At 32.9% G+C, this 115294-nt stretch overlaps 10 protein-coding genes and 1 pseudogene across 39 annotated transcripts; 8 read left to right on the forward strand and 3 right to left on the reverse strand.

Moving 5' to 3' along the window:
* Positions 1–18741: 18741 nt before the first annotated feature.
* Positions 18742–28425, forward strand: LOC107944472 (uncharacterized). The gene is made up of 12 exons (XM_041107365.1): positions 18742–18978; positions 19372–19438; positions 19610–19732; positions 20009–20125; positions 20202–20549; positions 20935–21257; positions 21534–21633; positions 21718–21762; positions 26988–27005; positions 27154–27240; positions 27572–27712; positions 28008–28425. The coding sequence occupies exons 1-12, from the start codon at positions 18947–18949 to the stop codon at positions 28335–28337; spliced, it is 1731 nt and encodes a 576-aa protein (XP_040963299.1). The 5' UTR covers positions 18742–18946; the 3' UTR covers positions 28338–28425.
* Positions 28426–31799: 3374 nt separating this feature from the next.
* On the forward strand, positions 31800–43554 carry LOC107946915 (uncharacterized). Of its 28 annotated transcripts, none has more exons than XM_041107382.1 (18): positions 31834–32045; positions 32262–32354; positions 33252–34948; positions 35059–35421; positions 35620–35778; positions 36179–36573; positions 36764–37088; positions 37170–37242; positions 37406–37458; positions 37537–37644; positions 37729–39506; positions 39720–39825; positions 40201–40375; positions 40824–40891; positions 41011–41126; positions 41217–42089; positions 42899–42992; positions 43109–43554. In XM_041107382.1, the coding sequence occupies exons 3-18, from the start codon at positions 33262–33264 to the stop codon at positions 43111–43113; spliced, it is 6378 nt and encodes a 2125-aa protein (XP_040963316.1). In that variant the 5' UTR covers positions 31834–32045; positions 32262–32354; positions 33252–33261; the 3' UTR covers positions 43114–43554. The 28 variants fall into 28 exon arrangements, with proteins under 28 accessions (XP_016736896.1, XP_040963316.1, XP_040963314.1 ...); XM_041107381.1 differs by having other exon boundaries at positions 31837–32045; positions 32259–32354; positions 36761–37088; XM_041107383.1 differs by having other exon boundaries at positions 31872–32045; positions 32246–32327.
* Positions 43555–43743: 189 nt separating this feature from the next.
* On the reverse strand, positions 43744–48943 carry LOC107946917 (O-fucosyltransferase 29). The gene is made up of 9 exons (XM_016881418.2): positions 48057–48943; positions 47868–47958; positions 46976–47052; positions 46604–46692; positions 46325–46514; positions 45857–46038; positions 45266–45368; positions 44815–45143; positions 43744–44353 (listed from the first exon to the last, which is right to left on the reverse strand). Exons 1-9 carry the CDS (start codon positions 48306–48308, stop codon positions 44038–44040), a joined length of 1629 nt encoding a protein of 542 aa, XP_016736907.1. The 5' UTR covers positions 48309–48943; the 3' UTR covers positions 43744–44037.
* Positions 48944–49144: 201 nt separating this feature from the next.
* LOC107947648 (metalloendoproteinase 4-MMP) lies at positions 49145–50451 on the forward strand. Its single transcript, XM_016882235.2, has one exon. The coding sequence runs from the start codon at positions 49742–49744 to the stop codon at positions 50378–50380; it is 639 nt and encodes a 212-aa protein (XP_016737724.1). The 5' UTR covers positions 49145–49741; the 3' UTR covers positions 50381–50451.
* Positions 50452–53093: 2642 nt separating this feature from the next.
* Positions 53094–54547, forward strand: LOC107946914 (metalloendoproteinase 1-MMP). Its single transcript, XM_016881406.2, has one exon. It carries the CDS (start codon positions 53311–53313, stop codon positions 54391–54393), a length of 1083 nt encoding a protein of 360 aa, XP_016736895.1. The 5' UTR covers positions 53094–53310; the 3' UTR covers positions 54394–54547.
* Positions 54548–59498: 4951 nt separating this feature from the next.
* On the forward strand, positions 59499–69195 carry LOC107944464 (metalloendoproteinase 1-MMP-like; annotated as a pseudogene).
* LOC107946912 (WAT1-related protein At5g47470) lies at positions 69124–72026 on the forward strand. 2 transcript variants are annotated; one of them, XM_016881405.2, is made up of 7 exons: positions 69124–70173; positions 70252–70317; positions 70424–70540; positions 70631–70862; positions 70938–71099; positions 71307–71458; positions 71555–72026. In XM_016881405.2, the coding sequence occupies exons 1-7, from the start codon at positions 69974–69976 to the stop codon at positions 71679–71681; spliced, it is 1056 nt and encodes a 351-aa protein (XP_016736894.1). In that variant the 5' UTR covers positions 69124–69973; the 3' UTR covers positions 71682–72026. The 2 variants fall into 2 exon arrangements, with proteins under 2 accessions (XP_016736894.1, XP_040963318.1); XM_041107384.1 differs by having other exon boundaries at positions 69763–70173; positions 70664–70862.
* A 6110-nt stretch (positions 72027–78136) lies between these two features.
* On the forward strand, positions 78137–79329 carry LOC107946911 (zinc finger protein ZAT1). Its single transcript, XM_016881404.2, has one exon. It carries the CDS (start codon positions 78261–78263, stop codon positions 79182–79184), a length of 924 nt encoding a protein of 307 aa, XP_016736893.1. The 5' UTR covers positions 78137–78260; the 3' UTR covers positions 79185–79329.
* A 14742-nt stretch (positions 79330–94071) lies between these two features.
* LOC121224313 (peroxisome biogenesis protein 19-2) lies at positions 94072–97120 on the forward strand. 2 transcript variants are annotated; one of them, XR_005921933.1, is made up of 6 exons: positions 94192–94393; positions 94487–94535; positions 94715–95000; positions 95934–96250; positions 96698–96806; positions 96905–97120. XR_005921933.1 is itself a non-coding variant. In XM_041107386.1 (5 exons), exons 1-5 carry the CDS (start codon positions 94354–94356, stop codon positions 96741–96743), a joined length of 738 nt encoding a protein of 245 aa, XP_040963320.1. In that variant the 5' UTR covers positions 94072–94353; the 3' UTR covers positions 96744–97120. The 2 variants fall into 2 exon arrangements, 1 of the variants encoding a protein (XP_040963320.1); XM_041107386.1 differs by having other exon boundaries at positions 94072–94393; positions 96698–97120.
* LOC107886077 (probable pectinesterase 68) lies at positions 97054–99798 on the reverse strand. The gene is made up of 5 exons (XM_016809902.2): positions 99312–99798; positions 98982–99171; positions 98461–98667; positions 97687–97925; positions 97054–97373 (listed from the first exon to the last, which is right to left on the reverse strand). The coding sequence occupies exons 1-5, from the start codon at positions 99602–99604 to the stop codon at positions 97217–97219; spliced, it is 1086 nt and encodes a 361-aa protein (XP_016665391.2). The 5' UTR covers positions 99605–99798; the 3' UTR covers positions 97054–97216.
* A 3963-nt stretch (positions 99799–103761) lies between these two features.
* Positions 103762–106993, reverse strand: LOC107886079 (putative glucuronosyltransferase PGSIP8). The gene is made up of 4 exons (XM_016809904.2): positions 106498–106993; positions 104972–105230; positions 104697–104898; positions 103762–104582 (listed from the first exon to the last, which is right to left on the reverse strand). The coding sequence occupies exons 1-4, from the start codon at positions 106776–106778 to the stop codon at positions 103894–103896; spliced, it is 1431 nt and encodes a 476-aa protein (XP_016665393.2). The 5' UTR covers positions 106779–106993; the 3' UTR covers positions 103762–103893.
* Between the last annotated feature and the right edge of the window lie 8301 nt (positions 106994–115294).

The raw sequence follows: 115294 nt of genomic DNA on the forward strand, positions 1-115294 counted from the left end.
TACCATAGACCATAAAATAATATTAAAATAAATTTTCTTCTTACATTGGATTTGTGGTCCCAAAACCACTATTCCAATTTCACTGAAAATGAGTTGTTACAACTCTCCCCCTTAAAAAATTTTCGTCCTCAAAAATCTTATCAGTAAAGAGGTTTGGATATTGCTTTATCATAGTTTCTTCCGATTCCCAGGTAGCTTCTTATATTTCGTGTCGTTTCCAGATAACTTTTACTAAAGTCACCTTTTTATTTCTCAGTTCTTTTGTCTCACGTGGTAAAATTCTGATCGGTTCCTCGCTATAAGTCATATCAGGCTAAATCTCTACATTTGTCGAAGAGATAACATGTGAAGGATCTGACCAATATTGATGTAACATAGACACATGAAAAACATTGTGAATTTTGTCAAGTTCTGGTGGTAGGGCTAATCGGTATGCAATAGGCCCGATTCTCTCAGTGATATCATATGGCCCAATAAATCGTGGACTCAATTTTTCTTTACAGCCAAGTCGAAGAACTTTCTTCCAAGGTGAAACTTTTAGAAATACTTTGTCGCCAACTTGAAATTCTATCCCGGATCAGAGGCTACTTTCAAGCTATCCCGGATCATTTTCACATTTTCTTCAATCTCACGGACCAAATCAACTCCATGTATTTTTTTCTCAAAGAGTTCTGTCCAATACAATGGAGTTTTTCATTTACGACCATATAGAGCTTCGTACAGTGCCATCATTATACTTGACTGATAACTATTATTATATGCGAATTCAACTAAAGGCAAATATTTTTCCTAATTGCCTTTGAATTCCAAAATACAGCACCGAAGCATATATTCAAAAATCTGAATTACATGCTCTGACTGGCCATTAGTCAGAGGATGGAATGTAGTACTGAAATGTAATTGCATACCTAGAGCATCTTGCAACTTGTTCTAGAATCGGGATGTAAACCGTGAATCTCTGTCTGAAATGATGGAGACTGGCACTCCATGTAGTCTAACTGTAACACCCCTAACCCGTATCCGTCGCCGAAACAAAGTTATGGAGTATTACCAGAACTTATGGAATAAATGCAGAAATTTTATATTATTTTATCATACATGTCAGAAAAGTTATCGTAAAGTCCCTTATTAGGGCCCTCGAGGCCCAAAACATACATTAAAAACAAGTCGAGACTAAATCGAAAACTCAGAGAATTTTTCGTGAAATTTTAAAAATTTTCTTAGATGCAGGGGTCACATGCCCATATGGTCAAGCCGTGTGGCTCACACGGCCAAGTGACACACCCATGTCCTAGGCCGTGTGGTATATGAAATAGGTCACACGACCGTGTCCCCAGCCCGTGTAACTCTTTGACTTGCAAAACATTAAGGTGCACGGGTCACACGGCCAAGCCACATGCTCGTGTGCTAGGCCGTGTCTCTACACGTGTGGACAAAATAAGGTTATTTCCAAGCCTTATTTCTCACCCATTTGATCATCCACCTACACAAACATTTTAACACATTCAAAAGTCAATCCAAAACATTTAAATAATGCAAAACTCAAGTCTCATACATACCATGTCATTTCATAAATCCATGTTTGTGAATTTATCTATTTGACCATATTTACTTAATATCATACTAATATTCATAAACCAAATTAAGCATTTATATCAAACATGAAATTAGCTCATATGTTAATATACCAAAACACATTCATCACAAGTCCTTTCAATGGCTATTTATAACTAAAATATTTGCATGCCAACATTGGCTAACTAAAACCTATACATGCCATTAAAACTATAATTAGTATCATATTTGTACCGAAATGTGTCGGTGGATAGTGTGGGTGATCTCCACCAAGCGTCCAATCCAACGAGCTTTCATATTACTATAAAATAGATGAAATAAAACAGAGTAAACATATTATGCTTAGTAAGTCTGGATAACAGGAAATTAACTTACCATTCATTTGTACATTAAGTAAACATACACATGCATTCCAAACAACTTGGCCATAGCCTAAGCACACAATCTCATCAAATATGTTAGTTATTCATTTCATGTAAATATCAATAACAAAGATGAGCTCATCAAATACCAAGTTCTATGCATTTCATGTATTTTTTAGATATTGATTTCATTTTGATTTTCAATTGTCTTCATGTTAGAATTCCATCCATTGAATCATTTGAAATCTCGATGGATACGAGGGTAGTACACATAAAGTGTACAAATTAAAAATCCATCAATTTATGTCTGGGAGTACTCATTAGAACACTTAAATAGAAATTTCTCTCTTAAGCACTATAACGAGAAGCTCATTGAGCCATGTAACGGGAAGCTTATTCGGGCTTATTAACGGGAAGCTCACAAAGAGCCTATATCGGGTAGCTCTGAAGAGCACTTAACAGGAAGCTCCAAAGAGCACTTAATCAAAAAGCATCGGATAGCCATATAACGAGAAGTTCAAGCGAGCACTAACGGGAAGCTCCGAGGAGCCTTTAATGAGAAACTCACAAAGAACCTATAAATAGAACGTTCATAAGAGCGTGGGTGTGTCTACAACATATGTAGATCACAACCAGTCGGGATACTCCGATGAGCATTTAACGGGAAGCTCACAAGAACACTATAATGGGAAGCTTAAGAGGGCTTGTAACGGGATGCTCTTACAAGCTATGGTATGTTCACAACAAATGCAGAACCACTACCATTTCGGGAAACAGAACCCTGTATCCAATTGAATTTCATTCATTCAAATGGGATTTAACATTTATTGGGTATTTTCTAGATATGTAATCAGATTTCATATACATGACCAATACACCATACACATACAATTCATTCAAATCAATTCAAACATATAATTATACAATTAAGTTACACGAACTTACCTCGACAAGTATTCGTGAATTGATGTCTACTAATCTGTCACTTTTTCTTTACCTCGATCTAGCTCCGTATTTGGTCTGTCCAGATCTATATGAGTAGATTTAACATCAATTTAATACAATTTACATTCAATTCAATCCAAGTCACATCTTAAGAAAATTACTATTTTGCCCTATCCTTTTACTAAATGATGATTTCGTCTCTAGGCTCAGAAAATAAAATTCATGTAATTTATTTCTTATTCCAAGCCAAAACACTTTCATATATATCAATAGCAGCCCATAAATTCTATGAAATTTCATAATTTTTCATGAATTCAACAACTTTTCAATTTAAATCTTTAAAACATTATTTCATCCAAAATTCCTTAATAAAATACCTTTAAATACCTATCAACATCTCAATTTCATCATCTAATAACTAAAATCATATGAAGTTATCAATGGTACCTTTCAAAACTTTCAACAAAATCAAAAACTAATGAAATAGTAAGTTGGACCTAGTTGTAAAAGTCCAAAAACATAAAAATCTCAAGGAAAAAGCAAGAATTAAACTTACATGAAGCTAAAATATGAAAGGCCAGCTTAAACCCTCTTCCATGACTATTTTTGACAGAAAAATGATGAAGAAAATGTCTAGAAATATTAAAATCACATTTGGCCATATAAACTTTATTTTAATTCCAATTTTGCCCTTAATCACATAAAATCCTTGATTTTTTTTTTCAGGCTATGCTGCCTCAACCATTTAAAATGGGTCCATTTCCCCTTTTAGTCCTCCATTATTTAATTGTTAAGCTATTAAATCACTTTAGCAAATTTTATATCTTTTTCAGTTTTATCTTTTTTAATTAATTGACTACTGAAACGTTAAAATTTTCTAACGAAATTTTAATACTACCTTAATGACACCCTGCAAATATTTATAAAAGTATTTACGGCTTGGTTTATAAAATTGAGGTCTCTATACCTCATTTTCTAAATTCATTAATCTAATAAATCCTTATAAACACAAATTTACTAATTAAAAAATCTTTTAAAAACCACATTTGGCTCGTAAATATTAAATAATAAAATTTACGAGCTGATTTTCTGGATTTGGTGGTCTCGAACCACTGTTTTCTACATCACTGAAAATCGGGCTTTTACACTGACAATTTTTGAAACATATAATTCTGCTAATATGTCCAGGAAGAAATCCATACGTACCGGAATGAAATGTGCAGACTTTGTCAAATGATCAACAATTACCCAAATAGCATCTTTCTTTTTCGAAGATAGGGGTAATCCTGACACAAAGTCCATAGTAACTCTTTCCCGTTTCCACTCCGGTATCGTCATCGGTTGTAGCAAACCTGAAGGTACCTGATGTTCAGCTTAACTTGCTGACATATCAAACATTTAGATACGAATTCAGAAATATCTTGTTTCATTCCCAGCCACCAATACATCTTTTTCAAATTATTGTACATCTTATTACTCCCCAGATAAACAGACATTGTAACATCCTGCTTTTCAGTGGTGTCGGGAACAGTGGTTTCGAGGCCACCAAATCTGACGAGTAGGTTTGTAAATATTATTATTTAATATTTACGAGACAAATGTGATTTTTAAAAATGTTTTTGATTTGATAATTTATGTTATATAAGTGATTTATTAAGTTCAAGTGGTTTTAGAAAATGAGGTATCGGGACCTTATTTTTATAAACTGAGCTGTAAATATTTTTATAAATATTTACAGAGTGTCATTAAGGTGATATTAAATTTTCGTTAAAAAATTTTAATGTTTCGATGGTTAATTAATTAAAAAGGATCAAATTAAAAAAATGCATTCCTGGGACTCTGTTCCCGTAAATCGAACTCGTAAATATTTATTATAAATATTGACGAAGCATTTGTGTGGTTAATTAGGTTTCGATTAAGTGAATATGCTTGAATTAAAAGTAATTAGGTATAAGGACTAAATTGCAATAGGGTGAAAGTTGAATTATAGATTAAAGAAAAACTAAAATGACTAAAGAAGCAATTATGCTATTGCTTATTTATGATGCGTTTTTATGAAATCATTATAAAACTTTTAAGTTAATATATATTATAATATTTACTTAAGTATTAAGTATATATATTATATTATAATAAAACAAAATAATAATATAATAATGTATAATAAAACAAATAAATGGAAGAAAAAGAAATAGAAAGTGAAACGAAACAAAACAGAAAAAGAAACAAAAGGGGAAAGAAAAGCTAATGGTTTCAATTGTTCAAAGCTCAATTATTAACGTCGTACCAGAATCCTCGACTAAAAAGAGGAAAGATAAAGTCGACATCGAATAGTTCAGAATTCTTAGTTTGTATTTTTATAATCCGAACTTAGTTGCTAATTGTTATAACTCAATTTTATATATATGGGAGGTGAGAATTATTATGTTTTGTAATTGAAATTGATTGATTCGTTATGTGATGAATTTATTGAATTTATATTGATTAAATTGAATTGGTATATATATTAAATATATTGATTATTTGAATTGAAATGAATATTGGTTGTATTAAAAAAGTGAATCGGAACCCTATTAACTGTATCGGGCTGAGTCGGATATAGATGGCATACGCCATAGGATTGGAAGAGTTTAGGGATTTCTTCGACTTCGAGTCGATGAGACACTGGGTGTTAATTTACTACTTCGAATTAATTTGATGAGGCACTAGGTGCCAATTTACTTCTGTTTAGCCGATAAGACACTGGGTGTCAAATTATTACTTCGAATTATCCGATGAGGCACTGGGTGTCAAACTGGTGTGTTTAGGTTGGGTCTGTGTATCCGTCCGAGTCTGAGTCATGTTAATAGGGGTAATTAAATGAAATGACACTATGATCAATGTTGGATGGTATTATATGTGAAATGAAAATGGGACTGTAAATTGAAATAAGGATTGAGACACATGAATTGTATATTCATGAATTGGACATGGAATGAACATTATTGTTGTTTAAGTGAAATGTGTATCATATTGTGAGAAGCTATTTTATGGCAAATAATGAGAATTGAGTATAGTATGAATGGTATTATTATGAATTAAATATTGAATGGTTAATGCTATTGTATAAATAAATGTGAATTTTAAATATTCAATTGTGCTTAATATTTAATTGTGCCTATTATATTATTTTGTCTTTAAGTATTTAAATTTGATATGTTTATAATTTGGATTAAAATGATGCTTTGATGACTTGTTTTGATGATATGAAATATTTAAAATTTCTGTCTGTTTGATCTGTAAACTTCGGTAATGCTCCGTAACCCAGTTTCGGCGAGGGATACGGGTTGGGGGTGTTACAGACATAGTACCATTATGAGCTTCATGCAAAATTTTTTGTACAAGCTCTGAATTCCTCGGTACACATACTCTACCTCTGAACAACAGACAATCATCAGATCCAATATGAAATTCCGAATTAGAAGTCGATTCACACTATACCCGTTTAGCTTGCAATTCATTATCACTTTTCTGAGCTTCACAAATCTACTGTAGAAACATTGGTTTAACTTTTAACTCGGCTATGATTGAACCATCATCAGACAATGACAATCGAGTATTCATCGTAACACCCCCTAACCTTTATCCGTCGCCAGAACAGGGTTATGAAGCATTATTGAACTTTTCGAATCAAATATGAACATTATATAATCATCTAGCATACACATCATAATTTAATCATATTTTCCCTTTTATGAGCCTCGAGTCCCAAAATATGTGTTAGAACCAAATCGGGACTAAATCAGGTACTCTAGGAATTTTTCGCAAAATTTCAAAAATTTTCCTAGGTGCAGGGGACACACGCCCATGTGTTAGCCATGTGCCTCACACTGTCCAGTCACACGCTCGTGTGTCTGGCTGTGTGGACTTAAAATGAACCTTAAACATCAAGTTTACCCTTCCCTGCAACCTTGAACACCAAGCAACTCAAAAATCAATCGTTCAATCACTTTAAAATGCAATTTAGTACCTTTAAAACATGTCAAAACAATCATCCTAGTTTCCTAACCAATTTACGCTCATAAGTGCTTCACATATATTATCAAAACAATCAAATAAAACACCATTTAAGCCAATTTCAAATTCATACCAATTTCAACCCAAATTTGCCTATATCACTCTCACTTATGCATCAACTTAAACATTCCATATTAAACATCAACTTAACACGTATAATCATGTATATAAGTAACCAATATCATCTTATGACATCATTTACATTCACTTCCCAAAATGACAAGCATAAGGCATCCTAGGTACATGCCGACACAAAAAGAAATATATATCACCACGTTTTGAGTTCGGGTTCGTTGATGGATGCTGAATCGACAATCTAAATTTAACCTAACCTGTGCACGGAAAATAAACCGTACGCTGAGTATAAACTTAGTGGTATTTCTATAATCCGAATGCTTAAAAGTAAAATAATATAACATACAATAACTATAGTCATGCAATTATTCAATTCATAAATAAGGTATTTATAACACTTTCAATTTTTATCATTTTCTATCCCAAATAGCTTTTCACAATATGAACACAAATCATTTGAACAACAATATTGTTCATTCTTATTCAATTCATAAATACACAAATCATGTGTCTCTAACTATATTTCAAATCACCACTCAATATCAATCATAACACTATTTTATTCAATAACTCATATTAACTTGACACGGACTCGGACGGATACACGGATCCAACACCAGTTTGGCACCCAGTGCCTCATCGGATAATTCAAAGCAATAAGTTGACACTCAGTGTCTCATCGGCCATGCCGAAGTAAATTGGTACCAGTAACTCATCGAATTTATTCGAAATAATAATTTGACACCCAATGTCTCATCAACTCGAAGTCGAAGTATCCCTGAATTCTTCCAATCCTATGGCATGCCATCTATATCTGACTCAACCCGATACAATTAATAGGGTTTCAATTCATTTTTCTAATGTCACAATTATCCAATACTCAATTATCACATAAATCACAATTTCACATATATTCAATTCAATATAAAAAATGCTAACACTTACCTTATTTACTTACCATAAACATTTAAATCAAAATACAACAGTTAATAATTAAATTCGGATTATAGAAATACAAACCAGAATTTCCGAGCTACTCCTCTTCGACTTTATCTTTTCCTTTCTTAGTCGAAGTTTTCGGTACAGCGTTAGCTACGGAAATTAAGACAATTAAAATTTATCAATACAATACAATTTCACATTGAATATTTAAATTTTATTCAACTTTTGTCTAAATTCCAATTTAGTCCCTAAATCGAGACTAACTTTATTTTTTCAAAACTAATTCCATATTTTCATTCAATTTCCACTTTAGACTAAATTAAAATCTCTAATTTCACTCAAATCCCTAAATTTTGAAACTTTTACAATTTAGTCCCTAATACTCAAAACTTATAATTTATTTTACAATTCAATCCCTTTTTCATTTCTAACTTAAAATTCTATCAATTTAATCCCAAATACTTAAATTATTCAACATGAACAACATCTAAAAATTCAATATTTTCTAAAATTTCAACATAGGTTAAGTAGTATTTAATACTAGGATTCTAAAAATATAAAAATTACAAGAAAATGGACTAAATTGACTTACCAATTAAGCTTTAAACCCTTAAAAACCCTAATTTTTTCTCTTTTTTCTTTCTCTCTTTTTCTTCTCTGTTTCGTTCTACTTTGTTCTTCTTTTTCTATTCTTTTTCTTTCATTTATTTTATGCTTTAATTATTATAACAATATAATATAATAATATAATATTTACTTAAATAATAAGTAAGTAATAATTATTATAAATGTATGTATTTAAATGTTACACATGTCACTAATACTACACACTTGTTAATTTGAGGTTTAATTGCTTATTTAGTCCTTTCACTTTTCTCTAATCTATAATTTAACCGTCTCTCTATATGCAATCTAGTCCTTATACCTAATTACTCTTAAATTAAGCAAATTCACCTAATCAAAATCTAATTAACCACAAAACTAACTTCGTAAATATAATAAAAATATTTACGAATTCGTTTTCTAAAAACGGAGACCCGAAAATACACTTTTTGATACCTGTGACTATCGAGTCGTTACATTCATTGCTCGTAAAGCAAACAGAGACTTTCTACTCAGAGCATCTGCCACCATATTTGCTTTTCCCAAATGATAATCGATAACCAAATCATAATCTTTCAACAGGTCAAGCCACCTACGCTGTCTCAAATTCAAATCTTTTTGCAACATCAAGTACTTAAGCTTTTATGATCGGTGAATATATGACACTTTTCACTGAACAAGTAGTGTCATCAAATTTTCAGGGCAAACATAATAAAGGTTAGTTCTAAATCATGTATCGGGTAATTCTTTTCATGTGGTTTTAGCTGTCTAGAAGCATAGACTATTACTTTACCTTCTTGTATGCATCATTGCAAATCACAAATTCCTTACCCGATTCAGGCTGAACTAGAACTGGTGCTTCAGTCAATATGGCTTTCAACCGGTCAAAACTTTGTTGGCATTTATCGGTCCATTCAAATTTCACATCTTTCTGTAACAATCGTGTCATCGGCAAAGCTATCATTAAGAATTCTTTTACAAATCTCCAGTAATAACCAGCCAATCCTAGAAAACTTTTGACTTCAGACACATTTTTCGATGGTTTCCAGTTAACAATTGCTGAAATTTTATTCGGGTCAACTTTAATACCTTCAGCCGATACTATATGTCTAAGAATATCAACTTCTCGAAGCCAAAATTCACATTTGCTAAATTTAGCATATATTTGTTTTTCACGTAGAATTTTCAGAATAATTCTCAAATGATTAGCATGCTCGGCTTCATCTCGAGAATATACCAAGATGTAATCAATAAATACCACCACAAATCTATCAAGATACGGTCTGAAAATCGTATTCATCATATCCATAACTACCACAGGTGCATTGGTTAAACCAAACGGCATTACAAGGAATTCATAATGTCCGTACTTGGTTCTGAAGGCTGTTTTTGACATATCCGACTTTTTCACCCGTAACTGATAATAACCAGAACGAAGATCAATCTTCGAGAACACTGTAGCACATTTCAACTGATCAAACAAGTCATCAATACGAGGCAGTGGATACTTATTCTTGATTGTAACTTTGTTGAGCTGTCTGTAATCAATACATAATATCAGGGATCTATCTTTTTTCTTAACAAACAGAATTGGCGCACCCCAAGGCAAAGAACTAGGTCGAGCAAAACCTTTGTCAATCAGTTCTTGCAACTGTGCTTTAAACTCTTTTAATTCTGTAGGGGTCATTCTGTACGGTGCTATAGATATCGGTGTTATCCCCAGAACAAGATCTATAGAGAATTCAACTTCTCTGACTGGCGGTAATCCAGGTAACTCTTCTAGAAACACATCAGGATACTTACAGACTATTGGTACTGATTTAATATTCGACTCAGATACTTTAGTGTCTAACACATAGGCAAGATAAGCATCATAACCTTTTCTGATATATTTCTGTGTTGATATGACTGATATCACATTAGGCAACCCATCTATATAATCTGACTCAATACAGAGCATTTTACCGTTTTGACATTTCAGCGTAATATACTTCTGTTTATAATTAACCACAGTATCATGTTGAGTTAACCAGTCCATACCCAGAATCACATCAAATTCATAAAATGGAAATAACATCAAATTAGCCGAGAAACGTAACCTCGTACCATTAACGGACAATTCTTACAAATTTTATCAACCATCGTATACTAGCCTAGGGGGTTTGATACTTTAACCACGAATTCAGTGGACTCAACAGGTAAATTTTTATTAAACACTAAATTCGTACAAATATATGAATGTGCTGAACCAGGATCAATCAAAGCTATTATATCAGTATCAAGAAGAGAAAAAGTACTAGTAATAACATTGGGTGCAGAAGCATCCTCACATGCACGAATAGCATATGTTCTAGCCGGTGCTCGTGCTTTAGATCTGACAGTTGAATTTTTTGTCGTACCTCAGCTACCACTCACATTGTCGGGGTTACGAGGTGGTCTACCTCTCGTGGCGGGGTTACTCGGCCTTAAAGTTTGGACAGTATCTTTTTCAGGCTTTTTCGGGCAATCTCTAATATAATGGTCAAAGGAACCACATCTAGAAAATGCTTCAGTTTTCATGCGACACTCTCCAAAATGTAGTTTATTACAATGCTTGCATCTGTGTTTGAGGTTTCCAACACTACCTGCACTTGCTACAGATGTAGCCTGAAATCTTGGATTGAAGCGTTGAATACCTCTACCTCTCCCAGGATACCCCGCAGAGGTGGTAAAACGGTCATGATATTTCTTTAATTTCTTTGAGGCCGACTGATATGACTTTCCTGTAATTTTTTTACTTGAAGTTCTAGCTTCCATCTCGGCTTGCTTTTTCTTTTTACTAAGCTTTTTAGCTTTATGAGCTCGGTCAACCAGTACTACGAATTCTTTTAATTCAAGAATCCCAACTAACAACTTTATGTGTTCGTTTAATCCCTCTTCAAACCGTTTACACATGGCGATTTTAGTCGAGATACACTCTCTGGCATATTTACTCAGTTGGACAAATTCTCATTCATACTCAAATACTACCATCTGCCATTGTTTAAGCTCTAAAAATTCTTTCCATTTCTGATAAAAAAATCTCTGACTGATATACTTCTTTTTTAATTCAGTTTGGAAAAATTCTCAAGTGACCCTCTCATTCGGTACAACAGAAATTAAGGTGTACAAGATAGTTCATCCAGAACCCTAATGGTATTTCCTAACCAGAATTCAAGCCTTTCAAGATCATCTTCAACGGTAGCTCTGAATTCTTCTACCCCATATTTATGAATTTTATCTACAAGAGACTTACCAGTTTTAACAAGTTCTGTACTTTGAGGCATTTCGGGAACTGGTAGAGAAACAGGAGAGGGTGGAGGTTGTTGTACAGCCGAATTTGTTCTTACAGATTCTGTAAATCATTCGTTCATCATTTGAAAGAAGACTTCTTTAGCCTCTCTTACTCGACCCTCAGATACAGGCCTTCTACTACTTGAGGCTTCTCTTTAAACTAAAGCTTGAGCACTGCTCACAACTTCTTCGGATTCAACTCGGTTGGACGACATTACTATATGAAAAACATGTTTTAAAATGTTCAGAAGATATCACACTATCACAGGTTATATAATGGCATGTACAGCTAAACTATATACGCTACATTAGTCTGAGAATTGATTAAACTATAGCTCTGATACCAATAAATGTAACACCCCTAACCCATCACCATTACTGGAATAGGGTTACAGAACATTATCGAAATTTACAGATCAAATACAAACATTTTATATCATTTAACATTTATATCAAAAATCAATCATATTCAGTCATATTGTCCCTTATATGATCCCTCGAGACCCAAAATACACATTAAAAATAAGTCGGGACTAAACCGAGTACTCAGAGAATTTTTCACAAAACTCTAATAAAAATTTCTAGGTGTAGGGGACACACTCCCGTGTGGCCAGGCCGTGTGGCTTACACGACTAAGAGACACACCCATATCACAGGCCATGTGGGCATTCGAAGTAGGACACACAACCGTGTCCTAGCCCATATCCAAATTAGGGTGCTCTTTGACTTGGGTCACACGGCCAAGTCACACGCCTATGTGCTAGGCCGTGTGAGCATACTGAATTGCATTAATAAGGTGCAAGGGTTACATGGCCAAGCCACACGCCCGTATGCTAGGCCGTGTGTCACACACGGCTGAGACACACGCCCGTGTCTCTGCCTGTGTGAATGAAAATAGGCCAATTCCAAGGCCACTTTTCTCACCCAATTTGGCTTCCACCTACATAAACACTTCAACACTTTCACCAACCAATACAAGACATTTAAATCAAGCCAAAACTGTAACACCCTTAACCCATATCCATCGCCAGAATAGGGTTATAGGGCATTACCGGAGTTTACAAATTAATTTACAAACATTTCATTATTTCATCAAGCATTCATATTTATAACCAATCAAAATCAAAATATTAATGAGCTAACGTTGGCCAATGTAACTTATTCATGCAATTATAACCAGAATCAAATCATCCAAAATGACTGATAGAACCAATGGATAGTGTGATATATCTCCGACAAGCTTCCAATCCAATCGAGCTTCCGATAATCATTTCAATGCATCTAATAATTATACATATTACCAATAATAATTCAATTCCAATAATAAAATTCATATTTATATAATATTCATCACCAAATAACATTCACTTTAATTAAAATTATACAAAATATAGTTCATACGAACTTACCAGGCTAAATTGCAAAAATACCAAAAATTCAGGGACATTTTGGTAATTTTTTATTTTCCTCAAATTTCCACCCAATCTTAATCTAAATTAATACTTCATTCAATTTATTAATTTAAATAATAAAACAATTCATTTCATGAAATTTGGTCACCTTTTGACATTTTTACAAATTTACCCTTAAAATTTTACTTTTATTCAATTTGTCCATGAACCTAAAACATGCAAATTAGCCATTTTTAATGAAAACTCATGCTAGTTGAGTAATCATATGTTTTCCTCCTCCTCCTCTCCATTCCACATCCTTAAATGTATATAACATGCTTATATGTAACATTATCTATAATTTCATTATTTACTTATTTGTTCATTCAAAGCTGTCCACTTGAGTCATAGTCACAAAATTATTTATATCTTGAGCTACGTAACTCAAAATTGAGATTCGTTAAATTTCTATGAAACTAGGCTCACATATATTTTTACTATAAAATTTTTAAAATTTTTGGTTTAACCAATAAGTACAGTTTATTCTTTAAATTCATCCCTATTCTGCTGTCTGACAGTTTTGACCCTTCTTCACTAAAAATTAATTATCTACTCGTACAGGATTCAAATAATGTTCCTGTCTATTTCTATTTAAAATATACTCATTAAAGATTTTAAACATATAAATTTAAACCCCTAATAATTTTTATCCAATTTTTTATGATTTTCCAAAGTCAAAATAGGGGAACCCAAAATCATTCTAACCTTATCTCACAAAATTTATTATAACTTATGATTTACAATTCCATTGCTTACAATGTTTCTTTTATGAGAAACTAGACTCAATAATATTTAATTCCATATTTTTTTCATCCTCTAATTCAATTTCTACGATTTATGGTGATTTTTCAAAGTTAACCTACCGTTGCTGTCCAAAACTGTTTTAGTGCAAGATGTTGATAATCAAATTTATAACACCCTTCTTTCCTTTCTCTACAATATTTTCTATCAATTCCTCTTGTTTCCCTTCACTTACATATCAAGAAAATAGAACCTTATATAATAAAACCCTACATTAACATCAGTTTCATACTTTTTCAATAATATCAAACTCAAAAATATATTGAAATCTTGATGTTCTTACCTTGCTCTATTGATTTCAATCTTTAACTTGATTTTCTCTCTCCTCCAGCCTCTATTTCTTGAATCTAACTTGATATTCTAGCTCCCCATGGTCTCCTTATCAATTTTCTCTTTTGGTGGCTATGGAAATTTCTTTGATTTCTAAGTGAAAATGGTGAATTTTTAGTGAGAGGACCAAATTGTAAAGAAAAGAAAGTTTCTTTCTTTCTTTTCTCTTCATATGTTGGAATGCATGGGAGAAGATGATGATTCTTCATCTTTTCTTCCATATATATATATATATATATATATATACTAAATAAAATAATAATAAAATGATAAAATATCATTTAAAAATCAAATTAAAATATTAATAAACTAATATTTATTTATTTATTTAATCTAAAATATCTCCACCATCATCATTATTTTCTAGATTTCTCTTTCTTCTAATTGACCATTTTGCCCTTTAGATCTTTTAAAATTCCATCCTCGAGTCATCAATTAATTTGGTAAAATTACGATTTAGTCCCTCATAATTTTTTATCTATTTAATTTGGTCCCAATTCATCCATTTTCCTTAGTTTCTAGATTATTCCACCCTTAAAATATTTACACTATTGGTCCTTCAACTTTTTCATATTTACACTTTAACCCCTCAAATTTTGAGTATTTACTCTTGGGTAACAAAACTTTTCTCACTTTTACAATTTAATCCTTTCTTTAATTAATATGTCATAATATACTTCCCAATGTTGTCATAACTTCAAATTCTCCTTTTTTTCACTTTATTTCCTTACTATATCAAAGATAATATCTTACTGTAAAAATTTTCGGGGTATTACAAAAACCAAGTTTAGCACATATCATAACACCCCATATGTCCAAGTATTCAATCTTACCTAAATGACCATATAAACATATTTACATATTTTTACAATTATGTTATCTCAAACCTTTCATCAACATACCCATATATTATTCATTCTTAACCACACCAAACATATATCAAGCATAATAAGACCACACCTATATATATATGTATACATCAAAATATGATCAACACAAGTCATTCCAATGGCTAGCCACCACCAAACACATACATACCATTGGCCAAATTTTGTCTATACATGCCATTATAATCCAAAATTTTAGTTTGTTACATATACCGAACTGAGCTAATGGATAGTGTGAGATATCTCCGCCAAACTTCTAACCAACGAGCTTCCGAAGTACTATAAAACAAAGAAAATAAAACAAAGTAAGCATTTAATGCTTAGTAAGTTCGTATAACGGAAAATTAACTTACTATTCATTTATATTTAAGATAAGCATACAAAATACATCCAAAGCAATTTGGCTAGTAGCCTAAACACATAAGTTCATCAAACATGTTAGTCATTTATTTCACATGGATATCAAGAAATATATATGAGCTTATCAAATATTAAATTTCCATGCACTTCATGTATATACGGATAATGATTCATTTTGAATTCATGTATTTTCTTATGTCAGGATTTTTTCCCATTAAATCATTTAAAATATCGATGGATAGACGGGTAGTACACACGAAGTGTACAAATCTATAATCCGTTAATTCGAATCTGGGAATGCTCATATGAGTACATAAACGGGAAGCTCTTTCGAGCCATATAATGGGAAGCTCATGTAAGCCATGTAACGGGAAGCTCATAAGAGCCATAATCGGGAAGTTCAAGCGAGCCAATATCGGGAAGCTCCAAAGAGCCATAAATTGGGAAGCTTCAAATAGCCAATTATCGGGAAGCTCCGAAGAGCCATAAACGGGAAGCTCACAAGAACCATTTAATGGGAAGCTCATGTTAGCTAATAACGGGACGCTATTTCGAGTTGTGGTGTGTTTGCAACACATGCAGGACCACAACCAATTCGAGAACCCTATATCTATCGAATTTTATTTATTCAAACGGGACTTAATATTTATCAAACATTATCGGATATATAATTGATTTTCATACATGATAATTACACAATTCACATACATATCATTCAATTCAAATATATAACTATAAAATTTAGTTACACGAACTTACCTCGACAAGTGTTCGTGTATGCAAAATCTACTAATCTAACTCTTTTTCTTTTCCTCGATCTAACTTCGTATTTAGTCTATAATAATATGAAGTAAAAATTGAAGAACCAGCTTAAACCCTCTTCAATGTCTGTTTTAGAACCGAATTTATTGGTGAAAATGTCTAGAAACCTTTAATTTCCAATTTGTTTCATTTTAATTTGGCAAAATTTACAATTTTGCCATTAATTGGTTTTTATTTTATTAATTTCTCAGGTTATGCCGCCTCATCCACTTACTTTAGGCATATTTATGCCTTAAGTCCTCCCCTATTTATTAGTTAAGTTATTTAATCACTTCATTATCATAATTAGCAAGTTTTGCACATTTTTTAATTTAGTCCTTTTTAACAAATTAGACATGTAATAGATAAAATTTCTTAACGAGATTTTCATACGACATTCCTATCATACCATAGACCATAAAATAATATTAAAATAAATTTTCTTCTGATCTTGTTTTTTTGGTCCCGAAACCACTATTTCAATTTAATTAAAAACGGGTTGTTACATCAAAAGCATTATTGGAGTTGACTTGAGGAGATTGGACTGAGAGCTTGTCAAATTAAGAAGGTAATGGATTGACAAGTACTAATAGGAACTCTTTTCCATATATCTCCGAGAGATCATGTGGGCCCACTTTGTGTGATGCAGTGTTCTGGTGAGGCAAGTCTTTTTACGAGGTTGGGAAAGCTAAGAGGTTGAACTTTCTTCATTCAATTATAAGATTGATGGTTCGGCAATAGATGATACGACAAGGGTATAACAAGTATAATAATTGATTATGATATATTTCGATTTTAATTTAAGGTTAAAAGTGATGTAGTTAAGAAGGAAAACCTTGATCCCTTAAATAAATAGTAATATATTTTTTTAACACTTCAAAAATTAATAATTCAATTTAATCTTTTTAATTTTAACTAAATAAAAATATTTTATTTTTACCTCTCTTAATAATTAATAATTCAATTTAAACCACGACACCATTTTTAATGGTTGCCTCCAAAACTTTTAATTTCATCTTGCCTAGAACAAAATTATTGACTTCCTTTTCTCCCTTGATTTGTAAAATACCAAAAGAAAACTAAAAGCAAGTAGCTTATTCAAAATATAACAAATCAATTATACTTCAAATTTTATCATCATAGACGGCAGGAATATGTAGGAAACTAAAATTTATTGTCATTTTAGCATGCACTTGGCTTAAGTGCCTATATCCCTCCAATAATAGCAATACCAATTTTTTCTCTTCTAATTCGTATGCTTTTTTTACGAAGCTGTGATAAAATTTTATCATCTTCTGTTATTCTTCTTTAGTTAACTCATATTCTCAATCTAATCCATTTGTTAACTTAAACATCATAACGTGTTTCGAGCACAAATTCGATACTCCTATAACATTTGTTTCAATTTCATGTCTACTCTCAACATAAACCTGCGTTAAGATTATTTAGATGCAATGAACATGAACTGACCAAATTGTAGAATTGTCAGAATCACATTAATTTCCATTGACTGGTTTTGTTGTTTTTAAGCTTACTTTCCTGTCTATATATATATGTATTATGTATTTTCTTAATATTCACTTTTTATCGAGGTAAATATTAGACAGAGGAGACCAGGTGAAATAACTCCTCACATTGAATGCACTCAACAACTCTGAAGTTTATCATCTAAAGCAGGCAACTACCAGGTCCCATCGGGGGAGGGAAACTTTTGCCTTGTTTACTTTCACATTCTTATGTGAACATTCAAGCTTTTTTTTTTTAAATTTCATTTACTACCATTTACATAACCCCATTTTGATGAACTATATCTCTCGAGTTTTGCCACTTCTATTACAACATTCATCATATAATCTTTGTCGGGTGGTTTTTTTCCTTGTCACGTTCTAACTTCGATTGTTTCTCAACAAAAAAATAAAATAAAATAGTAAATCATTATTTTATGGTATAGAGTGAAAGAATGTGAATGTTTGGAATAGTGTGTAGAGTTGCTGACGTACAAGAAATGGATGGTTTTCGATTAGATCAGGAAGAAGGAGCTACAACAGCAGGGGGAGGAAAGGAGACTAAAGAATCTTCTTGGTCATCAAATCCACAAGTTCAGGCTCAAGTCAACATAGGCGTTCTAAGAGGTGACCTTCATATCTTACAAGTTTCTTATGTTGTTTTTGTCAACTTGTGCAATAATTAATCATAAAGTTAGTTGGACACTGTTGGGAATTGTACTAACCATGTCAATTTTTCTGTAGTTCTAAGGGTTTATTTTTCTTTGTACTTAACTGGTGTTTGCTTCTATTTCATCCCCCCTTATCTTGTATTGCCTTTACTTGATAAGCAAGTGAAAAATTTGGGATCTTGTAAGTTTGAGTATGGTGCAATAGGTCTATGGATAAATAATCTCTCTTGGTTCAATGGCAGCAATATTAGTGAAGCAGGATTCAGAAGAATGATTTGCTGTTGTTGTTTTACCTGGATATGGTATGAATACTTGATTGCTAAGACTCACTAGGGAACAAATGAACCTCAAATTCTGACCTAATCATCTTAGTAAATTTTCAGTGGAATGTTCCATTATAAACTACCAAATCAGGAATTCCACATCATGTTTTTAGCTTTTCACCATTCTGCTTCTAGGCTTTTGTTTTAGCTGCGAGCTTCATTCTGATTGTGAAGTGATGAATAATGAAGCCCTTAGTGAGTGCTTTCACAAGTTCGTAGTTCTTGTAAGTAGCCATAAGTCATAGAGTTGGTTTGATTAACTTTACAAGTGCAATTTGAGCATATAATCTTTCCATAAAATTAATGTAATTCTCAGAATCAGTTAAATCTCATTCTGACAGTTCCAATAACTATTCCTTGCTTTTGTTTCAGTGCGTCGGACAGAAATCTCGATGTTTTAAGAGGCAGAGTTTCGCGTCCAGTGAAGAAAGAGCAAAATGTATGTGAGGATACATTTTCTGAACAATTCCAAACTATGGCCATCTCATGCTATATTAGAGGACTGCAGTTATATATATATATAGCCTTGTTTTGCAGTGTTGAACGAGTATGAGAATTATGCATACTTCTTTTATTTATTTATTTACCCTTTTACTGTTTTTCAAATGAGAAAAAGTTGCAGGCATCTCCATTATCAACAAGGGCTTCTAGGACTCGAAGTCCTCTTCATGATTGCTCTGCTTATGGCAACAAGAATATTTCAGTGAACCAACGAGCCTCTTTGGAGAAAGATGTAAGCCTTCAACTTAGATGGTTTTCTTTGATTATAAATGTTTGACTGAATGTCTGAAAGGCATATAGATACTTCAAGTATGATGAAGGTGAACCCTTATAGTTCTATTTCAGTTGGGCCATAAATGGGTAATGAACCCATATGCATTCCATGAGAGACTTGCCATGTGCACCTAAACAATGGATCAATGGTCTTTTATGCTGAATAGCTGTATAATTTATCTCTTTGCTGCATAAGTTTCGACATTAGCATAACCATGGTTTTCCCCCTTTTCAGATAGAACTACTGCAATTACGTTTGCAACAAGAAAAATCTATGCGACTTATGCTTGAAAGAGCAATGGGGCGGGCTTCAAGCACTCTATCACCGGGGCATAGGCATTTTGCTACACAGGTAATATGATTTCTGGGAATGTGACTTTCTAGCTGTTTATGAAAACCAATCCTCAGCGAATATTGGCTAATTTCAGACAAAGGAATTGATTGCGGAGATCGAGTTACTTCAAGAAGAGGTTGCAAACCGTGAGCAACATGTACTTTCTCTCTATAGGAGTGTTTTTGACCAGTGTGTTAGTCGGCAACCTTCTGAGCAGAGTTCAGGCAAGGCATCTCCTGCCCATATGAAGCATGCATCAAGGAAACACCCCAGTGTTATTTCAAGTGCATTTTGTTCTTCAAAAAAGTTCCCTTTGAAACCTTGGCAAGCTCTAGTTTCCACAAATGATTCTGGGAAAAGAATCTCTAGAAGTATTGATGCTTCACAGTTCTGTGGAAAAAACGACATTCTATTTGACAAGACATCTTCACACTCTGTTAAGGCAAGAAACATGCGTACTCTAATTTTCTTTTTTACAACGGTGTTGTTAATTCTTGTTTTGTTCATTTAAAAGCTCATTCTGACATTAGTCTGTGAAAGTTAAGAGTTGCATGTTTCTGACATATCAAGAGCCTTGACGTCATAGATGGATGGGCATCTTGAGCAAGGGCGATTTCATACTATTCTGCAACAATAACAAGTTGGATTCCTTAATCTGTTTTTTATATATATTGTACCAGTGAAAATATTAAATTCAAAGATTATGTTATATTGAAATCGATCATGCATTTTGTATTTTACTGTGTGAACCATATACCTAATCTGTTTTATAATGCCATGGCCATGCATGTTTGATGTCCAGACTTTCTTACCCTCGCATTTTTCAGGCTCATGAAAAAGTTCAAGGTATGGAAAAATCCTCAGTGCTGCGAACCCTGAAAGATCATCTATACCAGTGTCCAAGCAAGTTATCGGAGGAGATGGTCAGATGTATGGCAGCTGTATATTGCGGGCTTCGTGGTGCAACGTCTCCAAGTTCCAACAAAAACCAGTCACCTTTATTGTCAAGGTCATCAACTAATGTTGTACTTCCTAGACGTGGCGCCGGAGACGACCAGGATTTCTCTTGCACGTCTGATATTGAAATATCTTGGATATCAACTAATACGAACCAATTTTCTAGAGCATCTTATGCCATCAGTAACTACAGGTTGGTTTATTACAGATACATATATATATAAATATCCAAAAAGAAAATAGAGAAATAAACATAGACAGGGAAATACTGTGTTTTGAGGAAATTAAGGTACACATTGCAGGAGCAATTTAAGAGCAACTTCTTTTTTTTTCTCTTCTTGTGATACAAGTCAAATTCAAGTTTAATGTTTGTTTTTCTTTTTTATTTAGACCAACAGCATGTTTCCAATTATTTTTCATCACATCCTTTGAAACTGACACAATTTGTGCTTTAATTTGTCAACTTCAGAGCTCTAGTAGAACAACTAGAAAAAGTGACAGTGAATCAGATGGAATTTAATGCCCAAATTGCATTTTGGATCAATGTGTACAATGCCCTTGTTATGCATGTAAGCGCAAATTCATACCAGCTCGTTCGTTGCTTCCTTCTTTTTTCTTTTACCATCTTTAACTCTCAAATTTTCCTTCTGCAGGCATATTTAGCATATGGAATTCCCCATGGTTCTTTACGACGGTTAGTGATACGAGATCAAAGGCCCGACAAATGCGTTCCAAACTAAATTGGACCATCCAGGAGTTTGTTAGTAAGGCCTTAGATGCGTACACAAAAGAAAGGGAAAATCAAGATTTCAAATATTGGGAATCTTGGTCCAAGACACCAAATCTTGCAGCCAAAGCGCATTGGATCTCCATTACGAGCATCAACGATTCAATTTCGGTAGGAGATGGATCACAAGCCCAAATTCTTGAGGGCAAGGCCCAATAAGAAGATTCCAAGCCCAATCAAGAAATCCACCCATACTTAGTTGAAAATCAGGCCAAATTGTCAAAGTGGCCCAAGTTGTAAAGTTTTATTTTTATTTATTTATTTATTTTACTTAGTTTAAATGTTTATCCAAGAGTCCCAAATAAAAGACCCTTGGCCGAATTTCCATATTAAAATAATTAGGAGTTTTTTTTTTAGTTTTAGTTTTAGTGTTCTAATTAAATTAGGAAAACATTTGAAAGGCCTATTTATATGGTTTGGCCAACCACCCTACATTACATTACAATTACATTAAAAATTTCAGATTTGATTTGAGTGAAAATTCTCTTTGAGTTCTTCAAGGATTTTCTCTTGAGTTTTCTTTAGAAGTTGTTTTAACAATCTTTTTGATTGTGGGAGCCATCTTCAACCTTCTTCTTGCCATTGATATTCTTTGGAGGGGAGATTAGAGCCGTTTGAAGGGAGTTGTGAGATCTTTCGAGATTTCAAGGCTTCTTAGGACTTATCTTTTAATTTCTTACTGTCAATTCTTTCTTTATTTCTACTTGTGCTGAATCATTATCTAATCTATTTTCTGTTCTTATTGTGTTTTCAGCCTTTTTCTATCTTAAGGAATTAGCCCAAAAATCCCCAATTTCTAGGGTTCTTGCCGATTCATCCATACTCTTTTTAGGAGAAATTAGATTGCCGAAATTTGGGGAAAACTATCTGGGTGTTCAATTGGGCAGAATCGCAATCTCTTCTAGGGTTTCAAGATTCCTTATTAACACTTATTTCTATTCTCTATTTGATTCTTTACTGTTTTGGGGATTTTATTTCAGATCTGAAAATTCAAAAATCTAATCTTTTAATTTTCTGTTTCGTTTCAGATCTAATTGTTTAGGGTTTTCGTAAGAGTTTCTCGTGACTTGGCAACTCGATCTTGGTCCGCGCGCAACCCCGTATCATTTGGTATCAGATTTTGGGCGTTTTGGGTGTTCTTGGTTGATTTCTAAACTGATCTCTATTTTTTAAATTACAAACAGCAGTTTTACCCAGAAAAATTTTCGAAAAAAATTCATTTGAGTGGGTAAACGTTTTCTGATTGATCTGAAATTTTACATACATATTTTTGGCACTGTTATTGAATATACAAAAATATTTCCCGCAAAAAAATAAGTCGAAAAAGTCAAAAAATTGAAAAAATACGAAATCCAATAAAAAATTAAAAAAATATTCAGCGGGTTGAATTTGGTGCCCAAATTTTCCAGATCAAAAATTAAATATATAAGGACACTCCAGATTTAATTTCGTGATTTTTGGAGATCGGGAACACCTCGAACGAAGTTGTCAAGTTACTCCGCAGTTTTTCGGGTTTTCTGTTTTCAGCAATTTTTATTGATTCTTAGCTGTAGGTTTTCATTTGTTTACCTTTATTCTTCCTTTACGTTATCTAACACCTTCTTGTTTCTTGTGTTAGTAGGATTTAAACGTGTGCACAACTTCTTCCTCGGTGCAACACGAATCAATTGGTGTCTCGTCAGTTTTTGGCATCCTAGTGCAAATTAGGATTCTTTGGTAGTTTGGTTCACACTCTCTAATTGGTTGATATAAACTCTGATAAAGAACTCACAAGATTGAATTCGACCTCATTGAGAATTTGAATTTTCTTTTTGAGTGATTAATGGTGAGGTTTGCTAACTTTTATTTTTGAGTGTTGAGTGTTTATTTTTTACAGGTTTTGAAGATGTCTAAAGGTGATAATAATGATGCACTTATGAAAGTCCAACAACAGTTAGATGGACATACTGCTGCAATCACACAAATAAATGTTACACTTCAAGCATTGAATACTACTTTGAATGAGGTACGAGTGAATCAAAAACATCAATATCGAGATCCAATTAAGGAAGATAGGGATAACCAACCCCAAAGGCGCGGCCCTCGACGTGTCACTAGAATGGATGATGATTTTCATGATCGTGGACAATCATCTTTGGCAAAACCAAGGAGCGAGCAGCAACGAGAACATCTCTTTCATACTCGCTGCCATGTACAAGGTAAGCTTTGTAGAGTTATTATTGATGGTGAAAGTTGCTCGAACATAGCCAGCACGACGATGGTGGAAAAGCTTTGCTTAACCACTACCAAGCATCCACAACCTTATCAACTACAAGGGCTTAGCAACGAAGGCCAATTTAGGGTCACTCAACAAGTGCGCATTGCCTTTTCTATCGGTAAGTATCAAGACGAAGTTGTGTGCGACGTAATGCCTATTCAAGCCTGCCATTTGTTGCTAGGAGAACCATGGCAACTGGATCGAAAAGTCACTCACGATGGTCGTACCAATAGGTATTCTTTCAAGCATCAAGGAAAGAAACTTACCTTAGTGCCGCTCACTCCGGAACAAGTCCATGAGGACCAAATCAAACTGAGAAATTCTGTTAAAACAAGTGAGGAAAAAGAAAAAGAGAATGAAAAAGAGCAAAAAGAGATTGAGAGTGAAAAGGAATGTGAAACAGAAAAGAAAATTGAAAAAGAAGTTGAAGAAAGAAGAGAAAATGAGTTAGAAAAAGAAACAAAAGAAAAAGACGAGGAAAGGCTAGTGAGGAATGTTTCCACTAACCAAGATATGAATTTTTCTTGTGTTGCTACTTTTCAGGTTCCCGAAAGATCGAAAGATAACTTTCAACTTCAATACCTCTCAAATGAAAGACGCTTTCATACGATCAACTTAAGCAAAGATGAAATCACACTACATGATCTCGAAGGTAAGCGAGGTAAGGAAATTTTAGAAACCGAGTCCAGTGCAGATTTGAAAATTATTGATAAAACTTTTGGTGACTTAGTTCTTAAAAGATCCCATCATTTTGATCCGATTAATTGTTACTCTTCGATTGTGGTTGATAAAGTCATTACGAAAAGAAGCGTGATTTGTTATTCTCTTGATTTACCTTGTGTAAAATCCTTGAATTTGTCCAAATCTGTTTTGGAGAATAAGGTAACGAAATTTGCCAAATTTGTTTTCAATTTATATTCTTGCCTTAAACAGTTTATGTGGTTGTACATGAAGTTTGAGTTCCATTTGACAAAGGTTAACTCAACAACGGAGATTCGACTACACTATGCCCCCGATGAACGAAGGTTTGTTTTAAATGAAAAAGGTAAAATCAACCCTTATTCTTTTGCTTATCGAGGTAAGATGCTTGAAACCTTTGAAACACTTTTGTACTCCTCGGATAGTGATAAAGATCGTGTTGATGAACACTTAGATCGAAACGTGCTTGACTGTCCTATTTTATTTATTGATGATCTATCTGTTTTGATGGTTGATAAAAAGATTCTTGTTTTTGATAATGCATGTGTGAGTGAATCTATAGACCGTCGATTAATGCATGGTATGATTATGCAACTCTGTGAACCATGTGAATCTTTTCAAATACCTACTTGTGACGATTATGTTTACCATTTGATTTATTACTCGCAATTTATTCATGGTTTGTGGGAACAATGTGAGACGACTGAATGCCTTAAAACATGTCCATCTTTGTTTCAAATATTTGACGAGGCAGTGGTGAGTAAATTAGATTGTTTGCATGGTAATCTGAATCTGTCCATTCACATGCGTTATACCTGTTCTGTTATGCTTATGATTGGACTACAAGCTTGTTTCCGTTGCTATTTACTATCTCATGGCTATTCTTTTCAGTGGACTCAATTGCCATTAGTCCCGTTCGATAGAGGAAAGTCGAGTTCATTTGATTTTTCAGATTCGAGGACGAATCTTTTTGAGGAAGGGGGGAATGATACGAGATCAAAGGCCCGACAAATGCGTTCCAAACTAAATTGGACCATCCAGGAGTTTGTTAGTAAGGCCTTAGATGCGTACACAAAAGAAAGGGAAAATCAAGATTTCAAATATTGGGAATCTTGGTCCAAGACACCAAATCTTGCAGCCAAAGCGCATTGGATCTCCATTACGAGCATCAACGATTCAATTTCGGTAGGAGATGGATCACAAGCCCAAATTCTTGAGGGCAAGGCCCAATAAGAAGATTCCAAGCCCAATCAAGAAATCCACCCATACTTAGTTGAAAATCAGGCCAAATTGTCAAAGTGGCCCAAGTTGTAAAGTTTTATTTTTATTTATTTATTTATTTTACTTAGTTTAAATGTTTATCCAAGAGTCCCAAATAAAAGACCCTTGGCCGAATTTCCATATTAAAATAATTAGGAGTTTTTTTTTAGTTTTAGTTTTAGTGTTCTAATTAAATTAGGAAAACATTTGAAAGGCCTATTTATATGGTTTGGCCAACCACCCTACATTACATTACAATTACATTAAAAATTTCAGATTTGATTTGAGTGAAAATTCTCTTTGAGTTCTTCAAGGATTTTCTCTTGAGTTTTCTTTAGAAGTTGTTTTAACAATCTTTTTGATTGTGGGAGCCATCTTCAACCTTCTTCTTGCCATTGATATTCTTTGGAGGGGAGATTAGAGCCGTTTGAAGGGAGTTGTGAGATCTTTCGAGATTTCAAGGCTTCTTAGGACTTATCTTTTAATTTCTTACTGTCAATTCTTTCTTTATTTCTACTTGTGCTGAATCATTATCTAATCTATTTTCTGTTCTTATTGTGTTTTCAGCCTTTTTCTATCTTAAGGAATTAGCCCAAAAATCCCCAATTTCTAGGGTTCTTGCCGATTCATCCATACTCTTTTTAGGAGAAATTAGATTGCCGAAATTTGGGGAAAACTATCTGGGTGTTCAATTGGGCAGAATCGCAATCTCTTCTAGGGTTTCAAGATTCCTTATTAACACTTATTTCTATTCTCTATTTGATTCTTTACTGTTTTGGGGATTTTATTTCAGATCTGAAAATTCAAAAATCTAATCTTTTAATTTTCTGTTTCGTTTCAGATCTAATTGTTTAGGGTTTTCGTAGGAGTTTCTCGTGACTTGGCAACTCGATCTTGGTCCGCGCGCAACCCCGTATCAGTTAGCCTTGTTTCACAAGGTAGTCCTTTACTTAAATCCAAGCCAAAAACAAATTTAAGCATTTAATGACATCTTAAGAAAGTGTGGGAACCTCTGAGAGTGGTTGCATTTTTGTTATGATTTAGTCAGTTATTAGATGATAAAATTGGTTTTTCTGTATAGTGCAGGCTTCATACAACATTGGTGGCCATATCATAACTGCAAATGCCATAGAGCAGTCAATATTTTGCTTCCGTACACCTCGAATCGGGCGGGTATAACTTCTGACATCAAAAAGTACATATATAGAAATAGGTTGATAATTCATAATCTTGCAATATCCAGTACATAATGTTATCTGATTATTGATTAATTCAATATGTTTCACATCTTTTCCCTCCAGTATGTAATGGATATTTCAATAATCTTTTAGCATCTCATTGTTGGCTATAATATAATGCCCTAGGTTTAAGGTGTTTATCACTTATCAGTGTAACCTGTTCAACCTTTGAATACTAGAAACTTGTCTTACAGTGGAAATCAGCTACAATAACTTGCCAATTTCCTGATATTCATATATTTTATCTGATATTGTTTAAATATCAGTGGCTAGAGACAATCCTCTCCACAGCATTAAGGAAAAAATCTGGTGAAGAAAGGCAAATTATCAGTTCAAATTTTGGTCTTCCATATGCCCAACCACTTGCTTGCTTTGCTCTCTGTACTGGAGCTTTTTCTGATCCTGTGGTAATTTCTATTTGTCTTTTACAGTGTTTTGCAGTATAATTGTCATACAATATAATTTAGTAGGGTTTACATATAATTGATCCGTTTCAGTTAAAATGTCAAAATTCAAAACTTATCTAGTTATTTTCATCTCAATAAAAGTTAGTCATCCAGTTTAGTGCTTGTATTGATTGAAAAGATACAATCTTGATACTTAATCACATAAATAGCATATTTTGAAGTCCTATTATTTGATTTTGAAAGCCTTTTTTTTTTTTTCAATTTAACTTGTTTTTGGCTCATCTTACACTTGTAGCTAAAAGTTTACACAGCACCAAATGTTAAAGAAGAGTTAGAAGCTGCAAAAAGAGACTTCCTTCAAGCAAATGTAGTTGTTAAGAAGTCAAAGAAAGTATTCCTACCCAGAGTTCTTGAAAGATTTGCTAAAGAAGCCTCCATCAACTCAGACGATCTTTTGAACTGGGTTCTTGAAAATGTCGACAAAAAGCTCCACAATTCAATACAGAAATGTATGGACGGCAAATCCAAGAAGAAACCATCACATTGCATTGACTGGTTGCCTTACAGTTCAAGGTTCAGGTATATTTTCTCAAAGGATCTAACGGAGAAGCCATGGTGGGTGTGACTGAGTTCGACTCTACACGAATTTAACTACGATGGTTCTCCACATATTTTGTAGACGATGAAACGTAAGAGGTATCGCTCATCTTTACGTGTAATTCAATGTCAAATTCATTGTACATCCTAATCTTATATCACTTACCATATATTCTTGTGAGATTAATACCTTTGCAAAAGTAATGCATTTAACTTAATGAGTACATTACAATTCCTAATTGTTTTGAGGCTGTAATAAGCCTTGAAATTCGCTGTGATTGGTGTTATTAGTTTGAATGTAATCTACTTTGTGTTTTTTTAAACAGTAGGGGTTGTAGAGATTTTGAATCTGGGACCATGACTGTGGAAAATTTAAACATTAGTTGTTTGCCACTTCACCTATGCTTCAGTTGACGAATGCAAATGTTGCATGTAACACAGTGTAATAACTTTTGGTAAAAGTATCATGGAAGTCTTTGTAATGTGAGTTATATTGTATTTTACTTCCTCTATTAATAAAATAAGCAAATTAATCCATATACGTTAAATCAAAGAGCAAATCAGTCTTACTATTAAAAGTTTCATCCATTTCTACTAATAAAAACTGACCCCAATATGTCAACATGAGGTGTATGTGGTACGCCACATGTAATTGTCTTATTATTCCGTCAGACATTCCAGTTTTAACAATATAAATGTATGAAAACTTTAACAAAAATGACCAGTTTGCTATTCGATCTATCGTACAACAATTGTTTTGTTCATTTTTTGAACAAAATAGGTAAAATGTAAATTGACTCCTAATAAAGTCTCCATAATATATTTACCGGTAATCTTTAAGTTCTAATATCAGCTCTCTATATATTACAAGTTAAAATTAAATTAAATTTTTAAAATCAAAATAAAACTTTACCATTATATTAATTTTAACTTATAAAAAAAATTACAACTTTTGTATATACGAACATACAATTTATCAATTTTGGCCAAGCTAGTTACTCCTTTATAAATTTTTTTAGTTAGAAATTATTAACGCAATACATTTATTGATAATCTTTGTTTTAGTTTGGGTTTGTTGGTAAAAGTAATTACCATTTAATGCTATTGGATTAAAAAAATTTATCCGGTATAATAATAAATTTAATCCATAATATTTATTTTGTCAATTTCATTTTATTTTTTGGATCATTTTAGTTATGACATTCAAATTTTTAATTAAATTATTTTTTGGACAAAAAATTGATTGTTCTATTAAAATTTAATGGCACCTATGCAACATCCCTTACATATTTCACTATTGATATGGGTAATATTTTAATTTTTTATATATTTTTTTAAATTTTAATTTTTTTCATGAATTATGTGATAGTCATTAAAGTTTAAACGCCAAAGTAATAAAAAAGTACCAAAATAATTAACAAGATAAATGTTAATGGGCTTAATTTGTTATTTTATATCATTACATATCTAAAGTTAGGTTTAATTAGTCAACTATTTTTGTTGAATATATTAGCCGACCATCTTTAAATGTGGTAACAATTTTAATATCCCTGTTCCTTTTTCACTTATAAAAAAATGGGGTTAATAAATAAATTTGCCACTTTATTACGTGTAAATATTAAAATTCATTATTATATTTTATTATGATTGATTTTTATCATTATATGTAATTAAAATTTACAACTAAAATTTGATTTTAATTGTATTTTATCGTTCAACTTTAATTTTTTAATCAAATTTTACACTCAACATGCATTCTAGATGATTCCAAGACAATTTAACCCCCAAAAAAAGTTTTCAAATATTTCATTTTAATGAATAATTATAATTGATTTATAAAAACATATTAAATTTAAGAATTTATGCTCTCTTTAAATAAATGAGCACTTAATACTACACTATTTATACTAGTATTGTGAGTGAAAAATAATTATTACTATAAATTTTATTACACTAGTGTAGGTGTGGAAGTTACGCATTAAAACGTATGAGTGCATTTATAAATAAATATAATTATTGATGAAATGTAAGATTTAATACTAATAATAACATATAAGCAATATGTATGGAATTAAAATAAAAATAATTTAAATTTTGAATAAAAAAATTTTAATAGGTAAAAAATTAAATTAATAATATTAAATGTGCTTCAATTATTTATCATAAAAATAATAAAAATAAAATAAAACATTTATAATAGAAAAAAAAGTAAAACTAATAAAAAGATGGAGACAAATGTGGAAAACTGAAAATGAGAGTATTTAAAAAAAGAGAGAGAGAGAAAATGAGAGTATAAATAGAAGATTGGATAAATAAGTAAAGTAATTTTATTTAAATGAAAAAAAAATACATTGTTAATACTATACTAAAAATCTTATCACATATTTATGCGCATGAAAACTACAAATATATAACACAAATGTGTGTTTAAAAGTAATATACAATAAATAATGAAACTTATGGTTTGAAATTAATTAATAATAACACATGAAATATATACGTATTAAACTTTAAAAAATTAGAAAATAAAGTGTGCATGATAAAATTAAAATGTATAAACATATCAAAACAAAACTCTAGCTTAGTAGTAAATTCAATGTTTTTTTAATGCAATTGGCTTGGGTTCAAATATCATTGTATACATATTTTTATTAAATAAAAATACTAAATATCCTCGAATAATTTTAATTACAAAAGGACATTTCATAATTTTTCTAACCGAATTAGTGACCCGATTGAGGGTGACACAAACTTAGTTAAGAACTTAAATAATAGTATAGATTATTTATTTTGTAATTTAATTTTTTTATGTACATTTATTAGTGAATTGACGTAACTGAATCAAATGATATCAAAATTGATCAATATTGAAGAATGTATGGAGTAAACCTGTTTACTTCAGATTAATTTTACTCTTTGTTTTGTATTTGTTCGCTCGATATTAGAAAAAAAAAGGTTTTATATGATATTTTTGAAAAATAAATATTTTATATTTAATATTTATATAAAATATTTGTTCTTAAATCATTAAAAAAATAAAATTAATTATAAATTGTATAAAACAAAATTCAATTAGAATAATAGCAAATTTATAACTTGAATTCAAAAAACAGTCTAAACTCCGCAATTAAACAATTTCTCTATTTTATCCAAACAATATCATGAACTTGTTTTCAGTTTCTCTATTTTTTTTTCTCCGCCCTAAAAATTAAACGTACACAAAATTATCTTAAGAAAAAGAATATAAACAAAATTATTACAAGTTCCCGGGCGTGTTCACATTTAGAGGTTACTTTGGATTTTCCAAACCTTTAACCAGACGAAGGAAGGAAAAGTTAACATCCAGTCATATTTTACAAGTCACACTTTCCATCGTCACCGTCTATTTTCATTCTTATAGCGTAAATCGAACGGCAACGAACTCAGCTGTGGCAAAAGAAACGAATCACAACGGTATAATTAACATTATTATTATCTTTATCCAACGAATGATAATAAACCATGTGTCATATTCGTAATATTGACTGCCATTTGATGTTCGCCATTTTTAGAGTTCACTGAACCCCAATTTTTTTTTCATTTTTCAAAAGCATCAGTAGTGTCGCTTAATCGTTTCTCTATCATTTTCTCATAGCGGAAAAATCTCTCCTCTCTTTCTCTCGTTCTCTTTCAGTGACTATTTTGTTTTGCTTCGATTCATCGGAACCCTAACTCAACCGGCTGGAGAATTCAACCGGTGAGGCGCGGTTACTAGTTAATTCTTCTATTCATTTACTCCTCCATTAGTTTAGGTTTTTATTCTACCAAAATTTTCTCTAGTTCATTTTCTTTTATCTTCTATTATTTGTTTTCTGTTTGTCTTAGTTTGATTCCTTGTTTTTTGCTGCCGTTTTTGTTGATATGGTGTGGTTAAAGTGGTATTGTTTTGAATTGGAGTTTTGTGGTGCAGTAGATGACCGTACGATTAGGGAGGAGTTGAGATCAAGCGGCCAGGGATTTTGCCACCGAATGGAGGGAGGTAGCGTCTCTAGACTTACTTGCTCTGGTAACTGTTCACATTCCTACTTGGTTTTTTTGTAAGCAAATTCTATTTTAGGGTTTTCGTTTTTCTAGTGTAATTAAAGAGCTTGGAAACAGTTATCTATCTTCTTGAAGTGGTGAGGTATAGTGTTATTCAAAGGTTATAATTAATTTTTTTGTGGTTTTGTGCGTAAATATATTGGAGCCGACTTCTTTTATTAAGTTTTAAGTTTGACCGTAGCTCAGTCAATTATTTTGCTAGTTTCTATTCTTTTAGTAATAATTTGCTAATAGTTAATGTGATTGCGCTGGAGGTTTTGTTTAATTCAAATTGTAGTTGACTAGTTAATGGTTTGAACTAGAACTTTGTTTGAAATTAATTCATGGTATACTTGTATTGATATCTAAGTCAACCTACTGATAGTTCAGGATGGAAAATACATGTTTATTTTTCTTATTAAGGATTATTAACTTGTACACTGCAGTAGGTTTGAAAACTCCACAGATGGCTTTCACTTGCTATGTTTCAGTTTAACTAAATCTGTTAACCTGATAATGTAGTGTTTATTTCCTTATGTTGGATACATGACAAGCATGTACAGGAAGTGTAAACTGGTGAAAAGAACTCATAATCACCATTTATGCATTTTGGATTTCAAGTGGCATATTTACTCTAGTTGTCTTCTTTGATGAGGTTGGCCTATGCAATGTGAACAGTTTTACTTCTTTTTTCTGTAAATTAGCAATCAACTCTGCTGGAGGTATTTAGATGGGTAATGTGGATTGTTCTGTTTGGAGAAATGCTGTAAAGTTTAAGCTTTCCATGCAATTCATACTGTGGCAGGATACTCTTTAAACTCAGAGATCTGATCTCTTTATCTGATTCATCAGTTTGTTTTCTTCTAAACCTTTTCTATTGTAGGGATACACTCATGGATTATGATGACAATGATTCCCAAAGCCAGAATCTTCATTTAGCTGGTGAAGGAAACAATAAATTTCCTCCTGTTTTACGGTCATATGATCTCCCAAGATTTGATTTTGATGACAATCTTCGTGGGCATCTAAGATTTGATAGTTTAGTTGAAACTGAAGTTTTTCTCGGCATTGAAAGTAGTGAAGATAATCAGTGGATTGAAGAATTTTCACGGGGGAGTACAGGGATTGCATTTAGTTCTAGTGCAGCAGAACCCTGTTTGATTTCTAGGCGCACCAATGTCTGGTCTGAGGTGGCATCCTCAGAATCAGTTGAAATGCTATTAAAGTCTGTAGGGCAGGACGAAACTACTCTTGGTCAAACTATTAGTAAGGATTCAGATGCCTGTGATGAGCTGGGTTGCATGATAAAGCCGATGGACCCTAGTTTGAAACACAGATATAGTAGCCTTTCTAAAGTTGGGGATGACATACAACCTGCCCTGCATACAGGTGAGATTCCAGGGAAATGTGTAGATAATCAGTTGGTTAAAGATGCTTCTCAAACCCATGAGGGTGATCCATCTGTTCATGGGGCATTAGAAGATCCAAATAGTAAAAATACTGACATACCTGCAACTGAGAGAGATGAGTCTAAAGATAGTAAACATATTGTTGTTAATGAAAATCTAGTGGAAGCTTCGGTTGATCAGTCTTTGGATGACAGTGGACAGGAAGATAAATTTGCTTCTGGGTCAGAAGTTAATACCATAATCCCTTCTGTGCAAAGCACATGTATGACTAGTGTTTTGATAGATGATGAAGATTCCACACATTTGAAAAATGATATCATTGATAAAAATGTGGACAGTTTAGAGAGGGAAAATGTTGGTTTAAGTCCAGAACTTCACATCGGTGGTAAGAACTTGGTTGATGATACAGTTGCATGTGTTACCTCGCACGTGCAGAAACATTCAGCCTCGGACATGCAATCTAGGGAAGAAGAACATGCTACTGGAAACAGCACTGCTAACATGAGTGAGCCTTCTGGTAGAATATTGGAAGGGAATTCTGACCTACATATGGTGGAAGAATGCAGCAAGCGTGCGGGTGTAGAAATTCTTCTGCAGACCAGCAAGTCTGAAGACATTGTCTTGTCAGAAGGAAAGCTACATGACACATCATCAATGCCCATTGTTAGTGATATTACCCTTATGGAGCATGAAAATGAGGTTAGCGATACTGATACTATAATTTGTATGAGTCTAGAGTCAAAGGTGAATTCAACGATGAAGCTAGCATCTGATGCTATTGAGAAGAAGGATTTGTTAGAAAGTGATTACCACCCAGATAAAAAAATCTCGAGCAGCAAGTCTGAGAAATCTTTGTTGTTAGCAGAAGATGGTAAAGGTTCTAAGGATGAAGGTGAAGATTCTCATGATACTTTGGTTGCTGGACCCACGAAAGTATGTGAAAAGTACATCGTCACTGAACATATTGATGATCATAAATGTGATAGAAGTGTTTCAGTTACTTCAAAGCAGAACACCAATTTGCCTTCTGATTGTAGTAGTGCAGATTGCTTTGATGATAGATCCCCACTTGTAACAAAGGGAGTTGATTCCTCATCATTCGGTGCAGGTGGCAGGGTAAATGAGTTAGCTTCAAATCTACAACCTGATGTTCCTGTCAGCAGTATGTTGGGTATGTATATACTGAAGCAAGAAGTGTAATAATTGAGCTTTTTCTTTCCTCCTTTATGCCTTCATTCATGCATCCTGTATCATATGCTAACTTAGTGTTCCTTGGTACAGTGGATTGTGTTCTTTTGCCTTCTGATAAGGGCATGCCAGCCAATACTGTTTTGGATAAGAAAGAGGTTCAGGTGCCATCTTCAGAAGCAAGTTTCTCAGTCGTAAAGACTTCTGGAATGACAACCGAAAAAGGTGCTTCTTGTGAGACTGGTGAACAGTTCTCATGCAAGATAGTTGATCAGTCATTGTTAATGAAGAATACCACTACACTTGAAGGCGAAAATGGAGACCAAACACTTTGCGGAGTCACATTGGAGGTTGGAAAGGATATGCATTCATCATCTATTGTCTCTGATTCAACAGTGAGGAAGACTGATGGTGACAAAGCTCTAGTTATCTCTAAGGTTTCTACAGATTCTGCAGGTGACCTATAATTCATAGTATATCTTGGTTTACGGTTAGCTAGTTATTATCTCAACTTAAATTCTTATTAGTTATTTCTTATACATCAATCCTTTAGGGTGCTTTTGGTACTTCTATTTGGTAGTCTTCCATAGCCAGTGCATTCATTTAAATGCCTGTTTCACTGTTTTCCTTATCTTGTTATTATGGCGCTGTCAGGTGGTGCTTCAACTCAGCTGAACAAGACCTTGATGAGTTCAGTGCCTTCAACTTCAATGGAAGCCTCTCATAATACTGACCAAAATCACCATAAAGATAATGATTCCAAATTGGTTTCTGAAGAGATCAGTGGTCGTGTTGCTGTGTATCAGGTTGATGGTGAGTTTCTTTATCAGCTTTTTCTTGAAGTGATTAAAATTTAATATTTTATGCCTTTCATGGTGGAACCCATCCTTTACTGTTGTCCCCCGTCTTTTTCCCTTAGATTGTTCATTTTTTGTGTTGGTAAAAAGTTTGTTTTCTTCTTTCTTTTCTATCCCTCCCACCTCTCCTTTGGGTTCTTGAGATGGATCTTTCTTTGTTTTTAACTTCTGTATTTTGTCATGTTGAATGGTAACTCATATTTTTATTGTTTTTAGAGATGTAAAGTCCATGAATAAATTGCATGCTTAGCCTCTTTCATGCGACTGTTTTCATTTGAGACCATTTCATCCGTTTTTTCGGTTTTCCTCCCACAATTTTCATGTTATCATTCTCATGGGTTATTTTGATTTTGCAGTTGATCCTGCAAAGGCTTTTAATACTTCCTTTGCTTCTGCGCCTTCATCTGAATCTCAAACTAAGTTTCACATGATGGAAAGTGGAAGTAGCAGTGCTGATCTTGACAATCCTTCCTGTGGCTCTCCAATTGTCATTAGAACTTCTGAGCAGTCACAAGGTAAAATTGAAAGTGGTGTGAAAAGATCCAAAGATCAGAGTGCTGTAGCATCTGGTGTTACTAACGAGGAAGCGAACAAAGAGAAGTCAATTTCTCAGGATACAGAAGGAAATGATGCTACTCCAGGAGACAAAAGTTTCACCTTTGAGGTACCTCCATTGTTAGGTGTGTCTGAACAAGAATCTGGAAAGAATTGGAAACCTTTTGCGACCATGCAACAAGATAAAATATCCCCGGTAAAGTTTCGTTTTCCAAAGTGATGCATATGGTTATGTTAGAAAGTCCATTTTGTGCTCTAATATTGTCCTGCTTCTTGTCTTCTAGCTGAAGAATTTTAAGAAGTATGATTCTAATTTTTGTTTTTCATTCTGGTTATGCTCTGTCCCTCATGCACTTGCTCTCTCACTCTTTGTCTCATACAAGAAGGCCATGGAAGGAACTCCATCAACCTCTGGCTTAAGCAAAGCGGGGGCCAAGGCTGCTCGAGAGACAAGTTGTGCAAATCTTCAGGCACCTAAAAGGGAGAATGTGCGTGGTGGCTCCAAAGGGACTTCTGAGCGTAAAACAAGACGAACAGGTGGTAAGAGTGCAAGTAAGGAAGCTGCTAAAAAGGGAAATGCTGCAAAAGAGAGAACCCCTGCAAGGGACTCAGAAAGAAGTGATAGAACAAGTAATGTGTCACTCAGTTCAGCTGGAACTGGTCAACTTGTGCAATCCAATGAGATGCAGCACTATGGACATATAGAAGGCGGTAATATGAAACCATTTGGTGTTCTTTCTACTTCAGTATCTAGTCTGCCAGACTTGAACACATCAGCTTCTTCATCTGCAGTTTTTCAACAGCCTTTTACAGATTTGCAGCAAGTTCAGTTGCGCGCTCAGATTTTTGTATATGGAGCTTTGATGTAAGACTTGTAACTCTCATTTTGTCTTGGCATGTATTAAGATTTTTGTACATGTGCTTTGGTATTCTTGTCAACTCCAGTTGTTTCTGGTATTGCATTTTCATTTAGTACGTTTGATCATTTGAGCACATCTATCTAAATGTTTTGAACAATGTTGCTGCAGACAAGGAACAGTACCTGATGAGGCATATATGATATCGGCATTTGGAGGACCTGGTTAGGTTTCTTATCTCTAAATATGTTATCTTTGAGACTTTTTATACGGATATGTTCACTATTTTGGGCTGTCTGCAGATGGTGGAAGAACCATTTGGGAGAATGCTTGGCGAGCAGGTACTGAGAGGGTACATGGTAAAAAATCGCTTCTTGTTAGCCCTGAAACTCCGTTGCAGTCTCATATAGGTATCTTTGCTGGTCTTAAGTTGTTGAAATAGTTTCTTCTGATTCTGTTATCTATTAATTTTGTGCCTTGGTTGAGATGCTCAGGTGCTAAAACTTCTGATCAATCGATCAAACAAAATACACTTCAGAGTAAGGTTACATCCTCACCTGCTATTCGTTCTACCGGCAAGGGTACTCCAACAACATCAATTGTAAACCCAATGATACCCCTTTCATCACCACTATGGAGTATTCGTACACCTTCTGGTGACGCCCTTCAACCTACTGGCTTTCCAAGAGGTGCAGTTATGGATTATCAGCTAGCAATTTCTCCATTACATCCTCCAGCTACAAGGAATTTAATCGGACACAATTCTTCTTGGATGTCCCAATCCCCTTTTCGTGGCCCCTGGACTCCACAGACTTCTGCATTTGATGGCAATGCTTGTTTTCCTGTGCGCCCGATCACAGAAGCAGTTAATTCAAATCCTGCAATAGCATCTGTGCCTCATTCTTCTAGCATGAAACAGGTTTCTGCAGTTCCTGTGGTCCAGAGTGGAAGTCCTGCCAATATTTTTGCAGGGACTCCACTGCTTGACACAAAAAAGGCAACATTAACACCTGGTCAGCATTCTGCTGATCCAAAGCCTAGAAAACGGAAAAAGTCTACAGTTTCTGAGGAGCCTGGGCAGAGTATACCTCATTTTCAATCAGAGTCCCCATTGGCTACTGTTGTGGTTAGTCAGGCCTCTAAACCTGCTGCAATTACCATTCCTGCTACCAATATATCTAAGTCCACTGATAAATTCATAACATCTGTCTCTGGTAATCATCTCAAAAAGGGTGACCAAGAATCAGATCAGAGGGCTAGTCTCTCTGAAGAGACTCTTAGTAAACACAAAAATGCTCAGAAGCATGCAGAGGATGCTGCTGCTCTTGCTGCTGCTGCTGTTAGTCACAGTGAAGAAATATGGAGGCAGTTGGACAAGCACAAAAATTCAGGGTTGGCACCAGATGTTGAAACTAAATTGACTTCCGCAGCTGTTGCAATAGCAGCAGCTGCTGCTGTTGCAAAGGCTGCGGCTGCGGCTGCCAATGTCGCCTCAAATGCTGCCTTACAATCAAAATTGATGGCTGATGAAGCATTGGTTTCAAGTGGCTACAGAAATTCCACTCCCAATAATGCAATATCTGATAGTGGGAAGAGGTTGAGCGAGGCTACTCCTGCATCCATCTTAAGGGCTGAGGATGCTGCTGCTAGTTCGAATTCTGTCATTGTTGTTGCCAGGGAAGTTGCTAGAAGGAGGGTAGAAGCAGCTTCAGCTGCCGCAAAGCAAGCTGAAAACATGGATGCCATTGTTAAAGCTGCGGAGCTGGCAGCTGAAGCTGTGTCACAAGCTGGGAAGATTGTTGCAATGGGTGAACCTTTCTCATTGGCTGAATTGGTAGAAGCAGGTCCAGAGGCATATTGGAAAGTACCCCAAGCATCCCCTGAGCCAGATGGTGCTATTAGAGAGCAGATAAACATAGGTGGTAGCATGGAAGCTCCTGGTTCATCTGTTGGGCATCTAAAAGAGGTTCCTGTGGACAAGAGGGAAAAGCAGGATAACCACAGAAAGTCACCTACTCATAGAGAGATGACCAGAGTGTCTATGGAAGATCGTTCTAGATTGACAGATGGCGGTTTGGCTCCTGTTGCAACAAGTGAAAAAGATAAAAAAGGACAAAAGAGGCGCAAAGCTTCAGATGTTGCCAAAACTAAAGGAGTTGCTTCTGAATCTGAGATTGGTTTTGAATCACCTTTGATGATCACTCAGACTGACCGTGAAAAAGCAGGGGAAACTTCAAAAGATAATAATATAAGGGAAGGCTCGCATGTTGAGGTCTGTGACTTTGATTGAAATATTACTTGAGGTTTTGATCTTTAGTTGAAACACACTTATATTTGATGGAAATTTGACAATGTAGTACTGAGTTTGAAAAAATTGCTTTCATTTGTCCTAGTTACCAGATGGAAATGTGCTAGTTATATATACACATATTATTGAGCTTATATTGTATTTGATTTGTTTTCAATTTTACTATCTCATGCCCAGGTATTGAGAGATGGAGGTGGGTCAAGAGTAGCATGGTTCCTGGCAGATATACTGAACTTGAACAATGGCAAAGCTTATGTGTGTTACAATGAACTTCGACAAGAGGGTGAGCTACCACAACAACTGTAACTTATGTTTTAGCTGAATCAACTGAGTTATGATAACTATGAAAGCAGATCTGTTGGAATTCTTGTCCTTAATTTTTATGTAATTCCTTGTTGATGTGTGTGCAATTTTACTTTCTCTTTGGGGATCTCTAGGCTGAATCACAAATTTGCCTGTATGATGTGTGCATCTGTTTGGGAGGGGGGGGGGATTGAAAACATGATTAAATGCACCAGAGTGAGGGTATATTTCTTATGGACTTTCCTTCGTAGAAACTTTCAAGTTTCTTATGGAAAAACAGTTTCGACGTCTTGCAATATGCGCAAACATCAATAATAGTTATCTTAACAAACCTTTTTGACTGCTTGTCTTACAGATGGTGATAGGCTAAAGGAATGGGTGGAAGTTGAAGGTGATAGGGCACCTAGGATACGCTGTGCTCGTCCTAGTACAGCTATGTCATTTGAAGGAACAAGGAAGAGACGCAGGGCAGCCATGGCGGATTATAATTGGTCTGTTGGAGATAGGGTTGATGCATGGATGCAAAATAGGTATGCATGCATTGTTTTTTATATCTTCTTTTACCTATTTCTTCCAGTCCATTGGACAGAAATGGTACTGTTGAAGATTATGGGGACATTATAAAATATATATGAGGAAGTAGAATGTTGGATAATTTGTCTATTCCTAGCCAACCTTTAGGATATCCATTTAGACCTTTATGTGCAACCCTAAGATTTGTCATTTTGTAATCTGACAAGTTATTCACCTTTTGATGTTTGAACAAACTGATTTATGCGAGAGTGCATTTTTATGCCCTGTTTTTCTGGATGGCTTTGGACTACCTTTGTGAATCAAATGCTATTTATTTCCCATCAATCATGTATTTCCTTGTGCTAGAGGGAAGGAGAGTTTCAATTCTATCAAGTTGTTTCAATTTTAATTATCAAGGAATGAACTGATGTTTGAAATTATTATGTTCATTTATTTGGCTTTCAGCTGGTGGGAGGGAGTTGTCATTGAGAAGAGCAAGAAAGATGAAACTTCATTTACTGTCCATTTTCCTGGTATGCATGACCAAGTAGAACAGTTATTAACGACCTGGATTGTAATCTGCTCAGTAGTAAAGTCTATACAGCCTCTGTTCTGAGAATAATAAAACTTTATTTTATTGTTTTTATTGCAGCTCAAGGAGAAACATCTGGTGTCAAAGCATGGCTTCTTCGTTCTTCTCTGATGTGGAAGAAAGGTAGTTGGGTTGAATGGTCCAGCTCTGTTGATAATAATGAGTCTTCCCGTGAGGTGTGATATGCTAGCTTATACTTGTGATTGATGCTTCTCTCATTATACTTTGATTGCTTCTTGGTGCTAAGTCATTGATCTATTTTTCAGGGTGATACCCCACAGGAAAAGCGGCAAAGGTTAGGCAGTCCTGTGGTTGAGGCCAAAGGGAAAGATAAGCTTTCAAAAAATGTTGACATTAAGGAATCTGGGAAACCTGATGACACGAAATTGCTGGATTTATCTGCAAACAAAGAAATATTTAATATTGGTAAAAGTACCAGAGATGAGAGTAAACCTGACTCACTGAGAATGATACGTACTGGTTTAAAGAAGAAAGGATCAGGAGTGGTTTTTGGTGTTCCTAAGCCTGGAAAGAAGCAAAAGTTTATGGAAGTAAGTAAACATTATGTTGCAGATCAGAGTAGCAAGACTCATGAAACTAGTGATTCAGCCAAGTTTACAAAATATTTAATGCCTCAAGGATCTGAACCCCGTGGAACGAAAAATAAAATTGAACCAAAACTAATGGCTGTATCCAAGCCCAAGATTCTCAAGTCTGGAAAATTGCCTAGTGTTTCTAGTAGAAGTATTCCTCAGAAAAACTACTTACCAAACACTATGATTTCTGAACCTGATAGTGTTGTGGCCTCAGATGTGTCAAAATTGGAGGATTCTGCAAGCCATGCTGAGAATGTATCAGGAAAGCCAAACTTGATGGAGTTCAGATCATTTTCATCTTCTGATGGAGCAGCAGAGGGCCCGGTCTTATTTTCTTCTGTGGCTGTCTCATCAGATGCATCCCTCAAGAAAACTCCTGCTTCAAATGCTAAATCTGAAAGGATTAATAAGGGGAAGTTCGCACCATCTGGTGGGAAGTTGGCAAAAATCGAGGAAAATGTTTTCAATGATGATACAACAAAAACAAGTTCTGAAGGTGTTGAACCTCGTAGATCTAATCGCAGGATTCAGCCAACATCAAGAGTAAGTTAATAGATTTGATCATTCATTTCATAAGCTGTCATTATACTGCAGAATCAAAATTTCTAGATCTAAATTTATTTCATATGCTAAGTATACTGCTCTTTTCTTTTTTGTGGAAAATGAATTGAAAATTTCTTTTCTTGTACATCATGTACCCCTGTGAGCTTTGAGTTGTGCTTTGAAAAATTCCTTGCTTGCAAACGGTTGACAATTTATGTGTAAGATTAGATTCCGGGTTTTAGACTCTTTAGGGAACAAGTTGAGAAGTAGATGTTTGCTTGGAATATAGAAACAACATTTCCCCTGTAGGGAAATGAATTTGACAGTGTGTTTTGCAAATTTGTTGAATTCTTATCCTATCTACTGGTATTGGGGTGTAGAGATTTCAAGCAGCATCTTTTCCATATTTCTATTTTTCTATCATAATCTAGGAAATCAACATTGAGATATGACATTAACATTTTTGGTTAGACAGATATGTGTCTAAAATATAAAATTGTTACTGGGTATCACATAGAATGTTTTGTTGAATGAAAATGGGAATTTATAGAGTTTTACTTTTGCTGTTTTTGCTTCTTTAAGAAGAATAGTTGTGCATACTAAACTAGGATATGTTGCTTCCCTGTATGATGTCACTTAACCCTAAGAATTCTTTGTCTGTCTTCTGCTCACTTGTCTAAGTTCAGTGATGTCGATAATATATATGTTATCAGGAAGAAGGAAAATCTGTTATAATCACTAACCACATTTATTTTCCTGCATTTACAATTTGTACTGATCTGGTTATGGATCTTGTTTGTTTCCCACAGCTTTTGGAAGGGCTACAAAGCTCGTTGGCCATCTCGAAAATTCCTTCGGTTTCATTCGACAAAAGTCACAAAAGTCAAAGCAGAAGTATGAGAGGTGAAACTTAAATTTCATCTCTCTCTATTCTCAAATCAACATTGCTGTCCTTTGAGCCTTCTTTGTTATGAAACGTACGATGATTCATGCAATTGTAACTGTCTGGAAAATAACAGGTTGAGAGGTGCCCTCCTGCAACTAGCGGAATCCAGTCTTAAAAGAAATTCAGCGAATAGGGATGACCAAAATACACCAGTGTAGCTTTGTGTAAATTATCAGATGATAGAGGAGAAAGCTAGGAACGAAAATTTGGTTCTTTGTATTTTTGATGTAGCGGTAGATATATACATATATATGTTTAGTGTTCTTTAGTTTTATTTAGAATTATTATAATCTGATCTGTCTAGGCCATGCTCTTTTGTATATGGAACGTCTTTAAGTAGTTGGGTTTGATATTTGAAGTGCAGCATCGTAAGTGATATCAACCCATGTATTTTGTTGCATCTAACTGCTCATTGCTTATTCAGCCTTCTTTGCTCTCTTCGCGGACCTAGATTACTTGGGGTTTCTTCTAGTCCTCTGTTGACCCAAAAGGATTCAAATAAAGATCAGGCTTCAAACTTTTTTTTTTTTAATTTATCATGATAGTTTACATGTGTAAGATCTATTTATTACTCAAGAAAGTCGTATTTGTCCTCATGAGCAAGTGTTGCAGACATTCAAACCCGGGGAATGGTTTCTTCCAAATCATTTGTACGGAAAATATATCTTAGCACTGCTGTGACAAATCTATTGGAAATGAACTTGAGTATTGAACGCTTGAAATGAATACCGTCTAATTATAAAAAGAAAAAGAACTAAATATAGTCCAAACCGAAGAATCTCTAGTATCGCATACCTATCTACCTAGCAAATATATTATGAATAGTCGCAATTTCTTAAAATTACCTTTACCTGTACAAAGATTCAATTCCTTTTTCTCATGTCTACTCGGTAAAAGAGAGAAGAAACAAGAGAAACCTTCCCTGACCGGGTTTTGGCTCAAATCAACTGGCATGTTCTGTCAGATTTTGTGCCTGCTTAACAAAAGATGGCAGAGATGCAATCAGATTAGAAACACTTGTTCATCCCCCTTGGCTCCTAAAACTGGCTCTTCTTCCTTGCTTCTGTTCTTTAATCCTTGATTTCCTCTTACTTGTTCCGACTCAGGATCTCCGTTCTTTTTGCAAATACATGAATATGGATATTCATGAAATTCACCACGTCCTGGTCTCATCTCATCTGGCTCTCCCATGTATCCTCTTTGAACTGCCTTCACCTTTCGGGCAAAGGTGTCCCAATCCATCTTATCCCTTTCCATAAACAAAGAGCTTAATCTCTTGGCATTTGGTCTTATAGTCCTTTTGTGCCCCATGTACCTCCTTTGAATCCAAACAAGCAATCATGAAGAATTAAAGAAAGTTCAAAGAGAATCAATCCCATGCTAAATACGCAATAAACAATGGACGATGTAAAATGCAGAGAAATAAACAGATACACGCCTATGGAGCTCAGAGTAAGCAGCTTGGTACCAAATATTCAACTGATGTTAATAAAAGTTGATGCAATATATATTCTCAGCATGGGCCCACCAAAGGGGTAAATCTAACATTACAAGCCCCACATTGTATTACAGGTTTGCAAATCAATGCAGGACCATGTTAAGAGCATTATTTTGCTTATAGTTGATGTCTTTAGAACCTGGTCGAAATTTCACATCTTTAAATTACTTCAACAGATAAACTACTAGATAAACATAAAAGTTAGCAGTTATATACAACACTTGGGACTCTACCAGAAGAAAAAAAAAAAGCATGATGCAAGAAATAACAAGATTTCTCACCTTCGACCTGCTAGAATTCTTGCCATATTTCCATTATTATTGGTGACAAAAACATCACTTTCATCACAAACAATGTAGTCTATGGCAGCAAGGCGAGAAGAGAATGGAAGAAAAGGTTTCAGCTCTTCATTGGCAAGCTTTTCTTTTGTGTAGAAGTTTGGAAATAGATCTCTTAGTGGTCGCAGAGTCTCTTCTCCACCATATATTTCTCCAGATGCAACATAAATGTACGTGTCATTTGCAAAACCAAGTGCCCGCAGCATCAATCCTACTTCATGAGGAGTGAGTGGACATTTACCTCGACTCCTCTCTCCATCAGCATCTAAATCCTGCACAAATGTGAAGATGAGTGCAATTTTACTAGATAAATTGGTTGGTACTGCTGAAAACAATTATTATGGTGTATAGTAAAGAGAGAACTGGTGAGAAGCCATAAAAAATGGAATCTCACAGGTAATGTTTCCCATCGTTTTCGTATTTCTGCAAGTTCATATCTCTCCTTGTCCCCTCCACCAAAGTAACAACCAGAAAATGCTAGCATATCAGGTTCAAATCTGTAATGAAATAAGGTTTGAGTAATATCAGGAAAACAGGTATTAGAATTTTAAATTATACTTAAGGATGTTTCTCTATGCAAATGACCCAATGTGCTGTTATTGAATACACATGCACTCAGATGCAGAAGTGCTGATGCAGAAATTAGTCATTGGATATGATGTCAAACATAACAGCAAAATGTATACATATAAACGAACTGAAGTTAAGATGCCTTTCCAAAATTCCAAGGATTGGCACTTAAGGGAAAGGCATTCTATAACGTCACTAGCTTATCTGGCTTAAAGAATTTCAAATCGGATCATCACCTGAAAGTGAAGGGACTTAAAATAAGTCTAGTCATACCAATTCCTAAGTATGCCATTTTATATTGCAAATGCATCCCCAAGGATTACTGACAAACCTTATTTCAGGATGCAGATCTAATATATTACTGCTTTAAAAACCCTTGACATGCAAATCTAACCATCTGGAATAAGGAACAAACCTCAAATGGACTGCTATAAAACGTATTGCCATCTCACGCATTCTCAATACAAGTTTCTGTCCAAGTTCTTGAATAGGTTTTGTAAATCTTAAAGCATGGAAATTAGCCCGGCAACGCAACTTTTGTAGCTCTTCGTCAATGTTGTTGGCCAGTCTGTAATCAAACTTTGTTAGTTGAAGGACCTACAAAATTTTCAGAGAGTTAATTGCTGCACTTTCACACAAAAACCATAATATCCTAGAAAATGTATAATACAAATATTCTAGCAACATATGATTCAATTACCAAGATAAAGAACATAAAAGTGAAGGAAATTGTTAAAACTCTGCCTTTGAACAGCACAACCAGGAGAGAGAGAAGGGGGGGGGGGAGAGGGAATGAAGAAAGATCAGAAAGTTCAATTCTGGAAATTATATCTACAATCAACCTAAATAGCATTAGTAAAAGAGTATTTGAAAGAGATCTTACACGTCTTCGTTTAAGTATTGGCAGAACTTGGTCTAGATAATATTCTGGAGGGGATTTCCTTGGGACACGCATACTGTAAGGATTTTTCTCCATTGATCGCATGAATTTATCAGGAACTTTTTTTACAATGGTAACATCTTTTACTAGGTAAGAAATGAACCAGTTGACATCAAAAATGTTGACAAAGTCACTGCATGTCAGGGGTAGGGAAAAAACCTTAACAATCGAACAGAGGAATAGGATATTAATTTGAACTTCTAATAGGCTGATTCAACTTACCTATTATCCTTCCAATACGAATTATGATCTAACTCAGGTACCACTAAGGTTGCATTTAGAACCCGTGCGACAACTACAGCATCAGATATCTGTGCGGCATAATCAAATTATGAATTCTAAACAAATAGTACTATCCAAGGTCAGTGAGGATAATAAATTCAGTATGATGCCTAAATCTCAGAGGCACACCAAAACTCAATTTATTCAAAATCAACTCAAATTGTATTGGTTTGAATAATACATAATGCAGGAGTAACAATACTAAGTAGACACACATAAATAAATTAGATATGCCATTGAAGGAGTTAAAAATATCTTCCATTAGGATATTTACCCAAAAATAAAGCATAAAGTGTAAAAATTTCCACTTACTCCTGTTCTTTGTTGATTCAGTCCACCACTTGCAGCAATAAGCAAATAACCATTTGATGATCGCTCACGTACAGCATCTAGATATCAAATATCAATGTAAATGATGAACCAGTGAACTTAAGAGACTGGTTTGGTAAAATTTAAATGAAAACAGTGTCAAATAGATTCTTTCTAAGAGGTAAAAACAGATGATACTAGACATTAGGTATTAGAACCATTTTACTAGAAAATTATGCTACAAAGAAAATAAGTATCACAAAGTTGCCCAACAAGAATTAATTCCATCTGATTCCCCTCCGGGGAGAAATCATCAAGAATTAGTTTTATTCTTCAAAGTTAAGCACCAACATTATCAGCTAACACATCATAAACATAGGCAAATTCAAAGCTCATAATCTATTTAAGCACAAGAAGCAGTCAAGGTAGATTGCATTGTTGTTTAGGTGCCTAGACTTGCAAAATGCAAAACTATCATCCTCGTGTTTCTATTAATAGTCGAAAATGTTGAAATTAGATATGTCCTCGATACAACATACAATTAATTGATTGCTTAGCTCTTTCTTACCTCGGAACCAAACAATTTACTGACTGCCACAAAAAAAACTTAAAGCTACTGTCTCTCAATAACAAACTTAGAGAGATGCACATAATTTTGAATTTCCAAAACAAAAACCAAGAACTTTGCATTACAAGTAATTAAGATAAACATCCAAAGCAACAATCTTAGCATCAGTTAACATGTTGAAAAGCAAGCACATAATTTCAGATAAAACACATTTAAGGAAAGTAACCATTCCTGTTATGATTGAAATTTGCTTCTTAAATCTTAATCCAGTCCAGCTTTTATTTAGAGAAACCAAAGGTTCCAAAAATAAAATGAAAATTAACGTACGAGGAAATTTACGACTTCTTTTGCTGCATCCATAGAAACTTTTTCCATTTTCAGATTTCCATATATCAATCGGTCCTTTATTACTTCCATCCTGCAGCATTTGCATCAAATTAGCATAAAATATAAATAACAATTATAATAAATAAACACATAAATGAAAGCGAAATTATTCTTTACTTTTCACTGTACCAATTTGAAATAGAGTTTTTGTTTCACAAGTCGCCGGGAATACCAGTCGAGATCAGAGACCACATGTCCGGTGAAGAGCGAAACAATGCCTAAGGAGAAAAGCATCAAGCCAAAGACGAGCGACCATGAGATTGGCTTACTCTGCTGCGCCGCAGAGGATCTCCACCTCCAACACACATGCTTGTTGCTTAGAACGGAGCCGTTCAGGTTTAGCGATACCACGCTAAACATCCACGCCTTCGCTCCGCCCATAACGAACACTACTACAACGGCAACAACGACTCCGCCCTCAACTTCATCACTTATTTCCACCGCAAATCCCTCCTCCCGCTCTCCCCAACAACCACAATCATCAAAGAGTAAAGGAGAATGAGGGGGTATGTCTGTAAATAATGCCAATGTGGAGGTTTAAATTCGAAGAATAAGTAGGGTTTTGCTTCCTTTCTTTCGATCGACGCTCTCAAAATTCTTTCTCCAAACGCGGCAGATTTGTAACTCGTAAGTTACTGTGAACTAATAGGACAATAAATTTTGACCAAAAAAATTAATAATAAGAAGAAGAAGAAGAAGAAGAAAAATAAATGAAGTAGAAGTAAAGAAAGAATAAGAAAACTGAAGATTTTGTCTAAAATATAATATAGTTTTAATTAATGTTTACTGAAATGCAGATTTGAAGAACAATTAAAGATATAAAGTATTTAATTTGAATTTTAGTAAGTGGGAAAAAAGGGAAACCTTATTTAATTATTGATTTAGCAAAGAGCTATCATGTGGACAAGAAATTTATCTGAATTTAAATTAAAAATGTAGGAAAACTTCAAATTCATAGATTCTCTGTCTGAAGTGAATAAATTTGAAAAGATGACAATAAACGAAGACGACAAAATACAAACAAAGGACACTTCTCTCTGAGTTATGTGATAAAAAGTGGGGTTTTTTTTATTATTTTAATTCACTATTCTAGAATGATTAAAATGACATTTTCAAAAAAAAAATGTCTATGGCCTTCTTTGATAATATCCCACTTTTTTTTATTAGCGATAATATCCCACTTAAGAAATAGATTTGCGTGCCAAAACCTACTGGCCTCTTTGATAATCATGAAATTGAAACCATCTATCAACTAATATTGTTGTTTCCCGCTGTCTTGGTTCTCTAGAAAAGGTAAACCATTCTCTGCCTTCGAAGTATCTCCAGTATGGGGCAAGGCAGAATCTATATAGCTTTCTCACCCCTTTTTCTTGTTCCTCAATTTTATCTCTGCCTATGACTGCTTCAAATTTCAGCTCTAGTCCCCAAAATAACTAACAACAGAAACAATTATGTTTCCGTTGTTTTGGTAATTGCTCCCTCCTCTTCTTTTTTTCTTCTGTTTTCTCCCACGTCTTTGTTTTCCCACCGAAATCACATCGGGACAAGCAACTGCCATAACTACCGATCATCACAACGCTACATGGCATAATTTTACCCGCTTTAAAGATGCCGAGAAGGGTAGCCACATCAGCGGCATAGCAGAACTCAAGAAATATTTTCAATGATTTGGCTACTCATCGATTCCTGACAATCAAAATGACAACTTCACTGACATTTTTGATGCTCAATTCGAATCCGCCGTGGTTTTGTACCAACAAAAGTTTGGGTTATCGATAACTAGAAAGCTCGATTCCGAAACGATATCGACAATCATGTCCTCAAGGTGCGGCGTTTCTGACACCGGTCTGACAATCCATGCGACAAAACATTTTGCCTATTTTTATGGAAGGCCGAGGTGGGATCGTGGGTCGTCCATGACTTTAACGTACGCTTTTTCGTCTGTGGATATGATCGATTACATAAGCTTACCAAAAATCAAAACAGTGTTTAAGCGCTCGTTCTCTAAGTGGGCTTCGGTGATTCCGGTAAACTTCACGGAAATAGACAATTACCCATTGGCGAATATTAGAATCGGGTTTTTCAAGGGCAATCACGGTGACGGTCAACCATTCGACGGGGTTTTAGGAGTGTTAGCTCATGCTTTTTCACCAGAGAATGGAAGGTTCCACTTGGATAAAGATGAAACGTGGGCCGTTGATTTCGAGAAAGTGAAATCAAAGGCGGCTGTCAACTTAGAATTAGTGGTGACACATGAGATTGGCCATATACTCGGGTTGGCCCACAGTTCGGTCAAAGAAGCCGTGATGTATCCAAGCTTGAAGTCACGTAGTAAAAAAGTGAATCTTAAACTTGACGATGTAGAAGGTGGTCAATCATTATACGGATCAAATCCTAACTTCAAATTCAGTTCTTTGTTGGATTTTGAAAATTTTTACAACAAAAACAATTAGCCTCAATCCTAGATCATGTAGTTGGACATTTTCTTCAGCAATGGTAGTTATTTTCCTGCTTTTGATGATAACATAAGAGCCTTCTTTTTTGAACTCCTTTAAAAAATTCTTTATAGTATTATTTATGTGTGAAGAAAAAGTTGTTCACACCCAAAGAAAGAAAAAGAATTGGAGCAATTCTTTCATTTGTATTAGGGTGAATGACATTTCAAGAATCTTACTTGAAATCATGGCATAAAAGGCAATACTATGGGGTGACATGGAGGGGTGAAAAATGAAAATACTCCTCAAAAACCCAATAAAACTTAAAAGTCTTCTGTTTCAATAATTAATGAATTAAATTAATTATGATTTGGTTGAATATTGTAACATTAATGAATTAAATTAATTATGATTTGGTTGAATATTGTAACCTCCTCAAAGAAACTACTAAGTGGGGACATCTTGCCGAATGGACAACTTTGATTCATCATCCCGTTTTTAGTTTTTATACAATTCTAAAATTCCCATTCATCGTGACATCATCAACGCCTGCTTCTAAACTAGTTTATCTTCCATCCCTAAATATTTTATTAATAAAACAACCCCATTAATTGAACATCAATTAGAAAACGAAAATAAGTTAATTAAGAAATTTAAAAGTGCCCCTCAATTGTTTTTAAAATTATAAATGAATTAGCAGTTTATTGAAATTTATATTTAAATTTTCAATAATTATTAATTTTAAATGATATAATTACTTATTTAGTTCTTCAATTTTATAAAAAAATTGTTTTAATCAGTCATTTAAAATTTTCCCTCTTGGATTATTTGCATCTTAACTTTTTTATCTTTTTTGAAGTAATTTAACAAACAATACAAATTCAAAAACTAAAAAAATAAATAATTAAAATTACTTTTTAATAAAATTAGAAAACCAAATAAATTATTATACCATTTTAAATTCAATTCATGAATAATTTCTATCCGTTATAAATAATAATAATGGAAACCAACCCTTCAACATAGATAAAATTCCCTTAGGCATTTGTTAGGTGGTAGATTGTAGCTGTTCCAAACATTGACCTAAATTTTATATAGTTCTAATAAATAAATAAAACAATTAATCAGGTATGTAACTTAAGATGTATGTATATTTTGATTTAATGTTTATTTTTATTTATAATCTCTTATATTTTAAATCGAAAAAATAAATATGTATTCAATTTTGAATCATATTAATTATTGTAATAACAATAATTATATATATATATCATCTGATTTTTTTACAGAGGCCAAAAGAGGATCAATTAATTGGAGATATTTTTTATGTTTACCTTGGTTCTACCATGGAATCAACCAAAACAGCTTTTCTTCCAAAGAAACAGGTTCGAAAGGGAAATGCAAGAGGTCTTTTTTTTTTTTTTTGTCTAATCTTGCTTTCAAATCCCTGTACTCTTCAAATTATTAAAATTCACTTTTTCCATTTGCTAATTAAAAATAAAATTTTAATTGATAACATTGTTAACAATTTTTATTAAATATGAATATTTTTATCAGTTAAATTTTAATTTTTAAATAAAAAATCCAATATTAAAATATCACGTATCCAAATTTAATAAAAGTTTGATGAGAATATTATCATTTGGACTTTAATTTTCAAATAGGACAAGGGAATAAATTTCCAAAAATAAAAGCAACGACTAAAATTAAAAGCTCATTCAGTACAAAGATTGGAGACATAATTAAACATTAAAGAAATGGTATTTTATAATGAATTAGTGCACCCATTTATCATGATAAACTTCGTTGCATTTCTGAAAGCGAAACAATGGAAGACTTTGGCCTTAAATGTCGTTTTATATAAAACTATAATAATTAACCAATCATCTAACTTGAAAATTTTGTTCATTTTAACATCTACATTTGAATTCTTTCATTATTTGCAAACTACGACCAGTTTGTAAAATATTAATAATAAGGCTGAAATTGAAATGATAATGTAGGAAGGATTGGGTGATTACAACAGAATTGTTGAAAGGGCAATGCTATGGTTGGGTTGCCAACAGTGGAGGAGACTTGAATGGAAAACTTTCAATTTTCTCGTTTTCGTTGTTAGACGGCAAAATATCAAATTTGGTAATTAAAGCTAACCCCAAAAGTTCTTCCCCAACACATTCTTAATATATCTTTAAATCATACAAACCCTAACCTAAATTCTACTTTTTAGATATATGCTTTTTCAATGAAAAAAAGACAAACAAAATTGTATTCAAGTTTTCGATTAATATCCATATAGTATATTTCTTATAAAAAACAAATGAATAATAAGAAAAACTTGTAAATTTAATTTAACCGATTTGTGTAATCACTCGAGTTTGATGAGTGATGGGCTGAAATTCCTATCCTCCTGCTTCAGAAATTTCTATGTCGATGCTTAGCATCTCCAACTCTTGAATTTTCATGTTTTTAAGGCAAAACTGCCTAACCTTGTGTAATCGATGGAACACGAAAACACGCAATCGAAGAACTTGAGTCACCAAGAATTGTCTTGTAATAAAAGTTAGAACTTGGAACAATAGAAAACCTTATTGGAAAGTGATTTGAAAAAGAACTAATGCTGAAATCAGCCATTTGGTCAACAAACAACAAGAATAAAAATTTCAATCAAACTAATTTAAGAATTTTAAGCATATCCCCCTCTTCAATCCCACCCAAAAAAACGTGTATTCATATCAGATACCGAAAAATATTAATTAAAAAATTAATTAGAAACCCAAGCAGTGGTTAATCCACCATTCTCTGCCTTCAAAAGTCAGTATCTCCAGGAAGGGGGCACGGCAGAATCTATTTAGCTTTCTCACTCCTTTTTCTTGTTCCTCACTCTTATCTCTGCCTATGGTTGCTTCAAATTTCAGCTCTAATCCCAAAAATAACTAACAGAAACAACTATGCTACCGTTGTTTGGTTATTGTTCCTTTCTCTCCTTCGTTCTTCTTCTCCTCTGTTTTTTCCCACGTTTTTGTTCTCCTGCTAGAATCACACCAGGACAAGTAACTGTCATAACTATCGATGATCAAAACGCTACCTGGTATAATTTTACTCGCTTTAAAGACGCTGAGAAAGGTTGCCACATCAGCGGCATGTCGGAACTCAAAAAATATTTCCAGCGGTTCGGCTACTTATCGATTCCCAACAATCAAAAGGATAACTTCACTGACGTTTTCGATGCTCAATTTGAATCCGCCGTGATTTTGTACCAACAAAAGTTTGGGTTACCGCTAACCGGAAAGCTCGATTCCGAAACGATATCAACAATCATGTCCCCAAGGTGCGGTGTTTCCGACACCGAATTGACAATCCATGCGATGAAACATTTTGCCTATTTTTACGGAAGGCCGAGGTGGGACCGTGGGTCGTCCATGACTTTAACATACGCGTTTTCGCCTACCGACATGATCGATTACATAAGCTTACCGGAAATCAAAACAGTATTTAAGCGCTCGTTCTCGAGATGGGCTTCGGTGATTCCAGTGAACTTCACGGAGATAGACGATTATCCATCAGCTAATATCAAAATCGGGTTTTTCAAGGGCGACCACGGTGACGGTCAACCGTTTGATGGGGTTTTAGGAGTGTTAGCTCATGCTTTTTCACCAGAGAACGGGAGGTTCCACTTGGACGAAGATGAAACGTGGGCCATTGATTTCGAGAAAGTGAAATCAAAGAAGGCTATTGACTTAGAATCAGTGGCTACACATGAGATTGGCCATATACTCGGGTTGGCCCATAGTTCGATCAAGGAAGCCGTGATGTATCCGAGCTTGAAGCCACGTAGTAAAAAAGTGAATCTTAAACTCAATGATGTAGAAGGTGTTCAAGTATTGTACGGATCAAACCCTAACTTCAAATACAGTTCTTTGTTGGCGTATGAAAATTCTTACAACAAAGCAATTAACCTCAATCAAAGATCTTGTAGTTGGACATTTTCAATAGTAGTGGTAGTTTTTTTTATTCTTTTCATGATTACATAAGAGCCTTCTTTTTTGAGCTCTTTTATTTATGTGTGAAGAAAAAATTGCTCACACCCAAAAAAAAAAAACTGAAACAATCTTTGGTTTGTATAAGGATGTAATATATTTGTGAATAATTTTTTTATTATATTTAGTGGTGTTATATATGTATATATTATTATATTTTGATTTTTCTTCTTAGAAAAGGTGCACTAACTTTTCGAAGCAGGAGATGATAAGAAAGACAAAACTCCGGACCATTCATTTTGGACTTGAAAGGTTAGGATGGAATCCGAAAAGAGAAACAAAAATATATTTATGTATAATATTTATATATTAAGAATAAATATGGAAATAGGATTATTTGGTGGATAACTGATTATTTTATTTTATTTTGGAAGGATTATATAACGAGGAAATTAAAAATATATATTAATTTTTTTCATATATTAGAAAAACAAAACAAGTTTGTTTTACTTTGGTTGGACATTTTGAACGCTTAAGTCCCGACAAACATTTGGACCTTCAGGTTTTTTCCTTTACGAAGAAAAAAGAAGGTTTCGACGGTTTGACTCATGTACAAAGATGAAAGCCCGCGTTAAGTTGGGAGTTAGCAAACAAATTATTTCTTTTTTTTATTAACACCTTTACTTTTTAATGGTATAAATAATCTTAGGTCCCTGCTAGTCTTTAAATTAGACAAATTGGCCTCTCTTGAAGAAATGAGTAATTTAGATTTTAGTCCATGTTACATTTGGGCTTTAATTGTTGTAATTTAATTTGGTATTATTTAATTTTTTTATTTTATAATATTATTAATTAGTCTAAATAATTAACTTGATTAAAATTTGTATGTTAATTTTTATTAAAAATAACATTTTCAGCTCGAAATAAATACATGTTAATATTGATGTTTAAAACTATCCGAGCTACGCGTGACAGTTTGAGGGTGCATTTGATGCTCGTTCAAACAAGCCCCCACTATTATTGGGGTCCTCCAAATGGATAAGTAGCTTGATCTTCACCACATTGTAGATGACTTAACTATTGTTAACTAACTCAACTGTAGTATTTTGAAATTTTCTTTTTACCTTTTGTTGAAGAGACTCATAAATTTTGTACGAAGTTTAATTGTGTTTCTTTTTATTTTGCTCATTGATAGGGTCAATGGTGTTGTGCATAGATTGGTCCCATTGTTCATGGATGAGAATGTTGATCTTTCATTTGGTTTGATTATCAAGATATTATCCACCAATCTGTGTTAAATGATGTTGTAATTTGCTTTATTAATATTTTACCCTTACAAACTTTACTTCTAAAAAAACACATGTAAATATAATTAATAAAAGAAACATAATTTAATCCGGTTATTTAAAACGGCTTTGAAAAATCCAAACCATAATTTGATTCGATTATAGTACTTAAAATAATATTTAAAGAAAAAAAAGGAAAATAAGAATTTAAATTATGACTTGGACCATTTGGTTAAAGTTGTACCGGGCAAGCTGTGTGGATTTTATAAGCAAGGTTAAGATAAAGGCTGTAAGATATTAGGCTAATCTCATTGTTTTGATCATCGTTCTTCACTGTTTTTGGGCGGATAAGGTTTCATTTGATGGTGTATTTATATGTGGTTAACATAAAAATAATGATGATAGTAAGATAAAATATTGTAGCGTGAGACAAAAAGAAAGATAAACATATCACATTGAAAGTAATCACTCATTCAAAGAGGCCCTAAGTTTTCTCTAGGGCATGGTAAAAAAATAGTTTTCTATCGGGTTCTTGCATACGTAGGCTTTTGAACTGCCAAGAAAATGACGTCATATATATTATGTTTTTTTATTTATCTTTATAGTTATAGATTTAATCTATGTATTATAATTAATCAAATTTAATCTCTGTATTTTTTGAATTGATTAATTTTAGTTTTTAAACTTTTTAAAATTTGAATTTTAAGTCTTATCCAAATGTAACAATTAAATTTATTTGGTCAAACTTTGCTATTAATCTTGTATTGTGTGCAAAAGTTGTAGATTTAATTTATGTTCTCCAATTAGATCATTCTTAATGTCTATACTTTTCGAATTTCAAATTTTTAGTCTTAATGCAAAATGACAACAATCAAATCTATTAATAGATTTTTTGTGACTAATATGCGAAAATAACAAGCTGACATGATATTACATATGTGATAATTTATTTTTCATATCAAATTCTGAAAATTACAAAATTTAACCAATTGATTATAATTGAAACTTCGAAATTCGAAAAGGTACAAAACTAAAAATGACTAAATTAAAGTATAGGGATTAAATATACAACTTACATATAAAACATGGATTGATAACAAAATTTAACCTATATACTACGATATACGTATATTGAAATTTTTTACTTTAATAATTATTATTGGAGAGAAAAAGGTAAAGTCATGATGTGGAGATATGAAATATCTGATTGTTTTTTCTTTTCAAAAGGGGTCAATTTTTGGGTGTAAATACGTTAAAATAGAGACTTTCAAGTAATTATAGTAGTATAAAAAATGGTGAAGTTGACAGTGAAAAAGCAATACTATCGGGTGACATGGAGGGCCACTTAACATTGCTCTCCTCAAAAACCCAAAAATGAAAAGTCTTCTGTTTGAATAATTAATGAATTAAAATTAATCATGATTTGGTTGAATGCTGTAACCTCCTCAAAGAAACTACTAAGTGGGGACACCTTGCCAAATGGATAACTTTGATTCATCATCCAATTTTAGCTTTTATAAATTCTCAAATTCCCATTCATCATGACATCATCGACGCCCGCTTCTGGAGTTGTTTATTTTCTTAATGCTTTTCTTTTAAAAAATAACTCCATTAATTGAACATCAATTAGAAAATGAAAATAAGTTAATTAAAAAATTAAAAGTACCCCTGATTTTTTTTAAGTATAAATGAATTAGCAGTTGATTGAATCATAAAAGGAGTATTAAATAATTTATGTTTAAAATTCTAATTAATATTAATTTTAAATAATATAATTATTTATATGACCATTCAATTTTATAAAAAATTTATTTTAATCATTCGTTTAATTTTTCGTCTCTTAAGGTTTTTATTAAATCACTCAAAATTAGAGTTGAGTATTTGATCGAGTCAAGTCGAATTGAGTCAAAAAATTTCGAGTTAGTCGAGTTGACGAATCTTATTTTAGCAACCAAACTCAATTTGAATTTTTTTTAATCAAATCGAATTGAGTCAAAATTTCGAGTTGAGTCGAGTTAACGAATCTTATTATTTATACTTAATGTTACATTTACATGGACCAATTATTTAACTAGTAGACGGAGTACATACTTTTAGATTAAATTTGATAAAGGAAAAAGGGAAAGTGAGACGATTCGGGAAGGAAAGTAAGACTACTGGGTAAACATTTATCAAAACAACGTAGTTTTGCCTTTTTTTATTTGGATTTTCGAATAACTTGAATTAAATGTGAGCGTTCGGTCAAATCGAGTGAAATTGTTCGAGTTAAACTAGAAAAATTAATAATGTCAAATTAAAATCTTGTTATAATATAACTATTTCTATTTTATAGAGCACATAAATTTAAAACCATATATATTTGAAAACTTTTTTAAGGCATAATAATAATAAGATATTTTAGTATGATAAACTTTAATCATTAATCACTTATTTAGATTCCAAAATTATTATTTTATAAAAATTTTAAATTTTTAAAATTTCAAATTTTTTTATATATTTTTTAAAAATATTTATAATTTTTTTAAAAGCATAAATTTTATAAATATTTTGAATTTTAAAATTATTTTCAAATTTTGAAAATTATTTTGATTATTTTTAATTTTTGTTAAGAGAGAGACCAATTTACTCATTTTCAAAATTGATAGGGACCAAAAGGATATTTATACTAATCTATTATTCAAATTATTCGAGTTACTTGAGTTGTAAAAATTCAACTCGACTCTAACTTGAAATCCGAAATTTCTTATTTGAGTTGACTCAAATAATTCGAATAAATAATTCGAATAACTTGAATAACTTGATTCAATTAACTCGAAATTTGATTTTTTTTCGATTTTTTCGAATTGAATAGAATTTTGCTCACCTGTACTCAAAATGGATGAGAAATTTAATATTTTATAAATTTGCTGATGTGGTATACAAGTGAATTGTCACATTAGTAATTATTTATTTTTTAAAATATAAAATTCAAAAATGTATAAATTTTAAAATTAAAAAAATATTTAAAAGGTATAAAAATAATTAATTCCTAAAGTGTCATACATATGGACTTTTACGTGGATGTCACGTTAGCAAAATTAACAAATATTAGTTTTTCTATCTATTTTAGAATAATTTGATAAATAATACAAATTAAAGAATTAAAAGAGTCGAAAAATTAAATGCATAATTAAAACATATTTTTATAAAATTGGAAAGTAAAATAAGTTATTATACCGTTTTAAATTTGATTCATGAATCATTTCTATCCCGTTATTAGGAAAATAATGGAAACCAACCCTTCAACATAGATAAAATTCCGTAAGGCATTCGTTAGGCGGTAGATTGTAAGTGTCCCAAACATTGACCTAAAATTTATAGGTATAATGATTTTTTTTTAGTTTTCTAATTTAAAAAAATTAACTTTTTATTTATTCTTTGAATTCTTAAATTTATATTTTAAAAAAAATATAAAAAGTAATGAGGAAAGTTAATGTTTTTAAACTTTGTTGAAAAATTATTTAAATGCTGATGTGTTATTTACGTGATAATCTATGTGTATACTACGTCAACATTTGTTAATTTTTTTCATCTATGTTGGGATGATTTGAAAGAAAATAAAAATTTAAAAATTAAAAGATACGAAAAATTAAATGGAATGTTAAAATAATTTTTTTAATGTATCTAAAATTGATATAGTTAAGGCATGGTGGTATGTAACTTAAAGATATATGTATATATTGACTTAATGTTTATTTTTATCTATTGTCTCAAGCTGAAATCATTTCAATTATTGCGATAACGATGTTATATATCATCCGAATTTTTTACAAAGGCCAAAAGAGGAACAAATAATTGGAGATATTTTTTATGTTTACTTCGGTTCTACCATGGATGGAATCAACCAAAACAGCTTTTCTTCCAAAGAAACGGGTTCGAAAGGGAAATGCAAGAGGTCTTTTTATTTTGTCTAATCTTGCTCTCAAATCCCTGTACTCTTCAATTTATTAAAATTTAGTTCTTAGTTTTTAGTTCTAGAAATTTAGTCCTTTCATTTGTCTAATTAAAAATTAAAAATCTAATTAACCAATCATTTTAACATCTACATTTGAATTCTTTCATTATTTGCAAACTACGACCAGTTTGTAAAATATTAATAATAAGGCTGAAATTGAAATGATAATGTAGGAAGGATTGGGTGATTACAACAGAATTGTTGAAAGGGCAATGCTATGGTTGGGTTGCCAACAGTGGAGGAGACTTGAATGGAAAACTTTCAATTTTCTCGTTTTCGTTGTTAGACGGCAAAATATCAAATTTGGTAATTAAAGCTAACCCCAAAAGTTCTTCCCCAACACATTCTTAATATATCTTTAAATCATACAAACCCTAACCTAAATTCTACTTTTTAGATATATGCTTTTTCAATGAAAAAAGAGATAAAAAGTTTGATTAAACCACAAGTGAATTGACAAAAACAAAATTGCATTCAAGTTTTCGATTAATATTCATATAGTTTATTTTTTTATAAAAAAATAAATGAATAATACGAGATTTTGAAATTTAAGTTAATCGATTTGTGTTGAATTTTCATGTTTTCAAGGGAAAACTGCCTAACCTTGTGTAATGGATGGAACACGAAAACAACTATGTTTCTTTGGTTAATGTTCCTTTCTCTCCTTCTCTCTTCTTTACTTACGTTGTTTTCCCACGTTTACGATTTCCCGTTAGAATTAAACCAAGATAAGTACTTATCATAACTACCGGCAATCACAATGTTACGCGGCATAATTTTACTCGCTTTAAAGATGTCGAAAAGTGTAATCACGTCAGGGGCATGTCGGAACTCAAGAAATATTTTCAACAGTTCGACAACTTATCAATTGATCCCAACAATCAAAACAACAACTTTACTGACATTTTCGATGCCCAGTTCGAATCCGTCGTGATTTTGTACTATTAAAAGCTCGGGTTATCGGTAATCGGAAAGCTCGAATCCAAAATGACATCGACAATCATGTCCCTCAGGTGTAGTGTTTCCGACACCGGTCTAACAATCCATGCGAAGAAACATTTTACCTATTTTTATGGAAGGCCGAGGTGGGATTGTGGATTGCCAATGACTCTAACATACGCTTTTTCGTTTACGAACATGATCGATTATATAAGCTTACCGAAAATCAAAACAGTGTTTAAGCGCTCGTTTTCAATGTGGGCTTCAATTATTCTTGTGAACTCTATGGAGATAGACGATTACCCAATGGCGAATATTAGAATCGAGGTTTTCAAGGTTGATCACAACAACAATCAACCATTTGAAGGGGTTTTAAGAGTGTTAGCTCATCCCTTTTAACCAGAGAATGCGAGGTTCCACTTGTACGAAGATGAAACGTGGGCCATTGATTTTGAGAAAGTAAAATCAAATGTGGCTGTTGACTTGGAATTAAAGATGCTCTTGGGCAGGCCTATGCAAAGTATTTAGATTAATTTTTTCAGGTTTGGGCCCAATTTGAAAAATAGAATTATTTTTTTACCAAAACTCGACTCAATTTAAACCTGGACCCGACCCGACCTGTCAATATTAGATTTATTAGATTGCTTTTTATTTAAAATTATGCTTTTAAAAATACACTAAATGCACTAAAAAAAGGCTAAAATAAAAGTTTCTAACACATTAAAAGTATTTATATTAAAAAAAACTACCATAAATATAATAAATGTTTTATTATATTAAAAAACACAAATAAATATAATAAATATTTTATTGTATTAAATATAAAATATAAAATTTTATTGGGTCAGGATATTTAGTTGGGTAAGTTTTTTTTTAGGTTTTGAGTAATGGGTTTAATTTTTATTGAGTTAATGATTTAATATAAATATATAATTTATATAGTATTGTTTTATAGCATAATATTCAGGCTAGACCGAGTGGAGCTCAAAAAACACTCCTCATATTTTTACCTAAACCCATTTTTCGAGCATTGTATTTTGTTAAAATCCTCCCATTTTTTGGACAGGTCTACTTTGAACCAATGGCGACACATGAGATTGGCCATATGCTCGAGTTGACCCATAGTTCGATCAATGAAATCGTAATGTATCTGAACTTGAAGCCACAAAATAAAAAAATGAATAAAACCTAACTTTAAATATGATTTTTTGTTGGAGTCTTGAAAATTCTTACAACAAAGCAATTTTATAGTTGGAGATTTTCATCGGTAGTCTTTTTCCTTCTTTTGATGATTACACAAGAGCCTTCTTTTTTGAGCTCTTTTAGAACTTCTTTTTTATAGTATTGTTTATGTATGAATTAAAAATTGTTCACACCAAAAGAAAAAAGAAAAGAAGAAGATTTGAAACGATTCTTTGATTTGTAAAAGGATGTAATGTATTTGTGAATAAATTTTTTTGGTTATATTTAGTGGTGTTATATATGTATATATTATTAGAGTTTGATTTTTCTTCTTTAAAAGGTGTACTAACTTTGTGAGGCAGGAAATGATAGAAAGACAAAACTCTTGACCATACCTACATTTATCTTTTTAACCATAATGCCTGAGCACAACATCGAGGAGTCGCCGGGCACTTTCTCAGGGTACACTCTGTTACACCTATACCGGCCCCTAGTATTATTTTATCTATTTTCTATTGTGAGTAGCTTTTTTTGTGCTTCTCGACTCAGACTCTAATATGATTTGGATTTGAATTTTGTTGAAATGTATTAAGTTTGTTTTCCTTGATCAATTGTATCGAATCTTAAGATGTTACTAACAGGAGATTCTGAATGATTTTTCACCTTGTAAATGCTATTTGTGTGTTATAATTGTGGTAGAAAGCTTTAAGGCTAAGAGCAGGATCATATTGATCAATTGAGCAAATAGCCAACACTAGTTCAAAAATGAAAGTGAATTTTTTTTAAATAATTTCTTCCAAGTAAGAAGCAACTAGCGAAATGCCTCTGTTTGTCTCTCTCTCTTACAAGCTGAGCATTTGCAGTAGATTGCAATAGATCATGTACATACAGGAAAACCAGAGATATTAATTGTTCTGCTGCAATGGGGTCATTGAAAAGATGCATAATTTGCATTTTCCATTTTTTATAGCTGTTAATTGAATTAACCTATTTGGTGGAGAGGCAAGAGTGTTTGGCAAACCCTACCTTGCATTAGATAGATGAGCCATGTTACCTTAAAAACATGTCTGATTCCACATTTGGTGGAGACCCCAAAGATGGTAGGAAAATATGCAATGTGCAAGCTTTCCTGAATTAAAAGGCCTGATTCAACATTTGGTTCCTGCAGGCACATAAGTGACCATGCTTGAAAGAAATCAAGTGGGAATTTACAATGAACCGTGAGTGCTTTTTTAGTGATCTTGAAATTATTTAATTATTCAGGATAGAGCCTTACTTTCACATTTCTCTTTTATTATCTAAACTAGTTCCCTTATTTATACTCTTCTTAATTTTGGAGAAAAGCCTCTATCAAATGTCATACACGGCCTGCCTTTGTAGTTGTGGGATTGGAACACTCCATCTCATTCCTTGCATTTGTGCATATTGTGGATTGTTTTCTACCTATCTTCCTGGTAATTAGTCTTGCTTATGTTGCATAGGAAAAGATATAACTTCAAGTTTTACATGTTAAAAATCTGCTAACCTACTTCTCTTCCACCCAGCTTTCTGATTTTCTGCTCATAGTTCCTTCATTTTTTTTGCCATAATCTTCTTTATACAATCTGATTAATCGTCGGGGTGGATAGTTAGCTCATCATCAAGTCTGCTAGATACATAGACCTAGTGAACGCATTCTAATTTTTTTGTGCAATAGAGGTTAGGATATGGTCAATCGTGTATGTCGAATAAAATATTCTGACTTCGACTTAATGTACTTGGAGTGATTCATTTATGACTGATCTTGAACACGATGGTAACATATTGCTTCTTCTCCCAGATGGAATCTATGGTGCGTGAGCAATGTGGCTGTTGCGCTTGTTTGCCATGTTGATAAGTCAAATTAAAAAGGGGTTGAAAAGTCAAAAATGGGAGGTGCAAGTGGCACCGAAAGAAAAAAGTGATAGACAAGTTGTTTAAAGTTGAATGGGATAATTGCAATTTTGGTCCCTAATTTTTTAGGCCATTTGCAAGTTAGTCCCTGAACCTCAACTATAAATAGGCCTAACCATTTCTCATTTCAACCATCCCAACCAATCTTTCTCTCTTAGTTTTCTCTCTTCTCCCATTTGAGAATTCTTAAGGAATTCTATTTGTTTGTAATACTTTGGAGATAGTAAAGTTATCATCTGGTGTTAGTGCCCGAGGACGTAGGTATAATTTACCGAACCTCGTTAAAACTCTTGTGTTCTTTCTTGTCCTATTTTTCTTTCAATATTTGAGGGTATAATAGTAGTATTTAATTGTGCTATTAAATTACTATAGAAGGGATATTCTGTCTAAGGAAAGACTTGGTATTTAAGAGATCCATGTGATCCACCTCTCTTCCCTGGGAATTGAACTTTGTGTGATTTTTTAGTACAATAATTTACACGCTTCCGACCCTATTGGAACAACAAGTGGTATCAAGAGCCGAAGGTTAATCGTAGTATGCTCTGTGGTTGCAGTTTAAACTGATCTTCCACATCAGAAAAGATTTCCTTAGGTATATTGAAAGATTATGGAGAAAATGGTCGGTGTAGGAGCTTCAACATCGTCCATGTGGACAAGACCGACAATTGCAAATGCAAGATTGGCCGTGGAGATCTTTGATGGCACGGGCCATTTTGGTATGTGGCAAAGTGAGGTTCTAGATGCCCTTTTTCAGCAGGGTCTAGACATTGCCATTGATGAAGAGAAACCAGATGATGTACAGGAGAAAGATTGGAAGGCGATCAATCGGTTGGCATGTGGCACAATTCGATCATGCCTTTCTCGAGAGCAGAGGTATGCTTTTTCAAAGGAGACTTCTGCAAATAAGTTGTGGGTGGCACTTGAAGAAAAATTTTTGAAGAAAAACAGTCAAAATAAGCTCCACTTGAAGAAAAGACTGTTTCGCTTCACATACGTCCCAAGTACCACAATGAATGATCACATCACCAAATTTAATCAGTTAGTCACTGATTTGCTGAATATGGATGAGACATTCAAAGATGAAGATTTGGCTTTGATGCTGTTGGGGTCACTTCCTGAGGAGTTTGAGTTCCTAGAAACTACTCTACTTCATGGCAGGAGTGATATATCTCTGAGCGAAGTCTGTGCGGCCTTATACAGTTATGAACAGAGAAAGAAGGATAAACAGAAAAACTCAATCAGAGATACAGAAGCTTTAGTAGTCCGAGGTCGTTCATACACTCGGAAGAAAACTCAAAAGGGGAGATCAAAGTCAAAGTCCAGACTCGGGAAAGATGAATGTGCTTTTTGTCATGAGAAAGGCCACTGGAAGAAAAATTGTCCAAAGCTGAAGAATAAGGGAAAAGCTGCTGTAGATGCTTGTGTTGCAAAGCATGATACTAGTGACTCTGAACTATCACTGGTTGCATCATCATCGTCGTTCCATTCAGATGAGTGGATATTGGATTCGGGTTGTACCTATCATATGTCCCCTAACCGGGAGTGGTTCTCTGATTTAGTAGAACTAAATGGAGGAGTTGTTTATATGGGCAATGACAATGCCTGTAAAACTGTTAGGATAGGTTCAATCCAATTAAAGACTCAAGATGGATCAACCAGAGTTCTGACTGATGTTCGGTACGTGCCCAGTTTGAAGAAAAATCTCATCTCATTGGGAGCCTTGGAATCCAATGGTTCAGTTGTTACTATGAGAGATGGGATTTTGAAAGTGACATCTGGCGCACTTGTGATATTGAAGGGCATCAGGAAAAATAACTTGTATTACTACCAAGGTAGTACAGTTATTGGAGCAGTCGCTGCAGCTTCCGGTAACAAAGACTTGGACTCAATGCAGTTGTGGCATATGAAGTTGGGACATGCCAGCGAAAAATCCTTGCAAATTCTGGCAAAGCAAGGATTGTTGAAAGGTGCAAAGGCTTGCAAATTAAAATTTTGTGAGCACTGTGTTCTGGGAAAGCAAAAGAGAGTGAAATTCGGCACTGCTATCCATAATACAAAAGGTATTTTGGAATATATTCACTCAGATGTGTGGGGGCCTTCCAAAACACCTTCGTTGGGAGGAAAACACTACTTTGTTACTTTTGTTGATGACTTTTCCAGAAGAGTTTGGGTGTATACCATGAAAACTAAAGATGAAGTGCTTGGAGTTTTTCTTAAATGGAAAACTATGATCGAAAACCAGACTGGCAAGAAAATCAAGCGGCTTAGGACGGACAATGGAGGGGAATATAAAAGTGATCCGTTCTTCGATGTGTGCCAAGAGTATGGTATTGTTCGACACTTCACAGTTAGGGATACACCACAACAGAATGGAGTGGCAGAGCGTATGAATCGAACATTGCTGGAGAAAGTTCGATGTATGTTGTCCAATGCTGAGTTGGGCAAGCAATTTTGGGCTGAGGCTGTGACATACGCTGGCCATCTTGTTAATCGTTTGCCATCATCTGCATTAGAAAGAAAAACTCCTATGGAGGTATGGTCTGGAAAATCGGCTACAGATTATGATTCCTTACATGTGTTTGGATCCACTGCATATTACTATGTGAAGGAGTCAAAGTTAGATCTGAGGGCAAAGAAAGCTCTCTTTATGGGAATCACTTCTGGAGTGAAGGGATTTCGTCTTTGGTGCTTAAGCACAAAGAAAATGATCTGTAGCAGAGATGTTACCTTTGATGAATCTGCCACATTGAAAAAGGTAGCAGATAAAGATATTCAGACGAGCAATACTCCACAGCAGGTGGAGTGTACTCCAAAACAGGTGGAGTTTGAGCAGATGGGGATTTGCCCAGTTAATAAGTCTAATTCTCCAGCCACAATGGAGGAATTAGAGGTTGAAGAGGTTCTGACCCAAGAACCACTAAGTACACCAGAACCAGTTGCAGTTGCAAGGCCACGGAGAGAAATTCGTAAACCTGCTCGATTTACTGATATGGTGGCCTACGCCCTTCCCGTTGTTGATGATATTCCTATCACTTATCAAGAAGCAATGCAAAGCTTAGAAAGTGATAAATGGAAAAGCGCCATGGATGAAGAAATGCAGTCTCTCCGGAAGAACAATACTTGGGAGTTGGCGCAATTACCGAAAGGTAAAAGGGCAATCGGATGCAAGTGGGTATTCGCAAAGAAAGATGGATCTCCTAACAAGAAGGATATTCGCTACAAGGCAAGATTGGTAGCTAAAGGCTACGCTCAGAAGGAGGGAATTGACTACAATGATGTATTTTCCCCTGTTGTGAAGCATTCCTCCATTAGAATTTTGTTGGCCTTGGTAGCACAGTTGAATTTGGAGCTAGCTCAACTTGATGTTAAGACGGCTTTCTTGCATGGTGAGTTAGAAGAGGAGATCTATATGACTCAGCCAGAAGGATACACAGATGCTGGTGGTAGAAATTGGGTTTGTAAGCTTAACAAATCGCTATATGGATTGAAGCAATCCCCGAGGCAGTGGTACAAGCGATTTGATAGCTTTATGAGAAGGCAGAAGTACACAAGAAGCAAATATGACAATTGTGTGTATTTGCAGAAGCTGCATGACGGATCTTTCATTTATCTACTCTTGTATGTTGATGATATGTTAATCGCTTCGAAGAGCCAAAATGAGATAGATAAGCTGAAGGCTCAGTTGAATCAAGAGTTCGAGATGAAAGATCTAGGTGAGGCCAAGAAGATTCTCGGCATAGAGATAAGTAGAGATAGACAGAGAGGCAAGCTTTGTTTGAATCAGAAGCAATATCTGAAAAAGGTATTACAATGTTTTGGTGTAAATGAAAACACAAAACATGTAAGTACCCCACTTGCTTCTCATTTGAAACTTAGTGCTCAATTATCTCCGAAAACTGAAGAAGAAAGAGAATATATGACGAAAGTCCCATATGCTAATGCAGTTGGGAGTTTGATGTATGCGATGGTGTGTACGAGGCCTGACATTTCACAAGCTGTTGGAGTTGTGAGCAGGTATATGCATGATCCTGGAAAAGGACATTGGCAAGCTGTGAAATGGATTCTACGGTATCTTCGAAAAACCGTAGATGTTGGTTTAATTTTTGAACAGGATAAAGCACTTGGTCAGTTTGTAGTTGGATATGTTGATTCCGACTTTGCTGGTGATTTAGATAAACGTCGTTCAACTACGGGGTATCTGTTTACTCTTGCGAAAGCCCCAGTGAGTTGGAAGTCTACCTTACAGTCTACAATAGCTGTGTCTACTACAGAGGCAGAATATATGGCAGTTACAGAAGCTGTTAAGGAGACTATTTGGCTTAATGGACTGTTGAAAGACTTAGGAGTTGTTCAAAGTCACATAAGTTTATATTGTGACAGTCAGAGCGCTATTTATTTAGCGAAAAATCAAGTCTATCATTCAAGAACCAAGCATATCGACGTAAGATATCACTTTGTGCGGGAAGTCTTTGAAAAAGGAAAAATTCTACTTCAGAAGATTCCGACAGCAGATAATCCCGCAGATATGATGACCAAGGTGGTAACAACAATCAAGTTTAATCATTGTTTGAACTTGATTAACATCCTGAGAATTTGAGCACCTTTAGGTGTATGGCGCTCGAGAGCGCATTTGGAGGCACTACAAAAGATAGCTTTATCGAATTTGGGGAGTTGAAGGAAGTGTGTGAAGATGTGATTATCCTAATCAAATCTTCAAGGTGGAGATTGTTGATAAGTCAAATTAAAAAGGGGTTGAAAAGTCAAAAATGGGAGGTGCAAGTGGCACCGAAAGAAAAAAGTGATAGACAAGTTGTTTAAAGTTGAATGGGATAATTGCAATTTTGGTCCCTAATTTTTTAGGCCATTTGCAAGTTAGTCCCTGAACCTCAACTATAAATAGGCCTAACCATTTCTCATTTCAACCATCCCAACCAATCTTTCTCTCTTAGTTTTCTCTCTTCTCCCATTTGAGAATTCTTAAGGAATTCTATTTGTTTGTAATACTTTGGAGATAGTAAAGTTATCATCTGGTGTTAGTGCCCGAGGACGTAGGTATAATTTACCGAACCTCGTTAAAACTCTTGTGTTCTTTCTTGTCCTATTTTTCTTTCAATATTTGAGGGTATAATAGTAGTATTTAATTGTGCTATTAAATTACTATAGAAGGGATATTCTGTCTAAGGAAAGACTTGGTATTTAAGAGATCCATGTGATCCACCTCTCTTCCCTGGGAATTGAACTTTGTGTGATTTTTTAGTACAATAATTTACACGCTTCCGACCCTATTGGAACAACATGCCAATCATAAACTTATCTCTTGTTGAGATTGGGCTGTTGCGCTTGTTTGTCGATCAGCATTAAATGCTATTCTCTGCTTTATTTCCACACTGTAGAATGGTTTCTGCTAATAACTCACTCTCTGATCTGAGTGCATTGCCTGTTGCAATAGAGTTTGGCCTAGCAGTGTCCAAGGTGACTTATGAAGAGACAATGGCTATGACGGAGGAGTGTTCAAATAACTGAAGCGTCAAGAACCTATAGATTTTTATTTGAAAAAAAAAATGTCATTTTTTTTCTTTCTAACAGAAAATTTTGATTCATACACATTATGAGATTAAAAAATGTCAGTTAATTTTTTGAAAGGTCAAAATAGATTTTCTTTTTTTCTTCTCATTTTCTGATTTGACCAAAAGCCTCTGCATGCCCTGTTTTGCCAGGATCAAGTCCAAATGTGTGTTTGAGAGGGTTTAGTTCAGAGATGGTGGTTGAATACGACAAATGTTTAGTAAAAAAAAATGCGGGAATTATTTGCATTACAATTTACAGTGCTCCAAAAATCCAAACAAAGAGTTTGAGAGAGAAAATAAATAAATACAAACTCTAGGGAGCTAAATTTTAGTGGAAAGCTATAAAAAGAGAATGAGAGGAGCCATTAAAAACAATGGTAGAGCCTTTGTATAACCATCCTCTAGCGAATAACCAGGAGAAAGCCTCTTAATGTAAGTCAAGTCCCAAATGAGAAAGAGGGAGACAGAGATAACCAAGAAAAAAAGAATAAACACAAAATGCTTTCCTTCGGTTACAATTACATGCTCCAAGAAAGAAACAAAGTGATTTGATGTAGAATCAGAAACAAACATTTTTAAAAAAAAAGGGGCAAAATAAAGAAAGGGTTCGATCATCTGCTTTTTCAGGAAGGGGAAAAAAGAGAGAAAAAGTTGTATACGTAAAACATTGCTATTGTTTTTTTCTCCTCTTTGTTCTATGTTTGGAAGGGAAAGAAAGTAGGGGAAAAAGTAAGATGGTGGTGTACCTGAAAAGAGATGTGATTGAAGATGTGGTAATAATAGGAGGATTGATAGGAGTGCAATTTGTTAATGCAGGGAACTCGGTTTTACTTGGTTATCTCATGTCCCTTGGCCTTAGCCCTTTCACCATTGTTATTTGCTTCACCCTTGCCACCTTCATTATTCTCTCTCCTTTTGCTTTTTATTTTGAAAGGTAATCTTTCTTTCTTTTGCTTTAGCCATGAATGAAAACTTTTTGAAGGCGTCAATTCACATTCATTCATTTTTGCAGGAGCCTATGGCCCAACCGTCTAACTCTGAAATTGATAATTCAGCTTGTTTTTATCTCCTTTGGAGGGTAAGACCGTATGTATATATGATGAAGAAACAAGATAAAAAACAAATGCCTCAAGTAATGATGTCGACAATCCATTTTCAATTATGTTAAATCATCTTTGTTGCAGGGTGACCTTGTTCCAATTCCTCTACCTCAAAGGGATTAATCTAACTTCACCAGCAGTGGCAACAGCCATGCCAAACCTTGCTCCTGGGCTTATCTTTATAATTGCATGGATTTTCAGGTACTAAATCCAGTTCTCTCTTTTTTTGTTTTTTTGTAATCGAATCAGTAACGAAAAACCCGATGATGAATTTTGGCAATGTTGATGCAGGGTAGAAAAAGTTGTTCTAACTTATCTATACAGTAAAATAAAGATTGTAGGCACGTTCGTGTGTGTCGCAGGAGCCGTTACAATGAGTATAATGCAGAGTACTGACTCGTCAGGAGATGCAATGATGGATCACCCGGCAGTTGATAACGATATTTTCGACAAAAATAAGATCATCGGTTGCATGTACCTCATGGCAGCAGTCCTAGTTCTATCAAGCAGTGTTGTATTGCAGGTATTCTTGAAATGGAAAACAACTATAGGAAGGCTAAATATGAGTTTTTTCTTGCTAAGATTTCATGTTCTGCAGGCGGCAACTTTGGGTGATTTTCCGGCTCCGATGTCCTTATGTGCAATAACATCGTTTATTGGACTGGTTATAACTTCAATAGTGCAGTTGTTCAAAAATCATGATGCCGAATGGGGTTGGCCCCTTGTCAGTGTTTTGGACCTAGTTGGCTATTCTCTACTGGTATACAACTGCCCTTTCTTGGTGTAATGTCATAACTACTTACATGGTAGATGAAATTTGAATGCATATAGAAAGATTCGAAACAATTCATAAAATGCTATAAGCACATCAATTCTTGCTTTATATTTTCAAGCTTTTATAAATTTTCGTCCCCTTTTAGTGCAGCTTTTCTTTTTGCATTGATTTTGTTCTAATTCGGACATGCAGGGAGGTGCTGTGAGCGGAGCATGTGTAAGCTTCAATGGATGGGCAATGAAGAAAAGGGGACCAGTGCTTGTCTCAATGTTTTGCCCCATTGGAACAGTCATTACAGTAGTTCTCTCCTTTATTACTTTAGGCCAGACCATTTCGTTAGGAAGGTAAACTATATATATACAGAGATTCACCGATTTGCTTCTTCAAAGTTCCAAATCCAAAATTTTCCAACATAATATGAATCCTTTTTGTAAATGCAGCCTTGCCGGAATGTTCCTCATGTTCATCGGTCTCTACTTCGTCTTATGGGCTAAAGGAAAAGAAATTTACTCAGTCGGGGATGGCTTTGGAAGCGAGTTCGATCCAGAGAAGCCTCTGCTAAGCTAAATTACTATCCACTTCCAATCTAAAAACCAGCAAAAACGAAATTCAGGGGAAAACTTCTCGTTCCGAACCGAAGCAGACCCGATATAGCGGATACGAATACCATACGAAATGTGATCCATACGGATTTAAATGTTCCTATATTTCAACTGTTATTTTTGCAGACTCAATAATAGAGATGATAAGAAGTGTTAGGTTGGGGAAAAGAGAAGTGAGAGAAGAGTTGGGCAAATGAGTGGAAAAGATTGTGGTTCTGGGATTTTAGGCTTATTTGATCATCCTTATCAGTGTGGTCAATGGCATTGTAGTAAAGCACTTATGATTCAATTCAAACACCCTTTCTTTTTATCCATCATTGCAGGCACCTACATGCCTTGACAATAACTTGTTGGAACATCTGCAAAGAAAGAATTAAATCCTACATTTTGGGCATTAATGGGGAACACCTTTACTTGATGATAGTAACGTGTTTATTGAGAAAAGAAAAAAGAATCTCTTCTTCAAATAAAAAGTTATCACAAACAACTAAAATAGGTCATTTTGTAATTCTATTTGAGTACTATTATTAATATTATTAGGAAAAAATAAAAAAGTAGGTAAAAAATCTAATTTGACCTTTGTCGTATGTTTAAAATGTGATATTGTGGCTGACAACTCCACTTTGAGTTTCTTTATAGTTGTTTGATGGCGCATGATATTAAGAGTTGAGCTTTTTTTTTTTTTAGATAAAAAAAATAGAATTCATCCAGTTTACTTTAAATAATTATAATATAATTAAAAAATAAAATTTTTAATATAAATAATTATTTTTAATAGTAGTTATTTATTAATATCGCTAAAAATATAACTTAGTAGTGGTTTTTTATTTAAAATATATTTTTTATTAAGTTTTTTTAATGAAAATCTCTATTCAATAAGTTTTTTTTTGTCATTTTATTGTTGAATGGATGTATGCTATTAGAAGTTTTATTTATACATGTGTTATTTTTTTTAGAATATAATATGCTTTATCATTAGACTTAATACTTGTTGATATTATAAAAAATTTTATAATAATATTAAATATTATACCAGGTAAAATAAATAATTCTACTAATGGTTTTTTTTTTCATTTCACTAACCATTTTTTAAAGAATAAAAATAGAATAATTGAATTATTAAGAAAGGTAGTTTCATTTTTCAAAAATAATTTACTAAATGAGTTTGTGACACCAAATTCAATCCAAAATCAAATCATCTTACTAAATCATTTTTTTATTTCTCATTGTTGGTTTATTATTTATGTTCGAGGTTTATGGTTATTCCTCTTAATAACATTGTCTTCAATGTTCAAATCTACGTTATCACTACAATCAACATATCAACATTTGTTGGTCAAAATCAAATCATATTGAATAGATAACAATAATAATAAATTGATATTTGAGAAAACTTTATTTAGGGCATCTATTTAAATATCACATTATAGTAGAGATCTAGTAAGATCATTTTAAACCAACAATTGAAATAAAAATGAAAAAAAAAAGAGTTGATCATGCCATGTATGATTTACATTAGAAAATGTGAGTTTACTTTTTAATCAACATTAAAGGAGAGAAATTAATTCTTTTAAAAATCAACGTATTCAATAACTGATGCAATAGGTTCTAGGTCACCGATACAATTTTCTAATTTTTAACGCGATTTGATCATATGACTACAATCTCTTTACTTTTTACTTTTAATCGCAACCGTTAATTTTAAAAATATCTCGCAAGATCTCGCTATAATAAAATATCATCTTAGAAGTTGTTCTTTATTATTATTTTAAAAATGGAACTAATAATATTCTTGGGCTCTCGTTGTCCTACAGTTATTGGGCCACTAACAAGTCCAAATCCATGAATAGTTACGCTTTTTTAACCATATTTTATTTTATTTTCAAAAAAATACTGTTCTCGATTTTCCTCTAAAACGGTGAATTAGCGTGATTCACGTTTTAATGCTGAACTGGGGTGGTTTGGACTTTGGACTTGGCACTTGGCTTTATAATGGGTTAATGGCGTGGCGAGCGCTGCAACAAAGCCAATAATTTTGCTTGACTTGTACAAGACCTTCAACAAATAACCTCAAGGTTAAGGATCATTAATCAAATCTGCAGGGATTTATAAGTTGGAGATTTGACATTGCCCACTCACTCTTCCTTCAATTTTTTTATTTACATTTATCTATTGTAATAAATACTATGATTTAGAGATTAAATTTATTTATTAAATAAATATTTTATTACATTCTCTTTTTTTATTATTATTTATGTAATGTTGGATAGGAATTTTATTTTTTATAAGAGTTATTACATATTTTTTTAATTTAAGTCTTATGTTTAATTATTATAATATATATGTAATAAATAAGTTTTACATAAAAAAGAGAAAATCTATTTATAAATAATAGAATAAGCAAATAAACAGAATCCAATGAGAAGAGATATTCTAATCCTAAGCTATCGGATTTATCCTTACACTTAATCTTAACATCTTCTCAACTCATTAAAATTGAACATACAATTCTCTGAAATTAAAATTTTTGAAATACAATTTGGAGTACATCCGATAAATATTAACATTTTTACAAAATTATTATATACCTTTGAACTTAAATCCTCAGAAAATTTTAGACGGTAAACTCAAATACTATTTAAAATTTCATTTAATTATATGTGGGGTTGTTGATTTATTTTTTATTTATGTTATCTGATATTTTAAATTTTAATTTAGGAAAATTATTCGGTATATTGTTGATAGAGTCTTTAGATTTTACGAACAGGATTAAAGTATTGATAAGTGTTCTATAAGAATATAATTAAATAGTAAAAAATAAATATTTAAAAGAAGAAGAAGAGATATATAGCAATTTTAAAGTTGTTTATGGAATAAAAAATAATTGAACTCTTTTGAGTGTTTTAGAAGAATTAAACTATTTTATTTATTACCTCATATTAACTTAATTAATTAGGGATAGAATATGATTTTTTAATAAAAAAAGTTCTAAAATAATTTGATTTATTGATTTATTTAATTTAATTTAATTAGAGATAAACAGCAATGACATATAATGAATTATGATTGGTCCAAAATTTCTCTATTATTTATAATTACACTTGTTATTAATATATATATACTTGGAGTTTCTTTAAAAAAATTCGTTAGATTATATAATTTTTAAAATATATTTTAATTCTTTAAAACAATATGTTATTGTTTGAATATTTTTAATTTTTAATACATTTATGTTTTATACTGATTTTATTCTGCTTTATTTAAACATATATTTGTAATTATATTACAATTGTAGTTGTAAACTCAAAAAAATTGTCTTTTTCCTTTTTCAAATGAAAGAGTGCCACTTTGTTTTTTTTTTTTTAATTTGTTAAAATGGGTAAGGTAACGTTTTTTTAATCTCCAAAATCGTGAATTCATGTCCTTATACTCATCAAAAACATTTATAAAGTAAATTAGAATTGGCGAGTTGTATAATTGGCTACAATATTTTGAGGGCAAAAGTTTGCATGCCATGAACATCAACATCAACATGATGGTACGTTGTATTTATATTTGCAAAAATATACCAACACAATCATCATTATCTATATATAATAATTAATTCCATGTCAATTTATTCAAGAAATTTATTTAAAAATATTTTTTTAAAAATAATAAATAATATATATTTATAACGATTAAACTCAAAATCGTATATCATATATCATATATAAAAGAAGGAACTCAAGCATATATGGAAAACATTGAATATTCAAGGTTAGTTTTTTTGAGTTTCAAAATATATTTTTTAGTTATATTTAGAGTGGATTTTGTTTTTTAAATTTAAATTTAAATATGAATTCCTTATCATTATTAATTATGTATCCTTTTTCGTATTTACATTATTGATCTCTAATAAATTATTTTAATTTGTAGTTTAGTACTTACATAATTTATAACTAAATTAATTAATTACCGTAATAATAAATAATGAATATATTTACTCATTCAATTCATATTGAACCTTATCTGCTACATCCTTTCTTTGGATCAAAGATTCATTTTTAAGTAAACTAAGGTCAGATATGTCAATAAATAATAATTTATATAAAATAAAATCAGATTTTAAAGTTGACATTCCTTCCTTCCATTTTATGAATGTAAGGAAGCATATAAATAGATTCATGTAGATACGATGAAACATAATAAAGAATTATAAATCAAATCACTATTACTTTAAGATTTTTTAACATCATTTTCCTGTTTTAAAACTTTTCTTATTTTTTGAATAAATTGTTTTAACATCATTTATTCTTTAACTTTTTGACATTAAGGGTCTATTTGATTGCCAGTAAAATATTTTCCGTAAAATGATTTCGGGAAAATGTTTTACTTTTCTGTAAAATGATTTACTGGAAAATATTTTCTGGTGTTTGATTGAATCTATGTAAAATATTTTCAGCTGTTTGGCAGATTTTCTGGAAATATTTTTCGAATTTTTTTTTTTACATATATTGATATATATTAATAAATTTTTATATTTTAAATTATTTTTACATATATTACAATGATTTATTTATAATAATACTCAATTATTAAGCCACAATATTAATCGTTATAAATTGAAAAAAATTAATATCAAATAAATTATTTATAATTGTGTTAAAAAAACAAGTATTGAATAATTAAAAAAACAAGTTACTAGAAAATCGATAAATAGAAGCAATTTTCTACCGGACATGAAGGAAGGAATGAAGGAGGCGATAGAGAGGAGAGCACGGAAAATGTCTTACGGAAATTGAAAGGGTAAGACGTTTTCCCTAAAATGTAACCCATTTTTCCTTGTTTTGGAGTTCATTTTCCAAATGGAAAATGTTTTCCGCCAATCAAACGCTGAAAAAGTTGGAAATGATTTTCCGGAAAATCAATTCCTTCAATCAAACAGACCCTAAAATTATAGTCCACTAAAAATGAGAAGAATGAATTCGATAAGAGAACAATCAAACAATTTCAGTACAAGGTTAGAATATAAAAGACATTTAAATTTAATATATATTTATATATATATATATATATTAAAGCACTTGAAATGAAAAAATAACATTATGAAAATTTATCAAAAATATGTCATTAATTCAATTAATTGACGGGTTGAACAATATATAATATTTATACAGTATCTAAACTATGTTGTTTTAAATTATTTGTGAAAATGCACAATTTTTTTTAATTTTAAAAATATTATTAATCTATTATAATTAATATATACAACTAACTCTTATATCACATGAAATAATAATCTAATTAATAAATATAAATACATAAAATTTTTCCCCTTAGCCCATGGCTTAATTAATTACTAGTGTCACAAGGTTAGAACTTTAGTCTCACAATCCGTGCAGCATTAGGTCATCCTTTCGATGCAAACGCACTAGCCAAAAGAAGACACAAAATAAAATAACCTCAGAAAACAAGGCATGAGAGGTGTTTGAGTAAATGCTCTCAAAGAATTCTATCACTCTTAAGAATTCAAGATACAATGGATCATTTATAAGTAAGGGGAAGACTCTCTATTTATAGTTGAGCTCTCTCAAAATCAACGGTCTAGATCAAGTTACACCAACGAATGTGATTAGTCTGTTCCTTAAATCTAGGGATTTACAATATTACACAATCAATTTACATAATCAAATCAAATCAAATCAAATCTTATAAAATATGATTCCCCTCAATCTTCTAAGATTAATTCCCAAAATTACCAGGGTAGCCTATCATTCCAAATCTACATCATTGGGCCACTCAAGTTTCAATCTGACGGACTTCTCCAATAGCTCTTTGAATCGGACTAATCCTCTTGAGCTAAATGATCCCATCTAATCGATAAACCTCCATGGGATGCATCTGGTGCGATGGTCACGGGCTTTACACTTTGACCCATGACACTAGATCTTCCTTAAATATACTTTTTTGTAAAAGTACCATGGTATATTAAAAGTCGTATTGCATTTTGTCTTTTATACTCAAAAAATGGCAAATTAGTCCATATACATTAGATCAAAGAGCAAATTGGTTCTTTTGTTAAAAATCTCATCTGTTTCTACTATTAAAAATTGGTCATTATATGTCAGAATGAGTTACACATGACACACTATGTGTAACTATCTAATTATTCTGTCAATAACACTAATTTTTAATAGTAAAAATGAATAAAATTTTACTACAATGAATCAAATTACTATTTAACCGTGACTAATTTATTTTAACAAAAAAGATAAAATACAATCTATCTAATATAGTTTACTCTATAATATTTTTTTTTCTACGACCCACGTAATTTAGTTGTTATCATAGTACACAACTGTTTTTCTTAGTTTATTTTAAATTTTTTATGATAACTAAAAGAAAATCATAATTTTTGGGTTGGATTGTGTGTCTTTTGGTGGAGGAATGCTTGTCACCTACTTCTTTTAAATTCCCAATCTTTCCCTTTTATTGTTTTTTTCATGCTTTTTAGAGAGAAGGTAAAAACTTTAATCTTCGGTTTTGCTTCAGTTCTCTGATAATGGAGAAGCAGAAATGCAAGCTCTGTGCTCGAACATTCTCTAATGGCAGAGCTTTAGGAGGTCACATGAAAGGTCACTTAGCCACTCATCCACTGCCTCGAAAAACGGCTCAGCATCACCAACTCGGTGGCCGTACCGACTCAGCTTCCTCATCATCGTATTCATCAGGTGAAGAGCAAGAAGAGAAAACCAAAGTGCTCGAAGATAAATGTTTTGTTTACGGGTTAAGAGAGAATCCCATGAAGAGTTTCAGGTACGCAGATCCCGATTTCTCATTTGCAGTAATAGATTCTGGGTCCGTTGTTCTAGACACAGAAAGTGAGACCGAGTCGAGAAACCCAACTCGGCGACGATCTAAGAGATGCCCAAAAGCGTGTTCTAATACAAAAACAACAGATGGAATCAAGAAACAGAAGTTGTTGAGGAAACCCAGTTTGGTCGAGTCACCGACTGAGCCAGAACCAGTGAGTTCAGTTTCCGATACTTCACCTGAAGAACATATTGCTGTGTGTCTTATGATGCTGTCAAGAGATGTTTGGAAAAGCAAAAATGTGGAACAAAACTCAGAAGGGAACAAGAAGGTTCGTAAGTCTAGCAAGAAAAAGATTCATGGGAAGCATCGATGTGAGCTATGTAAGAAAACATTTCGATCTTTTTACACATTGGATGAACATAAAAGGGTTTGCTCTGAAACTAAAAAAGCAAGCAAAGTCGCAACCACTGCTGCTGGTAATAACAGCAAGATATTTGAGTGTCCATTGTGTTACAGAGTGTTCGGTTCGGGACAAGCACTCGGTGGTCACAAGAGATCCCATTTGCTTGCTGCTACTCCAAATTCAGGCAAATTTTACAACAATTTGATAGATCTAAACTTGCCAGCTCCATTGGAAGATGATGAGTTTAGTGTGGTTTCTGATGCTTAAACTGAATGATGGGGCTATTCACGTCGATCTGATGCTCTATATTCAATGTTTTTATGCATTGTTTTTTTTTTTTAATTTTCTTTTACTGTAGTTTCTTAATATTTCTTCATTCATAGATGAATCATGAATTTTGGTATTCTTTCAATTCTTCATTGTTCCTGACCCACACTCCATTTCTTGAATTATCCGCAATCAAAACACTTACACAGTTGCTGGAAATTATTACAAGCTTAATATGGAGTTTTTGTCATGGTATTAGCAGCCATTGTTATGGAATCAGATAGCAATGACTGTGAACCAGGTTTCACTTCCAATGTACTTCATGTCAGAAAGGGGGGAAAAGAAAAAGCAGTAAAGCATTCTTTTTGTGGGATTTGGTTGGGTTAGATAGTGGACCAAACACACAGGCCTCTACAAGTACCCAAGGTGTTCAATTCTGCTAACATGTCCTGTCTCTTATCATCCACATTTTTCATGTAAAACTATTTATTGGCTTTGTTCTCTGTTCCGTTTTGAAGAAGGATATTATATGATAGGAGCATTAACTACAAATTTAAGATGAATTGACTCAAATAACCTCACTGCAAATTGGGTTTTACATTCCAAAATCCCTTGATTTCTTGCACGAAAAGGTGATTCAAAATGTTTTATCTGCCTTGAAATGAACGAAATAATCGGGCAAAAAGATGTCATTACTATTATTATAGAAGAATCAGTCAAATTTATTAATGCATTTCCAGAAACAATTCATATTACTTTAATAATTATTTAATAATTTTTTATGTTATTGTCGCATAATTTTAGTAATTTTTTTATCCATGAATCCTAAATTTTAAACCTTAAACACTAAATCTCGAACCTCGAACCTTGAGTTTAAGGTTTAAGATTCAAGGTTTGGGTTCAAGTTCGAGGTTTGAAATACGAGATTGAGGGTTTAAAATTTGAGGTTTATGGTTCAAGTTTAAATATTGAGATTTAAGTTTGGAGCTTGGGGTTTGAGGTTCAGTGTTTAAATTATCAAAATTATGTGTTAATAGCATGAAAAAATTACTGAAATGTTATTAAATAATAATAAAAAGACCATGAATAATGTGGTAGGAAGGATCCATAAAATAATCTATTTATTGTTTTGTTTTTCCCTTTCTTTTTATATTGGTTCCCTAAATAATCAAGATTTATTACAAAAAATTACAAGGACGTTTTGGTCAATAAAAATCGAACGGTTTTCATGTTCCTTTCTTTGATGCTTGCATGTGAAATTTTCTTGCTTCGAACGGATCCCTACTAATTAATTTATGCTAAAAAAAAATTATATGTGGATTGCAAGTTGTGTCAACTTGGTTAACAAACATGTAATTTTGCTGGTTTTCACCACTTTCTAGAGGGATTTTGAAGTCAAAATCAGTGAAGAAAATTGTTGAAATTTTATAATGGAAATATAATTTCATTATTATTTTTACTCTTATTATAATATGAAAATAGGGAAAAGAGTTGTGAACTAGTTGGGTATGTTTATGTAATGTGCATACAACAGTAAAAATTTATATTCAAAGTAATGCAAGGGGCACTTTTCGTATTCCATGTGAAAAATCACAATGTAAAAAGGTAGCTAATGTGCAAAGTTATTAAGTAGTTTCATCTTTCGGTGAGTTCTTGACACGAGTACATCAAAGGTCCAAACATGAAGGCAAATTATTAATAATTTATGGTTCACCTAAATTACTTTTAGGTACATCTGATAATTTATTATACCATTATACAACACATCAAAATATATGAATAAATAAATAAACTGTCCGTAGCCAACCAACTATTGATGTGGACAGCCCTTACATGCATAAGGATAAGATGTTACATTTACTATATGCTTTGGATCATCATTTCATTGGTATGGACATTTTCTTTTTAAATATTTTTTTCAGACTATTCAAAGCATCGCCATTTACATGTATATATATTTGCCAAATCTTTATTCTTCCGGCATTGTTGCAGGCAGTAATTTTCTTTTAATTTCCTGCAACATTTAATGGCAATATAAGCCATGTTATATGGTGCCCCTGTTTTTGGTTACAAACAGAGATTTGGCTGACCTGTAATCATTGCCAGCAGCATTAGTGTCTCTCACATGTGATGGGATAATATATGAGGCTTTGAATCTAACACACCTTACCCGTATTCCTTGACGGAATAGAGTATGAGGTATTATTTTTTTTTTTATAAAACTCCTTGCAAGTTTTCAAAACACAATATCAAATGATTTCAACATTCCAACCAATTGCAGGTATATATGTGTACACAATTTATCCATTAATAAACACCAACCTATTAAACCAAACAATACTATATATACATATTTATACCACATTACATAAAGTCATCTATACATGCCATGTTTCAAAAGTGTTGATTGCCAAAATGCCCAAAAAGTTGATGATAGTGTGGATGATTTCCTGACTTCGTCCAAGTTCCGAACTGGCTGATGTCACTATAATCAGGGGAAAATACAAACGAGTAAGCATATAGTTTAGTAAGTAAACATATGACAAGTAAATAAATTTTTCACAAGATTACATACTGACATAATTTTTATCACACATAAATTTCATTGTTTGCTCAATTTCCAGCAAGCTGTTTTTTTGCATCACAGTCGTAAATTTATTTTTATCTAGAGCTACAGGGCTCTAAATTAAGTTCCGTAAATTTTCTCCAAAACTAGACTCATATACCTTTCCACCATAAAATTTTCAGAATTTTTTGTTTATCCAATTAGTACATTTTATTCTTTAAACCTTCCCCTGTTTCACTGTCTGACAGTTCTAACCTCTCCTTACTAAAATTTACTTATCTCCCTGTAAAAAATTAAAACAATGTTCTAGTTTCTTTCTATTAAAAATAGACTCATTAAGGAATCAAAGCATGTAAATTCCAATCCATAATTATTTTTTTACAATTTTTGGTGATTTTCCAAAGTTGGAGCAGGAGATTTCAAAATCAGTTCAACCCTGTCTCAATAAAATTCAAATATCCCCAAATATACAACTCTTTTGCTTCCCCTTTTTCTTTCATATGAAAATAGACTCATCCAGCTTCAATTTCATATATTACTAAACTTTTAATTCATTTTTCGCCATTTATAATGATTTTTCAAAGTTTCCCAACTGTTGTTGTTCACAACAATTTTGTATTTAAATTTGCTCTTTTGTAGGTTTGATGTTTCCTTCCACCTCACACATGGGTTGATTAAGTATCAAACCCAATATCCCTCACATATTCTCGTCCACCTTATATATATATATATTCACCTTTACGATTTTCCCCTGTTGAACACTCGGAATGTTGTCCGTTATCGGTGGATTCAGCACTTAGCAACCACCAGTGATTCAGGGAATCAGCACTTAGCAACCCCTTTCATATTTAAGATACGGTAGGATCAGCACTTAGCAACCACCAATGAGTCGGGGAATCAGCACTTAGCAACCCTTTGGGGGAATCAGCACTTAGCAACCCCCTTTACATTTAAAATACGATGGAATCAGAACTTAGCAACCACCAATGATTCGAGGAATCAGCACTTAGCAACCCCTTGGGGGAATCAACACTTAGCAACCCCCTTTATATTCAATGTACTCCGGCCTATTCCGAGTGTTCAACCGAAAACCGTGTCTTTCAACACTTTACCACCTTTCCCAACTTAACCACATTTTTAGTATCTATACCAAGTATTTATTCTATGTTCAATTAAATCTCAACATATATTGAATAATATCAAAATAATGCATTAATTCACATGTTTACTTACCTCAGTGCAAAATATCGTAATTTTGCAATTTACTCCACGACCTTCTCTTTTCCCTGTTTGAGATTATCTTCTCGTATTTCTTGATCTATAATAGCAAATTTAACTCATTAAATGTTCACAATTATTAAAATAGTCCTCCCTTAACTTTTTGAAAAATTTCAATTTTGCTCCCAAACTTTTGCATATTTACACTTTTGTCCCCAAGCTCAGAAATTAAATTTCATCTCTTATTCTTATGTTTTATGACATGCTGAACATTTTTCCCTTCTATGACAACATCAAATTCTCACTCTAACACACACTTTTGAACATTAATTATTTTTACCGATTATGTCAATTTACTCGTTCTCGCTTAAAATCGCTTAGCAAAAGTTGTTTAACATAATTTCTAGCTTCATATTCTACCATAAAACAACAAAATAAACACATTTCACCTATGGATATTTTTCAAAATATGAACCCTAACATGAATTATTGCTAGAATAAGCTAAATTAAGCTACCGGGGCTCCAAAAACGTAAAGAACATTAAAAACAGGACTTGGAATCACTTACTATTGATCTTGGAAGCTTAAAAAACCCTAACTATGGCTTCCCCCTTACTGATTTCATTCACCATGAAGAAGATGAGCACATTTTGCCATCTTTTTCCCTTTTTAAATCTTTTTATTACTAAATGACTAAAATTGCCCCCATTAAAAAAATCTATTTCACCCATTTCTTATGTCTATTTTTGTCCATCAATTAACTAATGGTCTAATTACCATATAAGGACCCCCAATTTATAATTTCATAACAATTAGACACTTCTACATGTAGAACTCAACTTTTACACTTTTTACAATTTAGTCCTTTTGACTAAATTGAGTGCCCAAACATCGAAATTTTCGAACAAAATTTTTACGAATTTTTTCCGTGAAATTGTAGACCATAAAAATATAATGACAATAATATTTTCTATCGTTGGATTTGTGGTCCCGAAACCACTGTTCCGACTAGGCCCAGAGTCGGGCTGTTACATTGAAGATGCTGGAAAACCCCAGCACACATCCACCTAAACATACATTTAGTAGGGGTGTTACTTTTTAACATATCTTAATATATAAGGTATTTTTTTTAATCACTCATATTACTTCTTTTGTTAAAGAGATGTTATTTTTTACTAAAATTTTACTTATTTTCTTCACTTCCCTATTATATATTTTCCATGCACGTTTTCACCATAACCAAACAGAATGTAAATAAACTGACTAAAAAAATTATCTTGACAGTGATTGAAATTTTAAAAATTAAACTTATTAAATATCATTGAGTAACTAAGGTCTAGATATAGGATCGGAAGTTACAGTCTATACTAATGGTTACTGGTTAGGTCATAAATAGAGATGGTAAAATTGGCTCCAAAGTAGTGAAATTTTGCAAACTTTGTATTTTTTTTCTCCCCAGTTTGCTCATTGAGATTTGAGAGCAGAAATTAAACATGTTTCCAAATGGGTATTTTCAATGGTTGATGGCAAGCGGTATAATTATTAATTTTTACTTGTTATACCTCCGGCTGTCAATTGATATAACCAGCTAATGAGAGAATCATCTCAGCGATCAAGTTATCAAGTATCTGAGATATAAAATTTTAAAATTTTAAAATATTTAATATTAATATATTACATATGTAGGAAATATACTGTTGCAAAACAAAATCGCTAGTATTGACTGGATAAATAAATCGTGTGTAAATAAATGAAATAATAACTGTATCGTGGAAGGACCACTGCTTTAGAAGCAAATTCGTCTTGATCGGTGTAATCATATAGTAGATGTCGCCCTCAAGATTAACATAGTACTCCAAAATTTGTACACACAAATAAAGAATATGTGACAAAATTAGCGTTGCTCTTCTCAAAGAAATAGAAAAAATAACTGAAAAATAGAGCTAAAAAACTGATCGAAATATATACTGAAAAGAAACAGATGAGCTAGGATAAAAGATAGGTTATTGTTGTATGAAATGAGGAAATCATCTAACTAATTTATAGGACATTCTAAAGGAGTAAAATGGTAATTTGCAAGGCCAATCCAACGACCAGAAACAACCATAAGCCAATGGGTAGAAACAGCTAGAATTTGACTTTTTCAGAATAGTAACACTGTGTTTGGTTCAGTGTAATCTCTAATCATTACGCCCCGATTACGCGCCTATTCTATTACTGGTCTATTCCAGCGTTTGGTTCACTGTAATAGGCATTACACGGCTATTACAATACGGATCTAAGCCCTCAAAATCTCCGATTTTCTATTCCCTTCCCAAATCTCAGATTCCCTATTACGTCCGGCTTCCCTTCCCAAGTCTCTGTTTTACCCTCCCTCCCTCTCCTTTTTCTGTCCCCATCTTTTCTCCTCCCATTTCCCACTGCTTCATTTTTTCTCTCGGAGCACGTCTGGTTTTTGAATCTTGAGGTATGAATCAACGTTTGGTTAAAATGTTTATGATTTGCTTGTTTAAAGTTTTCTAGATCTTTTCTATATCTATAGTTTCTGCTACTTCTATTTCTTTATTTTTCTTTTTGGTGCTAAATACCCGCTCGAATTATTTTCTGATTTGGAATTAGGGTGTTTTCCGATTATAATCTTTACTATTCTGAAATCTTACTAATGCTATATCGGTTACCCACAATTTGTTCGTAACGAAAAACATGGTTGGTATTTTTTCCAGATTTTCTGTTGGCAGGTCTGCCCATCGACGCTCCAAGAGTGCCTTTGTAAGTTTCTTTTCTTCATTTTTTTCCTGTTTCTCTTTTTAGAAGTTTATTTGGGTGGATTCTGTAACATTCAAATCTGAATATTTGGGTTTTTATTTCCCTTTTGGATTAGTTCATTGATGTTTCATCGTTGATTGGGTTTTTGAATTTTAAATTTTGTTTAGTTTCTTGTTCCTTATTGCTTTGATTTGGTCGAAATATCCCTTTTGTTTTATGTGTTGGAATTGGTTGATTTACTTTGGAGATATCATGTCATTATGGTAGAAAGAATTGTCTATAAAAATTATATATTGTTTTGTTTATGGTAATAAAAATCAATTTTTCATTCCTTGCTCCAATTCGAACAACTTTTCAGCAACTTTAGCTCCAATATCCAGTGCATTAAAAGTTTTACAGGAACTGAGTAATGAACTCCAGATTCCAGCATCTGGTTCATCAGGCATTTCATTTACATGTCGACCTCACCCTATGTTTATTTATTTTTATTTGTTTTAGGGTAGCATAGATAGTCAATCTTGGTTTCAGTTGAATATTTTAACTTCAAAAAACAGATTTAATGTTGGAATTATTAAATGATTAAATTCAACAAACAAGTATCCTCTTTATTGATTTTTGCTGTCTCTCAACACTTAATCGATTTCCCTTTTATCATTACAGGTTCTTTCTTCCAACACTTCTTCATCGCAGTCGTCCCCGATTTGCTCATTACAGGTTAGTTTTCCATTGGTATTTATGGTTTTGTTTGTATGTTTGTATTGCTCATTACAGCCTTTGTATTGCTCATTACTTGTTTCTCGATGGCACAGTATTTGATATTTAGCTTTGTAAACTTGTAGTCATTAAGGAGGAGTAAAATAACATTTGAATGTTCATTGTCACGTGAAAATTCATTTCTTATGTATTTATATGTACTGTTTCTGTTTGAAGCTTTCCCTGCACCGGGTAGATAAATGAGTCACTTTTAAATGCTTTATGCTATTGTTCATGATTTCTATGCTATACAACTAAATGATGTTTATTTTTACTGATATTCTTTACTGTGTAAATTTTGAATATATTAATTGAGCCCATATACTAATCTTCTTATTAGTATTTATTTTCATGCATAATTTGATGTTTGTTAACTTGGTCGCAGTAGTTCTGTGTTATTTTAGAGAAATTACATTTTAAGTTGATCTTTTATCAGCAGAAAAGTTTCCCCTGCTTCTATTTTGATGCTAATTCATTTCTATTTTAAACTAACTAAAGAAAGAGTCATGTTGTAGTTTTGGAAGTCCCACAGTATGGAGTTAAGCGAAAATTCCATTAATGCTCCTTACCTATTTAGTATCTTGAGGATTCTGCTATGGTACTAGATAGTTGATAGGCTGCTGATGTTCTCCAATTTACGTCTATGCAATTAGATGTTACTAATAATTTAGCTTTGGTAAGCAAGTTAATATTACCAATAACGTTTTCTGCTTCCAGTAGGCCTTATTTACTAGTTTATAGATATTTTCTGATTTATCATATATAATAAATTTGTAAAGGTTTCCCTCTCCCTTTTTTATTTGTTATTGTAACCTAAAAAGAAGGCATTATGATTTACTTAGCCCTTTAACTTTACAAAAAAAAAATCATTTTAGCCCTACATTTAATCTTTCACATCTTTTAGTCATTGAATTTGCGTGGTTGGACAAATCATCTCAAAATGGAGGGAATAAATAATGTCTATTAACTTTGCTCATATAGTATTTATTTCAGCAATCCACTTTTAATTAATTGAATAAAAAAATAATAATAAGAAAACTAATTTTATGGTGGGTTTATAATTATAAAAGAGATGCCAATGCTTGACTAAGATGCAGAAATAAGACCAGTACATTTGTTATTGAACCCATTACAGTTGATTAATACGAAGATTGATCTCAAATTTGGTAGCAATATGTTATTAATGTTAGTGCCATAAAAAAAAGCTCTCAAAGTTATTATTTTTAAGTAAGATTTGAAAGTGATGCATAATTGATATTATCAAACCAATCAAATTAAAAATAATATATAATTAATTTATCCAATTGAAAACAATATAAGCTCAAAAAGAAATTCAAATTACAATGAAATAAAAAGATCAAATAATATTTTGTGAAAAGAATGATATCGAAGAAGCAAAGAGTCTTTGATACATTTGGAAAATGTATTCATAATTTCCTAGTGTTTGTTTTAGTAAAATGAGTTGAGTCAACGAGAAAACATGCGTTTGTTCGTAAGCATCATTTTACTCTTCACTATCATGTTGATGGAAACACATTCATAAAAAAAAAGGAAAAACAATCACCTCTCTCTCATTTGCATTCTCAAGCTTTGTACAGATTCTTAAGCTTCTCATTTGCTTGAATCTTTTTATTTTCGGTTGCCTGAAATAAGAATGAAAACCAGTACAGTGCTAATATTTACTAAAAATCACAAAAACCTTTTAAGACAAATTATTAAAACTTTTAATACCTTTTTTAGAGGCAGTTTTCTTTGTTGCGTCTCCTTCTTGTTTTTGTTCTTGTTCTGCTGTTTGTTCTATTTCTTCTTTCTTTTTTTGCATTTCTTTAGCCAAGTTTCTATTCTTTTCTTCATGTTTCCTCTGCTCCTTCTAAGCCTCTTATTTTCTTTTCAACTCAGCAACTCGGTTCTTTTCCATCATACACATATCAAAATATGCACCACAGCCACACTGTGTCTCATCTCATCCAAAGTACTAAAATATTGATTGCAATCAAGGTAAGAAGTCGCCATTACCATCTCCTTTAGGTTTCGACACCTGTTTAATTTCCTAGGGTGGCGTCATTTGCAATTTTTATTTCCTAGGCTGGGATAAAACACCCACTTCCTTTATCATTATACATAATTATAAAAGATATTTGTCGATGTATGCTTGCTGTAAGTAGAACAAATATTAGCCTCTTTCCATGTATGCTTGCTATAAGTAGAACAAATATGATATGAATTGTTATAAGGTATAATATCTTTTCTTTTATTATTGTTTGGGTGATTGATAAATAAATGAAATTAAAGTTGCAACGATATCATTTAATAGATACTTTTTTGCTTCGTGTGTTCTAAATTTGCAGTAATGGCTCGTCTGCCTTTAATTGCACAAAATGTGAAGCGTAAAAGAATTGGTATTGCTGTGACAATATGGTTGGAAATCTGTAGAATCGCAATTTGGTTCTTATTTAGAATGGGTGCCAGCCTTAGCCTACATAGACCAAGGATTAGGTCCTATACCATAGATTTTTATGCAAAACGGGATTATGTGAAGAGGCTTGTATATGCTAGTGACGAGACCTGTATTGAACAAGTTAGGATGAATAGAGCTGCCTTTTTTAAACTATGTGAGATGTTAGAATCGATAGGGGGATTGAAGTCGACAAGGTTCATGCTTGTTGACAAGCAAGTAGCAATGTTTTTACATATCATCTCCCATCACCTGAAAAATCGAGTTATCAAGCATCACTTTAGAAGGTCCGGGGAAACTGTTAGCAGAGCATTTTATAGTGTTTTAAATGCTGTCATACGCTTACAAGATGTGTTATTTAAAAAGCCGGAGCCAATTACAGCCGATTCTTCTGACACAAAGTGGAAATGGTTTAAGGTATTGGACTGAGTTTTATATATAGCTTCAACAACATTTACTTGATTTAGATTTAAATTAGTATTCTAACTCAAGGTTTTATATCATGTGATATAGAATTGCTTAGGTGCTCTTGATGGAACCCATATCAAGATTAAGGTTCCAACAGTTGATAAACCTAGATATCGAACGCGAAAAGGTGACATAGCAACAAATATGCTAGGTGTTTGTACACCTGAGATGCAATTTGTTTATGTTCTTCCTGGTTGGGAAGGTTCAGTTGCCGATGGACGGGTTCTTCGAGATGCCATTAGTAGAAGACATGGATTAAAAGTTCATCATGGTAAAGTGTATAGTTAGAGGACTTTGAATTATTCATTAAGATCAAACTTTGTGTGCTGAATTAATCATTTAAAAAAAATTATTTTATAGGTTGTTATTATCTAGTTGATGCTGGATACACAAATTGTGAGGGATTTCTTGCACCATTTAGAGGACAGCGATATCATTTGAACGAGTGGCGTCAGGGTTATCAGCCAAGTTCTCCGCAAGAGTTTTTTAATATGAAACATGCCTCAGCACGTAATGTTATTGAAATATGCTTTGGCTTATTAAAACTTAGATGGGGAATACTTAGGAGTCCATCGTTCTATCCTGTAAGGGTGCACAATAGAATTATTATTGCATGTTGTTTGCTCCATAATTTTATTCGAACCCATATGAGTATTGATCCCATTGAAGCGGAGGTGGGAGAAGGATTACCTACAATTAATGTGGTGGATGACGATGAACCGAATATCACAAATATTCATCCATCGGATGCTTGGGCTACTTGGAGGATGGAACTAGCCAACCAAATGTTCGATGAATGGCAAGCATCTAGAAATTAGTTTGTGAAACTTTTGTAAACTTTTGTATTGATTTTTGTATTGTACTAAACTTGTTGAATTATAATATAATTTCTTCTAATTCAGCATGTGTTATAATTTTAAATTTTTTGTGGTATGGAGCTTTTGATTCATGATATTCAACTTAATTCATTGATTTTATAAAGTGTTGACCTTTTGAATCATGATATTAAAATAGTAATTAATATAATTTGTTTTTTTTTGTTCTTAAGATCATTATGTCAGGTGTTCCAGAATCAAATGCTTCTTCTCAAGCTTCTCGAGGAAGCAAAAGAAAATGGGTTCCCGAGGAAGATGCAGCATTAGTTTCCTGCATGGTGGACCTGCACAATGTTGGAACATTTAATGCTGATACCGGGTTCAAAGCCGGTTATTTGAACGAGTTGGAAAGAATGCTACAAACGGTTTTACCAAATGCAATGTTGAAAGCGAAACCTAATATTGAATCAAGGATTAGGTTACTTAAAAGGGAGTGGTCAATCGTCTACGACATGCTTAATGGCCAAAACAATAGCGGTTTTGGTTGGGACGAGCATAGGCAGCTCGTTGTTGCTGAAGATGCGGTTTGGGAGTCCTATTTAAAGGTAAGATTATTTCAAGTCTTTATTATATTATTTTTACCAAACTTATGACTAATATGATTTCCTCATTTTTTTAGAGTCACAGAGAAGCCGCTCAATTCAGATATCGTACTTTCCCTTACTACGACCAGCTTACTACCATATACGCAAGAGATCGAGCAACTGGGAAAGATGCTCAAACAGCTGCTGATGTTCTTGAAGAAATAAATGCTGAGGATGTTCGTACTACAGGTATGGATGAAGAAAGAAACTCATTCTATGATTGCGAAGCTGACATCCCTTTGGATGACATGGATGTTTCTACTGCGGAGCCGCAACGAGATAGAGACCAAGGGGGTTCCTCATCTTCAAACAAGAGAAAGAAGAAATCTGATGCTCGTGATAATGTGTATTCTTCATTTGATGAGGCTGCCACTTTGTTGGGGGAAAAAATCCAGGCCGTTGGCGATCAAATCAGTAGGAGTATTGCTTCCGAGGTGGTAGTTCAGCAGAAGTCAGAAGAATATCAAAAGATGGAAGAGAAAGCTTCAAATTTATATTCAGCCTTATGGTCAATTGAAGGTTTAACCGACGATCAGCGGTATGATGCTTTGAGTAAAATTCCTGATCATCCAACTCAAATGATCGTTTTCTTTAGTTTACCTTCTGTTGCCCAATTGGAATGGGTCAGATGATTTCTTTCTCACCATTAAATATCAATGTTCAAACTTTTTGATGTTGTAAAACTATATAACATATGGATTATGATGTAGAATTTCATTTCATCTAACATTTTCTTAATATAAGTTAATTATGTTTATGCAGACTATAATTATCAAGTTATATATTGATTTTAGTAAATTCATATAAGAACATTTTATTATTAAGAATTTTATGAAATTATATATCATTATTAAATTATATTTAATATTAATTATTTTAAATTGTATAAATTCATATAAGAAAATTTATTATTAAGAATTTTATGAAATTATATATTATTATTAAATTATATGTAATATTTATTATTTTAAATTATACAAATTCATAAAATATAATTTATTAGTTATAATTATTTTAAATTTTATTAAATCATATATTTTAATTTAAATATATTTAATATTAATTATTTCAAATTTTCTTTTATAGTATCATATATTATGATTTGAATAAATTCATATAAGAATAGTAATTATTAAGAATTTTATTAAATTATATATTTTAATTATAACATATTTAATAATAATTATGTTAATTTATATTTTACAGTATCATATATTATGATTTGAGTAAATTCATGTAAGAATATTAATTATTAAGAATTTTAATAAATTATATAATTTAATTATAATATATTTAATAATAATCATGTTTAAATATGATTAAATTATTTATTACTGATATTAATAATCTTATTAAAATTTAAATAACAATAACAAATAATTTACCAAAACAAATTTCTTCTAATTATTAAGAATTTTATTAAATTATATATTTTAATTAAAATATATTTAATAATAATTATGTTTAAATATGATTAAATTATTTATTATTGATAATAATAATCTTATTAAAATTTAAATAACAATAACAATAATCATTTACCCAAACAAATTTATGCTAAGGGTATTCTAGTCATTTTAGTTTTTTCCATTATGCTATTACATCTCTATTACATTCAACCAAACACAGGATTACTATTACGCCTCTATTCCATTACATTCAACCAAACAGTTGATTTGCTATTACACCTCTATTCCATTACACCTCTAATCCAATACAGCGAACCAAACGTGGCCTAACAGTTTAGAAATTGAAAACTACGAAAAAGAAAATATATATTTAAGGGAAAAAAGTAAAAAAAATTATCCAAAAATAAAACACATGCAATATGTGCCTAGTAACAATAGTGGCACACATGTGTTGAGCCTTTAATCCCAATTACTCAACGAGGGTAATAGACTATATTTAAACTCTCTTACAAGCCATTCCTCAATCAATGTGGAATATGCCATTTTACAATACTAACAGTATAATAGTTAGATGTGAAATAAAAAATAATTAGTACAAATTTAAACTTAAAATTAAAAATAAAAAAAGTAAAAAATTTTATAAAAAATAATACATCTTAAAATCTTAAAAAGAAAAGAGAATTTTTTCTTCGCTTTTTTCAAAACAAGTTAGATGAATGGCTAAAAATTATGAATTAAAATTAATTTATTACTAACTCATATACTAAAACATAATAATAAAAAATAATACTCCTATTAATCCATTACTATTTAGAATACCTAAAACAATCCTATCATATTTGTACGAAAATTAAAATATGTTAGAAAATTGATTCATTTCCAAGTGCGGCCCTTCAGGCATTAGAAAATTGATTTTGGATCATGGGTATGAAATTGAATCGATTTGGTCCATTCCAGTAGCTGACAATTGGATAAATTTGAGGCAAAAGTAAGATGGCACCATTGATGTAAATTTTGCACTTAGATATATTTTGTTGTTATTTTTTTCACTTTAGTACTTAAATTTAACAGATAGATCCATTTCAACTCTTAAACTTGGATTCTAAAAATGATGATAATGTAACATTTTGAGATTATAAAAACTTAAAAAAGTTGTTTTAGATGAGTAAATAAATTGAAAAAAAATGTTTTTATGAAAATTTTAGATAACTATTCTTACATGCAGTTTTTAAAATTTGATGGCATTGATTTTTAATATTTTCTTCATTTAAATTTAAATGGTTATGGAATCTACATAGGTTAAAGTATTTGGGAGTTCTTATATTATATGTGCTAGATCAAATTAGTCCCTCTATTATTAAATGGATCAATTTAGTCCATATACTATTACAAAGAATTAAGGCTAAATTATAAGAGAGATAACATTCATTGTATAAGAAATATCTTGAAAATTATTTTTTCAATTACAATTTAATCCCAAACAAAAGATTTAATTTATAAAACCATAAAAACTTTAAAATATAAATTTTGTTAAAATATTAAAAAAAAAGTAAATATTAACGGGAAAAAAAGCTGTAAAATCTATTGTAGTTCTAGACTTCCTTTTTAATGGATTCCATTTGTTTTATGGAAAAAATTCTATTGTCCAACTCGACTTTTGATTAATAAAGAAACCCAAACTTTAAACTCACAAAATCTAATTTAATATCCATAAGATACATAAAGATTAGTCTTTCTTTTCTTTCTTATTGATTAAACGAAGTAACATTGGAAGACAAAAGAAAGAACGTAAAGCCCAAAGTCCCCAACTCCAACCGCAGCCTGTGAAGACAATCATTTGTCAAAAAGCAGTCAACCCGTTCAACCAATCTGAAATATTGGATCTTGATCTTGATTTTGCCCCTCTTTGGACAAAACCCATATCTCCTGGACTGCTCTCCATTTCAATCCAACTCAATCCAGTTTCTCTAATAAAAGGAAGAAGAAAAAAAATTAAGAGCTAGAATAATTACTTTTTACGTTGCCTATATATAGAGAGAAACAGTGGATTAGATTAGAAGCTTCTGATAGCAAAAATGGCAGATCATTCTGATGATTTAGACCAACTACTTGACAGTATGTTTTCTTTTGTCTTAATTCTTTGTTTTTTCTTTGTTTCCTTTAATTCTCTGTTTCTTAAATCTTTTGAATTTGACCCTTTTCTTCCAGGTGCTTTGGATGATTTCCAGAATCTCAACCTTACCTCTCCTCCTCAAAGGTACTTTCTTTTTGTTTTAGGTCCAAAAATTTGCTCCCGAGCTAAAAATTCCTTCTTTTTTCCCCTCAAAAGCTCGGTGCTTGATTAGATATCTTGGATGTTATTCTGATGTTTTGCCTAGGTTTAGGGTTTTTGTTACAATTTCTTCCAAATACTTAGCTTTTATATTTGGTTAATAGGGAAGGAGGAGGAGATGGTGAAGAAAAGAAGCAAGAATCTGGTTCTTTACCAAGTGGGGTTGTAGGATTAGGAATGGGATTACCTGACTTGAAGAGCAAGAAAAAGGGAAAGCAAAAGGTGTCAAGTGAATCCCATGTCACAGAGGCTCTTGATAAGATGAGAGAACAAACCAGAGAGACTATAAAAGGATTGGAATCAATGTCGAAACCTGGAGGAGATGATTTTGGAGAGGATGGATTGATCGACGATTGGGTGAAGCAGTTTGAGGAGCTTTCTGGGTCTCAGGTATATTTGCTTGAATGTTTTCCTGTTCCTTTTAAGGCTTTGTTTTATCTCCTCCTGCATTTGTTTGCCGTGGTAATTAAGTTTTCTGTTGTTGAATGTCAGGTATCTGTTGATTCCTAAATTGGATTTGATTATTACCTCAGCATGTTAGGGGTAGACTATTTTAATTATTTCGAAAAAAAAAAAACTTGTAGTATTTTAGCTGATCAGTTGAGTAAGATTTACTGGCTCCGGATTCTGTTTTTGAGTTGTGAGTTTGTGTCGGGAACACTTAGGATTCGCAAGATAATTAGAAGGTTGCCTTGCCTATTTCCACTTTTATTGTGCTTGCCGACTTTGTTTTGCATTTGATTAATGTACACTCTACGGCTTTTATCATATAAAAGTAGGACGATGGCCTCTACACCTGCCCCAAGTGAAGTACCTCAAATTCATTTAACTTTGGAACAAACCTCACCGCCGCCCCCCCCCCCCCGGAACCAACCTTCCATCCACCAAGAACATTCCCCCGAAAGAAAAGGGAGAATATGTGTTGATGCATATATAAATGATATTTTTAGGACCATGGGTGTATAAGTGATTGTTCCTTTGTTTCAAGGGAGGATTCATTGGGAAAAGCCCTAAGTAAAAGTTTGGCTTTAAGGAGTTGGTCCTTGTTTTTAGCGCATGTCACTCGTATGATTGAGAAGCCTGGTATGTTATATATGCTCATGATAGATATAGGTTCTCATTGGTTATAAAATGTCTTATTTGAGATGCATGTGAACATTCGAATTTGTTATATATCCAATTGAGACATCTAGGTAATAGCATTGTATGTTATTGTTGTATTTACTCCTGCATGGATTGATGGACATGCATCATATGGACATATAGTACTTTAAACAGTCGAGTGCATGTATTTAATCATACTCGTACCTTAATTTTGAGCAGGACATGGAATCCATTGTGGAGAGTATGATGCAACAACTTTTGTCTAAGGAGATTCTTCATGAACCCATGAAGGAAATTGGAGAAAGATACCCAAAGTGGTTAGAAGAGCATAAATCCAGTTTGAGCAAAGAAGAATATGAACGTTACTCCAACCAATATGAACTGATGAAGGAGCTTAATGGAGTTTATGAAAATGATCCTAATAACTTCACCAGGATTTTTGATCTCATGCAAAAAATGCAAGAATGTGGCCAACCACCAAATGATATCGTGCAAGAGCTCGCTCCTGAGTTTGATTTAACCAATCTTAGCCAGCTGTAAGGGCTCTTCCTTTTGAAGCAATCTTATACCAACCATTTATTTGCAATCTTCTGGTTTTCATCCAACCTGCCTGTCATGTTGTTTCGAAATTATCGTTCCCTATTACATTGTGTTAATTTTTGGTGAAAGGCCATTTGGCAGTGCAAAATGGCCTGAAAGTGGTTTCAAAAGGATCGAGTATCGACATACAGTAATCAAATCATGAATCAATTGTTTTGGTTCAATGATTATGGGAATCGTTAACTTCTGAATGTGGTGTGTCCTTCATTTTCACTGTTCCAAATTACCTTGACTGATATAATACGCTTCAAAGCAATGTAATCGATATCTTATATAGAGATTGCAGATTCCTTTGGATGAACTGTTTCTTCTTCTATTGGTATATGACAAAAAGGAGCATTTTCTTTGTACCCTTAGCTAATGAACACGTTTTAATCTTGCAGATCCCCAGAAATGCTCGACTCACAGCAAGGCTGTTGTATAATGTGATGCAATAGCCTGATGCAGACTATGTTTCCTTATATTCAATACATATTCTTTTAACGTTTCAAGGTAATAAAACAGCTTTCCTTGTTGTTTTGATCCTTCAAGAAATTAAATGCTTTTGTATGTATAATCATGGAGAAAGATGTTTATGACTAAATGACCAGGTTCAGTGTGCAATTTGCTTGACGATTCTTCGAAAACATCGGTTTTTGTAAAAGGGTACTTTCTAGTTTTGTACATGAACAGAGTATTGTGTTAAATTTTGCTTTGAACCACTTATATTGTTGAATGAGAGGGAAGGATACAGTAAGAATTTGTAAAAAAAGATGTATTATATCTTGAAGAAACAAATGAATGAAAGAACAGTGTCAATTACAATATGCGAAGAAAAATTGAATTGAATCAGTGAATTAATTATGCGAAAGGAAATGGAACATAGTGTATAGAATAGGTTGTATGTTGTTTTTGAGTTGGACTTAAGCATCCCACGGTGCAATCCAGTGTCTACCATTGACAAAACTTTTGGCTAGAAAGGGATGCGCCTCATCGAACTTTAGTTCCCTGGCCCATGATACTCCACGCACCGCCGCAGCTCCGGGACCCCAGCACTTATAAACCCCAAAAAACGCAGTCCTGCAGCGTGAACCAATAAGCAAAATGAAATTGTTGATGATTTCTTCAATGACATCAAAATCCAATCATTTCTGATTTAAGAGTAGTATAATTCATTTCTTTTGATAGAACCAAATGAGCTTTATTGATTCCGAAAATGTCGATGATTGTCACAATCACGCCATCGATATTTTCAATTATAAAAAAGACAATGATGGAGGATTGTATTATGATTAAACAGGGCGACAATTTCTTCATATTTGACTTTCTTAGGATTAACATGGAAAAAGATTAGGGTAAAAGTTAATAAAAGAACAATGTGAAGGGAACATACTTATTTTTGTTGCTGACATGGTCCCAGTCGTCCCACCCACCATGAGCAACCAGGTCATCAAAGTAAGTGTAAGCGTAGACAATCCTGGAGTATTGACCCATGGCTCGACCCACATAAAGTGGACCAGTACCCGTCACGTTGCAATTCACGAAAGCAAAGCCCGTCTTCTCGTCGGGTGAGTTTCGGTCGTGGGCTGCAATGGATCCGAATCTCGTGGCTATGGAATGCAGCTCACAGTCCTGACAACAAGAAGCAGCAACCAACCCGTGAGTGAACATAATGAAATCTACCGTACTAAAATACCTTAAAAAGGGAGGCCCCATACAAAGATTATGCTGGTGGTGGTTGCCATTTCATTTGAAGAAGGTGGCTCAAGTAAGAAGAGACGTATGCTTATGAAAGAAGTTAATGCCATCGAAAAGCTGAATATAACAATGTTGAATGTTCATTAAACTTTTAGACCCAAATTTTTTGGCTCCTTTTATGATTGTTTACTTATGTATTTCAGAGTTATCTTTTTGGTTAGTTGGGTACCACTAGTTTCTGACAGACAAAAGGGTCTGTTGATAAGAAAAAAAGCTCTCTCCCTTTTTTCAAGCTTTTGAGACTTGCTATAGCACAATGTAACGTCCTTTTCATTTTTCTTTATCAACTTGTGTATTATATATTTATTTATATGTTATTTCTTCATTCAAGAGAGTCACGAGAACAACCCTTTATCCTTCTTTTATTATAATATATTATCCATATGTAAATGATAAATATAGTTCTTACTTTGTACATGGACCGGCCATTTCCAAAGATGAAATCAATTGATCCCTCAATGTAACATTCCTTGAAGTAATGACGACCAGCATCATCACAAAGAGTGTCTTGTGCACCGTAGAATCCACAGCCTGAGAAATACGCCTTGTCGCCCGATATCCGCAACGCCACTGCTTGCCATCCTTGCATTCCTGGCATCGGTGCCGGTGCTGTATTCTATACAATGTAAATTCAATAACATTATTATTTTCAAGGTTAATCAAATATTTCAAAATATTTGGTGTTGAATTAGCATTTCAATGTACTCGTCATTTGAACTATATATATATTATACCGCCAAAATAAAGTCACATGCAGCACAGTATTAAAGGAAATCTAGGGCATATATTTATAATGTTTTCAGGAGCATTGATAGAGAGTTCTCTGCTGCTTTCACTTTCTTTCTCCATTCAATCTTAATTATTAACGTGAAGAATTTATGAAGTAGTATGTTATTCGTTAGCTGTTCGGTGCTTTTTTATAGTTATTACCTTGAAGCTGATATTTCTAGCAGAGAAATAATTAGCATACACAGTGACAGAAGCAGTTTGATAAGTACGCAACTGTTGGCCGTTGGATCCAAGATCACTTGCTCGATCATGCCATTCGATGAACGTCACCTCCCTCCCTGCTCCCTGCATCATAATGTATGGCTTTGTTGCTGGCACCACCACTTTCTCTCTGCAACGCCACCAAAAGAAACAGCCATTTTTAACGTGTAGGTTTAGCGTTTTCAAAGAATGTTTTTTTTTTTCTTCAGTTTTAAGCATATATTGATGCTTTAATGGCTCTTAAAGAAGTATATGAAATTAAAGTATTACATGTAATATCCAGCGCTGATTCGAATTAGAACATTCTTTCTATTATTTTCCGGGACTGCATCAACGGCATCTTGTACTGACCGGAAATGACCCAACCCGTTAATGTCGACGGTAATCAGCCGGTGACCGATGGGTCCGATCCACTTATGGCGGTGCCTTGTGGAATTAGTAGTACAAGCAGTTTGAATGACGACCGGCCTTGTTGCTACGGATAATGACGGCGCAGGACAGAAAAAAGAAGCTAAAACGAAGACAAAACAGAAGTAGAATAACAAAAAACTACAAGACTCCATTAAAATAGAATTAGGTAGTCAGAGAATAGAAATGATGAAACGAGAGACAGTGAGAGAGACAGAGTGATACGAATGTAAAGAATGTTTGAATGTGGGATTTTTATGGGGTTGATGATTTTGAGCTCAAGAGCTTATATAGACACGTATATATATTACAATCTGGATTAATTGAGTTGAATAATCTTAATTATTTATCCATGATTAAAGTTTATGTTTACAGTAGAGAATAAATTTAGGGGGTGTTTGCAACGGTCATTTCTTTTGGTTGGCTCGCAACGAGGGGGTTATATTTGGAGGAAAAGGCTAGTAGGGTAGCTTTTAAGGTAGCTCTTGGCTGTATTATACGCAAGTCTCGATGTTGGGGACGTATCATTTGGCTTTGTATTATATCATCTTCTGTCATTTCCAACTTCGACTAGGATTCTTACTACATAATTGAGTGATAAGTGTTTAGCAAGTAAATAGTAAGATTTTATATTTGAGTTTTGTGGCAGATAAAACAAGTGTTTAGATACCATAGACTACTCTATGAGATATTACACTCTTCTTGTTATGTGAAGCTCCAACTTTTTAGACATTTCCACGTTGTAATTTTATATGTTATGCTTCATTATATAATTTTAAATTCTAAAATATATTAATTATTATGAAAATTATTAATAAAAAAATCTAACAAAAACCTAAAATCAAGTTATTGTATATAATAGGTTTATTCAAAAAATTAATAATATAATTGCTAATAAAATTAACAATAAAAATAAACATGATATGTAATTTTATCTAATTACTTTAACATTTCATATTTGTTGTGTTATTCTCTAACATTAAACGTATAGTCCTTGTTACTATCAGTTGGTCCTTTACCAAATATAAATAATTAATAATAAATACTCTACAATTTAGTTCATTATTTAGTAGGCCAGAATGTATAAGAAATCTCTCATCAATAAAAATTTTAAATTATTCAAATGAAAATAGTAAAATAATATAAAATTATACTCTAAAATTAAAATAGAAAACACGTACAAGCATGTTTGGAAAGTGACAAGTAATTAGAATTGCATGTAATTATTTGTTATCACTTACATAATTACTCCAATTATCACTCTCCACTTAAGAATTGGAAAGTGTACCCAATTAGACTTGATTCGGTAAAATCCACTAATTACAATGGTTGATAAAACATGCCACATATATGTAATTACACTCAAATTTAGTTATTAGATAACTTTCCAAATTCCTTTTGACACATGCATCAAATTACACCCATTATTTTCTTCAAATTGTGTCCTAAATTTTAAAAACTTTAATCCGTGAACCATCAGATATATTTAAAATTCTAAAAAAAAACGAAAAATGCCATATTTTGACTTTGCTTGTAGAAATTTTTTTCTTGATGGTGTACCTTAATTATTACATAAAATTAATTCAAATTTAGTTAGTATACTTTAATACTTTAATTTGAGATAATTTTATCTTTTATTTTTATAATGTTATTAGTTTATCTAACTAATTCTTTTTTTTTATCTTTTATGTTCATTTTATGGCTAATGTTCAAGATTTGTGATTTAAAAAAAAACCTCAAACTCATCATCCTAACATACTTTTTATAATGTTTGAAGGTATGTTGTAAAGAAAAGTTTTATATCAACATTTTAATTGGAATAATTAGTAATATTAAAATTTTAACTTAATTAATAATATTGTAAAAACAAAAAAAATAAAATTATATCAAACTAAAATAAATTAACTAAAAATTAAATTTAAATATATAAAAATATCATAATTTGAGCTACATGCAATCATGATAGTATAATGTACATATGTTTATGAACTTTACGATTTATAGTTTTGGCTCAGTCCAAAAATAAACCATGCATTAATGAAGTATTAGACTTAATCTTCTCACTAATCCAAAATCAAAACACAAATTAACAGGAAACGGTCACCTTTTGGTGAAGCGTCCGGTGGTGTTGGCGTGCATGAAGAATGATGGTCTAGGCATGGCTCAAATACTTAAAAATTTATTTTATATAAAAATGGTCCACTAAATGGGGTCCACTTGTGTTTTTCGAACGTTGGGAGTACCAAAGTCTTTGCCCTATTAGGGCTAAAGACAAAAAAGCTCAGACTCTGGGACATATATGTTTTTTCTATAATTTCTTCATTTCATCATTTATACGAAGTAAATAATATTACCAACACCAAAAGTCTGGCTTGATTGTAGGGTTGGTTCCCCGTTTAAACAGTTGCTGGTCTAAGTTTGCCCTTTTAACGTTCTGTTCAGGGTTATTATGATTGCAATAACATTCCATGTCCCGACAGGTTTTCTCTCAAATCAGCGCCGTACATTTGGCGCTCGTTTTCGATGACGATTGATGGAAACGGCCCCCGAGTATTCTGTATGGGCTTTTGGTGGGTCAACTAGATTATTCGTTTGACGATGTGGGATTTGGTTGGACAAAGCCCAATCGAAGACAACATGTCTACTCACATGTTTTTCTAAGGCTTAGAGTGAGTTTGGATGGGCGGTGTGTTTACCTGCGATTAGTGTAAAAATAGTGGTGGCGGTGAGATTAGATACTGTAGTGATACTGTAGCGTGAGACAAAAAGTAAACTAAACGCACCGCACCTAATCGCCCATTCAAACCCACCCTTAGTTTGGATAGGCAGTGTGTTTATCTCCGGTGAAATTAAAAACCGCAGTGGCGGTGAGACTGAATACTGTAGCGGTGAGATTAGAAACAATGGTGGAGTGTGTGTTTGGATTCAAACGCAGCTGTAGCGGTGAGGTAAGAATAAAAAATGACTATTAAGAACATCAGATTAAAATTGATATATAATAGAAGTTTTTTAAATTATTTTACTTTTTTAAAATTATTAAAATATGTGAATTTATAAATTAATTTAATAAAATATTAAAATGTATTTTATAATATTTTAATGAATTATATAATTAATTTAAATTATTTATTAGATAAAATGATAATTATTTTTAATTTTTTATAGTTAAATATTTTTATAACAATGATAAATATTATTTTCACAAATAGTAACATTATACTTGGATCAAATTTTGAAGTATCTAAACGGATGATTTTTAATTAAAAAATATAATAACATAAGACACAATAAGTTTCATTATTACTAGAAATTAGGTTTTTAATTATATATTTATTCATATAAAATTATTTATTTTATTGTCAAATTTTAAAAAATAAAATGATAATCTAATCGTATAAAAAAATAGGAAAGAGCGTCGATTAAAAGAAAAGAAAAGAAAAATGAAGGGCAAGAATGAAAATTAAGGACATCAGATTAGAAATGATATACAATAAATAATAAATAAAAATATTGAAAACCTTTACATCAAGATATGAAAAGTTAAAATAATAAATAATTTTTAATTTTTAATTATAAAAAATACTTATTAAATTTAATATGAAGATTGTATATATTAAATTAATAATATTATTTAAAATTCATAAATAAAAAATTAAATATAAAAGGATAAAAGAAAAAGTAAAAAGCATGGATGAAAATGTACTTTCCATCTTTCAAATGGAGTTGCAAATTCTCACTGCATGTAGAACCTCCAGTGGCGCCATGATACTACAGCATGATGAGAAGACTCTAGTGCGGCAATGGGTAAAATCCAAACACCAATATCAGTGCGATTGATTTCAAAAAATGATCTAAACGCACAGAAACGGGAGATCATTTGTATCCAAAGGAAGCCTAAGTCTCCAAACCCATTTCAATTAAAAATTCTTATCTTATACGTTGGTGGTACATAATTTTATAAATAATATTTTGAAAGGAAATTTTATGAATAATTATTTGATATAATACCGATAATTTTTTTTAATTTCAAGAGCGGAGTTGAGATTTTGTTATGTCTTTAAATTGTAATTAAGAATGAATGAATAAGATATATGATAAAATCTGAACAATGCTACTTATGGAGTTAAAAATTTCCACTGTCAGTATACCAAATAATTATTTCATTCATTGGCAATTTATTTGAACATTGCATATCACTGTAAATAAATATAAGAAAAAATTTTGAACAAAATATAAATGAATTTAGTTTTAGATTTGTTTTAATGATATAATCAAATTGAGTGCATCAAATATGAAATTGTCATTTTGAAAATGAGGAAAAATAGTGAAATTTATACATAAAATTGTATAGTGATTATCAAAGAAATTAATTAGATGACAAAACATTGTATTAACAAAAACAATCTAATTAAATGTCTCCTTTGCATTATATCAAGTCTGAGTCTCAATACAACTTGTTGAAGCCGGGAGGTGGTGAAGATTCAGCCAATTTTGGTAAAAATTGTTCCCTTTCGAGTGAGACTTGAAGACGTGCCATGACCTTACCCACCGAACCCCAAGCAATAGGGGCATAACAAAACGCAAAGCCGAAAACAGCTAAAGCTCTTACAACTCCATTAGGGTACCAAGGATATGCCATGACCAGAAGAGACCCAAAAATCCCAACCAAAGGAACGAAGACTTGGATGGCAGGCAGCAAGAACGAGTTGATTGCTATAGACGAAAGAGCAGTGGAGCCAAGGAAATACAGTGTCCAGCCTACTAATGGGTGAATCGTGCGAGGAATAATAGCGAAGGGAACTATATAGGCTGCAAGAATAGACCAGATTGCCATAAATTTTAGGCCAGTTTGGATCAAAGATGTGGTTTTGTCTGAGTTTCGGTAGCATAGTTTGGAGATGCTGGGGCGTGCTAGATGTGTCATCGCTAATATTCCAAGGAAAATAATCGATTGGACTATTATAACCGGCATCTCAGCTGCATACCCTAGAGTTTGACGACGATTTTCGTGCCATTGAATGCCCAAAGGCAGGACAGGCCAAGACCACCAATACCATGGCTTCAACCATAGTGCACCAGGGAAAGTGATCACACTGTTGGGTCCACAAGGTACTCTCCAACGAAGTCTAAGATCTGAGGACCAGCAGAAGAATCAAAACATTGTTTTGGGGATTAGATTTGCAGCTCAAAATCAAAAGCATGGAATCATTATAAAGGCTATAATATATCCTCACTATTTTCACTCACAGTAATAAGAAGCATCCATTTGGTATCCCAGAGGAAGTCTGTATTGCCCATCTAGGTTGGACCCATTTAATGGTGGGTGAAACATGGGCTGGTCGAGCAAGTCGGGGAAGTAAGCACCAATGAATCCCTGGTCAGCACCATCGGGGTTTTCTTTACCAGTTTCCAGTTGATGGACCATGTCTTTAAATACCTCTCGCGATGGCTGCACATAAATTTCTTTTAGGAACCAGTTGAAATGAATCATACATAGAGGAAGAAGAGCTAGAAATTATTACCTGCAACACAAAGAGGCCAGTATGAAAGATGCAGGGGTTGATAAAGACAGCACAAAACTGCCCACATTGGAACAATTCATCGGTTTTCTGTAGGAAAAGATTGTCAGCGTCAAGCATGACAACTCTATCATAGTCCACCAAACTCCAGGCATATAGTTTATTCAGTGTCAACTTGAATCTCTTATCGAAATTTTCTTGACCTTTGTAAGGGTTATTAAGGTTCTCCACCCTCACTACCTTTGCTCCATCTTCCTCTTCCCTATGCCACAAAAAACACAGCCTCATTACAATAAGGAACATTGTTTCGTTCTTGTCCTTGAACATCATGTTTTTGAAAGGATCAAAGTAAAGTAGACCACTCCCATAATTTAATCATAACTGGGCATACTTTGAAAGAGGTTGTGCATCAAACAAGCTACTCTCACATGCTGATAATTCCTTAACCAATACAATACCTGGGGCCATTTCGTGTGCTTGTCGAAAGTGAGTGTGGGTTCATGGTGATTAATTAGTTTAATATTGTGGATCCACCCGAATTAAATTTAGTTTAATAATAATGGGCGGTGTGATTATGTGGGGGAAATCTGTTCTTATCAGCGTACTCTCTCGTTTTTTTTATATTATTTGTGTTGCTGAGATTTTGGATAAGGACGGAAAAAGAAAATCAAAATCAATTTCATTGTCTAAATTTGTTTTTATCTTTAGGTTTAAATGCAAAATTACCCTCAAATTATACCTTTTTTTTCATTTTAATATTAAATTTTCTTTTACAAATATTAATTACTAAATTATAAATTTAATTTTAGAATACAATCAATAAGAATGTGATTCGTGACAAATTCTTATTGATTTTTTTTTAAACGAGGGCAACCTATTTCTAATATTTGATGTAGGTCTATATTTTTCTCCAATCTATATCTAATTATGAAAATAACAAAACACCTATGTAGATTCTGAAAGTAACTTAAAAATATAAACGTGTCTGGGCTCAAGTCCCCTAATTCTTACCGGTTCTTGACCCTTTGAACCTACTTTGTTACAGTTTCCAACAGTGTTTTCGACCCACGGTTTGACATGTAGGTTTCTTTTTTTTGGTTCGACGGATTGACGTGTAGTTGAGTAGGTAACGTCACATTAAACTTGACCATGACCGGTAAGAACTCCTTAATTAAAAAACAAAATTCATCTGATTCATTATTTCTTACCAACATACCGTTTCGTTTTTTCACCATTTGTCTTAATTAATTAACTAAACTAATGAAGAAACTACCGACCGTTACAACTTAAAAAATAACAAAGTTTTATCGATTCAAGAAATTTTCGTTTGTGGTGCCCGAACTCGGATATCCAATCCCCATTATCCATCTAACATCCATTAACAAGATGATGCTCTGTATAATATTTGTTTTTTTTCTAACATAAAAGAAAAATAAGGAAAACTTGAATTGCATTTAAAGAAAACAAAGGAAACTTAAAGAAAACCAAAGGAGAAAAAGAAAAGGGCATTAATGTTAATGGAGACTTACAGTGCACGAACCCAACGGAGGGGAACGTCGAGGGAGGCAATGACGATGAGATCAGCGTCCACTTGGAGCTTAACAAGGGATCTGATCAAGACACGTGTCGCGACGTAGAACTCGTAATCTCTGGGCGTCCCCATGTACATCATCGTCGCGTACGCGTTCCGGTGCTCCTTCTTCTTCAGTTTAACCCCTTGAAACGCCGTCGTTTGCACCACCGCCAGCAACACTAACAAGACTCTAAAAAATGTTACCACATATCTTCGTCTTTCTCCGCTCCAACCCATTCGTTTTTCTCTTTTCTCTTATATGTGATTTTAGGTTAAGGACTTCAAATACCAAAAAAAAATCGAAAAGTACAATAAAGATTTTCTCTCAGTGGCCTTGAATGGGAAGTCTTCAGGCTTTCCAAAGCATATAAATAGGGGAGAATAAAAGCATCGTAGGAAGGAAGCAGACAAGGAAAGCCCTTTAAGAGAAGGTGCAAGTGGGGCATTTTGGATATTTTCGTCTCCACTTACTACTTTCCTTTTTTTTTTCTAATATCAATGCATATAAAATGTATCTAAATTGCCAACCCAAAATATAATATTATTCACAGATTATTCTTAATTTAATTGTACTGGTATTTAAGTGTTGAGGAGAGACTATAAATAATTTAACATTATATAAAAATAAATAAATATGATAAAAATCTATAATAAAATTAATGTTGAAAAAAAACTAATATCTATAATATCTTCTAATTAGTGAAAAATCAAAGATTATGCGATTTAAAACAAAAAGAAAAAGAGAAGGTTACGCGATTAAGCTTCAAGAAGATCAAAATTAAATAGGCTTCTTTAAATTTGTATTTTAAATAGACATTTTTACTCTCATCAATCAAAATATATAACTTTTGTTACATACATGTACCACGTTGGACCAAAAAAATAACACAAATACCACATTAAAAAATGTCAAACTCAAGTACCAAATGAGTTATTAAGCCTATTTATTTATATATAGTTTATAAATTTCTTTTATTTGAAAATATTGTTATTTACTTAAATATCAATACATTATAAACAAACCTTTTCATAATTAAATTAAACATAAATTTAAAAATTAATAAACATTAAATACGATCCAAAATATAATTAAAAATGATGAAATAAAAAATTAAGTGAAAATAAATAAGTATAATTTGTGAAAAGTACATGTAGTTTGAAATTTCTAAAAATCATTGTATTAAAAATTAATTAATAACTATCCACTAGTCAAAAATTTTAGGACCTCCATGGAAGGGAATTTCTTGAGAGGTTTCGATTTTAATAATATACATGTATATATTGGCAGATATTTAAGCATATTTTATGGTGATATTTCAAATGAATTAATGTCATCAATTTCATCCGTATACTTTACGAGTATTCAGAATTTAGTTATTTTATTTTAATTTGTTAAAGTTTGATCATTGTAATTTATGAAAATTTTAATATTAGATTATAACACACCTATAACATGAATAAAAAGAACTCTATGCAAAAATTATATTTATAAAAAATATATATATATTAAAACCAAGTGATGTTGGATTGAAATTTAAATCTCGTTATAATATTATTTTATTAAAAAATAAAAAGATAAACGGGCAAAACACCATTAAAAGCTCCTTTTTTTAAAATTTACCGAAATGGGCCCAGTATTTTATTATTTACAGGAATGGACCATTTTCCCCGAAAACTTTTCCACATCAGCGCGATGTCAGGAGACGTGGCAAAAAAACATGTCCCTGAGGGCCGCTTTGCCTACGTGGACATAAATCGCGCCCTCAAGGGCACGTTTTGCTGCCACATAAGCGCTCCCCTGGGGACGCGTTTTTCCCGTTTCTCCCACGTTAGGTTTTGGGTTTTTAGGGTTTAGGGTTTTTAAAGTTTTAGAGAAAAAATTAAATGAATAAGGGATTAGGGTTTAGGGTTTCTTAATTAAATTAATTATAATTTTTTCAAAATTGGATTAGGTTTCGTGTTTATGGTTTTTTAAGAAAAAATCAATTAAATTATGGTTTAAGGTTACGAGAGTAATTTAATTAAAAATTTATTAAGGAAATCGCTCCCACATGAACGCATTTTTGATACAGTAGGTCCTGAAAAAATAAATTCGAGTTGACGTTTTTGAGCAAATAATATACAAATATTCAAAATAAACTATTTTGTATTTTATTACATCAAATAATATCAAAATATTCAAAATAAACTATTTTATATTTTATTATATCAAATAATATCAAAATATTCAAATTAAACTATTTTGTATTTTATTACATTAATATAAACTATTTTGTACAAATATTTTAAAAGAAAAATCAATCTCCGTGCCCACCGGATTCAGTGCCACATGGCGGTCGTCGACGATTACGCACTGGATTCCTTCTTTGTCTAGCTTCCGGCGGGGGTTGTGGTTGCTTCGGCAGGGATTCTGGTTCATCCGGTAGGGGATCTAGTTGTCGGTGTTGGGACGATGAGCCACCTTGATAAAATAGTGAATGTGGAGGTGTTTGCATCACTAACGGCGAAGGTGTTTGAAACCCATAAGGTGATGGCGTTTGGTAAAAAGAAAAGCTCCCCGACAGCCCCTCTTGCGATCCCTCCTGTGACGATGGCCTATACATCGGCGGTCCAATCGGCATAGTCGAAAATGGAGATGAATCGGACCATTGACTCCAACCTGCCATGGGACTAGAAAAAGGAAACATATAAATGTTAAGATACATAAAAGGGCTAGGATACGCACCTAGCATCATCTAAAAAGGCTGTGCCGTGGGTATCGTCGGTTGAACTACTGAGTCGGGTGACTGTGTCGGTGCTGTTGCTGGGCCTGATGAAGTTATGGGCATTGATGATGGGCCGGGTGAATTTCTGGGCCTCATTGATGGGTCTGCATCGTTGTCCCTTCTTCTTGGATTTAAAGGGCCACGTCGTTCCCTTTGGACACGCAATTGCCGCTGCCTCTCCTCTAGCGAGAGTAAATACGGCTTCCTATTGATCCTAAACCATGACATGTATTCCGGCACGCACGCTAATTCTGGAATGATGATCAGTTCCCAAGTAGGTATATATAGTCATACCGATCTTCCCACATTTGGATGTAGTGTGACCAGAATCTCGGTCAATCCGTATGCAATTGCCGTAGGTCGATTTTGTGATGACCATCCAACACCTCAGGTGCCACGGGAATCAGTTGTCGGAATCTAATTTGCCGTAATACTTTGTCCGACTGGTGCATCTCCACAGTCGCAAAGTTGACCAATGAGACTTTCATATGCCAACCGTTTGGATTTTGCAAGTACTCATCCGAAATTACTGCCCGCATTGCTGGATCCTCGTATGGTGTCCATTCAAACTATATGACCATGATGGAAATATTAGTTATGTACTAAATACCAAATACCAATCGACTATCTCATTATAGAAATATCTATTTTATTTAACACTTACTTGTGCTTCCGACCGTTGGTCCAATAAAAGTCGTATATCTTCAAGAGAGGTAGGTAATCGAGCATAACTTGTCGGATGGTTCCACCTTATTAATTAAACTTTTTAGCATACTATTATTTTTAAAAATCTACGTAATAATTGTAAAATCTAATATAAAATTTACCTCGTTATGAATGAGAATGTATATGAGTGGTCCACTCGAGGACGTAAAAATGGAAATCAAAACCGTGCCCATGACTGCAGTAGTGACAGACAACCTCTAATTTTCGCTTTACTCGGTCGCGTCGCCCCGCACATCTCCCGATATAATGTTGCCAACACGGTAGACCCCCAACTCAATTCACCAATTGCTCTAAAATCAACGAGTTTCAGCAGCCATCTTAGATGTACAGGGTTTCATAACAAGTCTGGCATCAGATAACCTCTAATTATCTGAAGAATGTATGCCCGAGCATATCAGATTTTTTCTACTTCGGTTGAATCATCATCCGGATCCGAGAATGTGTCTTGTAACCAGCCCATCTCAATCCGACCTCCGTTAATTTTCTCCAGAATAGCGCCCAAAAGCTCGTAGCACACCGCTCCCCAATTGCCATATTGAATAGACCCGGTGACTGGGTACCCGTCCACCGGCAATCCCAATTGCAGATTGACATCTTCCAAAGTGATAGTGCACTCTCTACATGGAAGATGAAATGTGTGTGTCTCGGGTCTCCACCTCTCAACCAACACACTGATAAGTTTCGGGTCCAACTTGCATCCCCAGCCTACCGTTGCCACGTGCTAAAAACTCGCTTCCCGCAAGTAATTCTCTACCAACGGTGATGGAGGACCATGCATATTCGGGATATAACATTCTAATATCCGATCTACAGACTTTTATAACAAATAATAAATTAATAACTATTTAAAAATGCATAAATAAAAAAAATCTTAAATAATATTTAAAAGATAAATTTAACACTTACCATTCTCATTTGTTCGACGGATATGTGCTTGTTATCAAGACGAATCAATTCTCCGGCCATTGTTAAATTCATACAAATTTTTACGATTTAAAAAATAAAAAAATTAATTTTTTTAAAAATAATTAAAAATAGGGATTTAAGAGAAATTTAAGAGGAAATTGAGAACAAATTGAGATTAAATATGGATTTGAGAGAAATTGAGAGCAATTTGAGAGGAAATTGAGAAAATGATTAATTTGTGAAAAAAAATGAAGGGGTGAGGGGTTTTGTAGTTTTTTTTTTACCGTTGGCACTGTTCACGCGCGGAGAAAATGCGTCCCGTGAGACGCGCTGATGTGGCAACAAAACGAGTCCACGTCAGCGCGCTTTTTGTCTACGTGGACAAAGCGCGCCATTGAGGATGCGTTTTTCTACCACGTCCCCTGACATCACGCTGACATGGACGCGTTTTCGGGAAAAATAACTCATTCCGATAAATAATAAAATATCGGACTCATTTCGGTAAATTTAAAAAAAAACAAGAGCTTTTAATGGTGTTTTGCCCAAGATAAACACTCTTATATTAATATTTATTACTTTACTTTATATATAAAAATAATTTAATAATTTTCTATTTAATATAGGAAAACTGAAGGGTAGAGAAACACAAAAAAGAGAAACAAATGCGCCACGTGACAGAATGAGAATGGGCAGGCAAAACAAAACACAAAAAAGTTGACAAGTCAAGTCAAAGAGACGGAGACGATAATTACGCCATTGTTCCAGTCGACGCAATACGGTCTGCCAGTTGGTTCTATACCATAGTCGTAGAGGGTAAATTACAACTCAAAATGAAGATGGAGGGGGGTGTCTCTTTTTGTTGTTGTTTTTATTGACTTGGTAAAGGTATATGGACTGTATAAAAGACGCGTTCAGCAGTCGTGCTAATTAGGGACAAAGTGGTGTAATCGTTTGGACTCTTTACTTTTCTACAACTAAAGTATCTGATTTGGAGGTTCCTGTTCTTTTATTATATTTGTTTGCCTATTCCTCACCCTTTATTGAATTGAACTAAAATTGGGTGCTTTGAACTTGCTTTCTTTTGTTTTTGACTGCCATTTCACTAAAGTTTATTTTAAAGTGGTCATTTTACTTGAAATTCTGAGGGACCTATTCAAGTTTAGACAGGGTTTTTATACGGTGGAATCATGGTTTTAGTTTTTTGGTAGAAAAGCTCTTCCGTCCTTAATTTCAAAATTGAGCAAATTAGTTCCTCTTAAAAAATCATAGCAATTTAATCATTGCCTATTTCGAAAATGAGCAACTAATGACAATTAATCATGACGTTAATATTTTCCATCAATTGTATATTTTATTGATCGATATATTAACAAATTTAACCCTCAAAATTTACACATTCTGTCAAATTGGTCCTAATTTAACAAAATTATCCTGTGGCAGTTGCTTAAATATGTAAATGTTGAGGTTGAATTTTCTGAACTTTTTAAAATTAAGGCAAAAATGACAAAAAATATAAACATCAAAAGCTAAATTTTTTATTATATCAATAAAAATCATGTACCGTTAATGAAAAACATTAATATTATTGTGATTAATTGTCTTAGTTACCCATCTTCAGAATGGATGGAAATAAAAAAAAACTGAAAAAATCTTTTTACCATTTTTTTTATTATGTTAAATCATAAAAATATTAATTAATACAATTATAAAATTACATTTTTAACTCTTATCAAGAAACTTTTCCCCTTTAATGTACTCCAAGTGAATATACCTAATAATCAAGATAGCCAAGAATTCGTCAGCCTTTTATATTAAAACATAGGTTAAATTTTGTTATTAGTCCATATATTATGTATAAGTGATGAATTTAATCCTTATGATTTAATTTAATTATTTTTAACTTTTGTATTTTTTAATTTTAAAATTTCAATCCTTAAATTCTTTAAGTTAAGTTCTGTTATTTTCTAAATCTTATCCAACAAAAATATTATCACATATATAATATTATGTCAGCTTGCTATTTTCATATATTACTCACAAAAAATTAGTTAATGGATTAAACAATTTTTTTGTGTGTCAATATTAAAATTTCAAAATTCGAAAAAATATAAAGACTAAAAAGATCAAATTGGAGAAGATAGGCCAAATTTTACAACTTTATACATGATACACAATTATTGGCATAATTTAACCAAATGGACTTAATCGTGCATAGTTAGGTCAAGACTAAAATGGATCAATTTAAGAAATAAAGGGACTAAATTTGATCAAATTAAAGTACAGAGATTAAATCAACAAGTAAGTCATAGTATAGGACTGATAACAAAATTTAACCTTAAATCACAAGTCAACAAATTCATTGACACTGTCAATTTCATCAAATAAGGAGGCTGATGCCCAATGGCGAGAGTGCGTTGAAAATTGATACTCGTTTCCTCACAACTTTTGCCATTGAATGGAAGGTTGGCGGTACGTAGTATTGGACTTCTAGTTGTCATCATTTCTCGTTTTAATTGACTGACCAAATCTCATTCACTTAATTATCATGAAAATTTTAAAAGTATAGTATAGAAATGATCCCATTTATTAACCATGCAATTATCATTAAACTCCAAAAAAAAAGGTAAAATTAGAAGGATGATATATCTTTCTTAACATATAGTAAAAAGTAAAAAATGAAAAATGAAACAATTGACAAGTTTTGGAATCAGTATATAAAAACAAATTCTAAATTTTTATGTAATGAAAAGTTTTTAAAAGTCATGAACAGTTTATATAGTTCTTTTTAAAGCTCTAATTACAAGGTATCAAGTATAATTTATTTGCTGCAATGTTTTTAGAATCGAATATGTGGTCGAATCGATCTAGTCATCGATTTGTTAGTTCAATCAGTTCGATTAATTTGATTAAAAATAATAAAAAATTGATTCAATCAATTTGTACCTACTGATTCGATATTATTCTCCAAATCAACATCCCAACAATTCACAATCTAACCCATTTGATCAACAGGACTAATTAATCTAGTCCAATTCAAATATCATTGGTTAGCAGGGGCATAAATTAGGAAGGTCCAGACCTGGTGCGGGTTCAATAGAATTGGGCTTAAAACTTTTAAGCCTGCTGATGCTAAAATAGAATTAGACCACCAAATAAGGACTCATTGTTTTCTCCTAATTTGGGCTCTTTCCTACTTCAAATGGGCAGAAGGCACTGCTATTTTGGCATTACATCTCACCCACCTGGGATAACCCAGAAAACCTTGAAACAGCACTGAATTATGTCTTTAGCTGTTTCCCACTAGTAAGGTTAAATATTGAGCAGTTGTGGATTAAAAAAGTGCAATTCCCATAAAAGTATATGCTGAAAAAAAGGATCATATGAAAAATTAAAAACCTATAGATCCTAATCTCGACAAATTTAGTGACCACTTTACATGAAAGGACGAATTTATGTGGTCAAAGTGAAAGCATAGTGAGGGCATGGAGACTAGTCTCAAGTGCTGCAGGTGACCTTCTCGCATTCATTACTCTGCCGTAGCATATATGCAGAGTTTGCTGCCATCCGCGGCTGATGCTAACAGCTGCTATTAGACCCATCTGATACATTAAAAGCCTAATGCCATGGCATAGATCGATGCAACCTTGATGAATAAGGTTGAAATTCAAAGAGAGTTTAAATAGAAAAGAGCATGCTAAACCAGCTAAAATGGGACTCATGCCATGCGAGGAGGATAGAAGGGTAGCCAAAACCACCATTTGCAAAGCCATAGCAATACACCTTACAATTTGGGAAAATGAAAATTTGGGTTTTGGTTTTGATCACTGTTAATATTCTTATTTTCTCTTAAAACCAATGGATTTTAAAGTTGATAACAGATCCAAAATTAGTTAGGGTTTATATTGAAAAAAAAAACTGTGTTAAAGAAGTTTTAAATTTTCTTTGTAAAGAAGGCATATGCATGCAGACAAATTAGGAATGAGAAGTGGGAACACTTAGACATGCAAAATCCAGAAACATAAACTGATTAAGGCAACACAAACTTTTGTTCACATTGTGATCTTAAGATTAGAAAATATAAATCAAGAAAGAAAAAGAAGAGATAACCCAGATATATTATTTACATAAGAACATTAGACTACAACTTTTGGTCATTATAAGGTATAAACTTGAGTTTCTCACCCGAAATTAAGATTAGCTTAAAGTGAAAGCATGGTGAGAGTATGGAAACTAGCTTCATCAGATTGTGCCGGCGGGGACCTTCTCACATGGGTTATCCTCTGGCAAACTAACCGAAGAGCTCGTTGCCATCTGTGGCCATTGCTGGGAGCTGGGTGATCAGCTTCCAAGGCTATT

Source organism: Gossypium hirsutum, chromosome D12 (assembly GCF_007990345.1).
Source record: "Gossypium hirsutum isolate 1008001.06 chromosome D12, Gossypium_hirsutum_v2.1, whole genome shotgun sequence".
NCBI lineage: Eukaryota > Viridiplantae > Streptophyta > Magnoliopsida > Malvales > Malvaceae > Gossypium > Gossypium hirsutum.

What these genes read in the sequence shown, in the direction of transcription:
- LOC107947648 (XM_016882235.2), top strand. Translation starts at nt 49,742, where the DNA reads ATGTCCTCAAGGTGCGGCGTTTCTGACACCGGTCTGACAATCCATGCG.
- LOC107944472 (XM_041107365.1), top strand. Translation starts at nt 18,947, where the DNA reads ATGATTTGCTGTTGTTGTTTTACCTGGATATG. An exon ending in GAGCCTCTTTGGAGAAAGAT is followed by an intron (nt 19,733 to 20,008) that starts GTAAGCCTTCAA and finishes CCCCCTTTTCAG; the next exon opens with ATAGAACTACTGCAATTACG. An exon ending in CATCTTCACACTCTGTTAAG is followed by an intron (nt 20,550 to 20,934) that starts GCAAGAAACATG and finishes CGCATTTTTCAG; the next exon opens with GCTCATGAAAAAGTTCAAGG.
- LOC107946914 (XM_016881406.2), top strand. Translation starts at nt 53,311, where the DNA reads ATGCTACCGTTGTTTGGTTATTGTTCCTTTCTCTCCTTCGTTCTTCTT.
- LOC107886077 (XM_016809902.2), bottom strand. Translation starts at nt 99,604, where the DNA reads ATGGAGTCTTGTAGTTTTTTGTTATTCTACTTCTGTTTTGTCTTCGTT. An exon ending in ATCAGCGCTGGATATTACAT is followed by an intron (nt 99,172 to 99,311) that starts GTAATACTTTAA and finishes GTGGCGTTGCAG; the next exon opens with AGAGAAAGTGGTGGTGCCAG. An exon ending in CTAGAAATATCAGCTTCAAG is followed by an intron (nt 98,668 to 98,981) that starts GTAATAACTATA and finishes TACATTGTATAG; the next exon opens with AATACAGCACCGGCACCGAT.
- LOC107886079 (XM_016809904.2), bottom strand. Translation starts at nt 106,778, where the DNA reads ATGGGTTGGAGCGGAGAAAGACGAAGATATGTGGTAACATTTTTTAGA. An exon ending in CTGGCCTCTTTGTGTTGCAG is followed by an intron (nt 104,899 to 104,971) that starts GTAATAATTTCT and finishes ATTTATGTGCAG; the next exon opens with CCATCGCGAGAGGTATTTAA. An exon ending in AATGGATGCTTCTTATTACT is followed by an intron (nt 104,583 to 104,696) that starts GTGAGTGAAAAT and finishes GCTGGTCCTCAG; the next exon opens with ATCTTAGACTTCGTTGGAGA.
- LOC121224313 (XM_041107386.1), top strand. Translation starts at nt 94,354, where the DNA reads ATGGCAGATCATTCTGATGATTTAGACCAACTACTTGACA. An exon ending in AGGAGCTTTCTGGGTCTCAG is followed by an intron (nt 95,001 to 95,933) that starts GTATATTTGCTT and finishes AATTTTGAGCAG; the next exon opens with GACATGGAATCCATTGTGGA. An exon ending in TTAACCAATCTTAGCCAGCT is followed by an intron (nt 96,251 to 96,697) that starts GTAAGGGCTCTT and finishes TTAATCTTGCAG; the next exon opens with ATCCCCAGAAATGCTCGACT.
- LOC107946917 (XM_016881418.2), bottom strand. Translation starts at nt 48,308, where the DNA reads ATGGGCGGAGCGAAGGCGTGGATGTTTAGCGTGGTATCGCTAAACCTG. An exon ending in TTTATAGCAGTCCATTTGAG is followed by an intron (nt 45,369 to 45,856) that starts GTTTGTTCCTTA and finishes ATTTCATTACAG; the next exon opens with ATTTGAACCTGATATGCTAG. An exon ending in AGAATTCTAGCAGGTCGAAG is followed by an intron (nt 44,354 to 44,814) that starts GTGAGAAATCTT and finishes TTGGATTCAAAG; the next exon opens with GAGGTACATGGGGCACAAAA.
- LOC107946911 (XM_016881404.2), top strand. Translation starts at nt 78,261, where the DNA reads ATGGAGAAGCAGAAATGCAAGCTCTGTGCTCGAACATTCTCTAATGGC.
- LOC107946912 (XM_016881405.2), top strand. Translation starts at nt 69,974, where the DNA reads ATGGTGGTGTACCTGAAAAGAGATGTGATTGAAGATGTGGTAATAATA. An exon ending in ATAATTGCATGGATTTTCAG is followed by an intron (nt 70,541 to 70,630) that starts GTACTAAATCCA and finishes ATGTTGATGCAG; the next exon opens with GGTAGAAAAAGTTGTTCTAA. An exon ending in CAGACCATTTCGTTAGGAAG is followed by an intron (nt 71,459 to 71,554) that starts GTAAACTATATA and finishes TTGTAAATGCAG; the next exon opens with CCTTGCCGGAATGTTCCTCA.
- LOC107946915 (XM_016881407.2), top strand. Translation starts at nt 33,262, where the DNA reads ATGGATTATGATGACAATGATTCCCAAAGCCAGAATCTTCATTTAGCT. An exon ending in ATCGGCATTTGGAGGACCTG is followed by an intron (nt 37,459 to 37,536) that starts GTTAGGTTTCTT and finishes GGCTGTCTGCAG; the next exon opens with ATGGTGGAAGAACCATTTGG. An exon ending in TCCGTTGCAGTCTCATATAG is followed by an intron (nt 37,645 to 37,728) that starts GTATCTTTGCTG and finishes TGAGATGCTCAG; the next exon opens with GTGCTAAAACTTCTGATCAA.